This window comes from Melospiza melodia, chromosome 4, assembly GCF_035770615.1.
Source record: "Melospiza melodia melodia isolate bMelMel2 chromosome 4, bMelMel2.pri, whole genome shotgun sequence".
Classification (NCBI taxonomy): domain Eukaryota; kingdom Metazoa; phylum Chordata; class Aves; order Passeriformes; family Passerellidae; genus Melospiza; species Melospiza melodia.
Window position 1 is genome coordinate 19,888,888 of NC_086197.1, and position 144,179 is coordinate 20,033,066.

The window sequence follows — 144,179 nt, forward strand, 5'->3', positions numbered from 1 at the left end:
AGTGACTTGAATATCAAAAAGGAAATCCTACAAAGTGTGAAATCAAGGGCATATTGTAGAAGCAGTGGCCTGCTTGGGCAACCCTGACCTTGATTAACAGCTCTTCTCCCATGGGAAAGCACATACCAAAGGGTAAGTCCAGCCATAAATACCTGTGCTTTGATGTACAGCCCAGAAAACTGGGCTGTGAATGTGTGTGGGATCAATGATAAGAGCTAGAAACATCAGCTCTACTTTTCTTGTTTTTGTGTGGTTACTTTCTCTCTCCTACTGGCTGTCTGTCTAATTGATCATAAAACTTGTACACAGAAAAAACATGTAAATATTCAAGTGAGTTTTATAAAGACAATCCTGCTTTATGACAAAGTGGTGGTCTGTTATTCTTAATCTCAAAGCATGTAAGTGAGATGGGTAACAAAGCGCTGGCAAAAACATCTAGGGATAAAAGTAGAAAGAATCAGTTGCAAAATGAGTTACAACTTTCCTGGAGCATAAAATGGAAGAAAGAGGTTCTATAAATACCGAGAAGTTAGAGGGAGAGAAGGGCAGAGGCACAAATAACAAACACTCAGAGCTGAGGGAAAGTTTTACTAATTTTGCTACTTTCTTCATATGCACATAAGCATTAATGACAGGTACTTAACAATGCTATTTTTCTTTAACAGAATGACATATGCCTGAGTAGGAAAAAAACAAGTAAAAAATGTTTGAATGAGTGAGATGTACGCAAGTCTCTAGTGCTTGCTGAAATTCACTTGATACCTACTGGGCTCTTGACTTATCCCTGAAAGTTCCTGAAGGACTGGATAAGTCACCAGGGCCTCCAGCAACTGTGTATCCTAAGAAGGAAATAGAGTCAGCATCATACTTTAAATTTTTGGTAATTAGCAGAAATCTGACATTATAATATACGTTTTGCACATTATTTTAAACCAAACACGCACTTGATTTAAAGCTTTGCTCTTCCTTAATTCTTCCCATCGTGGCACCTGGGTTTTAAAAAAAAGAAAAGAAAAATTTAGTGAGGGTTTTTTTCTTAAATTTGGCCTTCATAGCAGGGTTAGATTTTGACACAAGAAGTTGTTGGCTGTTTGCAGGGTTATAACCATTCCTGCTTTTAAAAATGGGAAGGGAAGAACCTAGGGAATTATAGAGTACTCTGCCTAATGTCAATACTGAGAAAGATAATGAGACAAATTATTGAGAAGTAAATTCATACACACCATGAGAAGGTGATAAGAAGCATCCAACATGAAGTTGTCAAACTAATCTAAGTTCTTTCTTGAATAAGGCAACTGGTCCAAAAGATAAAGAAAAGCAGTTCAAATGACTGTATGTAAGACCCAAGATGTATCTTGACCTGAGTAAAGCTTTGGACATCATCCTGCATGCTCATAAATGAACTGGGGAAAGCTATTCCATTTGAAATCACTCCTAATTCAGTCCTCTGTCAAAAGTAAACCTAATACATGGTGGTTGGTAGCTGTACATGGAGATGTCTTGCACAGCTCCTAATGCATAGGCTTCTGTTAACATTTCAATGAAGATTCAGATGACAGAATTAGAAATAATTACATTCCTATGAGCTTGGTAGGTGACAATATGTAAAGATTTGCAGAATGTTCTCAAGGACAGAATTAGAATTCAAAAATATCCCGGTAAGTTGTGAAATCCAACGTGGAAATTTTGAACAAAGGCGATCACAGAGGGCTACATTTGGGAGGATGAAATCAAAAGCATAATCACAAAATGCCACTGCAGATAAAGATCTAGTGATTAATGAGAGCCATGAATTAGCCAACAGTGTGATGCTGTTGAGGAAAAGAGATAAATGTAACTCTAGATTTTCTTGAATTGTCTGGTCATGGCAGTGTATGTAAGATGAGAAAATTAGCATGCTCTTCTGGGCACTGGTGAGGCCTCAGCTAAAATATTGTTTTACTCTGAGGCACCATAATTTCAGAAAGATGTAGATCAGCTGGAGGCAATCCAGAGATCAACAAGGATGAAGATTGGAAAATTGGATACATAAAGCAAGGTTGCAAGTTCTAGTTTTGTTTTAATATTTAAAATAATAATAATAATAATAATAATAATAGTAGTAGTAGTAGTAGTAGTAGTAGCAATAATAATAATAATAATGAGGATGATGATGATAATGGTTATATGGCATTCAACAGTCTTTAAGTAGATAAAAGGCCTCTACAAAGAAGGTAGTTTTATGGTTTTTGATGCCCACTAATGACACACATAATGCCAAAGAAACCTTTTTCAGCTATACTACAATAAATAAGACAGTAACCCATTCTAACTAGAAGAAAAGATTACTGCTGGAATATATTGCCTAAGAAGGTTGTATAATACTTGCCATTATTGATTTTAGATACAAATCAGAGGGACTGCCATCTGCACTTATCAAGACAGTTGTGGACTTTCTTTGAAGCTAGGAGATGGCCCAGGTGCATGTTTTGTAGTAGGTGGCTGAGATCACTGGAACTGTGACAGAGTATACAAATTATCACAAGGTAATCCATACCATATTTTCACTAAGAAAGCATTTGAAAATTCCATGTGTGGTTCTGATCATATTCAATTGCTGTTATGGAATATTGCAGAAGTTGTTCTTTAGTATTTTTTAAGCATCTTTCCTTTGATTTTGTGTTGTGGCGTTTTTGGTTTGTTTTTATTTTACTTCAGGAAGGCTTGGTACAGCTTTGATTAAAAATGTTGAGGAATAACAAGCTACATAACCCCTTGAGATTCTATCCAAATCTGTACTTCTATGATTCATGTGCAAGCTACTGTATTTTTCTGAGCTGTTGAAGAGCTTTGCAAGCACAAGTTAATTATTAAACTAGTTCTTTTCCCAGGGCAGTAATGACCTAATCATTTATGACAGTGCTCAAATGAGGAATTAAACAAACATATCCAGAATAAACACAGATCAAATAATCTTTGCCAATGGTAAAGGACAACATCTTGTTTTCATGCCAGTGGGTCTGCAAAACAACAGCACAGATATAGACGTCAGTAAAACTAGCAAGTGCAGGCTTCTCAACCTGAGAGAAATTCTGTTTTAGTAGTTCTTTCTATTCAAAGTTTTAGGACATTTTTTTTATTTTGGAAAATTGGAAGGATGTGAATGAGAAAAAAAAAAAGTAGGTGTTTTGAAAAGGTTGGAAAGTTTTAAGGGCTTGAATTATAACTAAGCGTTTCAACATTCAAAATCCAAAATGTTGCAGTCATGGTGCACCACACACATGTATGTGTGTGTATATATTTATATGTGTGTGTGTTTGTGTATATCTTAGCTAGGGGAGCACAGAGCCCTCATGTACACAAGAAAATGCCAACCAGAATTACTGTACAAGTGAAATAGCATTCTTCAATATTATCTTTTTTTGTGTTAGCTCAAAATAAATCTCTTTAAAATCATACTCACAAAGGAAAACTGAGCAAACCCATTTATTTTTCCATTTCATTTTTTTACTATTTAAAACTAAGTTTTTTTCAGAAAATATGCTCTTTGTTAGAAATTCAGATCCCTATAAAACTTCTAACAAATTATAGTCACTACTTAATATGAAAATAACTGGCTCAAAAAATGTCTTCTAGAAATCTGTGCTCATCAGAGTGGACTGTAGTGTTACCAAAATATGACTGTAAACTGGAAGTGTTTTCAGTCACCATTTTTATTTTAATCTAGCAAATGATGATCCTCAAAGATAGGATCAGGGTTATGACTTCCCAGAAATTTATAAATATTTCATTTCAGTGTTTATAGGCTATACTTCTGTTGGAACCCAGGACATTCCTCTGACTGCCCTGGAGGACTCGAGACTCTGGCAGGGGGCTCAGAGACCTTGGCACAGAGTCAAAAACACCTGTGCCTTTGATTTTAGCCCATGGAAAAAGTTACCAACTTTGTGCAAAGAGTTACAAGCCAAGAGTTTGAATAGAATGATAGTGAATTTATCACAGGGTGTAAAAGTAGATTTTTGGGGTTTTAAGAATGGGGGTTCAAGAGGCAAGATGGAGGAATCTGGGCATGTCCTGTCCTCCTTCTTCTTCTTCTTGTCCTCCATCTTCTGCTGTGATGGTGGCACTTCTGGATTGGTTTAGAGTAGAGACAGACTGTCTAACATAGGTGATATGTATTGGAAAATTATAAATGAAGTACACATTGTTCTTGGTATAAAAAGATAACACCACCCTGAGGGCGGTCAGTGTGCCATGAACTGACCTGCCAGACAGATCTCAGTGGGTCAGAGAAAGAATGTTATAGATAAGAGAAAATAAACAACCTTGAAAACCAGAGCTGAGAAATCTCAAATTCTACTTTGGTGGCAGGGCTGGGAAAAAAGACTCTTTAATACCCTGGGAGCCATTTCAGCGACAACAAACCTGAGATACTTCAGTGAATATCCACTGGTTCTTTTGTTCTTTTAAAACTATACAGGACATTTAGACACCAGAATAAGGATTTCACACTGCACAAGAACTTCCTTTCTTATAAGAAAACCACTGGAGCTTGTGAATTTTGCTGTGCAAATGGATGAATACTGACAGAATACGTGTGCCTTGCATCAGGTATATCATTAGGTACCTCAGCCTTGGATCCATGGCAGTAAAAAACTTGCAGAATTTCAAAGATCCTGGTACAAACATGTCAGGTGTCAAGGGCAGCCTTAATCTCAAAGTACAGGGAGGGACAACTGGACAGTGGGAGTTCGGGTAGATGACCTTTAAAGGTCTCTTCCAAATCGAGCTCTTCTGTGATTCTGTGACCCAAGAGGAGAGAACTCAGCTGAGCTGAGCTTGCTCAGGGCAGCCCCAGTGAGGTGATTTCATTGCTGGGACTGTAAATATCAAGGTGGACTCTTTGCTTTGCAGGCCAGGGTGTTGGTACAGCCCCATTGCACACGCCAACAGACTAAAGTGTCTTAAGCGGCTTAAATAGCTTTAAGCAGCTTTGAAGGCTTAGATACTGTAAGCTTATAAAGCAGTTTAAGCTGCTTAAACCACTCTAGGACTTTAACAAGGGCCCCACGATGCAGCTCCTCGCCTGGTGAGTGAAACAAAGCTGGCTGCAGCTCCCCCACCATGGGCTGGAAGGATGGAGCTGCAGGGCTGCCACAGATCCAGCCAGGAATCTGCTGATATTGACATACTTTGTCAATGATGTTGTATGAAATAATGCATCATATACTTTCTCCCCTTGGTTAACTCATTGTTACTTTCTTTCCTCTTAACTACCTCGCTTCCCCAGCCACCGCTGTGTCTTTTTTTCCTATTTTCACCAATTTAGCTCAGGTTCTTTCAGTATCTCTTTTCTGTCTAATTAATTCTTCCTAAGAGATCAGTGGGCTTTTCTTACTGCAGTGATACCTTTCATGAAGAAAACACATCTCAATTCAGCCTATTCAATTCACAGAGCCGTGCTGGGGGTAACTGTTCATTTGTATCAGGATGGTTTAACCTACATCTAGAACTTTTTTTTCCTCAGAAGAAGGGCATGAGTTGATAGAAGCATTGTGGAAAAACCCAACCATGTAATCCCAGGCAGTACCAGTGGCAGTCATTAAGTCATCACCTACAAAATCAGGAAACCAGAAGGCAGAGCTTTGTTCAGAAGAAGGAATACTATGCGCTGAATCTGTGTCACAGTTTCTGGCATTTTGGAGGTTTCATAAAGGATGTAGGAGGAGGAAGTCTGGGAACAGCTGTCCAGAAAAATGGGTAAATTTATGTTCCTACACTGAATCTCTTAGGGCTGAAAGGGCTTTGTTTTCAGTTTTTACTCCATCTGTCTGAACTTGGGGTATGCTGTGCAAACCACAAGTCATGTTGTTCCTACCAAAGGATGTAACACCCCCTCCCTCTTACACAGAAGACAGCACCTGAGTGCAGGTTTGGTTTGGTTTAGTGACAATTCACTTTGAGCTCCCATGCTAATAACCAGGGCAGTGGTGATAATACACTGGAGCACTTGAGTCAGATGTGATATCCTTGCTGCAGAGGATCCTCTCAGGCCTGCATCACCCCATTTTTCTTGTGTTTGAATTCCCTTTCCAGTTCCTTTACAAGGAACATTCTCCTCTTCCTTTTTATATCCTTCACCCATTTGCTGGGGCTGTATCCTAATTTCTCAGGTGTTCTCTCTCTCCTCAGCTTCATTGGGCCCATATTTTTCACAGGTTTATGGAGTCCCATCACATGAGCCTTTGCATATACCGCACACTTCAACCACAATTTAGCTAAGAAATCTAGCTATAAATCTTATCATAGTCCAACATTGTGTTTGATAGACCTGAGAGTGTAAGCAGGAAGAGGGGTAATGGTCAGCCCTACTTACTGATCTATTTTTTGTTGATTATCTATGTTATGCATTCCTAAATGACATTACCTATGACCATAGTGTGTATTGAGCACACACCATGTCAAATGTGACATAATTATATAAACATAATTTAACACTTTCATTAGGGCTTGATTTATACCAAAGGTTATTTTTCCAGTATCCTGAAAGCATGTTTGTCTCCATTTTTATTGAAGAAAATGATTTGTAGCATGATCTATTTTTTTCAAGTCATCAATGCATTTTAATCTCTTCTCCCATTTAGCCACCTATCAATAATTACTTCCTTCAAAATGTGTTCAAAACCCCCACATACGATGTCAATAGGATTCACTAGCTTGGTGAGTGATTGAATTATTTTTTCTTAAATATTGGTTTGATATGCTCCCATCAGGTGGTAGTTAACAGATATATTTCTAGTCCAGTATTGGAACCATGGGAATGTGGTTTCCTTGGGTTCATGACATCATCCTCCTAGTTGTCCCAGCTCCTTCTCCAGCTCCAGCCAGTTTTGTAGGAAAAAGGACAGGTTGTCTGGACTATCTGTGGGCTTTGTGATCAGTGGATCAGTGTAAGCTGTTTGGTGTCAATACAGCTCTCAGGCTGGAGAAGTTGCCTGCAGTCCCCATTCCTTCAGCTCCAACAGAAATTTGGGTCTTGTTCTTCTCTAGTAAGCTGCATATTTGCAGCAACAATTAATGAGGGGAATTGAGGAGGGTAAGGTTCATTGTGAACATGGAAAATCATCTTTTTTAGCCCTGAAAGTTATATGAAGTCATCTATTCACAACGCATACAATTTCTTTGTTTTATATGCTATTACATCTGAGGAAGCAAAGGTCCTACTCATGTTGCAAGAGAGTTTGAGTAGTTTCACAACTGAAGGATTTTTTTTTAACATTTGTAAATCAGAAAATAGAAACCAGGCATCAGGTCACGTATACAGGCCGTGGTTTGGCAGACATTTACCCTTATGCCCAAATTTCAGTTGGAACTTGATTTCCTTTGACTTCCAGGAAAGATCAGGGTGTGTTAAAATTAACTCTGCTGCTTTGAGGTGGCGGGAGCACTGCAGGTTTGCATGGCTTGATAAACAACTGTGTGTGCACCAGAAGTATTTTGTTGACTGCATTGAGCCTGGTGAGGTCACACATCTGTGCTGATCCATTCACCAGTGGAGAAGGAAAGTTTTCAGTGCTGCTGCTGGGCTCAATCACCAAGTGCTGGCAGGCTGCCGGGGTCGTGTTGCTGGGCAGATCATCAGGTGTTGGCCAGTCACTGAGGGCTGCTCACACAGCAAAAATGTACAGGACAGCAGACTCACCCTTCCTTCCTTCCCCAAAGCCAAGATGTCTCCTTGATGAGCCTGTAGAATTACAGCTGACCTTGCTACAGGACAGCAAGGAGCTTCTATAAGCCAAATTGTATGTTTTTCTCATCCCTCCATCTTCTTCAGCATTTTCACTCAAACCTCGATGCTCCCACCATTGTTTAATTTTTCTTTTTTAAATCTTGTTAAGCTGAAGGAAAACAATAACTTATTTCAACTTCAAAAAATAACTTTTATTTACATTTGTTCCTAGCTATTTTTTTGTTTCTTTCCCGCTTTAGTGGCTAGCTTCTTCAGCTAATGGATGACAGAGAATATTGCCTGAATCTATTATATACGTATGAACACCAAATTCCTAGATTGCAGGACCAGCCCAATTCTTTGCTCTGCTGGAAGTCATCTTAAGAGGTAAACAGACTTTAAGATTTTAGGAAGAAAGGCAGAGTTCCCACTCTACCACTATTAATTTCATGCATTCCCACCTGCATTCTTCATTCTGTAATTGGGCTGTGCTTCCATCTCCACCCACATCCTGCCTTGACACATATCCACGTGTGGATGACAGGGGCAGTGACAGGTGAGCCACCAGCTTGCAGGCTGAGTCACTCCAGGAAGGCACACTGTCATCTGGCAGCCAGGATGGAGAAGAAGGAAGTGTGCCAACCAAACAGGTGATCTGAGCAATGCATGGCACCCCACATGCCAAAACAAAGGTTGCACAATATTGGCTATGACAGAGAAATGTGGAGAAAAACACAAGAATGGCCTTCCAAAATGGCCTTCATAGTAGGAATTAAGAAAAACTCAGCCTAGTTGTTTTCATGAATCACTTTCATAACAAAGATGGATACAGCAATCAAGAAATAGAGCAATGGTGTAGTATAACCTTCTCAGCATTTTTGTTCACTTTTATATGGGTGTCTTTTCCTCTGCATGGAGGCTCAAAAGCAGGATCACAAACACAATTTATGAGTATGGAGCAATTATGCTATTTGTTGGACTGTACACACAATAAATGGCTGTGAGTAATGTGCCATTAGCCTAAGCATTAATACCCTCACCACCTCTGATGCAGGTAACCACTGCATTTCTGCTGGTCAGGCAGATGGCAATCACACAGCAAAGTGCCAGACTCCATTGCTCCTTGCAATAGGATGATCCTCAGTTTTGCTGAGTTGCTATATTCTATTTTTATTTTTTTTCCCAGAGTTTTAGAGTTATTTCAGTTGTTAATTTTTCCATGAGTCCGCAAGTGACTGCTGCCAACTCAACAATTTCACTTCTGTTCTTGTTTCAGCTTTTTTTTTACATATCTTGCTTGGCCTAAGTTCTTGTATTGTCACTTATAGGTTAGCAACCTTTTTTTAGTCAAGCAGCCTTGGGGTCACAGAGCCTACCTAGGCCTTGTGTTAAAATAGTTTGAGTGTGAAAGATCTACCAATATGGTGGGAGACAGACTGATCTGTACTTGTTGTTTGACGTATTTTTAAGCACCTTGCTGGCTTAAACATGTGGGTCTTGCCAGATGGCAAAAAGACTCAGAAATAGATCCTGACACAAACACCCTGCAGGGTCAGATGTTCTATATAACTGATGGTATCAGTGATGGTCTTTGTAATGCCAAGCAGAAGAGTTTATGGAGGATGGACAGAACGAATCAGGTAAGCCCAAAAAGGATGCATCATAAAGAAAACAAAACCTGAGAAATAAAAAATCTGTAGTACTGTGTGGTGATTGAAGGGACACAGACCATGCTGTGCAAGCAAAGCCAGTTTATTACACTAATCTCCAGTATTTATAGTTCTCTAATGTCCATGCAAAACGTTCCACTGGGACCCCTTTGCCTCTGTTCCCCTAGCAACACAATCCTTTCAGTGATCAAGTCCCTGTTACATTCTTTTGCACCAGCAGTGTCCTTGTTACACCTCCTCTTGTCAGAGGGTCAGAGTGACCAGACATGATGTGCTCACTTTTGTTCTTGCCTTGAGTTTATCTCTCCCATGGCTTCCACTGTGCCAGGGCCACGAGGTCTGTGGTGCTACCCAGCTCAGCTCCTCTGGTTCTCTGATCTTCCACATTGCTGAGACAATGAAAAGCGTGCAATTACAGGAAGGAATGTGAGAGTAAACAAATCAAATAATGTCCTTTGTAAAGATGCAAAGGAAAGATGAACAGAGATGTATCAAATACCTAAAACTTGAAATTGAAACTCCTGCCCTGGTAGGAAACCACAGATCTTGTTTACCAAGTTACAAAAATTCTGTGTGGGTAGTTCAAACAGGAAGTGGACTGATCAAAAGCAAAGATAGGGAAATATGTACAATAGATATAATATGGACCAGCAAAGCATTTTAAAGAAGTCAGCAGCAGAAAGTTAGCCCTACTTTGACATGAGATTCTGTAACATGAGATTATGTGAATCTCTTTAAAAAGAGATTGCCGTTGGTGCGGTGGTGACATCAAAAAAGCAAGCTGCAGTCCAGTAGGCAGCAGCAAAAATGCATTGAAAGACATTTTGGTTGTAGTAGAAATGCTAAGAGACCATTGTGTTACTGCAGAAGTAAAATTTTAAAAGTTGTTGAAAAAAAACCTAGGAAAAAATGCCAAATTTTTACAAGAGAAAACATGCAGTTGTTAAAATATTTAAATGTGAGACTGGGAAAGTTTTTCTGCCCTACGCTATAGGGGAGGTCATTTGCAGTGGAAGAGGCAACATGACACAGAATTGGAGGAGAGCAGCCTCTGGACTCAGGCCCAGAAAACCAGATATTCATGCAGAGGAGCATCCTGAAAGAACACATGCAATGGCATCCTTTGCTCATCACCACCTTCACTGATTATTTTTTCAGGTTGCTTGACATGGGCCTCAGGAATGCCTTGTGGAACTTCAGCACTCAGCTCTCACTCTGTCATCACAGCTGTGCAGAAAGGGGTGGACGGCTGCATCTGGGAGTCCATCTGAGTAAGAGGCTGGTTCACTTTGAACTTTCTAGTTTTGGTGTGAAGCAAGGCTACACTTGCTTTCTGAGGCTGCTTAAAATTATCTTACATAGCTGCTGCGTGGGCAACATGAGCAGCAGCATTCTGTGGATATGTGCAGATTGCACATATCTTGGAAGCATAAATTGTGCTAGTAGCACTGTGTTACTGAGCCATAGACCTGAAAAAACCTGTGAAAATACATAACCTAGCAAAAGAAGTAAGCCAGACAGAATTCAAAATCAGTTATCAAAGCAAACATCCCTGAAAGCTTAATACCAAGCATCAAAGTCATGCTAGAAAACACAAATTCTGGGAAAGCAGAGCTTGCCAGTCCTGTCCATATCCCACTTCTGACTAATTAGGAAAGAACTGACAGTAAAAATAGGAGAGTCTTCCACCACTCATTTCAGCATATGGAAATTCAAGATATTCAGTTCCAGATGAAAAAAAAAACTTTTCAGAATTATTATTTACATATAATTTTAATGCTAAAATAGATCCTGGAAAACAGAGACATCAAAGATGCTAGGAAAACCAGATGCCTTGAGAAAAAGAAAGAGTCTATGAAAAAGTCTGAATGTTGGTTTCTGTCTCAGCCCAGAGCTGAACTGCCCACGACCACCTCTCATTCCACCAGTCAGCAGGGAGCACAGGATTTAATTTTTATGCATCCTCTGAGTGGCAGCCCCCAAGAATTCCCGCAGAGATGACCCAGTGTGTGTGAAGAAGACCCACCTGACAGGAATGATGGTGATGAATCCCAACTGTGTGTGCTAGAAACAACAAGACGGTAGGAAATGGAAGATGCTACCTTCCACAGCAAGAATAACATAGGGGCTGCAAAGAGGATCCAATATATTCTCCATAAGTGCTTTGTCTGCTCTGCAAAGCAAAACTTGCATTAGCTAGCTTGCCACTGGAGGTAATAGTTGTGAACCTTACTAAAGGGGAGGAAAATAATGCTCTTGTTCCAGAGATGCAAAGGGTAGCTGCTGTCCAGGAAAAAGCACTGCACCAAGTACTGCAAGGAACTGAAGTAAAACAATAGCTTATTTAAACTAAACTTATTTAAACAGGGAAATAAACTTATTTAAACAGGGAAACCCTCTTGCTGAGGCATCACTGTGTAATTGCTGCAGCTGTGGTGGACTGGGGAGAAAGTCCACATCAAGAAGATTTGGCAGGTGTGGGACTCAGGTAGTGATGCCAGTGGAAATCACTTGATCCCTGATTAAAGGAAATTTGCCTTTCATGTATCTTCAAAGGTATCTAGAGTCTACTGGTGTCATTAGCAATGATGGTTTATTTTCATTACCTAAACTGAATGAAAAATCTTTAATCAAACTGCGTTGTACTAGAGACAGTTCTGCTGTTTAACCATAAATATTTGGTGTGCAATCTGGTGTTGATCTGCAAGGTTAGTAGTAACTACAGAATAAGTAGTGCTTTTTTTATTTGCATTATCTACCAAGTTGTTTTTGCATATTAAGTTAGACATAGGAACTAAGTTTGAGTGTGCTTTTTGAGGTGATACCTTATAGAAATAAGGGGGCACATAAGGGAATACATTCAGGATATATTGTTTCTGCTAAAATTCCCAGTCACTTATTTAGCCAAGTTTTGGCACAAAAGCACTAAATCTTCTTTAGAAAAGTAAATCTCTACAGTCTGTTCCCAGCTTTCTTCTAGATTTCTCATAATATCAAGCCCACACAGAGCCCAGATTCCTCAATGGTAGCTGGTGAAATTTTTCCACCTTCTTGAGCTATATATATTCCTATGTCCTGAGCAGCAGCTTGTGTCTGTGTTTTGAGTGCAGACTGCTGTTATTTTAGATACCTGCCTCCATAAAGGAGCATAAGTGTTTCTTGCATGTCTTCATAATGAGAATTTTTTCATTACTTTCACAGAGGCTTAACCTCATTTCCAAAATGAGGTTGTTCTTGTTCTCCAAGTTAAGTAACTAAGTACAGATGTGTGTGTGTGTGTGTGTGTGTGTGTGTGTGTGTGTGTGTGTGTGTGTGTGTGTAAAATGTTGGGAGTTTGTCCATCAAGATCCATATGTTTCTACATGTATATAGTGGTTGAAGCAAAGAACTTTATTCAGGAGGGAGTCTTAAATATGTGCCCTTTTTAAAGCATCTACTTGAAAAGAGGTTTCATGCATGTTTACACACTTTTCTGAATAGGGGTGCATCAAAGAACAGGCTTCTTTTCTGGAATGCAAACCTTGACTGAAATATCACTGCCTGGATCACCTGCTGCTTGCAAGGCTGGCAGCAGCAAGGGGACATAAACCATAGCTCACACTGGTGTCACCAGTAAGTGAAGGACACATTGCAAGTGCTCATACAACATGTTGTTCCTCAGGTGAGACCATGTGCTTTAGTAACCCACCTTTATGCAGTGGGAGCATCAAGATGAAGGTCATGGGTCCCAGAACACGGCTGTGATGAAGCAAATCTACACTGTGACATCCAAATTTGTTATATAATTAGAGCATTCAATTATAGACTGAAAGACATACTTAGACTGTGTTAGAATATTCTCTGATGTAAATGAGGTTGAGTTAATTCCCTAACAGGCCAGGCAGTGACAAGAAGTGCAGACGAGCTCCCAGCACTAACTGGGGACAAAATTAAGCAAGTGGCATTCTTGCCTGCCCTGCCCTGCCTCACCTCCTCCAGTGCCTTGGCCCTATGGCCATGACAGGCCCTGCCACGCTGAGAGCCCCTGCCACAGAGAGTAATGTCCACCTTTTGTTGTAATCTGCCAATAAATGGTTTCTCTTTGGGTTCCAGCTGCAGCTCTGCACCTTGTGCAGGGTATCGGTTGGGTAGAGCAGCCACAAGCACTGGGAACAGCTAAGAATCTTCAACCATTTCAGTAGTTTTCTTGGATTAATACTGGATTAATTTTGTCCCTGAAAACAATAAGTTTTGATAGGAGTCCTTGTTTCTCTAGGCTGATCTGGCTGGTTCAGCCAAAGCTTATGTAAGATGGAACATTGAGGCTTCTTTCAAAGAGAGAGGGAATGCAAGCCAAGACACAAACATGGGCCCCTATTTTCCTTTGAAAAATATGATTAGGTTTCCATTTTCCTCTTAGGCAGCAATAAGCTACTCCTCTGAGTGAGCAAAGGGTCCTTTATATTTTGGAGATATTTGAGGAAATTGCCATGGCATTATTGTTCCATAAGTCACTTCCAAAATATTCTAGATCTCACACAGAGGTGGAAAGAGTCTGTGACCAGACTGCACAGTCCAGAAACAACTGAGATTAAATGCAAGGGCAGCAGGCACAATGTCCAAAACAGATAAATCAGGGTGACTGCATAGTTGCATTCTTGTTTTTCCACTGTAGTAACAGAAAGGGCAAAATAAGCCTGTACAGAAAATACATGAAAAAACACATACTGGAAGAAATATTTATGCTGTATTAGCATATTCTCTGCTCTAAATGAGTTTGGGCTAATTACTTATCAGACCAAAATGGGATAAGCAGAGGAGATAAGCTCTTAATATCACATTAGGAGAAATTAATTAAGCAGAATAAACATAATTTATTTGATTCTTCTCTTTCCTATTTCAATTGCTTTACTTAGCAATCTCAGTAATGTTCTTTAACAAATTCTTTATTTGTTTTCTTAAGCAGAAAAAAAAAATTAAAACAAGCTGGAAAGAGATTAATTTTATCCTGGTTCCTTGTTCTCTTCAGCAGATGAACAACTGCAGCATCAGCACAGATTTCTGCTACTTGAATTAATGGAGTGCCACTGCCAGTCACAGGTTGTCATCCTCTGAGTAAAGCCCTCCCAGAAGGGGATTGCTGGTGAGAAACATGAACTGAGGATTTGCTTGTTGGCTGGGATGGCAATTGGATGGATGTACATTCCAGATTTAAGGTAACCTACAGTGTCTCCTCCAGCCTCTTGCCATCCTTGTCCTTTTCCTTTCCCCACTTCATCCCAGACCTCGTCTTCTCCTACAGGAAGCCACAGTGGATCCCAGCTCCTGAACTCCCAGTCTGATTAGCTCTTTGCTCACTCCCCAGTATGACACTCTTTGCTTCCAATCTACTTGGTTGGACTGCCCTAACTCCCCAATTTCTTCTTATGATCCCAGTTCTCATCTAGAATAGGTTTGGTATCCAGTATCTCTGTCTGAGAAACTCTTCACAGTGCATTTGAATAACTCTGTTCTCTTGATCTGTGCTGCTGGGACCCAAGGAAGGCAGTCCCTGTTTTTCTTTTGTTGACTAAACTTTTACAGCTCATGTCCATCCATAGCAAATGGGGCCTCTTAGGAAAGTGTACTGTTGAAATCAAAGTCATCTTTATTAAACATGCACCATGACTTTTCATATACCTGTCAGTGACACAAAAGCTGTCTTCTATCAGCTTTTAAGTCCTCACACCACACTTGCAAGATGTAGGCTTTGTCACAGAAGGCACCAGAATTTTTAACCACAGCACATTTTACCCTACAGCCTGTCAGACACGTCAGAGATGTCTGAGTTGTTTTACACGAGCTCCCCTTGAGAATGTGTGTCAAGTAAAAAGTCCTGAATGATACCATTTCATATTGTTTAGACAGGACAACAGTATTAATGCATTTAATCTTATAAAAAGCATTCTAATATCTTTAGTGACCACTATACAGACTTTTATTCCTTAGAGAAGATAAGGAATGTCCTTGGAAACAAGAAAAATTAGATAGTGTTGTGCCAAGGTCTACGCTCTAAGTAGTTCAAGGTGACCAGTGTGCAGCTCTGACTGTTACATAAAACAATTTGCAAAGATCAGTGAAAATTAAACACAAAATGACAGCTTCTTCAAGAAAACAAAACCCAGTGAAAAGCCCCAAGGACTATGCTGAAGTCATGTCCAGTAAGGATAAAAAAAAGTGGGACTAGACTCAGTAGTAGTCTAGCAGAGTAGTAGAGAAGACTTTCAGTCAGGTGTAAGAAGTATGGCACCAATTATGCGGGAGATTGTGATGGGATTTATTGCTAACACAGTATCTAAATGTTGCCAGTGCAATGTGTAATATAAGCAGGTCGGAAGGGCTGTAACATTGGGTCAGCTGGAATCATGCAGGTTTGCAGAAAGCACAACTGCAAAGCAGCAAAGCAGTCATGGAGCTACATCAGGATTTTATCCCCACCTGTTACTCCCCTGTCCAAACCTGAGTGTTCCCATCCTCGGGCTGGATGTGCCCTGCAGGGGTGGGATCCACCTGGAAGCTGCCCTGCAGCCTCAGAGGTCACTTTGCCATTTGGCCCAGGCTCCAGGAGCATTTTGTGCCCTTTGTAGGCCCATGTGTACCAAAATCAGTCACAGCCATCATCACTTCCCTGCCTCTGGAATGCATTAATTATGCAAGCATCCAGACAGTTCCTCCTGCAATTCCCACCTGGTGTTCTTACCTTAGGACAGATCATATTCCAAGATTGCATGGGAGAGGGGGTTGGTGTGTGTTGAGGACACACTCCAAGACCCAACTATTTTTTGTCACCATCACAGGGGCAAAATTGATACAGTAAACTTTGCTAATGACCAAAATCCCGAGTGGTGGGCTATTCTGACTCCCTGGTGACCCAAATCTTGAGCTGCAAGGATGCTTACTTAGACCCAAACTGCAGAAAGATAGGTAGGCAGCAGATGCACAACAGCCTGGTTTGTATTCCTTCCCTCCCCTGTTCTTTCCTTTTTCACATGTGTTTCCCTTCGATTTCTGTTTGAGAAAAATCTGCTTGAGATACTAAAGCTGTCTTTTGGAGAGCTGCTGTGGTGCTGTTAACAAACATCCAAAAAGCTGTGTTAGAGACAGCAGGGCATTGCTGCAATTCCATGTTTCTCTGTGACCAACACACAATACGCTGTCCTGAAATTCTCTAGCAATGAATTTGCTATTCAGTGCCAACACCAGAGAAAGCCTGAGTTCCCTTCCCCTGCAGCTCTTCTTTGTCCCTCTGCCATACCACCCTGCCTCTCCAGGGAAGGACTGGGCTCTGTCAACAGCTCCAGTAGAATTTCCAGCCCATCTCTGTGAACTGAATATCTCTCTTCTCTCAAATAGAAAACCCAATACCTTGTCTTTCTTGCTATATCTAAGCCTGTTAAACAACGGTGTTTTTCTCACACAGACTTTAAACGGTGAATGCAAATTGGAGTTTTAAAATTAAAGCTTGACTTTTCTGCATTCCAAATATTTTTATTCTTCTTTTTTCCCTTACATTTTTCTACATTTAATAAAGGGTTTAAAAGATTTCCTGTGATCCATATTGCCACAGGAACAAATGAGCATTTGAAGCTTCAAACCCTATCCAAAGCTTGTTAGCAATATAGTTTTGTTCCAGTGACACAGGACCTTTAATTCATTTGACCCTCTGGGTCTGTTTGCTTTACTGAAATTTGACTCAGCAAAGTTAAATCCCCTTCTATCATTCTGCGAGACAACTCATTTTATGTTTGGATACAAACCAATTCACTGCCAAAGCTGCATAATCAACTCCCACCCTAACATTCCAGTTAGTAGGGCTGAATGGAAAAAGAAATGATGATGGTTGTATAGAAATGCACCTAATTTCTATGGAATGCTCAGTGAATATCAGAACAATAGATGGTGTGTTAACTGCTATGTTTACCAACACTCTTTTTCCTTGGCATGGTTTACATATTTATGTAAGGGGATGGCAGTCTACTGTCATTTTATTGTGCAAAATTCTTGAATGGATACTATGAGGTAATTTTTTTTTTCCAAATGTATTTTTACTTGGTATTTGGGAAACTGTTCTGTATTGACAAGCTCTGGAGCAAAATCTAAAAGACAGGGCATCTTCTGTATTTGCAAAGACTTCTCCATGTGACTGCAAATAAGAAAATTATGGAAATATCTATTCTCTTTAAATTCCATATTGTTCAATCAACAGGATTTTCTCTTCCCTCTTGCTATATAATCATGTGCAGATTTTATACTGTCTCTGGTTCATTTTTAATATTTATATCTACTTATTATCAAACAAAACAGAGCAATCAGTTGTTTAAGGACGTGCTGGAACAAATTATTACAGGAAATTTATATTTATTTCCATGTTCAGGCTATGGAAGGCTAGCCAGGGATATCTCTTTCCACTTTAAAATGTCAAGTCCATTGGAAAAGAATTAGGGGTTGGCCAAAAAAGGATTTTCCTCTCTTTTTTTTTTCCTCCTCCTCCCTTTTGTGTTAAACATTAGAGTCCATGAAAAGCAGCCTATTACTGTAAGCCATAAAGGAGGTTCTTTCCCTGTTTCAGAGAAATCTGCTTGAAATGTGTGCAGCCTTTTTGATCTCCAGGCTCCTAGTCTGGGCAAACAGATGGAGCGTTTCTACCTGGGCTATTATTTTCTTTTCCTCTTCTCCCCTTTAAGATAACCCAAGAGGAAGGACTTTTAACCCAGCACAGAGCACTGGCCCTGGCTGAGCAGATCACAGAGAGCTCTCAGTACTCCTCATCCCAGTGCACCAGCTCTTATGGACCCCAAAGCATAGGTGAACATCTGCCTCATTTCCCTGCCCTGCCTGACTGTATTTCCACCCTCTGCCAAGCTGCTGATGGCCACAGGACCTGAAGAGGGAAAGAGTGAAATTCTGCTTTCACCAAGGTAGATATGAGAGGATTGTTGGTTGCTTCTAAGTCTGAACCACTAAATTTTCAGTGGCTTGCAATATCACTAACACAGTTTCTTTTTTCCACTACCTTGTTAAATGGAAGAAACCCTTCTCTTTTATTTGAAACATTGGTTTTCTTCACCTCCCTGGATTGCCTCTACAAGACCTTAGGCATTTTTCTTAATATAACTCTGTGCCTCAGCTACTGAGGTAACTATATAAGAAGAGTGTGGTATATCTGACATGACTCCTGTGTGACTCTGATCTGACACAGCCCAAAATGCAATTGGGATGTGATTGCTACATAGCAGTCTGCACCGAGCTAGCACAACACTGGGGGGAATCTTAGAGGCTGCAACAAGAATGCAGCAACATTGGGAAGGAGGCAGTGAAGTGTGGCAAAATGTGAGTAAAGGAATGGAAAGACTGAAATGGAATATTAACAGTAAATGCACTCAGGAAAAACATATCAGAGGGTGAAGGCTCCTACTCTCTGCAGACACTGGAAATAGATACTGACAATGATAATATATAATTGGTTTTTTTCATTTGTTATACAAAAGAATGTACATAAGGAAAATGAAAGGAACAGATTAACAAATGCACCTGAAATTTGAAAGGTATTGGACTGGCATCATTCCAGTGGCAAGAGCAGGAATCATTAACTTAAGCTATTTAGCATTCATATCAGGGCACAACTGTAGAAAACTACAGAATGGAAAAAAATCTGCACTGATCTATTGGATAACTATAAATAATTTAAAGCAAATTCTGTCTTACATTTTACAAATCAGTGGACAACTGACTATGCTGTTATGTAGTTTTATCACAGCTATCTCCTTTTATCAGAAAATGGTGGGGGGTGTTAAGCTAATGTACATTGCTTTTACCACTCCTATTTTGGTTGTTCAATTTTTTCCTTGGGAAAAAAAAAAGAGTTGTCATGTTCATTGTTTGATACTGCTGCTATTCAGATCTGGTTTTACATTAATTCTTCTTGGTTTGTCACTCACATGTAATTAATCAAGCAGAAACTAAGAAATAAAATTACGTATTTTGTAAAGGTGAACTAAGGTTTCAGTAACTGTGAAACTGTGGGTAGGAACACTGTGACAGACTGTCAGGAACTCCAACTTGGTCTAGTTCTAGCTACACTGGTGGAGTTATGCTGAACCATATTTTCTGAGAATCTGAATTTTAAGTATCCTTGCCATGTTCTTCAAAATGCAGTATGATCTCTGTAAGAATAATAACTTGGGAAAATTTTGCTTCGGTCAATATCTGAAATGAAAATTATGTCATTAGCTGTGAGCTGTCTCCCAGGGCAAAAATACACCCAGTTATTATTTGAGACCAAGAAAAAAAATTGCGATATTCTCCTTATTTTAATCTTTTACTAGATGATGATAATGGCAAATTAGAAATTACTTCTGAGTTCCAACTTCATTTTAACATTTAGGATATCTGTCTGCTGCACATTTAATATTATTTCCAATTACAACAATATGTGAGATATCTCAGTATCTGAGGTCCCTCACAACAGGCCCAGGGGACAGGAAAATGCAATTTCTGTGCAAATGCAAACAGAGCTATAGACTGTTTTCCCCAGGGAAGTATGTGATTGATACATGTGTATATATATAAAATATAGATATGTCTGTTATAGACATGTGTGTGTGCATATCTATAAACTCAATCCAGTTGTGTTTAAATCCAGAATATGTCCCTGATGCATGAACCATAATCCTCGATCCTATATCCTGAAATGTCAAATGATACCCTCAAAAAATATATTAAAATTCATTATACTTTAGACATATTACTAAAATATTCCTTTGAGGTATGACTTGTTTGAATAGAAGTAAAAGAAATAAATTAGGCAGTTATTTACTTACATACTGCCCACAGTTCTATAGATTTATGAGGAAAACAAATCTGGAGTGCTGCATTGCACAACTTTGTAATGCTGCAGTTAGATTTTCCCTTGTATTTACAGACTGGCTTATTTTAAAATCTGTTCAAGCACTGGAAAATCATAATTATGCAGCTCCACAGATCTGGAGGTCAGGTTCCTGTGACTGTAATACATATCTACTTTTGGAAAAGCTCTCCAATTTAGGGTCAAACTCTGCTTGCTTTTCTCGTGTTTGATTTGGGATGGAAATACACATGAGTGAAGGAACAGGTTTTGTCAGAGTATGGTATAGCTACACAGTGCTGACTGCTCCAAACATGAGCAAAAATATGTAATAAGGTTGTAATCTAAGAGGAGCAGAATATGACAATGTTTGGTAGAAATATTTCTAAGAAGTCTATCAGCACCTTCATGATTTCATAGGAAATCTAACTAAAATATGCCTGATATATGGCTGTTTATCCTTCCTGACCAGAACTTCTGAAGAATCATAGTTGAACCCTCATTTTGACTCCTCTATTAATATTAGAAATTTTAAATAAAATTAGTCAACAGATATAAAAGCTGGTATCAGCCCTAACACCTTCAATTTCTGATCATAAATGCAGTTAAGAATCACCCCTTCATTTTAAATCAGAAGAGAGCATGACTGAGGAGCTGGGCATCCTGGTACCATCAATGCTGTATTACTCTCTTGTGATGGGGCACTGTAGAGCTGCCACTGGCATGGTCATTGATTTTTGAAGATTCTCTTTCCTGCAGCCAACCGAAGCATGATAACCCCCTCCCCCAGCAAAAAACTGGAACACACAGCAGTGCTGTGTTCAGGACATGACTGAACATTTGAGCAGCTGACGTGGCACCACTTCATCCCTGGCACTGCTGCCAGAAGGGTTGTGTATCACGTCATAACCCCAGGAAGGAATTTCTGTACAGCTGGAAATTGCATGTGAAAAAGCAAAGGCAAAATTAACCTTACTTATCTCCCCCAGATATTACCCAAAACAAAAAGATTTTTAAAAAGGAAATGCTCTTAGATGTTCAGCATTTGCCTAGATCCATAAATGTGTAAATGTCTTGAGGTAACCCAGAGCAAAATCTGTGAGGTTTAGATATTATCTATCCAAAGTTCTTTTATATATATATATATAATCTATTCCTTTAAATTTCATTATAATACCCTAAGAATTAATACCATGAATAGTTCCATTATCATGTAATCCCCTAAGAATTAATACCAAAAATAGTGACGGCAGAATGAACAAATTGGAGAGAAGCTTGGGATATTTCATCTCTTATGTCTTGGGGCTGAAATGAGTCATATTGCCATGTCTCCTATGGTAAAGAAGACTTTCATGGCTAAGAGGTCAGGTTAAAGCCTTGAAATTTCTGTGCAGCACTCTTGTCTGTCCAGACACAGATGGTTGAAGGGCTCAGAAGGTGTTATTCCAAGTAACACAGTCCTGTGTCTATCCACTGTGGCTTTTAACCACGATTGTGACTTGTTTATCCTCTGTTTGTTGTCCTACCCTCTATTCAGGGCTGCTCAGAGAAGTTGTGTAATGAAACAGGAGAGCTGGTTTGGCTCCAGCTGGTCCTGGTGCCTGTTGTCCAATGTGGGTTTGGTTTAGTTGTGGGGACAACACTTGGGACACAATGAGAGAGAAACTCAGAATACTCAGAGGCTTTTGATGAGCTGAATATTTTATTTACTAGCTAGTTACCGCTGCAAATAAAAATTCTAGTACACAAGATAAGATTAGTTTTATCTTTCTGCTGGGAAATTTGTAGCATGTTCCTTCAACTTAAATTGATAGACTGAATTTTCTAATAAGGTTTGCTTCTTTGAAAACCAGCTGTCTATAACCAGCAACATGTGAAAGCAAACCAACCCTTCTTATTTTCCCTGTAGGTATAGTCAGAATCCTATCTCCAAACAACCTTAAAGAAAGTTTTCGATGCTACTTTTCTATTCTTGTTAGTTCAGCATAGCCAACAGTAAAGGCCTTGTTGACATTAGGCAAATGTGCAATGATGCAGCAAAATCAATTTAGTCACACTGATGCAAATCCCTCACACAGATGTAATGCCTGTGTGCAAAGTAGGGCATTTCTGAATATAGGCAATATTTAAAATGAAGTGAAAGAGAGAGATCCTATTCCTCCCAACTGGTTCCTTTATGTGATTCATATGGGTGCCCCTGAAAGCCTAAGTTGAAAGAAAGGGACTTTCTGGTCAAAAATAAGGGTTCATTAGGAGTACTGTTGATCAGGGAGGAACATTATGACCTTTAAATTCCAAGTTGCAGTAGCTTAACAGATGAAATAATACTTTAAAAAAATACTCTTTAGCTTTAAGCTGAGAATATCTGACCTTAAAATCACTAGGAAAAGAAATACATGATTGCATAACTCCATTATATGGTTACTTTTCAGAATAGAAGTGAAAATTAATGTGTTTTTGGTCCTGGGCTGTTTTTAGTAATTTAATGTGATCTGCTGTCAACAAGAGGGAAAACAAACCTCTGATGTTCAATAAGACTAAGAGAAGAAAATGTACCTTATTATGGGTGTTCAGTAAAAGTTCTATGGGCAAAAAATGGCACAGCCTGTGAAGGCATTATTGAAAAACAGGTGAGGTCAGCAAGGAATACCAGTAATGAGGTAATGACCATCTTCCTTTGCAGTCTGAAGAGGTTTGGGGATTCTTTTCTTTTCTTTTCTTTTCTTTTCTTTTCTTTTCTTTTCTTTTCTTTTCTTTTCTTTTCTTTTCTTTTCTTTTCTTTTCTTTTCTTTTCTTTTCTTTTCTTTTCTTTTCTTTTCTTTTCTTTTCTTTTCTTTTCTTTTCTTTTCTTTTCTGCAAAGTGTGACTTTGAAGCAAAAATTTTAGTAATTTTGTGTCTTTTAGCTGTTATGGAGGAAAAAGTTCCAAATACTTCATGTATATAATTTATTTAACATAGTAATGAATGAAATATCAAAATCCAAATAAAATATATTTATTGAAAGCATAGCTTTTAATCAAATCCGGGGTATGTTGCAATACTTTTCTTTAAAAAGTATTTTAAATTTGGGGAAACTCTTTCCCAATCTGAATGGAAGCACATTTTGGAACCTGGGATCCTTTCTGTTAAATGAATCTTTGATTCTCCTTGCAGCTGAAGACTCATGCTAGGGAGGTGAAAAGATATGCAGGGCTTCTTCTCCATGTACATTCACCTACAACCTGACTGTTGAAGCAACGTTTTCCTCCTCCACCCTCCCCCAGAAAGGAGACCAGGAAGTCCCTTTTCAGGAATGAAGTCAGGGCACAATCTCATCCTGGTAGATTACAGTCTCCCAGTGGAGCCAGGTGACTTGAGGAAATGCTGTTCTGTTCATATATTGCCAGGAGCTGGCAGTGCTTCATTTTGTTCTAGCAACAATGCTAACAAGAACCTGAGTAGGAAACCCTCATGAGAGAAGGAATCTCAGAATATGCTGAGTTGGGAGGGACTCACAAGGATCATGGAGAAGGGCAAGGGAAGTGCTCAGGCATGCAGGGAGCTAAGCAATCAATTACTACTGGATTTCAGACCCACGGGTGATACAACTATACCCCCTGCTTTATAATTACTGAGATTCATCAACAGGAGCTGTGGCCCCCACTGGGCAAGTCCCAAGTTCCTTGAAATGAGTCTAATACCCAATGAGGTTACTTGTGCTGCTGCAGAAAGATATTTCTGGCCTTTTATGTGTCAGAAAAGAAACTGGATGTGACAGATTTGGAGCTGGCCTGTGATAATTTAGGAATATGGTCTGTTGGCCTGATTATTTGGTTGAATATCTGGGTTTAACTCATCAGAGATTAGCTTGCAGTTGCATCCTTAAATCATCGGGGCTGGTCTGTGCTCCTTATCCTGGGATGCCCCACTTCCATTGACACTGCACTGCCAGGGAGCATAGGGACTTGGAGGGGGAAGGCATTAAGTTTTGAACCACAGCATCTCTACATGGGCAGGGCTAGAATCCTACTCATCCCTAGGAGAGACAGAGGGTTCCAAAGGTGCATTGGGAATTAGAGGTGGGACCTGTAAGTGTCTGACAAAACAAGTGGATAGGGCATGGTTAGGAGACATTAACTGCAATATGTTCATGTATATCTAGGCTGTTTCCATGTGTTTGTGGAATTTTCAGTGAAACCGAAAACTAAAAAATACCTTTGGAATAAAAAGGATGTTGTGAGTACCACAATAATTTCCATCAGTTTTTATCTAATACTGGGTGTTCAGAACTGGCATGTTGTCTCTCATCTTAGGCAAGCTCCTTTCCCCTGAAAGGGAATCTAATGGATAAACCCAGGGTTAATTTATGAAAGCAGAGTGTATTCCCTGACCAGGAAACCAATAGGAAAGTATGCAGAGGTGATATTATTCCATAGTTTACAGTGGAGATATGTTGTGTGGAGAGCTGGAAACATTACATGGCAGCTGCCCACTCCAGAGTGCTGGACCCAGCCTTATTTGTGGTGAGTTTCCAGCTGAAACTGGTCAAGCAAATCTCTTCTCAGTTGTTAAAGTCTCTGCTGTTTTTTGCCAGGTGCTGGAGAAATATTTTACTTGGGTAAAGAGCATAAATAATAGGACTGAAAAACGTTTCCAAGAAATCATCCTCCAGTCTGGAAGAAAAGTTTTATGTGTGTGTCTGTATATGTTAGGTGACTGAAATACAAAAAACGGAAAGTTGAAAATCCTAAGAAAATTACCTGAACCAGGTAGTTTTTCTCACTCTGTCCTTACTGAAAGGACAAGTCAGTATAGCTTAATGGGTACTTGATTGTGGAATTCCAAAAGGCAGCCTACAGATCTAAGCTATATTCTAGATCAATTCCTAATTCAGCCTTCAGAACTTGGGAGGCACTATGCTCATTCATTGCTTGTTCCAGATATTTTAGTATGTAAAGTTCTCCTACTTCACTCTTGCTGGAAAGGTTAATAAATTATGTTTGCCTATCCATGAATTCCTAATGCATTCATCTTGCTTCCAGTGGACATATTTTATATTTTACAGATTTCGGAAACCAACCACATATGAAGATGTCAATTTCTCAAAAGGACACGGACCAGGAAAGGCTGTATATTCTTGGGACACATCCTCCCAGTGACTGCTTTGTGTTGTAATAGAGTCTGGCCAGAAAGCTGCCAGATCTATGTCTTGGATGACTACTGTGTCAAAAGCATTTTTTAATGACACAGATGGAGCACTGAGTCTCCTCCCCACTTCCTTCGCTGTTGCCACATAAAGGTTAAACTGGACTGGCACACTGCAAAGCCCCATGGTTTTTAGTCTATAAAAAACACTTTGGAAAGAGATTGTTCAGTGTCACATGGCTGTTTTAAGAAGAGGAAATGCACATGCTGATGTTTAGCGGTAATATGGGAAGATTTGCATCTGTTGCATTTGCAAGGCCAAGTGACTTCCACTAGATAACATCTGTTGCATTTGCAAGGCCAAGTGACTACTAGAAAATCTAGAAATACAAGAAAGAGACAAACTGAACCAGGGACAAAAGGAGGAAATTAGAGCCAGCAAGTAAATTCTAAGTGCAAGGAACTTCTAGTTATGAGATCTCCATTGAGAAGTTCTTCAGTGCAGCTGGCAGCCATTTCTTTTTGCAGCTGAAGTTTCTGAATGATAACTTTTTGTGGAGTATATCACAGGAATGTGGATTGCAAAGGGCAAAAATCTAGACTGCAGCCACAAAGTGTATATCTGAACAGAAGGCAAAATGCTTCTGGAATTTGGAAAGGGAAGAGAGAAGCAGCTTCAACTTCTGGATGTTTCCTAGCTAGTCATCTTGATTTCCAGCCATCAGCTTGTCACCTTTGTCATTCTTTCTTCATTGGTTTCACTCATTCCAGTGAAACACTGGAGAACCCAACAAGTCCTCTTCTATCAGAAACTGGACAAAACCATCAGCTGTTTTCAGACAAAAGCGAGTACAGCACATACTGCCCTGGTGTGGGTTTGTCTACATGACCTTTTCCAAAAGCCCCAAGCCAGCTCTGCCAGTGTTCCCTGAGGGCCAGGTGTGGTGTAGCTGTGGCCAAAAGCTGTGCACCCAGGTCAGTGTAATGGGATGCCACTTCTTTCTGAAGAACAACTGTGACAACTGATTGTTGTCACACTTTGCCCGAACAATGTGGTTGTTTAAAAAACTTTAAACAACCACAAAGGCTTTTTTCCTTGCTCCCTTGTCCACATGTACTGAATGGTTCCTCATCTCAGGGTGGTTTTTTCTGTTCCTCCATGCCCTTTTTGTTTCTGTCCCAAGTACTCCTAATATGATGCCATAGCTAACAGGAAGGCTCTACATTCAAATTCAAATTATGCAAGTTCAAACTTTCATTTTAAATCAGATGCTGTTCAGATGCCGTGCAACTACAGATTTTACAGCACAGTTTGAGCGAGCTTTGCAAACATTCCAAGCAAACAAACTTTGCAGGAAACATAATCCTATTATTTTACTAATCTTTGGGACACTGCCTCACAGGGATCATCATTTGCAACAAAGCATCTACTCAGTTCATTCACAGGGGGATCTTTGTACCATTACACAGTATTGCTATTTTCCTATGCTGACATCTGTTAGAGTAATAGTTCATACTAGTTACAAGAACTACCTAGTTTGATGATCTTATGACTTGCTATTACTCCCCAAAAATGTATTTTTTACTGAGTTTCTGATCATGTTTGCTCTCAATACTAATCAATTATTCTTCAGTAATTGCCTGTTCCTCAACAGACCCTTTCTAATGTCGTTTTTGCTAATTTTCACCTTGCAGAACCTGTACCATCCTCCTTAACTTTAATTCCAGAACCCATTTCATCATTCACGGCATGCTCTCAGCCTGCAAGCTCCTGTCACAATGGATTGTTAACACATCATCATCGGGTGCTGGATAACCAAACCCATGGGGGGGGGGAAGGAAAAAGGACTACAGGACTCTCCTACCACTTGGTGACTCCTAGTAAAGGGACAGAGGCAGTGGACTGGGAGGCAGGAGGTGTACTTCAGGAGAGTGCTTCTGGAGGCATTTTTCCCTTATGTGTTGGCAGGTCAGGAGTTGAGAATGTATGGGTTGTCCCTTCCATTGATATTCTTAGTCAGAGAATGGCATTTACCTCTTAACAATTCCTCATTGTAAAGCCAAATCCGTTCCTCCTCCCCAAAACAACCTGTGGTATTGTTCTCCTGTTACCATGATAAATTATGCATGTTAGACACGCGGAATCATGACAATGCTCCTGTGCACAGTCGTTCCTTGTGCTGAGAAATTAGTATTTTGCCATGTACGGCTTTATTATGGTCCTCTTTATTATGGGACTGATGTTAGGGTCTTGGAGAAATTGCTAGGAAGTGGAGAGTATACGAGCTGCTCTGGGAGTTTAGGCACAGACATCTGGTTGGATCTGGTTTATGGTTGATCTATCAACCAACATGCTAGATCTAGCTTTGTGTCTTCATACATACATCATAGAAGCTCACAGAATCACAGAACAGTTTGGGTTGGAAGAGACCTTAACTGTTATCTGCTTCCACCCCACCCTACCATGGGCCTACACCAGGTTGCTCAAAGTCCTGTCCTCATAGATAACACAGAGAAGAGAAATTTTCAGTTCTCCTGAAGTTGCTGGATAGAGCTTAAAGACCAACTAACAAAAATGATAAAAGAATGTAAAAGTGTGCACACAGGATGATAAATGTAGCTGGAACCAGTAGATTAACAGATAATGAGGATTATAGTGGCTTTTTGGGCCAAGTTATGTAAAAAGAAGCAACAGCGCATGCCCTAAGAGAAGTTCAAGGAAATGTCATCTGTAATATGGGGGGCACTTGGTGAGTACAACCACCAAAGACCCCTTCAGACAACCCTCTAGGGACATTAAAAGACTTCCTGAAGGAGGCAGCTGCATGCAAATTAGTTCTACGAAAAGTGATGTTTATGTATCAGCCAGAAGTACACTGTAATCAATATGTATGATTATGATGGAATAAATACCTTGTTCTACCTTCTGGACACGCATCAGATAAACAGAGATATCCTTCTGATGTGTCCAGCACTGTAATAAAGAATGCCTGCTGTCTGATACTCAAAATTGTGTTAGAAAGTTTTGTTGTCTGATTTCAGTATTGGTCCAACATTGCCTTGAACACTTCCAGGGTTGGGGCATCCACAATTCTCTGGGCAGCCTGCTCCAATGTCTCACCAGCTCAATTCTTAAGGCCTTTGAATCAATAAAATGTTGTGTCTAAACAAGAATCGTACTTTTCCATTGTATCTTTTTAATTGTACCAATCACCAATTAGCTTCAGTCAGGTAACGTGGCTGCATGTGGTGGTATTGCTGTGATTCACCAAGCCAACAGAACTCACAAACTCTCACTGCACACAGGGCAGGGAGAAGGGTGACCTCTTTTAACACCCTGTCCAAGGGACAAAGACCTCTCACAGAATCACAGATCGGGTCAGGTTGGAAGGGACCACAGTGTGCCACCTTGCTCAAGCTCCCTTCTCCAGCATGGTCATTCCAGAGCGCATGGCACAGGACTGTGTCCAGACGGTTCTTGAGCATCTCCAGTGAGGGAGATTCCACACCCTCTCTGGGCAACCTGTGTCAGAGCATGGCCACCCACACAGTAAAGTTTTTCCTCATATTCAAGAGAAACTTCCCGTCCTTCCTCTCACCCGGACCGAGCCGGCCAGGCACCCAGCTGAGCGGGAGCGGTCACTGGTGCCGGGGACAGGGCGGGGCTCCCGGGACGGGGCGGGGCTCCCCGGACGGGGCGGGGCTCCCGGGACGGGGCGGGGCTCCCGGGACAGGGCGGGGCTCCCGGGACGGGGCGGGGCTCCCGGGACGGGGCGGGGCTCCCGGGACAGGGCGGGGCTCCCGGGACGGGGCGGGGCTCCCGGGACGGGGCGGGGCTCCCGGGGCGGGGCGGGGCTCCGCGGCGGCCGGGCCGGTTCCCGCGGGGCGGGCGGGGCAGCGCTCCCCTCACGCCGCGGGGGCGGGGGCGCGGTCCCGGCGGGGCGGGGCGCTGGGCGGGGCGGGCTGCGGGCGGCCGTTGGCGGCGCGGCGCGGCGGGGCAGCCGCTGTCGGGGCGGGCGCACGAACACCCGCGGGGCGGGGGCCGGTAGGCGGCGGCGGCGCGGGCGGGAAGCGGCGGGGCTGCCCCGCCTCCCTTCGGCTCTCCGGCGGCGGCCGGCGTAGGACAATGGAAGAGGCGGCAGCGGCGTTAGCAGCTGCAGCAGCGGCGGCGGCGGGGGGGCCGTGCCCGGCGGACCGACCGGGGGCAGCGGCGGCGGCGCTGAGCGGGGAGAACGAGGCCGAGAGCCGGCAGGGCCCGGCGGAGCGCGACGGGGACGCGGCCCCGCTCAACCTGTTGGACACTTGCGGCGTGTGCGGGCAGCCTATCCAGAGCCGGCGGCCCAAGCTGCTGCCCTGCCTGCACTCGGTGTGCCAGCGCTGCCTGCCGCCGCCGGACCGGTACCTCATGCTGCCCCCCGTCCTGACCTCCGCGGCCGCCGCCGCCCTCAAGGAGCCGCCGCCGGCGGCGCCTCCCTCCTCGCCCGTCTCTTCGCAAGCCTCGCCGCTGCACTGCACGCCCAGTAAGTGCCCCTTCTTGCCCGTACCCCCTTTGCCCCTGCCTGGGGTGCTGCCCCCTCCAGCCCGGAGGCCCGTGGGCCGCGTTGGGGGCACGGGGAGCTGTCGGGACCGGGTGCCGTGGGCGGGTGCGGGTGCCCGGCCGCGGAGCTGCCGGGGCACGGAGCTGTCGGGACGGGAGCTGCTCGCCAGCGCCAAGGCTGGCGGCGGGGTTGTGCTTCGGCTCGGTTTGTTTTAATGGTTATTTTTTAAATTTCCCACCTCGGAGGGAAGGCAGACCTAGCGTGCTTTGCCAGGACCTCTCTCTGTGTGCGGTGGAGAGGGGCGGTGAGAGCCGGCCTCCCGCTCCGGGCCGCGGGAGCGGGGCCGGGCAGCCGTTATCGGGGAGCCGGGAGGCTTTGGCCCCTGGCCGGCGGAAAACCTGAACGGGCTGATAGCAGGGACAGAGACGTAGCGAGAGCACGCACTCTGTATCAGCGGTGCTTGCAGCGCGGCCGGAGGGGAGTCCTGCAGGTGTCATCCGCCGCGCCTGGGCGGGGACCGGGGCGGCCCAGCAATAATCGCACTCGTCCGGGCCATGGGCAGCCTGCGTGGCTCTGCTGAGGCATTCATGCACCACTTACTCGCTAATTACCGCGGCGGTGGAAGAATGCCGCGAGGAAGTTTTGTTCAGCTCATGCACTGACACAGTAGCCGCTGTCAGTGTGTTTGAAAAGTACATGTCGATGTAGAAGGTGTGGAATAAACGCCTTCCGTTTGAAACTGCTTTCCTAATGTTTTTGGTTTTTTTTTTTTTTTCCCAGCCCTCTTACGCTAGGTCTAATGGATCACTTGATTTTGTTAAAGGCAAAATAGATCACTTGGTTTTGTTTTCGTCTGAGAAAAAAATGCAAACAAACATCCTGTAGTGGAAGCTGATTGAGGTGTTGGTAAAACTTGTATAGGAAAAAGGAAGTGTGATGGAAGTTGAGCTAATCCATAAGTATTAGTGGAGGTTGTACTTGCTGGAATGTGTAGCAAGGGCTCAAGTGAAAAATAGGTAGCTCCAGGTTGACATTCTTAAGTCCTTTAAGTGGACTTAGGAAAACTTGACCATCCTGTCAGAGTTCTGATCGAAGATTACCACTTTATATAATAAAGTGTTTGCAGCAATTTGTAAAGGAGACAGCCCTCTTCAGAGAGGGAAATATTTGGAACAGCTAGAGATTTGCCTCAGAATATCTGAGAAACTCCCAAGTATGTTAACAGGATATGCTGAACTCTTCATCTATGTGAATAGATGTTAGTATATTCACTCAGTCATAATTTTTGCATGTAAAAAGTCTGTCGTAGTCAGACTGCCTAATCAAAAGTTACAGAGTGGGAAAATCTGTAGGACCCGAAGCTTATATGCTTAAGCTTGATTGATTCAGGACGTGTTACTGCTCATACATCTATGAGTAGAAATGGGAAATTATGCATGGGAGGAACAGAAAACACAGACTCTGTAGTATGATGAGATATTTCAAGATGAGATACTTGGAAATAGGAAAGAGGGCATAGATACAAGCTCAGGAGTTTGCAAGAGATTGGAAGTCATGAACTTCCAATTCATTCCCAGATGTTCTATATAAATATAGCAGAAACAGGGATCTGTAGCTGAATGAGAAATGAGGTGCATCATAAGAATTAAAAGATTAGTACTGTTCAGACATCTGCTTGATAATGAACCACAGCAGCAGTGAGCTTGTGGCTCTGTCCCTCCTTTCGATTGTGAGTTGGTTCTGTATGAATGATTTCACAGTACATACTCCTCCTCATTCTACAGATTTGCAGACATACTGTATTTTTGGTGACAGTTATTTTTATCCTGTTGACTTTTCTCCCAAGCTACTTTTATGCTTCCATACTAGAGTTCATTGTCCAGTTGGAAGAAGAAACTCAAACTCACCTTGAGGCATTTTCTATACCTTTACTTGTCCTGTGCTCGTCCTTGTTAAAATGACAGGGACTGTATATTAGCTATGGCCAAACTTGGTGAAGTGCATTGTCTACTTTGTTTTCCAACTGGTACAAAAAAACCTGTGAATTTGAAGTTAGGATTAAGAAAATATCCACCTGTTATCACCCAAAACTGATTATATAGAGGAAATTTGTTACAAGTAGAGGAGTTCTTAAATTTTCACAAGGAGGAAGGACCAAAGTGGTGCAAAACTGTCTCTTCTGGTAATATGTTGTACAAAATGCTTAGGAGGAATGACATGAAGAAATGAATGGAAGAGTATAATCTTAGAAAGCTGGATAACAAATGACTCTTCTAATGTAAATTATGAAATTACTGTGACTAAACTGAAGAAAGGAAGCTGTTTGTGCTGGAAGCAATGTCCTGAGTAAGGAACACAATAGAATTGCAAATTTTGAAAATGTCCTGAGAGATAAGCAGACAGGCTGCTTATGCACCTATGCTGAGCACTTGAGTTGCACAAAAAGGAGCCTGAAGAAAGATTGGTACAATGGAGTCTGTCTTGAGCAAAAGACAGGATGTGATTTGAAAAGTGCTTCACCAAACCAGCCTTGTGTGTCGTATGGATACTGAAATCAGCTGAGAAACAGGCAGCTGAAGAGGTTGAGCTTCAAGTATAATCTGGAGAGACTTTTTGTCTTCATCAAACTGTTTCCAAGAAGAAACATTTGTTCACTTTAGTGGAATAAAGTGTGCCTTCAACTTCCAGCATGCAGACGAGTTTATTTGTTGGCTCTCTTTCTGTGAAGATTCTAACAACTAATTAAGGAGCTGTGAAAGAAAAGACTTCAAGCTTAAAGTGAATTAAGAGTTTAGGAGTTGCTCACTTGAATCCAAGATTCAGTATGGATGACAGTAGACAAGTGGCAAGACATACAGAGGAGTTTCATGTGATAAATGTTAACTATTATTCCTCTTGCAAAGGCGAACTGGTGGAGAGGCCAGTTGGTATGGATGAATTCTATACTGCCACAGGCACTCAGTTTTAAAGTAGAATAACTTCTATAGAAAAGAAAACCTGGAATTTCTGATTTCTCTACCGTTCCTGAAGTTGGAGGTGTTAAAGAATCATCAGTGTGTCAGACACCAGTGCTTTTAGCACTGGAGAGTTCACTGCTTTCTGAATGTTCAGCAGTAGTTTATTTGCTGTAGGTGATAATTTTGGTGTTGCACTGCCAAAAAATGGTTTGTCAGACAGAACATTATGGACAGCAGGGAGTGCTGCAAGAGCAGTTCTGTAAATGTGACACTGGCTTGTGAGCAAGTGTCTACAGCCACCTCTACTAACTATTTGGCTAAGTTCATAGGGGTTTTCTTTTAGTTTCTCAAATGACCATTCTTTACTGTCCAGTTGTGGGTTACAACTGGAGCATACACAAGAAATGCTGCTATTAGAAGTCTGCAATTTGCCCAGATTTTGTCTGGGCTGCACTTCAGTGAGTAACCTGTAAGAGTGGTGTTTGTAACATGCAGAGCCTCATAGAACTCTTCTGGAATTTTCAAATGTGATATAGGTAGGTGAAAGCTGCAAAGTTAGAGATTGAAATTCAGTCCCTTCTCAAAACTTTTAAAGTTGCAAGTAGCCTTGTTTGTTCTTTGTCATAAATCTGTACATGAAATGGACTTGGAACTGGTGTGGGGGAAATACTTGTGAATGGAGTGTCATAGCAAAGTTTTATGCAGCTATCATAATGAAATCTTACTAGTGCCCATGCCAAAATAGTAAAGGGAAGTATTTTTTTTCTGTAACTCGTCTATAGCAAACCTGCTAGCAAACAAATTTAAATGAAGCTGTTAGAAGCATTTAATATTTGGACAATCCCACTATCTAAATTCTTGGGGAGTGTCTGCACTAACATTTTAAATATATTCAATACATGCTGTTAAATAAGGAAAAAATACTTCAGAGTTACTAAACAAGAATTCAGAGGTGTTCCTGTTTCAGGTTATTACTTCCCAGAGATATTTACTTGGCAATACAGTTTGAAGTTCTCTAATGATGCAATGAAGACCTTACCCTTGACATCCCCTCAGATATGTGTGTGGCATCTGCTTTTCTATGATGTCCCACAGGCAGTCCTTTTACAGATAGGCTCAAATGCTTTCAGCTTCTCATCTGATCTTTACATCTGGACTTCATGGTGTCATTGCTTCATTTGACCTTGAAAATACAGCTTTTGACATCAACTTAAATTTTGTTACTTGTTTCTTTAGTTACTTACCTCCTTTAGTTGGATAATTATTGGGATCCTTATTAGTTAGTTTGAAGGATATAATAGCTTCATTTGAGGTTTCTTGTGGTGAAGCTCAATTTTTCTTCCATGTCTTGGTAGTCTAAGAAGACTTTAAATTCTTTTTCTAAATCTGCTGCTACAAATTATCTTTTCCATTTAGTCCTTGATATTGCCACTTGCTCCAAGTGGCTTTTCTCCATCTTTGCCATTACAAAGAGCCCATATTTTGTTTGTGTGGCTATACACTCACACTTTCACAGGCATGGTTGCATCATCTTGTTTCTGTTTTGGTGCATCAAGAAGTGAATTTTTTAATCTCCAACTTAAGGAGATTTGGGAGTGCTAATATTTTGAAATGTTATATTTTATATATATGTTGATATTTTGTATGTTATAGGAATACATATAGGAAAGACACGTCTAGTGTCCATTCTGTTTTGGATTTGTGCTTACTTTGAGTTGAAAATTCCCAGAGCCCCAGATATTGCATATGTGAAATTAATTTAGCACTGTTACAGGTGAAATACAATGTTATTGTTTTGATAGCCTGTAATGTTTTTAACCTCTTGGAAAAAAAAACAACTAGTAGAAGCTTAAAATATTAATATAAATATTAATGAAGAAAGTTCTTAATTTTCTAGTTATAATACCCTTCTTTTAGAGAAAAGTATGATCTGGAGATATATATGATGGGATATGATGCTTACTGTACAAGTGTAATTTGAAGTAGGGATATATTTGCCAAAAGTTACTGCTTTCTCTTCTAGCAGGAAATCCATAAAAATCTGGAGGCATGCCTGTACAGCCTTTATTAAGGCAGGCAACTGCATGTTGTGGAAATTAGCTTGAATCATGCTTGCCCTGATATATGATTAATGTAAGTATGTAATAGATGCTCATTGTTTCATGTATGCAGAGTAGTATTTCTAGGCTAGTTTGGGTGCATTTATGTTCTTGCTTCTTTCACCCATAGAAAGTGGGAGATTGAAAAGCTGAAGCCATCAGGAACATCAGATGAGTGGTAAAACAGCTGCAGTTGCCAAGCTCGTTCCAGTTGGAAGCCTTAGAGAAATTAGGCTGTACAAGTTATCAAAATAGGTGTATCATTGTGTGAAACTTCTTTTCAGACAAAGATTTCTATCCTCAGAGGCCAACCCATCTCTGTTTCAATACAAAATCAGCTAATTATGTCTCTGGTAAGCAACTAGTTTTAGCACTGGAAAGGAATTGTAAATCATAAGGTGAAAGGATCATAAGGAAAGCAAATATACTAATGTATTAAAAATTCTCAGGTGTGTCTAACTGGAAATGAATTGGGTTGTTTTAATGCTTATAGTAGGGATATCTCTTAAGAAAATATCTTGTCTGAAGAGCAAGAGAAAATAGTGGTGCATATGTTCATGAAGAGGCAAGTGGAAGAATGTTTTTGTGGGCTGGTTTATTCCTAGGAAAAATGTTCTGAAGAACTACTCAGTTACGCAGCAGATCTGCTGAATTCCATGAGTGCTACAAAGTGACCACATTCTCTCAACTTCACCCAGTTTGGTAAATCTGAGAAAGAAATTTTGTTGCAACTCTTGATTCTGAATGTAGTATTGTTAAAGAAACTTGTCTTTTGTACAGGTAAATCTTTATGCCAGTATTGCGTGTGTTTGCTGAGATGCTGTAGGAGGAATTTCCATATTATTTAGTGGAATTTCCCAGTAACAGTGAACTTGCAAAGCTGGTATTTTGCCTGTTGCACCTGATCTAAAAACAAGCCAGGGGAATACCAAAAGGAACTTTAGGTGAATTCTGAATAGGACTGTATTTCAGGATGAGTAAGAGACTAGATTAAAAAATCCATTATTTCTGAAATTGGAAATTCAGGCTTTTAAAAGGTTTTTGCAGCAAAATTATATACTTTAGTACAGTAGTACAGTGGTTTGACCTTGGATGGATGCCAGATGCCCACCAATTGGCAAATTTAAAAGGACACAGAAAAAATGGTTTCATAAAAAAATTAATGCTTTTAAATTGATGCAATGGTGATGCTTTTAAAATTTACCTCAGCAATTAGGTAGCTATGGAGTTGTGTATGTTTAAAGTAGGTGCTTGCAGTTCAAATGTGCTTTGAAGGCATCAGTGCCATAGTTGAAATGCCCAAATCTATTTTTTCACCTGCTGGCCAGAGGGTATGTGTAAAACTCTTTCTTTGCCTTCAAAGAAAGGATGAAACAGTTGTGTAAAGTAAGTAAGAAAATGACACATTTTTTACCAGGAAACAGTCTTGTAAAGTCAGCTATGAAACTGAAGGTTGAACCCAGGAATGTCCCTAATTAGTTGATACTGTGTCTCCAGTGATTCAAGGAAATGCTTATCTGAAGCTTTTATGTGGGACAAAATTGCACATTACCTTACATACATTACTAACGTGATAGAGGACTGATGTGAAACCAGGTTTCTAGTTATTTTTGAAGTTTATCAGTGGGCTATGGGAAAAAGATGACAGTAAGCAAGGCTCAGCTCTTTGAACTGCACTCATGGGTTTTGAGGGCCCTTGTTTGTAACGTGGATTTGGGTCATGGAGACATCCTCATTTCAAAAAAGAAATCTGGTGCTAAATCCTGTGTAAATGGGAGTACATGGACAGGGGAGCTGAGCCATTTGCCTGCTGAATGCAGAAAGATTTCTGCTTCTGATTAATAACTAAGTTGCCACAGGCAACTTTCTATTAAAATGGAGAGTTTCCCTTTCAACTGTAGTCCCTCAAGTGAATATAGTTTGAATTTGAATAAAATAAGACTGTAGCGCAAATACCCTTTGAACTAAAATGATTGCCTAATTTGAAAAGTGACTGTATAATTTTCCCAGTGAGCTAACACATCTGTCTGGACTGTAGCTCATAAAAAAGAAACAGGGCTATTTTAACATAGATGCTGACTTGGAAACCCCCCCTGTATTTTCTAGGATGCCTACATGAGGTCAGAAAGCATTTAATAAAACTTACTTGATTGGCTTCATTTGTTTGAGTGTGGTCAGGGATGTGTGGAGCTGAAGTTTGCTGAACTAATGCTCTGATCCAGCCCTCACACAAGTTCATGTTGTGAACCTGCAGTGCCAGGGTACTTGTGACACTGATGCCCTTAGGGGAGGGAATGCACAGGGAATGAGTAGGTGGAAAGGAAGAGGGAGAGAGCTGCAGCACTGCTGGGACTGGAGAATGAGACATTTTAAAGTGGGAGCAAGGTTCTAATTTTAAATGCAAGGTGCAGTGCCTTGACAAAACAGCCTAGCACCAACAAGTCTGTTACTAGAAATAAGCAGTATGCAAAATTGTCCTGAACAGCAGAAGTGTGAATGGAAACACATTTTTTTTTTTCTATCATGGACTTTGCTTTAAAATGAGTAAAGTAGTTGCTGAAATAATGTAGGAGTGTCAATTACATGCCCTTGTCACCAGTTGGTTTAGGAAGGGGTAGCAGCTTTGAATCTTCTTTGCCTTTGGAAAAACTTTGGTGATTTGTAACTATTGTTTTCAACAGTTTTCAAGTAAAAGTTGGAATTCATAGCATTGCCCTGCTGACAGTAGAACAGAAAAGCATTTTAGTCTGGTGGTAGTGGAACAGAACAGCACAGCCTTGCAGGAATAGGTAAAGGATGTAACTTAGGCAAACAGAAGTCATGCAAAAGGCAAGTGGGATGCCGGCTCAGCTCTGCAAGGCTGACAAAGCAGAAGTTACAGAAAACAATGATATTGTGTTTACTCAAAAGTGGAGGTCTGTGGCTGCATTTATCTTCACAGAGAAAAGCAAGGCACAACTTCCCAAGGATATTTCTGGGATCCACCTTGCTCAGCCTTGGCTGAGAACTCCTCCGAGTCGCAGGGTCTGGATTCTTCAGCCCAGGCTACAGCCAATGTTGGATTCACCACTTATGTGAAAACAGGGCAACTCTGATGAAGGGGAGAGAATGATGAGGAGGACTCCATGGCTATCAGAAGGCTAATTAATTACTTTATTGTACTATATTATCCTGTACTATGTCACACTACATCTAAACTGAAGCTGCAGAAGCACTCAACTCAACTGCATGGAATCTCATGAGTGTCAGCCAACAGTCCTGACACACACACATGGATTCAGTTGGTCAATGAATCAAAACACTCACAACAGAATCCCATCAAGCAAATTCCTTCAGGTAAATAGTCTTCCTCAATGCATTCCACTTGTTCCAAAGCACAGGGGCACAGTTAATGAGATAAGAATTGTTTTTCCTTTCTCTGAGGTTCAGAGAATGGGAATCTCAGAAATATCCTTGGGAAGTTGTGCCTTGTTTTTCTCTGTGAAGAGAAATGTGGCCACAGGGGTTGAGGAACAGCCACCTCAAAAGGACACTGAACATTGAGGGCCACTGAAAAAGACCCCCAAAGAACCCTGTAAGGACTCCCAATAAGGGGTGTGACTGTGTCAAATAAAATAATACATAAACATCAAGTAAGGGGGGATAGCTAATGAATATGCCACCAGTGTGTATGATGAGAACCTGTTGGCTCAGGGAACTTGCTTGGAGGAAGGATCCTCCAAGGGACCATGCACTGCAGTAAAGAGTGCCTGCTTTGTAATACTTAAAACTTGTTGAATAGTTTCTGTCTGGCTGGTTTCAGTATCACAGCCCCAAAGCGGTAAATTACGGTAGCAGGCAACTCATCAGTTGGACACAGATAAAGACAATCTGTTTAGCAGACAAGCTTTGTTGAATGAATGTAGAGCTGTAAAATGATGGGTAGTGTCCCATAGCAGGACCTCAGAAATGGCTGGGAACTTTGAAACTCTGGGGGTATTGTATGTCTGAATTATATTTATCTCTTCTGTGTGTTTACAGATTCCTACCTTTTCTTGCTTAAGCAGTTGGTTTTCAGCACTCAATAGTTCTTTTCCTTATTTGCTTTTGTCTTGTTTAGGGGCTTTTCACACATTAGCAGCTATTGTTCTCACTTGTTTTAGCTTATGGGCTGGTTGTTGAGCTTACTAACTACAGACTGCTTGACCTTCAGTTGTTCAGTTTTATCTTCCCTTTGGGAGTAGGGACTGTGAGGGTATAACCCACTGGTTAGCATATATTGGAAATCACTAAACTTAGAGTACTTAGATTGTTTAGTTTAATCAACGGTTAAAGGAACTTTATCTCCTTTAGAAGTTCTAAAGTTTTCTTCAGTCCCTTCTCTGTGCAAGAAATTCAAAGAGCTCATGTGTTAAATGTTGTCTGAGTAAGTATTACCTCAAAACAGGTACATAGAATTCTTTCCTTGGATAAGCATAGCTGGTGTTCAGATAGAGCTGCTAGCATCTCTGGACTCCCATACAGATAAACTTTCTTCAAATATTGCACTCCAAGTTGTTAAATAGAATGTTTATTTTCTGCTTCATAGCAACGGCAGAGTCCAGTCTTGTGAAAGAGTGTTCAGAAGTTTCTGGAATGGAACATGCGGGAGGACCTGTGGTCTTCCTTCATCTAACAGTGAATTTTAAACAAAAAACCAAAAGAAAATACTCTTATGTTTGTCGTAACTCCTATCTGTACCAAAACAATGACTTGCAAGTATTGCTTCTATCACTCAGTAAACAAGTATTTGATATATAAACTGTTGGCACAGGCACCTTCAATAAAATTGTGTGCATCTTGATGGATTGTGCAGGCAGACGGCACTCGTGCCTTTTGCTTTTCAGAAATGGCCTTATAGCTGGACTAGATACAAGTTAGAAGTAAAGCCATGATTTGTGGTGGATCATGTGTCTTCTAGATTATTATCACAGCCATTGACACTCAACAGGGCCAAGGAGCTCTCCTCAAAAGAATGATTTTAGAAGCTGTTTTGGCAAAAAGAAGATGACTTTGTTTATGGGTATCCCAAATGGATATCCATAAACCAGCTCTTCCACCCTTTGTGCAAGAGCTGAATGTAGTCTGGATTCTTTAAGAAGCTAAATGCTAATCTTACATCTTTTAAAAGTCCATTTGGCAACAGCCTTATTGTATTGTTTTCCAATCTGATTGTATTGTGTGGGCTTTTTTCCTTTTCCCTGCTCCCAGTTCCATTGAGATGAGGTCAGATTTAAAATGGTTTCTTTGGCTGCCTTTTTTAACTGATCTAAATTTTTGAGAATATAGTGTAGGTGTTGTAAGCTGCAGGATGTCTGGCTTCAAACTTTTGCCAGAATCACTGTTGTTCTGGCTTAAAGTTGTGGCTGCTTGGTTTTACTTTTCATTTGTCATTATGCCAGACAAGTAGATAAGGAACCACAATGGCATGGTGGAACCCTTGTGATTATTCCATAAAAATTAAGAAGGAATAGAAGTACAGTCCTAGTTCATTCCCAAGCTGCTGTTGGATGCCAAGTGTAGTATTTCCACAACTTTATTATCAATCCGTTGAGGCAGTGTGGTGCAAGAAGATGGAAAGAGATTGAGTGAGTGAAGAACAGAAGATCTATAAATGGCACTTATGAGGACCAGTTTTGGTAGAAGATGAATTTTCTTAGGCTTTGTTCTTTGTGCCAAGAGTGTCATGCTGGGAGAGCTCCTTTGAATGAGTTCTTTAGTTCTGAGAAAGTGGAGGAAACCATAGGAATACTAGATTGCTTCAGTGGATGTGGATGTTCATTCACATCAGCCAACAGGCTCTGGCTCAGTTACCTACTGCAGGTTACAACAACAGAAGGAGATACACCATGGGAACATAAGCACTATCACTGCTGGCTCTGTAACCTGCTGTTTTCTGGAAACTGTAGGGCAGCTGTTAGAAATCCCTGTTGTTCTTATTTGATCCATTAGTTCATCTCTTCAGCCCAGAAGGAATATGTTTTTTTAGTTACATTCAGTAATTTTCATATTAATACAGTGTCAGAGGAGATGATAACGCTGCTTCTTAATTAATGCTGGTTCTTGCCTGCTGCATAGCCATGTGTGAATCTCACAATGCATATATTGCTCCAGCTTGGTACTCTTAAAGCTGTGTGGGAGCTGGGAAAAGCTGGGCACCTTGCTTTTTGAACCCTTACAGTGGTGCTGTGGCGTATTGGACACATGTAAGAGAAGAATATAAAGTGAGCTGGCTTTTTATTCCTGACCATCCACATCCAAAAGTGCAATCCCTGTAAGCTACAGTGTACTTGGAGGATGTTCTTCTCTTTTAATGACTAGTTTTAGAATATCAGAGGAATTTTTGCAATTGAAGTGGATGCCCAGTAGTGGATAAGAGTACTATATAATTACTGGAAAGAAGTGGATGTTTTTAAGGTGTAGTTCATCTGACCAAGTGTAAACATCAGCTTTAACAAGGAGACCACTCATGACTTATTACCTATATCTGCAGTGAAGGGAGCTTCATGTAATGTTTAGATGAATCCTGTTAAAGGTACTAAAACTTGGCCACACTGCAAAGAAACTTTATCAAATTTTCAGGTGTAAAATTCTATTCTGTGGAATCAGCATAATAAATCAGTATTAGTTTTGTGCTGCCATTAAGAGTTGCTTTTTCACAGATGCTAAAATACTGCCTGTAGACAAACTTTATTGTTGAACAGCTTTTAAATATAATGTAGTCAGAATAGGCTGGATTTGGGAGTCTTGGGTTTTATTACTTAAATGCATTAAATGACTTGGAGCTTTACTTTTTTATTCCATTAATAATGTCTTGCACAGCACTCAGACTTATCTGATATAAACTGCAGGAAATAGGTATCTTTATTTTTTTCTCTTACTAGAGTGGGAATTTTCATCAAATATTTTTGGTACTTTTCATAGCCTCTGTCCCTGTCCAACAGCAAGCTTTAAAAAATAAAACTAGAAAATTTTAAAATACTGCCAGGTCAAAATATTTGTTATAGAACAGATTTAATTGCCACACTGATTCAAAATGTACCTTTAAAAATACTCTGAATTTATTGATAAATACATAAATTCCTCTTTTTTTGCTGTTGGGTATGTAAGTGTTGGCCAGTGTACTTGGATGGTAAATGTGCTATTACTGTAGTGTTGTTGAAGAATATATTGAAGAGACATTAATTAATAAAAAATCTCTTCTTAGTAACAATCAGCCCTTTTTTTCTCTCTACCCTCTCACCAAACAAAATAATCCAAATAAAGGCAGAGCCTATTATTTTAGACCAACGTATTATTTCTATGTTGTTTTAAACATCCATTCTCTGCACAAATACTTTACGGATAAAGTTGTTGGAATGTTCCAATACATTTTGCATCACTGTAATCTGTATTTTGAGATAGTTTGAAGGAAGCATAACAAGAGGTCTTGATGACTTCTGAACTCTGTCCTTGAGGAGAACCTCAAAATAAATATCCATGTAGCAGAAAATGGGCAGATGCCATGAACACTGCAGTTAACAGGTTGATGGCTCTGAATATGGACACTTCAGCATTTTAAACCAAGTTTTCCTTTGGACCTACAGACTCCAGTTTGTTAGAGTGCAAAGATCTGTGTGCCTCAGTTGTGTTCTCCAGCAGGAATTTAAGATCACAGTATCAAAAATACATGGCATAGAATAGGCAGGTAAGTTGAAATTCATCTGTCTGAACTAAAATATCTTCTGCCATTGCTGAATTTTTGGGATGCCTGTGATATTTTAAAAGGGCAGGTAAATGTACTGCACAATCCACAGGAGCCTATTTCATTCTGGAATATAGCTGGAAGCCAGGCAGGATATTATCTTCAAATTAGGTATGTCTGTTTAGGCACCTGAATTGCTCCCCTGAGGCTGGTGGCTGGGAAACTGAGGGCCAAGAGGGTAGTTTGCCAAGTCTCTTAGGTAGTTTCCAATTTCTGAGTGGTGAACATATTGAGAATGGAAGCAGGCTGGTGAGGAACAGGTTGCAAGGATGCATCTGAGCAGTTGAAAAAGAGAGGGAGTAGCATGAGCTAGTCAAAGGCCTTGAGTTGGATTATCACTCCTGTTTGGATGACATTTATAGTGAAATACTCTGAGTAAAGCCTGTTACCCGCTGTTGTTCCCACTACTGCTTCTAATTCGGTTCCCTTAATATGATCCTGATTCTTAGAAGTTATTTTTTGAGGCTTTTTTTACCTTCACATCTGCTCAGTGTTGATGGGAATATTAAGGTAGCTGGGGTTAAACAGAAGAAGTGGGCCAAACACTCAAGAGTGTCACATGTTGGAGTGTAGTTTCCATCCTTTCAACAAAGAATTAAAAAGAACTAACTCTTCCAGTGCCTGAGAAGGGATTGGTTCTTTGGGTTGGGACTGGCTCTTGCTGTCCAAATTACATTCTGCTAACCTGCTGCTTTTATAGCTAGGATTTCTGGGAATAAATGCACTGTACTGCCCCTGCTGAACTAACAGCTGGTGGTAGATGAGAACTCAAAAAGATGAAGACCAGAGTATGAAATGTAATGCTCCAAAGAAATTATTAGTAGTATCGTGCTGTAAGGCAGGGTCCATCTTCATACCAGAGGTTCTGACAGCAAATTTTTTTTTATCCCAGTCATATTTTTAAATTAATTATAACATGTTAACATGCTGCTATTTATGGAGAAAGGTACTAATTTCCTTGTTCCAGAAACACATGGATACAATGGACTTGAGCACTGTTGGCAAGATCCAAGAGTATCTGCAAAATGATATTTCAGTAGAATGTATAAATCTAAACAGCATTAAGCCCACTTTTAAAATGAAATACTTGGCTAATCAGAGAAAATAATGCAAGAGTATGACAGAATCTTAAACATCCTTGCATGTTATATGTCTGAATTCATTACATATAATTTGGAAATACTTGACAATTTCAGGACTGGAAAGAATGTATTTTAATTTTGATGAGAGAAATGCTCATCACAGTCAGTAGTGACAATTGGCTTGTTGGCAGATTCTGCATCATCGTTTAAGCACGTTCATTGCAAGACAGTGAGACTTTTTGTTCATCATCTTGTACTTAAACATTGTCCATCCCACAATAACAATGTTTTCTTTTGTTAGCACTGTGACACTCCTTATAATTGTGTTGTTAAAGAAAATTCATTGGACAGCTTTGGATGTGAATGTAAAGTCTGCCACCAGAATTTCTTAAGGTATTCAGAAGTGGCTGGAGAGTCAATCCTTGCAAAATTTACAAATTTTGGAGTCTAATACATGCTATCTAAAATGTTTGAAGATTGGGCATGTATAGCAAAAACAATGAACCATTTCACAGAGCAGCTGAAATATTTTAATTCAGCTCTGCAGTGCTTTCCAAGAAAGTCAATGTACTGCAGCATAAAAACTGGCCTGTAACACTCTTCCAAAGGGGGGATTACAGCTAATAGTCTTTGTCTGGTTTTCATTTATTTGCATTTTAAAGGATTTAAATTAATTTAAATTAACAATTAATTTTAATTTTAATAAACTTTTTGCTAGATTGGTGGTGGGTTGGAATGTTTATGTCTTGGCAGTAGGTGCCAATTTTCCCTTGAGATGTGCCTGCTTATTGGTTTAACCTATCTCCCCTCTACTAGCAGCAGCAGGCTGTCACAACTAGATGGAAGCAGCTTTTTCTGGAACAAACTGGTTTGAAGAAGTTGCCAATTTTGCAGCACCAGTAGTGGCTTAATGAGAAGCAAGAGGAAAGCAGTAATTATTTATAAATTGATTCAGACATTATTTCACAAGATACTGCCTCTCAAATGAAGTTTTCTAAGTGTTTGTTCTTAACTGGGAAACATGACCTGTGTAAATATAACCTGCTTATCCTCAAACCCATGCATTTTAATGAAAAGGCTTGCAAGTATTAATGGTATCTGTAGAAAGAGCAAGAGGAGAAAAGAATCTGTAGCTCACAGTAAAAACACTCTAATTTTCTGTGTAGTTGTGTTAAAAATCTTATAGCTGGTGCTGCCTTCAATCTCTGACATACCTTTTATTAGTTTTAATTAGCATGTCCATGTTTTAAACATTTTAACTGGATGTGTAACTTGCTGTTAATATTTTTTTGTTCTGAAATCTGTATGGTTAGAATTTCAAGCAAAACATCTGTAAAACTGGGAAAGAGTGCTGTACAAAACCCTAATTATTTATTCTGTAATGACTGTGTTGTTGCAGGTAAAATTGCCAGTTGCTTCTGAGCACTCTATTTAATAAAGAGAGCTCTCTTTTAGAAAACTAGTGGGTTTTTTGACTGATTTAATCTGAAGAAAGGGAACTATTAAATCCTCCTTTTTTTAGTAAAGCACTTTGCATCTACTAACAAAAATACCCTCTTGGATCTACAAATGATCATCCAGTGGCTTTATTAAATTGGCTCTGAAACGTGTTTGCAACAGTGAAGACGCAAATGAGTCAAAACTGGGGCAAAGCAGAGCAGTCTCCTCCTGTTGTCTCAGGATGCTTCAGTGGTCTTGAATGCACTCCCAGGAAATTGAGTTTGGAGTTGGAAATCATACTGTATAACCTATAAATCCATTCTACTGAATGGCATGAGATGCCCTTGTGGATGCAGCATGTAACTTGTGAAGAAGACTAAGACTAAGATTTTTCATACCTAAAATGCAGTTTGGCATTCCTTGAAAGAGGTGCATGTATTATGAGCATGTAGAGAGTGGGGGAAAACACTCTCCTCTCCTGACACAGCCCCATTGAATCAATATTGCAGTCCCTAATCCAGCTCAGTGCACGGCAGCACAAGTCTTTGTTCTCACAGGATAGAAATGAGCAAGCAAGTGAGCCAGCATTGCTACTTTAGTGAGCATTGTGGTGTCCTGGCCTGGTTCAAGCAGAATCTGAATGTGACATCCCACAGCTGCTTGGTTTTTGTAAAAATGCTGCTCACAAGGGTGGAGGTCTTTTCTTTTACTCCTACTTAAGAGCCACAAGGGCTTGATCCAGCTCCTTTTACAGCTGACAAAACAATGCTCCTGATGCTAAGATCCAGCTATTGAGATGTGCCTCTGCCCAAATTAGGGGTAAAACAAGATCATACGCTGAAGTCTATAATACAGATTTTATTGAACATGGAATGTCAGGGAGAAAGGTAGAAAGAAATGGAAAAGAGAGCAGAAAGAGAGATCAGATAATCACCACCTATAGATCCAGTGGTGTCTTTTTGATCCTTCTTCACCCTGGGCTTCTCTTGCTAGTGGTATTCTCCAGGTCTTCTCACTATTCATACATATTAGCAAAGAAACAAATTACTTCTCATTGGCTACACAGTGCTACTATTCTATTGGTCAATTCCCTTGTTTCTAATGCTAATTAGTCCTTGTACTCCTTGTACTCCTCCTCTTTGTTTGAGTTGGTGGTCGATCTTCCCCCCCGCCCCCCGCTGGAATTGCATTTTACCAAGCCCGAGCTGATTTCAGTACAGTTGCTGAGCTGGCTTTCCTTGTGGCCCATAAATTCTGCAGTTGTGTGACAAATTCTTCTCCCCCAGCTTTGTTAACCTCCCCCTAGATCTCAGATAACACTCTGACAACAGCACCCCTTTATCTTATCTCAGGTCCCTGCTGTGGTGGCTTATCTTACAGTCCAAGTTTCAGGCATTTTCAGGTGGCCTCAGTGGTTGGTAGTGGTCACAGATTTCAGCTTTTCCAGAGCTTGGGGTGATCTTTCTTTGGCCAGTGATCTGCATACCAGCAGTTGCTTCTTTACACATATTTCCCCAGTGGGAATTTTTGTTGGGGTGCATTACCCAGAATGAGCTAACCATGTCTCCCCTCTGCCAGGCCTGGAGATAGCACTGTCCTGTCACTCCATTCTGTGCTTATCTCATGGCAAAGTCAACCTGGGGCTGTGACAATGTTTGAGACAGGAAACTGTGTTAACTCCTTACACCTGGAACAAAGGAGCAGCTAAAAATGTGGGATCTGCTCACTCACCATCCTCACAATTATAATGATGATGGTTATGAAACTCCTCCCAACTTAAGTCATATATTTTCACCTCCTTGTGTTTGCTCCATTACAGAGAAATAAGAATCTTACAGAATTACTTTGACTAATAGAAACCCTGATACTTGAGGTTTTTTGGTTAAATTCACCATCCTGAGGTTGACTAAATCTGGGTTAAAACTGGTTTGTATGGCAGTCATCAACTCAGGATTATAACAAAAGCCAGTTTACCTTCACACAGTGGCAGAAGAAACCCTGGACATAAGGCTAGACAGCATAAGGAATTCTAGAAAAGAAAATTCATGAAGACTTTGGGAGTTTTAGGCAATTTTTCCTTTTTTCCCACCATTTTCCCATGTCACACTAGAAATTCTAAATGATTTCTTGAATAGGTAGTAGGCAATATTCTGTTGGTGAAAAGGCATGTGAAATATTTGGTTTGTCTTGATATGCTTCCTAATTTCTTGCCTCCCCTTCCTTGTCTTCCATACTTTAAACTCAAGCTGACTTACAAACCCTGGTTAATGCTGCTGATCTTGTTCAGTGGCTCCAGGTTTCATCTTCAGTGGTGGTGTTGTCCTCTTCCCATCCTCATGCTGCTTCTCATGTTGCTTCACTGCAGTCAGTAGTGCATTTGGGCAGTGAGGCAGAGCAGGGGATGAAAGTAAAGCTTGGGAGAGCAGGAGAAATAAATCCTTGCCTGAACTGGTTTGCCAGTCTCATTCTGTGTATATACCCATCTTCCAAATGCATGCAAAGACCAACTCAAGACACCTGTGTTGACCTTGATAAAAGGAGCAGAACATCATGATGCCTGACTTGTCCAAGTAAGGGAACAATGTGTTTTAAAGAAGTAGATTAAATAATGAATAAGTAGGCACACAGGATGCTCCATGTGGCTGGAACCAATGGATAAACAGATAACAAGGAATACAGTGGGTTTTGTGGTAGCTACATAACAAGAGGCAACAGTGAATTGTTGAATTGTTAAATTGAATTCTTAAGAGAAATTCAAGGAAAGGTCACCTGTAACTCTGGGGGAATACAATCACCAGAGACCCCTTCACAGGTGTTTTGTAGGAACACAAAAGGACTACTCTTACTAAGATGTAGATGCATGCAAATTAGTTCTAGAAAAAGTGATGTATTAGCCAGGAAGTACACAGTAATCAATATTTATGATCATAATGGAATAAATACATTTTTTGTAAAGTTTCGTGACACATCAGAGTAGAGGACATAATCTCTGTGCATCCAGTGTGCTGCACTAAAGAATGCCTGCTTTTTTTAGTACTTTAAATTGTGTTAGAAAGTTTCCTCCCTAGCTTATTTTGGTATCAACCCAGAGCACTCTGCTTTGTCAGGATCAAGAATGAACAGGGAGAGGGTGGTTTGTAATTGGTGGTGTTGAAAAATGTAAAAAATAGTCTTTTTTGGAAAATGTGTAGCTTGAGTATTAAGAGATGTGTTCACTCTTGACTGTAAATTGATTTGCTTAATTACAGGAGAAATTCAGTACTTGCAGTTCTGCTAGCTACTTGACTTACCAGAACTGAATTTCTCAATTATCCTTGCGGATGATGATATAAAAAATGTTACAAAAGTTGTAGCCAAAAAATGGAATTTGTATATCAAAGGAAACTGCACAAATGTGTATTGAAATGCAGACTGGTAAAATGGCACTTGGAGTAAAATCAGGCTTAACATCATAGCTGTTCAGATGAAAGTGAAATGCCTTCAGAAATCAAGTGAAAAACTGCTTGCTGATTTTCCAGAATAAGAATTGCTTTAGTAAAATGGGTGGACTTTTATTACAGCACTGCTTTATACTGAGTTGCCAGTTAAATCTTGAGCATCTGTTGGAAGAATCTTATGAAAAAGTTACCTAAATCTTGTATGAAGCAATTAGAGTAAGGAATTAAGTTCTTCTGCAGAAAGTGAAATATTTAATAGTTTCTATACTTTTACATTTTATTGTAAAAATGAAACAGAAACTGCTTTAAGCCCACACTGGTTTAGTTAAATATGCAAGTGGTGAGTTATATACTGATAATGAATTCATTGAGTTAAACAGGTTAAACAGATCTTTTTTAAGGCCCTAAATTTATGTTTCCTCACAAATGGGAGCTGAAGGTCTAGAATCTGTGTCATGCATGACTGTAGACTTGCATGACTGTTCTACTGTGGGCTTTTTGCATGTGACTTCCATGTCCTAAGTGATTATTTCAGCCTAACTTAGTTTCAATTGCTTCCTTTTTTGGTTGTAATGACTACAGTAATTTTCTTCAAGCAAGATATCAGTGCCTAGCATTTAGAGATTTTTCTTGGATGTTAAAAACAAGCCTCAGTTCTAATAGGACATTTTTATTTTCTGCAGCTAGAAAAGTTTCTGCTTAAAAATCTTTTCCATTTCTACCTAATCTACTCACAGCTCAACCCCAAGTTTTGAACTTTACTTTGTCCTTTCCATTCTGTTGAAAAGACTAATTGTTTAACCCTTTGTGTTACTGGTTCTCAGCTTTCTTCAACCTGGAGCCTAACTATGTTTCTGTCTTAGAATTGTACCCCATTGTGTCTTGCAGAGGAGAGGAGGGAGAGAGCCCTGCTTATTTATTCCTAAGTTTTTATTACATTCCCTTTCTTTATGTGAATGTAGTCATGATATTAATACAGGTCAATTCTTCCTCTCTACGAGTGACCTCATTAAATTTGAATGTACTGCATTTGTGTTCTCATGTGACATGGATCAAGGTCAGTCACGTCACACTGCTGGCATGTTTGTGTGTGTGTGTGTGTGTGTGCAATACCACTCAGTGTCCCTTATTAATATTCCACACTAATAAGTGTTTACTTTAATCCATTCTACAGCAACAAATTGTCAATGGGAATATGTTCCCTTTATAGTAAAATAATTATTTCTTTATAAGATTAAGGCACATTCCTTATGGCATTGAAACAAGAAAGTGTTTGACCTTGGGTGATAGAATATGTCAACAAGTAAATGTTACTTCAGTGATAAATGAGAATTTTATTTTTCTTACACCTTATAGACAGGAAAGTAGTATAACATCCTTTCAAAATTATTTATCCTTGCAAGTTGTCTTTAAAATTATTTAATATATCTTAGTTTGTGCAAGCATAATCAGATTTTCTTTTTTCCCCCCAGTCGGTGTTATCCGCTGTCCAATTTGTGGTCAGGAATGTGCAGAGAGACACATCATAGATAACTTTTTTGTGAAGGATACCACAGAGGTTCCCAGTAGCACAGTAGAGAAATCAAATCAGGTAAGTGCATTACCATGTAATCAAGTTAACACCTTTTGGACATGTGTGCATATCCTTGGCTTCTTGCTGTGTGGCCTTTTTGCTCTTCATATGCAGACAGAACTTCAACTACTTAGACATCACATGGGGTAGCCACTCTAGAAAATCAGTTAAAATGTATGAAAATGCATGTGAATAAGGTGGTTATGTTACCCTATACTATTTTTAATTGTTGATGTTAATTTGCATCTTAATAGCAAAAGATAAAAGTAAGCAATAGGCATTAGAATGGGAATTTCTGTACTTTGGACAGGGTACTTGAAGCACTCTTTGAAGCAAAGATTTGAATAACCCTACACCAGGAGATCTAAATGGACTTTATCACATTACTGACAAAACATGGTGTTAAATAGCTGGAGTCCTATTGCCAAGGAAGAGGCTCAAAATGCTAATTGGGGAGAATGGTATATTGTAAGGGTTTCTTGTTTGTTTTCCTTATATAGGCTGCTTCTTCTTCTTTGTACAGTCAAGTAATAGCCATCTCATAAAAGTTGCTTATCTGAAAAAACAGTAATATTGGGGGGGGGTTTCAGGAGGCAAGCACTAGCTAGTGTGGAAGCAATACCAAACAGTCACATCTGTGTAGGATCACAGTTGTTAGCAAAACAGAGATTGCTGCATGTCTTCATTTTTAGCTAGTAAGGGAGTATCTCATGCATCTCGTTACTCAAGGACATTTTATTAAACTCCAGGAAGTTACTGTAAATAATCCAGCCTCTTTGTAGGTTGCTGCATTCTTCATAAGAATAATACAGTAAGGTTGCTGTATCAGTGTAGCTTGCATTCCAACTCATGCCCTAATATTTGGATGGTGGTCTCCTTTTATTTTCAAAATGCCTCTTTTTCACTTTCCCATTTTAGGGGGGACTGTATCATTGGCTCTTGAGCTGTTTGTTTCAGGGGCAGTGTCTTAGAGGTCCTTTGTTGTGCCTTCTGCTCCTTTCAAGGCTTAGCTGGAATTTGTGCTTGTGTGGGAACAGCCACATCTCTTGGGAGCAGATGGCAGGAGCCAGTCAGGTTTGTGGTTCCCACACACTGGCTATTGAAGGAATAAGTGGTGTCATCATCTCTGAGGAACAGAACTTGTGTCTTGCAGGCCATTAAACCGTTCAGATTTTAAGGAATTTTGAAACTGTATTTCTGAGAAATATTAGACCTTACCAGAAACTGAGCTGTGAGTTGCTGGAAGTACAAGCTGTGTTCTTGCAATGTAGGACTGTTTGAACTTGGCTTTTTTTTGGATTTGGCAAGGGGAAATGTTTGGTTTTTGTTTGTCCCCTGGGAATTGCAGGATAATATCTGAGTTTTGCAGATGGGTGTGAGATTTACAGTGTCTCTCAATACTGTACCAGTAAGATTGATAAAATGAGTAGTCCCTGTTGAAAATTTGACCATAACTTTTATAGTGACTTTGAAATTAGGAAGAGAAGCAAGATAGCAAATAATGTTATGCAGAAGCAGTCCTAAGTGTTTGGGGTTTTTTTTGAGAGGGTGGAAGTGTCCCATAGCCTCTGCTTAGTTATATAACAAGTCTTTGAAGATGCTGCTTTGGGGAGTGGTGATAGAAATGGATTTTTTTTTTCCCTTGGGAGTAGTAACCAATTTTTTGAAGTCTCTGATGTCCCCCTCTTTCCCCTCACAATATTTTTTTTGCTTCCTGTGAAAGTTAAGTTGAGAATTCCGTTCACTGAGTGCTGTGAGCATTTGTCAGGGAGGTTCTTAAAAGCATTTGTGTTTCCTTCAGATCCTTTCTAGACTTTGCTCTTACTCTTCCATTCCATATTTGTTTCTCCCTCTCCCTGAGGAAGAGAGGGGAGGAAACCCCTGCTCTCACAAAGCAGCAGGTTTGCACTTTGAAAGCAAATCTGTTCTGCAGCTAAGGTCCTTGGCTGAACTCAGCACACTTTCTTTAGCAGTTGAAGGCAGACCAGCAGACTCTGCTGAACCAGCAGAATACGACATTCATGTGCTTTTTTGCTGACTTTTTTCTAAAAAAATGGAGCTAGATGTTTTGTTAGATGCCTGCTAACTGAGCGTGGAACTTACCTCTTGGAAATGAATGATGTGCAGCTTTCCTCATTTGAATAGATTTATTTTGGTATGATAATGAAAGTTTTTTTACATTCATTTGTACCTTGACATAAGAAAAAACCTACACTGTTCTGTAAATGTCTCTGTTGTGGAACAGCAAAGTTAAAATCAATAATAGTTAAACTGATTAGTGTACTGTCCAGGGGGGAATATTATGAGGTTTAAGGATGATACAGCCTTCTAATCAGCCTGTCTTGTTTTGTCTTTGAAGGAGCAAAGAGAAATGCAAGAAAATTTTCCATTAGCATAGGCAACAGATCAGAGAAATTAAAGTAGAAAAGATACACTTGCAGGAAATACTGCATCAGAGGTGATCCATATTCTATCCAAAACTGTGGCTATTTTGTAGGATTTTTTCTACTGAGATAGTTGTTTTGTCTTAAGTAGTTTTAGAGCTTTATTTGAATGATTAAGAAATTAGAATGGGAAGCAAGGCAAGGGTTTTGTGCAAATATTGTTTTGGCTTAGAACCACTGGTCTGTATCTATGATTAGCCTTTTATGTGTGTTGGCAGGAAGGACTGTTTTATTTCAATCCAAAAGAGACTGCAAAAGACCTTTTGCAAATGAAATGTTTGATTGTTTCAGATTCAAAATAGTACTAATGCTACAGCAGTTTTTAGCATGCTGAATTAAAACTGCAGGAGTGAATGGCATATCATGGAGCCTGGCATTGTGGGAAGAGAGAAATAAGTGGAACCCATGAAAGTTCTGTCCATCAATCTATAATCATGTTTATCTTACCTGAACCTGATTTGGGCAGTTCAGTACAGAGCTGGCATAGCTGTGCTTTCTAGCAATTTCTGCTGAAAACTTCAGGAGCACAAGAAGTGAGCATGAAGAAAGAATAGGCCTTGAATTCCTTAGTACACGTTCCACAAGAGCTTTCCTGGGTAGCATTAAAGGTTTTGTGCTGACTATTAGCATAGGAAACTTTGCAAAGTAAAAGAAACTCACAGGAAATGCAGTAATTGTGTAGGTTGTGGGCAGCTAGTAAATACTTTGAAAGAGCAGATGCTTTATAATTTTTTTTTCACATTTTGATTTATTGATAGACTTGGCAAAATTATCGGCTTCTGAAGAGAAGTTTGAAAAAAAAAAATATACTTAATTCATAAGAGTGAGCAGAAAGGGGCTTCAGACCTAAGAGGTGTTGCTGAAGCAAGTGCTAGATGTGAACCAGACTAAAGGGTGGACAAGTGAGGGAAATTTAGGGACTTCAGCAGAGGAACATGTTGTATGCAAAGCCATGAAAATAAAAATGAGAAATGTGAGATTGATGCAAGAGAGAGGACCTTAGTGATAATATGGGAGTTGGTGCAGCATATTGAGCCTCTAGAGCATTTTAGTCTAGGTTCTAATTCTCATAGCTCCTGTGTCCAAAACAGAATGTGTGCAAAAATATTTTTGATGGTAAGAATAACATTTTGTATCTATACCAGTTACTGACCTGACAGTTTAAAATATTGTACTAGGAAAGAACAGCTGGGTTTTATGTGAGATGTGGGAATTGTGATAAATGGATATGATTTGTGCTAACTAAATTGTAACATTATCAATATTTTAGAAAATAATTGTTATAAAATAATAAAGGAAAAGTATATGTGATTAATGTTACAAAGCAGATGGGCCCCTTTGGCTGATGTGAAAAACAGGATACAGGATGTAGTATTGAGATAAGCAAGATCCCAAAACAGAAACGGCCTTGGGATGAGCAAAGCTGGGACAATTCCGGGTATGGAATCTTAAATTGTGGTTTTATCTGTCAAATAATAAGGCTTATTTGGAATATAATGCTTACTTATATAACACAGAGCTTAGTGTGCATGTGCAACCTGCCAGGTTATTCAGAGGGCAGCGAGGAAGATGATGAGCCTTCCTCTGGAAAGACCACCAAAAAGCCAGGAGACCCCCTAGCAACAATGGAGCATGTGCTATGCAGTGCAGTGATATAGAGTTCAAGAATTGAAAATAGGAGGAGATTTATGGAAAATTATTGATGGATATGTATTAGCATACAGTATAGAAATGTAGTTTGGATTCCTTTGTTTCCTACATGAGGCAGAGTGAGAAGCCCTCCCCGTACCCCCAATGGGTGTTTCTTATGCTTTATATGAACCTTAATCATACCACATTTTTGTATATGCTTGATTATATTTTATATACTTGATTGTATTCATTTATATAAAATTGCTGTTCAATTAAAACTGTTGCTAGATTCAATTTTGTTGTTTATTTATTAGACATATAGAACTTCATTCATAACGGGAATGTAGTAACAAGGTATCAGCTTAGATCTGATACTAGATCAAGTTATTAGGAAAGCAAGTCTGACTGCCAGAGGTGATTAATAGGGAGAATTTAGAACAATAAGTTTCTTTAAGTTTGCATGGTGCCAGAGGAACCACCGTGTGTGTTTATTATGCTTAAACAGTTAAAAAAACTGGACCTGTGACCAAAACATCTCTGAAAGCCAGTGGTTTATGGAGATGGGTGATAGGCTCAGGAAGAGTCACAATATGCTCATGTATGCTTTGAAGTGATGTGGATATTGATGGGATGGTGGGGTAAGAAGGATTTCATGCATTTTGAGCTGTTAGTACATGGGTCATGTTGGGAATTACTTATAGTCTCTGTCTTCAGTAATTTTTTTTTATGTGCCAGGAGATAGTTGTGTCACTATTGGCATCAGTGAGTTTTGGATCCAGTGGGGGAAAGCATTGCATCTCATTTACACTGGTGAAATTTGGAGTTCACTGAATATTCATCTGGACTACTTTGCTCTCTTCCCTTGAAACCTTTGCTTGATTATTTAATCTCTTTAATACTCAGAGTGTGTTTAATTGGAAGAGTGGTTACTTATTACAGGAGCTGAGAAAACAGGTCTATTACCACAGCTCTTGCAAGTAAATGTGTTTTTTCTGCCATAAAAGCTTGTGTATTTTCTTAAAATAGTACTTACCTGCAACATGCTGAGTAATTTCTGCTTTCATTAAATTTGACTGAAGGCTGAATGAACACTTCCTGGGGTTATAAATACTAGAACTTGTAACTGAATTAAATGTAATTACAAGGAAAACTCAATTAAAAATAAATGTCTGACTAGAATAAAGGCTTCTAGGTTAACTAGGGAGAGTTTTCTTTGAAATCACTGAAACACTGCTTGTGTGAGTCACAAAAATAAGAATGAGTTTTAGATTTTGTAAGTGCATAACAAATATTTGCAGTAATGATACTTCCATGTGTTTTAGCTGTATGGCTTAATGTAATAACTAGGAATTCTAGCACAATCCAACCTATATCTGAAAATGCATATTTCAAATCAGGAGTGGATAGGAACAAATCTGATGCTATCCAGAAGGCATTGCTGTTTTGACAGCCTGAGTTATGATGTCTATGGAAAGCTTTAAAAATCTGTCTCCTGTCCAGAGAGTATAAAGGTGGGATATATATTTTTGATACTACAAAGGAGGAGTTTGGATTTTTTTGGCAGCACCTGATGATTGGTTGTTGAATCACAATTTTCATCTCATTCCACATACAGCAGGTCAAAGGAGTTAAAAAAACTCAACTAAAAAAGAAAATAGATGAAGCTCTTGGAATCTAGGGAGAATTAATAACTTCAAACATTCTTTAAACTTACCTAAATGTCCTGGCATGTTCATCTGCCTGATTTTGCTAAAGGTGATGTGGAAAAGGTGTTGCAGGGAGTTTGGTTGGTTGGTTTTGCTTTTAATTTGGTTCCTGCCTCTTTCTCTCTTTCTCTCTTTCTCTCTTTCTCTCTTTCTCTCTTTCTCTCTTTCTCTCTTTCTCTCTTTCTCTCTTTCTCTCTTTCTCTCTTTCTCTCTTTCTCTCTTTCTCTCTTTCTCTCTTTCTTAGAGAATGCCTGAAAGACCTTTCTGTTCTTTTTCTCTGCTCATTTTGTTTTTAGGGCTGTTTTTTTTTTACACTAGAAAACCAAATATCCAGTATGTAACTCTTCAATCTGATTTTCAAAAACATGTCTGGGTATTTGGGGGCACAGCACAATCTCACCTCTCTGGCCACAAGACTGATGTGAAAACTTTCTTGTGCTGCCTGTTCAGTTCACTCTGCAGTCAGCATTGCTGATGTAACTGAGCCTTGGGCTACAGTGGTGTAATCAGTCCTGGTTTGCATCACAGTCTTGCAGAGAGTTGCACTGGCACAAAAAGGAGGAGACAAATGACTAAAAAAAACGAGGGAGAAGATTTTCCTCCCAAGAATTAAGAATAATTTTAAATTTTTTTATTTTGTTTTTCAGAATGTCATTGAATTTAAGGGTTAATAACAAGTGTTATGCATTAACCCCAGCTGGTAACCAGGCACCATGCAGCCTTTCTTACTTCTCCCTTTCAGTTTATCTCCTTCCTCCCTCCCCACCTCCAGTGGGATGGGGAGGAGAATTGGGAAAAAAGGTAAAACTGTAGGTTGAGTTAAGAACAGCTTAATAAATGAAACAAAGTAATATTAATTAATTATAATAATAGGAGTAATGAGAGAGAGAGAGGGAGGGAGGAGTAAAGCCCAAGACAAATGATGCCAAATAAATTTGCTCACCACCCACTGACGGGTGCCCAGCCTTTCCCTGGACAGGGATTGGTGCCTCCCACCCAACTCCCCATGGTTCATGTGCTGAGCATGATATTCTGTGCTATGGAATATGGTATGGAATATCCTGTGGGAAGCTCAGGCCACCTGTGCTGGCCTCACTCCCTCCTTGTGCTTGTGCTGACTGGCAGAGAGCTTGGGAAGCTGAAAACTCCTTGAGTTTGTGTAAGCCCTGCCTAACAAACTGATGTGCTGGTTGTTGCTATCAATGTTATTTTTGCACTAAATCTGAAACCACAGCAATGTGCCAGCTACTGAGGAAAACCCCCACTCTGTCCCCACTGAAATTAAGACAGAAAGTAGAAATTTTCAATTTCCTGATTACAGTTCACTTCCTCTAATTGCTTTATTTCAATTTTTTGGACTTTTTTAATGATGTCCTGACTTTTGGTATTTTTCCTTGATCTACTGGTATGGATAGGAATAAGAATATTTTTTTGTTAAGAGAAGAAGGGGAGGAAAAAGAAAAACCAAGGAGAAGTTAAATTTTTGAGATTATTTTGAAAAAGGAAACTTTCAGGCCTCATTTTTGTAAAGAAACAGAAAAAGGGGCTCAAGCCCAATTCCTTCTCCTTTCCAGGTCACTTTTAATGAAAAGAAACTGCTTCAAACTCCAAGTGACAACAAGAGGGGTCAACAGCCTTTGTGTGTTGTAACTTCATTTCTCAGAAGCTACTTATTTTGAGAGGTAACATGATCCAGAAACATAAGCACAGCATTGAGAATCTGGATTTCATGTTCAAATTCCAATTCTGTCAGTAACTTGCCATGTGGCCTAAGGCAAATTTTGTGCTAATTTTTCTCTTTCCTGAAGGGGAAACTGGAACACAGTTCTATGTATATATTTTTTGTCTGCATGAGTTATAAATATTTCCTTCCTCTTTAACTTAGTCTATATTTACTTTGTGTGGGTACAGAAGTCGTTTGGTTGAGTTTTTTTAATCAAACTGAAAGCAAAACTAAAACCTGAAATGTTCTCCTTGTTGCTCCTGCAAGCAGAAATGTGTTGCTGTGATCTGTAGGATGTAGCAATCTTCAGACCCCTGAGGCTTTGGTTTGCAGCAGTGCTAAACTGTGCCAGAAATGGGGGTAGTTACCTAAACCAGCACCACATCAGCATGTTCACTGATTTTAATACCAAAACCCCATTGGAGGTAGGACTACAGAGGCATTGGAAAGGAGGGGTAAAAATGAAATGATATTATGAGTGTGTGAAATGGTGTTGTCCATCATTCAAAGTTTTCAACCTGTTGATCACATTGTGGAACTGTAGCAATTTTTTCTTGGGTATGTGTTTACTCTGTGTGGAGAAGTTTTGGTCTGCTGACATGTTTGTTTTCCTTACTTATTTCTTTTTCCTGTTGGATGTAGTCCAAAGAGCCCAGGAGTTAACAGGCCACAGTTTGAGAATTCTTGTGCATTGGTTGCAAATCTGTTCTGGGGTGCTTTTTGGACAAACTTAACTGGAATGCTGTCTTTAAGATGTGATGTTAAGAATCTTGAGAGGAACCTTGCTGTTCAGTAGGGTGTGTTCTTCCTGAAACCAAGCAGGTGACTGGAAGCTAAAATTCAAGCTGGTGGGTGAACTGAGGGAGGCTTCTAAAATCAGAGTAGTGCTGCTTGTGTTCTGTCACTAGCAAATATTTCACAACAGCTTCTTGTATAAGTGTGCAGGGAATGGCAGAAAGTAGTGGTCTGACTTTTTTCATGTCAGGCAAAGATTTTAGGGTAACACTGACAAAATGACCTGTTTCTTTGAAAAGTCACATTCAATTACTTCTGTGCTGTTATTTATAATGTTCCTGTACCTCAGACAGTTTCATGTTCTCATTTCACTGCTTTCAGAAGACTATTAAACTGCACTGATGATGTATGAAAAATAACCTGTGTGTATATTCCAAACTTATTTTAACAGCCACCTTTCTTCCTCTTGTCAGGTCTGCACAAGCTGTGAAGACAATGCAGAAGCTCATGGGTTTTGTGTGGAATGTGTGGAGTGGTTGTGCAAGACCTGCATCAGAGCTCACCAGAGGGTTAAATTCACAAAGGATCATACTGTGAGGCAGAAAGAGGAAGTATCTCCAGGTAACATATTTATAATTTCACAAAGAATTTGTGTCTGCAATGGAAAGTTATGTTGGACCAACACACTTTTTTTAAAAAAGTGGTAACTTGAAAACTGGTGTTCTGCCAGTTTTTTGTCTCAGATTAGCTGAATAGTGGTACAGGTTGTTTTTCCTTTTTTAATTTTCTTAAATTTTATTTAACATGTTTTAAACCAATAAATACACATAGATTTTATTTTCCACATGGATTGATTGCAAATTATTATCTAGACTTCAGAGATAAGCTGCAGAAAATACGTCTTTCGGCATTTGGCTTCTCTAGTTTTACTAGAGGTCTAATAAATGGTTAATATGAGCTTTGTTGTATCCAGCAGGAAAAGGAGCACTAATAGATTATATATTTTCAGCATTCTGATAAAAAGCCAGCCAAAATTCATGTTTTAGCTAAGTATCTTTTGAGCTTGAAATGTTTTGCCTTAGAAATGTAAGGGAAGTATATTATGAATTGGGGCATTTTTCCTCAGTTAGATCTACAATAATTTGGGCTAGAAGGGACCTCAGGAGATCATCTAGTCCAACCTCCTGCTTTAGGCTTTCAGTTCTGAGTTCCAGTGCTCAGGGATTTATCCATTTGGGCCCTGGGAACCAACAATGCTGAATGTGGTGTACAGTACAGCCTCTCTGAGAAATCCTGACTACTCTGTGGTAGAAGAGGTTGTATTTTTCTGTTCATTGAGAACCTCTTTTGTTTCAGTTTTTTCCCCACTGTCTTGTCTTGTACTGTCATTGGAGAAGGATAATGTTACAGGATGCTAACAAGCATTCTGCTGAAACTATATATGTCCTTTGAACTTGCATGATTTTTCTTGTAAATACATAATTTTTAGAAATTGCTATATATTATTTTAAAGATATGTATTAGAATAGATACTTATTTTTGTTCCACCCTATCTAGTACTATGAGGTAATCTATTGCTCAAAGGGTCTCCTCCACCAGGGTATTTTGGAGATATTCACTGTATTGTGTATCCCACTTTCACCCGTGGTTAATCAAAAGTGAGTACTGAGTGTACTTTCAAGAGAGGACAAAAGTGGGTAGAAGTGGCTGATGGACTGTTAGGCAGAACAGGACTTGGTGGTAGGAATGATTTCAGTGCACTCTCTTTGGGAGGCAGTTTGTTGGTGAGTTGGAAAGAATTTTGGCTGCAGGATACAGATCTGAAAGTAACTTCTTCCATATTTTTGGAGAATAAGTAAATGAATGGGTGTTGATCTGCAGTGAGGGATGGGTTGCAGTGTGAAGCCAGTTTTCATTACAGGCTGTATAATCCTTATGAGCTCAGTGTCCAACCTAACTCCTAGGAAATCAGGCTTTGTCAGTTAAATTGTTTAAAGAAACAGATTCCATTTCTGTGGTCTGGTGGTGTTTCCTGCTCCCTTTGATACTTGCTCACTAGAAACTGAATGAGACCTCTCACCCATTTAGAATGGGATCCTGAAGGGAAGCTGATATCTCCTGGTTATTACATTCTGTATGGTCTACACTTTGAATGTCCATGTCTTGATCCTCAAACCCCTTTCCACCAAGTGAGCTGAGAAAGAAGACAGAGTACAGATTAAGTCAACCACCTCCATTTAAGAAAGGAACTTACTGATATTGCAATGTCTTTTGCAGCTGCAGCAGTACTGGCTGCTCCTTTTGTAAATAGTTTTGTGAGGCCAGAAGAGATTATGTTAAAATAGGTTTAGACATTTTCCATTAGAAAGGGTGCTAGCTCCATGCTTGAGCAAGAAGAGTGAGACATTGCAGTTTGAGCTTATGGCTGTTACAGTCTCAGTGAGGGACCTGGCACACACTGGTACATCTAAGGAAAAACAGGAGAGTGCAAATCTTGAACCAGTTAGTAGACTGACTGTACCAACATCTTCCTTTATTCAACAGAGGCAGTTGGAGTGACCAGTCAGCGACCAGTGTTCTGCCCTTACCACAAAAAGGAGCAGCTGAAGTTGTATTGTGAAACCTGTGACAAGCTGACCTGCAGAGACTGCCAGTTACTAGAGCACAAAGAGCACAGGTATCAAAGCAAAGTGTGCATTTTATCCATCTCACTTACTGGAGGGTAGCCTGAAGTAGATTGTAGTTCTAGCTGTATGGAGCACAGTCAGGTGGAAAAAGTGAAAACTAAAATTTTCTGCTCAGAAATGAAACTCACAAAAAACCAGAGATTGTATCCCAAAGAATGTGACTGATGAGTGTGTGTTACATTTTGTATAAAACCTAATTCTTCCAGTTGTTAATCTGGTGACTTGAGCACAAGATCTTTTTTACAGTGAAGTTGTTTGGTCAGAATTTGTTGCAATGCAGCTCTTCAGAGAGTCCTTAGAAAACACAGGGGCTGTGTTATGCAACTGTACACTTACGTGTAATTTCTCCATTTGTCCTTCACCAAGATTATATAACAACATTACCAAACCATTTCAAATGGAGAAAATGGGAATTCATTTTTCTGTGAAGAGCCCTTTCAGAGGAAGAGTTAACCTGCAGTTTGGCTAATACTGTACTTTGACAACACTATACCAGTCAAATCTTTGTGTTGTGGTTCTTTTGGTCATCTCTTACTGGTGACTGGATCTGAAAAGCAGAATTATATACAACTTCTGGGTACAAGGCAAAAATCTTGCTGGTTAACACATACTGTTGTATTTTGGGGCAGATGCACCCTGGTTAAATATTAATATGCTTGTTATACCTGTTGCAACCACCCAAAGAGCTTGCTTGCCTGACCAGGTGAATGTAAGTAGGTGGAGAAGTGTTGGCCATTGTTGCTTCTTGGAACAGGCTAAATATTGCTCTTGCAGAGTTGCAGTCTTCCTCTTTTATTCTCCTTTCCTTAGGATTTATATCCCTTTTATAATGTGCCACCTCTTTTTTTCCTCAGATTGCTAAACTTAGATTTCAGTTCCTTGATTTAAAATGTTGCCAATTTTTACCAACTCAGCAATCTCTTCTGCTTCTGCATCCTTGTCTTGCATGAAGTAATAGCTTACCTGCATTTTCACATTCAAAGTGATGACTACCACAAAACATTTTTTTTGCTAAAATTAGGCTATGGTCACACAAAATCCTTTTGTATTTATGAAAATCATAAATTCTTACCCCAGTATGACAGGAAATAGACTGTAAATTAAATGTACTATAAATGAAATATATAAGCATTTGCTGACATATGTTTCCATGATGACAGTTAAGTTTTGGATTTGAGTAGCCCCTTTCTTCAATTAAAGAAGTATTATTTTGTAAGTCACTCTGCTCTTTAGCAAGTCTATAACACCTTTTATATGTGTAAATCCTCACTGCTTTTTATTACAGGTACCAGTTTATAGAAGAAGCTTTTCAGAACCAGAAAGTTATCATTGAGACACTAATCACTAAATTGATGGAGAAGACAAAGTACATAAAATATACAGGGAAACAGATCCATAACAGGTTTGTATTAGATTATGAGGTTAAAACTGACTGAAGGCAACTTTACATGTACTGTAGTTTTTTGAAATGTTTAAGTTAGTGTATTTTGTACCTCCCTCCTTTTATTCTTCCAGAAAGAGGGATTCTAAAGTTCACTCTAGTGGCTGTTGCCTGTTCAGCATGCTTGGCTGTGTTGGGTAATTCTTCTGCTCAGTCTGTGGACTTAATGGGCAGCAGTTCTTGGGTGCAACAAAACAACTTATGCAATAAGGACTGTAGAAGACAGTCTTAATGCCTCCCCACCATCAGCAGATTAATTTTCTTAGTGCAGATCCCTTGTAGAAAGTGAAAGGTTATGACTCATGTTTTCATAATGTTTGTGACATGTATTTGAAGATTTATGTAGTACTTTTGTGCTTGGGGCTCTATTCACTGGGTACTACAAACCCAGGAGAAACATAAACCTGTAAGATGCAATCTGCAGCGAGCCTTTGTGGCTGCTCCTCCAGGAGAGTTCAGTGCTGCAGTACCCAGGGAGGGTCAGCACAGCTGGGGATGCCAAGGGTGGCTTGAACTCTTCCTTTCATCTTTGCAGTAGAGGTTTCCCCAGGATAACATTAAGCTTTGCTGTTTGAGCACTGTTGCTGAAACAGCTAAATTAGTGCCATTCTGCCTTAGATGGAAATTAGATTTAAGCAGTTTTGATTGGCAATGAACCAGTCCAGAAAAGTGCCAGAACTCTGAAAATCAACAACTTCAATTACAATGAGCATTTAATAGTAACAGATTTCAGATGTATGGCATTAGAGTTTGCAACCAGTTAATGAATTTTGTCATAGGTCACTGTTACTTGCTCTGTTTCTCCCAGTAATTTTCCTGGCTCTAAGTGTCTGATGATACATGTATTAATTGCTGCATTTGACAAGAAGTATTGTAGTCTAAGCCACAGATTTTTTTAAAATACTTTTTAAATGGGTTTATGAGTTAAAGAACATTATTTTCTATATTGTCTACTTGCAGAATTCTTGAAGTGAATCAGAATCAAAAGCAGGTGGAACAGGATATTAAAGTTGCCATATTTACACTGATGGTAGAAATAAATAAAAAAGGAAAAGCTCTGCTGCATCAGTTGGAGGTAATTTCATTTCTATCCTAAGAAAGAAAAACTTTAAATCTTAATATTTTTTTCTATGTATTCACATTACAGTAAATTTCTAGCCTTAGTCCTCTGTGCATGATTCCAAAGTGGAGAGATGTCCTATACAACTGCTTGAGCAAGTGGGGTTTTTGGTGGAGGAAAATTTGGTTTTTGAGGGGTGGCCAGTTTCTTTCTCCATGCTTTTGCAATTCATAATTCCACACATCATGCATGAAAAGTGTTCTGTCAGATCTTTTCATAAATTCAGTAATCCAGTAGCAAGTCACAGGAGAGAATTATCTAGAATGGATACCTGGAAAAATAATATCTCCAATTGTGTTTTAAAAAGAGAGTGTGTGTGTGTGTGTGTAGAGAGGCACACACATACATATATATAAATATATGTTAAAATGTGTCATTAGACAGAAAGCCCTGATATCTTGACTAAATGTGTACTGACTTTTCTGTTTGATAGCTGCTGCATCAGGGGGCAGGAGTCCTTCTTAGAGGAGCTAAGTGAAACCATTGATCATTGTGAATTACCAGTATGAAAGTTAATGCCTTTTAACTGTAAATTCAACCTTTTGACTGGAACTGCTTTTCTACTTGCAGACTCTGGCAAAAGAGCACAGGATGAAACTTCTGCAGCAACAACAGGAAGTGGCAGGTCTCTCTAAACAGCTGGAACATGTCATGAATTTTTCCAAATGGGCAGTTTCCAGTGGGAGCAGCACAGCTCTGTTGTACAGTAAACGTTTGGTAAGGTTAGGAAGACAGCTCTCTCCATTCACCCAGAGATAGGGTAAACTCAGATATGCATGCACATGCTTGTCTGGAGTACTGGGGTATTAGAATTTTTAATGATTTTTTACTAATTGGAATATTTATATATGGTTGTTATGGTTTTTTCTTAAACATAAATACAGAATATTTCTGTTAATTTAGCTCTCTGGTCATCATTCTCTCCTGTTACAATACCATAGAACAGTTGTAGATCTGCAGAAGCAGGAACAACTCCTTTTCTGTGGGTTGAAAACCATGAAGACACGAAACACAGACAAAAATATGTTGTGTGTCCTACATCATGATTGTGCTTCTTTACAGTACCTATACAGTACAGATGCCACAGCATCTGAGTTCATGAAAAACAGTATTTGTATATCATAGTGTCTGGTATCTAGCATTTAATGTAAATAGTATTGTATGTCTTGGTTCTGTCAGGTTCATCTCCCACTGAAAGACTTTCAGAATGGATAAAAATTAAACTAAAGTTTTTGTTTGTCCATACAATCACAAAGCTAAATATTTCATTGCTATAATGACCCTTAAGATCTGAGTGTATGTTGTCTCACTAAGCTGAATGTTCATGATGGACAGAAATCCTAAAAAATTTGAAAAAAAAAACCAAAAAAACCCAACCCAAAAGCTTACCTTGATTTTTCCAAAGGTTACAAGGCTGTACTTGCCTGACAGCAAAAATCTGGGGCAATGCTGAAGAAAGATGCTAGATGCCTTTTTTCCCTCATTCCTATAAACTGGTTCATGAAGTTTTTTTCTATATTTTCTCATTGATTAGTTGAGTACCTACCAGGGTATTTGGTGGGGTTTGTTTCTTTGAGTTTGAATTTGCTGTTGGTCTTTGGTGGTGTTCCTTCCTTTTTTTTTTTTTAACACCCATTATTGATACTGCAGGCTATAGTAGAATTATACTTGTTTTTATCAACTTCAAGTAGTTAAATTAATTTGATCTGCCTTACACTGCCTCAGCCAGTCATTTTTTAAAAATTGAATAGAGAAAAAGGACATCAAACTGAGTCATATTGTTTATAATTGCTTAGTGTTGCCATCAAGACTCTGCTACATGAGTAAGAAAACAAGTTGTGTTTCACACATCTTAATCATATAAACATTAGGCAGCTGAAAGAAAGGATCATCTAGCCCAGAAAGCTTCAGCAAATGAAAAGTATTTTTCAAAAAAACAGATTGAGCTTTAGAAAGCTGGTGCTGCTTGGGAGTTGAGTAGATAACCCATCTGTGGGCATTTGGAAAAATCTATTTCCAAGGAGTTTTGCATGTCAGACTTGTGCTCCAGCATATCCAGGAGAGAGGAGGGAATGCCCATCAGACTTAAAGGCAGCATTAGAGCTTGGGGGTTGTACTCTCAGGCTGTACTGTTCACTACTACTAACACAAGGTAACCAGGAGGAGTTTATTTACAACACAAGTGTGTGCACAATAGTAGGAAAATAGTGGAGCAAACTGTGGCAGGAATTGTGTGTGACCAGTACTGGTAACAGAGCAAAAGCCTGGAATTTCTGTAGTGTCATCTACTTCATTCTGGTAGTGTACACAAAAATCCTAAAGAAATCTCTAACCAAAATAATAATAACGCACTTAAAGTTTTTTCATGGTCATTTAAAAATCTGGAGTCAACTTAAATGGTTTTTGAGTATGGTCTTTAACTGACCTGCCTAAAATTAAAAGAAAAAAATCTTGTGTCATTTAAACAGTTAAGATGATTTTGCCAAGTATCTCTCTTTTCCAGGAAATAATCTATCACTCAAGAAAGACAAGAGTTGAACTCCTCAAGTTTTTTTTTTCCTAGGATCTGCTGTGTGTGATTCTAAAATTAGTGCCTGTTAGATTTTGGCATATCGGTTCCTGACATTTCTAGTGAAACAACTGCAAGACAACATTTTCTTTCTAGGCACTAGATAAATTGTGAGCATTTGGTAGAATATTCTCTTGTGTAATCACAGTCCAGTTCTTTGGAACCAAGGCATTGGAAAAATCTGAAAATATCTGTGAATCTGAGTTTTCAAAGACAGTTTATAAAAATCTGTTCTTTGGCTGTCTGAAGAAAACTTAAATTTAGTACAAAAGAAAATTCCCTGTGATCTTACTTGTTGCCAAATGAACAGCATACTTTGAAAGAGAAATGAATGGGCTAAAATAGATTCATGGGGGAAAAGCATCAATGGTTATGTAAATCTGAGTAGTTAAATTCATTGAATATAATGGCCAAGTTTTTAGAAGGATATGTATTCTACAGGGAAGAATTGTTATTTTTGTTTTGGCTGTAGTTAATTCTTTTTAAAACTACTTTAGGAATAAGGGAAAGATGTTAAAAATACCTTTTTATTTCTAGCTTGGACAAGTTTTTCTGTCTTTAACCTCAGTTCTCTAGGGGCTTGTTCAGGGGGTTTTTGATAGTGGGTTTTTTTTGATTGGTTGCTTTGTTTGGTGTGTGTGGGGGTGTGAGGGGGTGTATTTTTGGGTTTCTTGTGCTGTTCAGATACATGGCTCTGGCCCCAGAGGGAAAAAACCAAACCCTTGTTTTTGTTCTTGTTGTAGATTACATATCGACTGCGGTACCTCCTCCGAGCAAGGTGTGATCCTTCCCCAGTGACTAACAACACCATCCAGTTCCACTGTGATCCCAGCTTCTGGGCTCAGAATATTTTCAATCTAGGTATGATACATTTTTATTAGCCTTTCAGTGTCTTGATCCTATTTTGAAAGCAGCTTTCTTTTTGTGACAACAGCCTCTGCGCTATTCATTTCTTCATTTACTCTCCTAAATATATTTCCCTAACTTTTGGAAACATTTACAGGGCATTGCATGGGGAAAAGTAATATTTATGAATACTATGATAAAGTATTAACAAACCGTGTTTGAATGGCATATGTGATGGTGAAAATAGCAGCTTTCAGTTTTCTGGTCAATACTTCTAACTTCTGGGTTCTAAAACAAGGAACACAGTTTTAAACCTTATTTCACATCCAAAGAAAGGGTTCTTCTGTCAACCAGCACTCCCAGGTCCTTTCCCATGGGACAGCTTTCAGCCACAATGATAAGCACTCTAAGAACTCAACAGCTTAGCAAGGGACTTTAGAGGCCTTTCAGGATTTTTACTGTTGTGCTTCCTTTCTCTCTCCACTGTTATCTTAGTGGGCATTTTTTTTTTCTGTCATTTGGAGAAGTGAGATGTCTGTGGGACATTTTCTGCCTTTCATCAGAAAGTGCTCTCAGTGTACCGGGGTGCAAATGTGTGATTCTCTGTCAGAGGCAGAAAGTGTTATGGCAGTTCTTCAAGGCAAACAAGCTCCTCTTCCCAGACATGAGGACAATGGATGGTAGCAAGGAAGTTCTCCAAGTTCCTTCTTTATAAATAATTTTCTTAGAGACAGGAATTGAAAGTGAAACATGTTTTCAGAAACCAGCTGTCAGGTTGTGTGGTGATAATTGAACTGCTGCTCAGCTGAGATGTTTGTCATGAGCTGACTTTTTCCTGTGTTTGGTTGACTTTTTCTTGTGTATATTTATTTCATGAACCTCTGAAATATGGTCCCTTATTTTCTGAAAAGTGCTACAATAGAAATGGCACCTGTATAGACCAGCACTGGGGTTCTTGTAAGACTTTAGGTGACAGATAAAACCAAATCATGTTTATCTATCTAGTTTCAGAAATCACAGCCTTCAGGCCATTTTGTTTATGATCAGACATGTTCAATTTTGAAGATAAGCTAGATATAAGAATCAGTGAAGAAAAATAAAATAAAGTCTGAGTAAAGAAGCAAATTACTTCAGAAATGGCTTTGAGTTCTAGTCAGGCTGCATGTCGCTGCCAGTGTGCTGCCATTTCTGCTAACTGCCATACCTCAGTATTGATTTTATTTCTTTTGGTTAAAATAGGTTCTTTAGTAATTGAAGATAAGGAAACTCCACCACATATGCCCAAGAGCCCTGTGATGGAAGCAAACTTGCAGGCACCAGGCAGCTTACCTCCCAACCAGCTCTCCAAGTTCCCGACGCAGATCAGCTTGGCGCAGCTGCGCCTGCAGCACATGCAGCAGCAGGTCATGGCTCAGAGGCAGCAAGCACAGCGCAGAGCAGGACCCGCAGCTCTGCCCAACCCCAGAGTGCCAGGAGCCATGCAGCAGCCTCCTGCTTCTCATCAGGTAAGCCAGGACTCTGTTCAGATCTCTTTTTTTCCATGGCACTGAAGGAGAAAATAAAGATAACAAAAAAGGAAGCACTTAAACAGACATACATAAGTTCAGCTGTCTCCAGCACGTAGCTGTGTAGCTGGTTTAGAGGACATTTTCTTTACTGAGAAATGAAGTGGACATTTTAAACTTGCCTTGCAAAATGCGTGGTAGCACCCAGCCTGTATTTATTATTTAAAAAAAATAAAATCTTGTTGTATCCAGCCATATTCTCATGTATCTTTCGAAGTTGGAAACTCTCTCCCTGGCTCTTGTTATGTCTCTTCATATAACAAAATAATTCAAAACTGTCTACTAGGTTTTAACATTGAAATTCAATGCTTTTGATAATTTAGATAAATGGTGTGGTACTATTTATTTGCATATTATTTATGAGGAGTTTCAGAAGTTTAAAAGGACCCTTTAGTAAAAAATGTGTGAAAATATAGAACAGATCTCAGCTAACTTGCAGAACTGTTTTTATTGTTTTTATGCAGGCACCTCCACGCTTGATTCATTTCCAGAATCATAGTCCCAAGCCCAATGGTTCAGCTCTTCCTGCACAACAGATGAGATTTCCCCAAAATCAGAACCTACCCAGGCCAGCAGTGAAGCCCAACCCATTGCAAATGGCATTCTTGGCACAGCAAGCTATAAAGCAGGTAGAGTGTCTTTCCCTTTTCACTCTCCATTTAGAAATTGAACATCAAATGTCCTTATATCATCTTTTATACTATACTTCTAGAGTGCTTTTCAATTAAAACAGAGATTGCATTATTTTTCTATGACAAGATACCCGTAGTTTTCTTCATGATGTAACTGTCAAGTTGTTTTCATTTTGACAGTTCTAAGCAGCTGAAGCATTAGGGAGGTGAGCCACTGTGTCTGCTGGGCAGGTGTTTCTTTCTCTTACTTGATATTGCTGTGGTTTCTGACCATTTATGCAAAACTTAGCTTGGCCATTGTCTGCACACTGCAGTCAGTGAGTAGACAAATCAGAAAATCCCAGTTTATCTTGGTAATAGTGGCTTCACCAGGAGCTTGTGAGCAAGTAAAACCTTGACTGAAAAGCTAGAGCTGCCATGGTTCCCCAGGGAATGGCAAATGTGAACCCTTACAGGTGAGGGAAGAAAAGAGAATCCACAATTGTGGGACCTCTGCTGAGTGAGACTGATCAATGCCCAGCTGGTCAGCAGCTGAACTGGAGCAGAAGCAAACACATTGGTGTTTAGGAAGCCTCATCTTCATTAAAAAGCATATTATTACTGGGTATAGGTAAGCAGGAAAGAATCAAACAAATCTGTCACCTGAAAAGTGGGGTAATACCAGTTATGTTTGCAGTGTTTATGATTATGAGAACTAATTCAACTAAATGGAAGAAAGCTGAACAATATCTAAGAGAACTTGTGAGAATAAAAAGTAAGTCACTTCTATTCTGTGCCTCTGAAAAGAAGGCTGGCCTGTCTACAAGCCTTTCTTTCAAGAAACCTCATAATTCAGTAATGTCTTTCTGAAACTAGAGGCCAGTAGATAAAATGACTGACTAAAAGGAAATTGAGCAGAGTCAGATTTTGCCTGCAGTTGCCAGGAAATTCCATTAAAGTTATTGAAAACTGCATTCATCTAGATGAGAAAGAAATTTGGTCTGACTTGACTGTGCACTTCATATCATGGTGTTAAATATATATATGGATGGAGATCCAGTCAGCATTTCAAATTCTTAATGACTTTATGTTGTTAAGGGAACGTCAAAGACTTCAAGGCATGCAGGTTTATTTGGTAAAGCACTGGAGCGGTTGTGCCTTCAGCCTATTACCTGTAATACCTTTATTTAACAAAAACTGTTGCTTTTCTTCCTCAACACTGTCAATGCAGCCTGAAATATTAATAGATACTTAGCACTGAGGCATAGCTTTGAATTTAAGAATTTGCATTCATTTCTTCTATTCATGGTTTTCAACTACTTGTCATCATCTTGTGAGATTGGTTTATGAAATGAGATAACTTCAGAGTAAATCAGGATTTTATGTTTGAAGTCAGCTTCCTGAGCTAAGCTGCTAGTTTTGTCAGTATATTCAGTTAGATGTGACCTGTTGCAAAGAAAAAAAAAGCTGAATTGTGGATTTTTGTCTCTTCTCTTTAGTGGCAGATCAGTAGTGGACAAGCTCCATCCACCCCTTCTACTGCAAGCAGCTCCACATCGACTCCATCCAGCCCCACAGTGACCAGCGCTGCTGGGTGTGAGGGGAAGAATTATGGCCCCCCTGTGATAGATTTGAGTTCCCCAGTGGGCAGCTCCTATAATCTGCCATCGCTCCCTGATGTGAGTGTGACATAGAGGCAGTGTTTTACAGATTCTATTTTGAAGTCTTAACGTTTGTGAGAAGTGGAAACCTTTAAGACTGAAATTCTGTTTGTCAAAATGAAACAGTTCTGGGAAATAAACATTGCAGAGTTGCCTGCACGTTGCTGGAAATACTCAGAACCATTCTGGGAGACATCTGTTAGGACAACTAAGAAAGAAGAGTAGGATTACAAGTTGTAATTGTAATTGGACATGTTTATTTGTATGCTGCATATTTTTCTGCAGCCCTCATAATGATCCTTACAAAATTCTTACAAATATGTGTTAGCTTAGCTTTCATTTACCAGTGTCTATAGATAGCAGTGGTTTGCTGATGGCATTTCTGGTATATTTTTAACATTTTAAAAATCTCTTTTTAACTTATTAAAGGAGCTATCTTAAGTAGGTATTATTGGTCAGCATACTGGATATATTCCTTATGTCTTTTCCTTTTGGCAATTCTTTTCTTCATATATTCTCTAATGTGCCTCTGAGCTGGTGACAGAAAGAGCATAGTAAGGTCATAATTTCTTAACCTTCTAAGCTTCTCTTCTATAGTATGTATAAAAGAGAAGCTTAGAATCTTTTATCTTCTGAATGGTACATGTTTTCCAGAGGTCCATGTTGGAGTTATTGAGTCTTAGGTGATTTTATTTTTCCACATAACTGCCTAACCTGTTTTTTGTGGTCTAAGGTTTGTAGATATCTGAAGTGTCATGGTTTTCTAGTCACAGCTTGCTGTTACTTCCTTTATCTCCTATCCATGCTTTGTTTTTACCTACATACTGTGTGTTCTCTTTATTAAAATGGAGCACATAGGCTACAGAGTCACAGTATTTGTCAGACTTCAAGGGGGAGCTACACAACATGGTCATTAAACCACTGAGTCTGTGAGACATTTTAGCATATTTGTTTCTGTGACAGTATTATGAACTCTTCTGCTTGTATGTGATAGAGTTCATGCTTTCAAGATACATGGCCCAAATCACTGTAAATGTGCTGAGCTTGCCAAGGCTGCTGCATCCACTTTGGATACGTCTTATCAAATGTTATCTTACCTATTGGGAGAAACCAAACATTTCAAAAAATCATTCCTCCTCATCAAACCAGAACTTGTAGTTTTTATGGAAAGTTAGAATGCTGCATTGGGAGCCCCAGCTGAATAAAATTCAGTTGTCTGGCCTGAGCCATGGTGAAAGAGCAAGTGTTGGCTTGCTGTTTCCATTTTGAGTCAATGTGCATGGCTCCTGTCCAGAGGGTATGTGGGACAGATGGGACTGAGTGTCCTTTGAGTTTCTTCCAGTCCTGTTCAACACCCATGGATTAAGGGGTAGTTCGTGTATAGCATATTATCTTTTTAAGAGTATTAATGTGAGCAAGTCCAGGGAAGGTGTGGGGATAAACTTACTTCAGTGTGTGAAAGCTCCATATTTGCTTTAAGCCTTCTCTATAGCCTGTGGAGAAAAATCGACACGTACAGAATTATCTGCTCTTAAAATGAAGTACTGTCTGGATTTGGCTGTTTAATTTTCTTTTTAGGGAAAGCAAGATGATTGTTTTAAAGTAACCGTCTCACTTTTGGATGGGTAAACTTTGGTGAAATGCACTTTGGTCTTTGCTTTCAAAATAGCAGCATGGCAGAGGCTTTTTGGTTTTGTTTTGTATTTGTTGTTTTGGAGGGTTTTTTTTCCCTTCCCAACACTAACTGCTTCCCTTTGCTTCCCCATCTTTTAGATTGATTGTTCAGGAAACATCACACTGGATAGTGCTGTAAGGAAGGATGGCACTGTGGAGCAGAATCAGCCAAAACCCCCTTCAAACAGGACTGTGCAGTCACCAAATTCCTCAGTACCATCACCAGGCCTCTCAGGTAATTCAGTGTGGTGCAGTTTTCTATTTAAGTGGTGCAATTGAAAAATCAAATGTGGCAATGTTAACACTGACATCAGAATTAATTCTGTTTTATATTAAACATGAGAAATAAGAAAATGAACACGAAGTTGTAGAAACCCTGATAGGAGGTAGAGTTGAGATAATATTTTAGCAGCACTAACAGCCCACTCAGCCTGCTCAGGGCTGCTGTCCCTGTTGTTATGTTGGAGCCCATCAGCACTCTGCCTCACAAGGCTGTTGGCTCTGTGGGCCCCAGACCTTTGGTCTCTCTCATATCTGTCCCCCAGACTTCTTCCTGCTCGCAGCTTCGAGTTTCCTGGCAGTTCTCCTGAGAGATCTGCTTGGATTTAGTAAGACAAAAGAGCCTGCAGTGATCAGGTGGAGAGGTCAGCCAGGCAAGGTACTCACCCATCAGCCTGCTTGCATGTATGGGCCCTTTCTAAGTCCTCTTTCCCTCTGTGAGCTCATGCCTCTCATCCTTTGATGAAAATGTTTAAAATGAGATATTTCTCACTGCAGGAGAAATTTTCCCCAAAACGTGTGTACTTCTCTGAGTCACATCTCAGGCCTGTTCTGTTCTAATCTGATCCTTCTGTCCTAGGAGGAATCAGTGTGACAAACGTACACCCTCCAATTCGTTCACCCAGTGCCTCCAGTGTTGGGAGCAGAGAGAGGTAAGGAAAGTGTGAGAGAAGGAAATGCAACTTCCACCTCCACAGAGCATGCCTGAGTCTCTTCTCTCTTTAATGCATAAAGATGTGGATTTGTCTCACCTTCTCTCTTAACAGGTCAGGCCTGATAGTTGTTACAGCACTCTTTGCATTCTAAAAGCAGTAATTTCATTTGTAATGCATTAATAGAACATCTAAAGATGTATTGACTGTAAATGAGGGTTAGGTTGGTGTTATTGAAAGAATACCATTTATAAATTAGGTTTTAAGTTCAGAAAAATCAGCTAAAGGAAAAAGCTGCATATTGAAGGCCCTTGTGGAACTATAAATTACTCCAAAATTAAGGAACTGATGCTACAAAGAGGGTTATTAAGCATTTTCTGCTACAAACCAGTTAAGTGAGCACTAGATATCTACTGAGAGTCTACACAAATGTTTTTATCCCTAACTGATGGAATATTAATGAACAAATATATTTACACAGCGTTGTTTAAAGAGTGCAGATCTGTTAATGCGTTGCAATAAATTAGAGCATGCATCTGACAAGAGATTAATTTTTCATGCAGAGAAAAATCAGATGACATTCATCCTACTTGAGTTGGAAATGCAGGTGCTTTTTAATCTGGAATACCTTTTGCTCTATTCCATTTACATGGTAAATTCTGTGAAGGACTCTTATGAACAGTTTAAATGAACAGTTTAAATGGTTGTTTGAAGAGTCTTTACTTGCATTTAAAAATGTGATTTGATATGCTGCTGCTTGAATTAATTTTGTTAGATTTAAATTCTTCACTTTTATTTTAAAAGATGAGCAGGTATTTTAAAGTTTGATTCTCCATTCTCATCTTGTTGGGACTAAATACATGACAAAAGACAGATCTAGTTCCAAAAGTAGAGTCCAAGTTTTGGTGGAGCTGCAAGGCTCTAAGTTTCCCAAGATAATATAAATATGTATTTTATCTGCTTATTTTGGTTGTGTAGTTAACAATGTCCAGTGAAGGTGCTTTTTTGTGCATGATTTGAAAGAAACTGAACTTTGCAAATTTTGCACTAGTGGGTCAAACCATGAGTAATTCTCAAATTTTAATGGTGGAGCCATTAAAATTTTCCCATTTGGTAATGCTTTTTCAGTATACATCAAAGGAAATAAGCTTGGATGTTGCATTCCATAAAGAGAATAATACTCAGGATTCAAAGAAACAAAGTAGATTCACATCCTGAGGTCTTGGAAAGCATCAGTGTACAAAAGGTGTCCAGTTCTGACTGCCAATTTCCTTTTTTTCCTGCCTCTTCCTGTCATTTGCAGTTCTGGCTCCTCCAGCAGGCCACCAGGAGCTGATTCCACACACAAAGTCCCTGTTGTTATGTTGGAGCCCATCAGAATTAAGCAGGAGCCAAGTCCCTCAAACGAGACCTTTGATTTCCCCATCGTGGTGGTGAAGGAGGAGATGGAGGAGGAACCCCGGCCTCGGAATGTAATGTTTGCAGCTGGAAAGAGCTCCTTTCTCTTGGGAGGGCATTTTGTATTTATGGGGACTAAAATAATTTACTTGTATTCTCTTGGGAACTGTTTCAGGGGAAAACTAAAAAACAAAGTAAAAGGAAGAGGTGAAATTCAAAATCAAACTAGCCTACTGCCAATTAAATTAAATGGTGTGATCAGACTGCTTTTATCCATTGAAAACCTGGGAAATCCAGGAATAACTTTCAGAGATGACATTTTCAGGTGCTGCTAGGAAATGTTTCTAGTCATAGTGCAGGAATATCAATAAACAAGGTACTGGATTTTTGGGCCATCAGAGATTAGTTTTTCTATTGGTGGAGCAGTAAATAGCCTTTCACAGCTAATTTCTGGTGTTCATTTGCCTGTGTTATAGATGTTAGTAATTTCTGCATGCATGTAGCAAGTTGTATGGCTGCTGGTATATAAATCTGTTATTCAGGTCAGTTAGCACGTTTTTAGGGTCATGTAAATTCACATAAATAATTGTAATCTGACTTCCTTTCTTTCTTCCTGCAGTCCATACTTACTTCCTTGCTGCTGGATACCAGTCACAATTCCACTCCTGAGGAAGCCCTGCTAAGAACAGATGCCCCAGACAGCACAGATGACCAGCCAGGGGCACTGCAGGAGAACACATTCCCTGGGAAAACAGGATGGATGGGATCCTCCCACGCTGGCGAGGGCAGAAAAGAGGATGATCCCAATGAAGATTGGTGTGCTGTATGCCAAAATGGAGGGAAGCTCCTTTGCTGTGAGAAGTGTCCCAAAGTATTCCATCTTTCCTGTCATGTCCCTACACTGATGAGCTTTCCAAGGTAACTGACTTTATAAATTCCATCTAAAATTGCACTAGAAGACATTTGATTTCTATTGTGAAACTCAGGGTAAAAAGTTTCAGTCTCAGAGGAAGAGCAGTGCCTTCTTTAAAGTCTTTTATCCAGGATGGAGAAAATCTGAATTTTCATGAAACTTCAGCTTAATTGTAATTTTTCTTCAAAATCTAGTAAAACTCTTCACTTAATTGACAATTAAGCAAGATCACATCTAGGGCATCTATTATTAAAACTGGGACACAGAATTAGCAATCTGTCATAAAATGTTTTAAGGGTGAAAGAAAATAGTTAAATTCCTTAATAATAATGATTTTTTATAAAAAAAAAGAAGATATGTCTACAGGAAAAATCTGAATTAAATATATTACTTCAGTGCTTAGCATGGCTAGACTCCAAGCATGGGATGTGTAGTGACTGACATATTTTATAACAGCCAGTGTTGAAACAAGCATTAGGCTTTCTTGGTTGGCTGTTACAAAACCATTGCTCAGTTTCTTGACTTTCAAAATCAAGCCTTAAGTAGATTATTGTTATAAGCATTACTGGCATTTGCTTCTGGAATTAGTGTCTTTAAATGAAATAAAGGGCATTTGTCAATGCCCTGGCTTGGAAATGTCATGCAATAAGCTTGTTTGCATTAAAGGATAGAAACATTGGTCATAACATGCTCATTGGGTAATGCTTTTCTAAATATTAGGTTTTCTGAGTAAATATCAGCATAGTTAACTGGTGTTAAACATTCGGATAGCAACTTTGATTAGCAGGTTGATCATCTCTGTGCTACTCTGAACAGGCATACTTCTGGAAGTGTCTTTCTTTTAAATGTCAGTTGAAATGGCATATAAAAATGGTTCTCTTACTTTTTGAAACTTCAATTTCCAGCTGTAATGCTACATTACAGCTTTATGCCATAAGGAAAACCCAGTAAGGTTACAGTAAGTACTTAAATTAATAAATATCTTTTTTGGCAAGGAAACAAAAAGTAATCTTGAGGCAGGCAGATAACTATGCATTATAAGACTTTGTTTCTGTTAAAATTAAATACTCAACAGCAAGTCTTTAAAATGCTTCATTTTTTCTGGATCATTCAGTGGAAACTGAGGTAATGATGTCTGAGGGCAAGAGAGCCAAAACCCAGTTTGGTGGCAGGTGTTCAGATCTGTAAAGGTGCAATATTGCTCCAGGTACTCTGTGTTCCTGGGCTCCAGAGCAGTTAGGTGAAGTTTCCTCCTGACTTCTGATGTATCAGGTTTTTGTTCTCATCTTTCTGGGGTTACTTGCTTTTTTTTCCTCCCAACTCTAAATTTGCCAAACAAACTTTAATCTCTTAGCATTAGTTCCTTCAAACACACAAAATAATTCTGTTATTATTGTGTCAGGGGTGTCAGTCGTCTGCTTTCATGGTTGGTTTTTTTTTTCCTGTTTTAGGTGGATAGAGAAATTTCATAGGTTCACAGTCACAGGGTGTTTTGGGTTGGAGGGACCTTTAAAGACCCTCTAATTTTAACCCCCCTGCAACACTCAGAGACTTCTTCAACTAGGAAAGGTTGCTCAGAGCCCCATCCAACCTAGCCTTGAATGTTTGCAGGAATAAGGCATCCACCACCTCTCTGGGCAATCTGTGCCAGTGTTTCACAGTGTCCTCACTGTAAAAAACGTTTTCCTTGTATCCAGTCTGAATCTACCCTCTTTCAGTTTAAAACCATGTTCTCATGTATATTAATAAGGCCACAGCATCTTTTTTCCTTCACTCCAACCTACCACATTCCTTCTGAGTCTTGGATATTTTAACACCTCTTTCCTCTAATTTGTACCTTGTTTTCTTGTATCTCAAGGTCTCTAGGTTATAGCCTGTATTAATTTTTGTGTATCTGCCACATCATTTCTGTGAGGCTAATCCAGGCACAGAGGTGACACTGTCATAAATCACTCTGTGAAGTTAAGACTAAGTAAAACTTCTTGAAGCAAAATGCCCATCATTCAGCACTGCATGCTGAAACTGGCAGATGGTGAAAATCTTTGCATCACTCTGAATAGAAACCAGTAAGATTTTCTTTTTAAATATGTGAATTCTTCTGCCTTACTGTTGAAATAAAGGGTGCTGCAGAAACTATTTCCCATTGATGAAGACTGTTTATCATAACATACTTCTGGGTAAATGCATACATTTGGTCTCACAACTGGTTATTGCTGGATTCTGTCTATTGTGTGACAATTCAGCCCTCTGGTGGTTATCTGCAAGCATGCAGTTTCTTTTTGCAGAGACCTATAGTAAAAAAATAGACTCTTCATAGTTTTTTTTCCAAAACTTTCAAGTTCAAAAATTGTGTTCAACAATCAGTAGACATAGCTTGCAGAACTAATTATCTTATAATCTCATACTGATTTTTAAATCTCCAGTACTGTCTTATGCAAACTTGTAAATTCATGAATATTAAATGTTTTCAGTTTTACAAAGAATCCTGTCTATGGTAATCTCTGTAGATTAGTAATGTGCTGTAGGATCAAGCTTGTAGAGGGCATGTAGTTCTCACATATAACACTAAGACTTTGCCTTCTCTTCAGCCCATATGACTCCTTCAGTCTCTCTGTAGTTATGGTTGTACAGGGCTTTCATAGTGCTGTCCTTAAATCCCGTGAGCTCAAATGAAAAAACTCAGGATTGACAAAGGTAGAGACCACCTGTCTGTCCAGAACACCATTAATGGTACCAGTGCCACAAAAAGGAAACAAAGCTGTAGTAAAGCATTTTTGCCAGCAGCCTTTTGTACCACCACCAAGAAAACAACAGAGATGCAGAGAAAACTCACCCCACAGCTGAGGGATTTACCCAGAAGTATGTGGAAAGCCTTCCACAAAGGAATGCTCCCTCACTGAGGTCCATGTGTCTGTCTGTCTTCCTTAGTGGAGAGTGGATCTGTACATTCTGTCGGGATTTGTCCAAGCCAGAAGTTGAATATGACTGTGATAAACCTGCTCACAGCTCTGAAAAAAGAAAATTGGAAGACACCACGGGTTTGGCACCCATAGACCGCAGGGTAAGGATAAAATTTTTAATTAAAACTTTGAAGCTGAAGCAATTTTGAGCTGTGTTAGAAACTTTTGTCAGTGTTTATCTGTTTTCAGTTGGCAACTTGTGTAAATATGCTGAAATGAGTATGTCATTTGGGGTCTTAGTCTACATGTAGAATGATGGAGACTCCCAGGCTCACGATGTATGACCCTGATTATGTGGGTGGTGTGATGGGATTTATTGCTAACACAGTATCTAAATGTTGCCAGTGCAGTGTGGAATATAAGCAGGTCGGAAGGGCTGTAACATTGGGTCAGCTGGAATCATGCAGGTTTGCAGAAAGCACAACTGCAAAGCAGCAAAGCAGCCATGGAGCTACATCAGGATTTTATCCCCACCTGTTATTCCCCTGTCCAAAGCTGAGTGTTCCCATCCTCGGGCTGGATGTGCCCTGCAGGGGTGGGATCCACCTGGAAGCTGCCCTGCAGCCTCAGAGGTCACTTTGCCATTTGGCCCAGGCTCCAGGAGCATTTTGTGCCCTTTGTAGGCCCATGTGTACCAAAATCAGTCACAGCCATCATCACTTCCCTGCCTCTGGAATGCATTAATTATGCAAACATCCAGACAGTTCCTCCTGCAATTCCCACCTGGTGTTCTTATCTTAGGACAGATCACATTGCCCATCAATTGTGTGTGTGTGTGGAGGACAGACTTTGTCACACCATTATTTACATGTGCTCTGTTTGTGTTTTGCATTAAATGTAAGTTATAAGCCTTGTAAAGATGCTAATAATGGACCAGCAAGCATAAAATCACACAGAAGTATTTTTCAGAATCTCTTTCAAGGTTCAAGATCCAGTTAATTTTATAGGTGTACACAAAGAAAAAGGGGGAATACTGAGTTCTGTATTTTCTGTAGTTTGTGATTTTAGAATAAGCTGTGTAGGATTCCTGAATTACTTCAGTATCCATTTTTCTTGGCACAGAAGTGTGAAAGACTGCTGCTATATCTCTACTGTCATGAAATGAGTCCTGCCTTTCAAGATCCAGTTCCTCCCACAGTATGTACCTCACTTCTTTCTATTTTATGTTAGCAGCATATTTGCCATGTTTCTAGTGGCATTCTAAAGTCCATTATCATAAGTCAAATTCCACAGACATTCAATGTATTAAACATGCTTAGTTTTATTCAAACTGTCTGAAGGGGGAAGTTAAAAGTTGAAGCATTGGGTTGGCAGGGGATTTACAAGTAAAATTCCACAACAACTGATTTTACTTAATACTTCAAAAATAGTTTAAAAAGTAATTTCTAACACTGCTGATTTCATACCCTGAGTTACATCACTGAGAAGGTAAATTGGGATATATTTGGGGGTTTTAAACATTACCTGATTTTGAGAATTGGGATACTCCATAGTACTAATATGAAATTGAATTTCTTATTGACTGGAAATTTGTTAGTTTAAAATGGTAAACAGTACCTGGGTGCAGTAGGAGTCCAAAGCTACAAAGAGCTACCACTGTGATCAGATGAAAAGGTGTTCTTCATGACAAGTCAATGGAGAAAGAGTTCATCAAAAAGCAGTATGTTCCTAGGCAGCCTTTACTCCATTTGAATAAGAATTTTGAAGAACATTCCACAGAGTTTAAGAATAAAAAATGGTACAAGAGATTAATTGATTATTCATATTATGGTCATGTGTTATTAAATTCAGGTATTAAAAACATGCATCCAGTTAGTAGAAAGTAGGAAAAAAATATATTACTACTGGTTTTCATTACTATTTACTTTCTTCTTCTTTCTAAAGAAAAAAACTCTTGATCCTACAGCCACAGTTTAGGTATGAAAACCACTGATATCTCTGAAATTTGCCATCATTTCAAAGGACTTATTTCATATGGTGGTCTTGAGACTGAAACTTAATAGAGAGTTTATTTGACTACATCTGAAAATAACATCCAAACCAACTCACTTGCTCTGTTATATGTACTTAGTGGAGGTTTTATGTGTTTCTCTTTGATTTTAAAATAGGCATTGGAAAGACTATACTTTAGCCAACAAATTGTCATACATCACTGTTAAACCAGAAACTGCATTATGTTAGACGTGCAGTTCTTGTATCTTTGAGTTGTACTTTAAAGATGAGGCTAAATCTTGCCTACTCCCTCAAATCTAAGTGTTTAAAAACCAATAAATTATGAACATGATTGCATTTTGGACTTTTTTTCCACACTTAGGTCCCTGATTACTACAGAATAATCAAGAAGCCTATGGACTTGTCAACCATCAAGAGAAGACTTGAAGGGACCAATTCATTCTACACAAAGCCAGAAGATTTTGTGGCTGATTTCAGACTGATTTTCCAAAACTGTGCTGAATTTAACGAGGTTAGAAAAGTAGATACTTTATCAGCTTTGTTGGCTTAGTTGTTTTCAGTATAACTGTAATGGGGGTACAACTTACAACACAAGAATTTATTGTAGTAAACTTACTTTGATGATGAGACTCTAGTGAAAACACAGATCAGATTTGACACTGCTTTGGGCTGAGGTAACTCTGCAGTGGAGATCTTCCACAGAAGGGAGGAGAGTGGTAGCAAGCACAGCTGAATGGCCTGACAGCAGCTAAAGAAAAGGACAGTGTTTATCATACAGGTTAATGTTGGGCATTACGATCTAAAAATTGGTTTCATCCTGCTTGTGTCAGATCCTAAATTCAGTGGGGTTTTCATTCTGGGATCCCTTATAATTTCAAGTTGCATGTAATAGTATTATCCCCTACTGCACATAAGGGAATATGTGGTGAAATAGGGATGCACGTTCTGAGTGGGCCACAAAATGAGAGAGAATTACAGTGGGAATAAAGGCTTTTCCACATGGCTTCTGTGGGGTTCTCATCCAGTCACCCTGAGAGCTAGGACTTACTCCTACACTGGTGATATCTGCTTAAGGAAACTCGTAGCTGTGGTGGCTGTGGATGACTTTAGGACTGCTCAGTCTTCCATGTTACACTCATTATCTACCAAGTAATATTTTATGTAACTAAAAGATCTGTAAGCTAGAAAAGTTTCTAACACCCTAAGAGCATATCTGTGTTTCACAGCACAACACAACTCTGTCCCCCTGCTCCCACCCAGTCAGGATTTAAGAGTTTTTAGAATCTTTACACAGCTTTGAGTACCCAGGCAATGTGGCTTTTGTGAGTGGCTTCTATGGTCACCTGTTAGAGAAAAAAAATCATTGGTGGCTGTTGGCTGGAAAATCTGCCCTCACTCTGCATTTTTGTGCTCTTTGGGGCCCTGTGCTCCATAGCCAGTCCTGCTGATGAATAAGTTTTTATTTGTAGTTTGTACCTAAAAGAACTAATGTGATCTAAGTCCAGAGCTATTTCACAGTGCACTGATGTTGTTCATTCACCCACAGCCCGATTCAGAAGTGGCTGATGCTGGCATGAAACTCGAGGCCTACTTTGAAGACCTCCTAAGGAACCTTTATCCTGAGAGAAAGTTCCCTGTACAGCCAAGCAGCCAGAGTGAAAAAGATAACCCAGAACTTAGCGATGACTCGGATGATGACTTTGTACAGCCCCGGAAAAAACGCCTCAAAGGAGAAGAGCGGCAGTTCTTTAAATGAGCCACATGTGTTACTACAGAAAGTTTTTTAAAAACTGAAAATATTTATCACTGGTATCACTGTTTTGACTTGTAGGTTTGTGAATATTTACTAGACTTTCTACCCCCTGACTGCAACACAAATCTAATGGAGATCAAGGCATGTGAAGAGCTTCTCTGAAGTTCAAACCTTTCATCTCTTTTCTGGAGCAGCTCAGAAATTGCCATTTGCGTGGGGTGACAGCTGTTTAACTTTGCTTTGAAGAAGTTTGTACAGAATTGAACTTCAAAACACGACATGAGTTCAACATGTGGCTTTCTGAATTTAAAATGTGATCTCACCAGACTTTTAATTTTACCAAAGGCATGTGGCTGGCCATAATTTGATCTCTCTGTACTGTATTTAACACAAGCCATGAAAAAAGATGGTGTAACATTGTTGTCCTGCAGTACTGGTTGGTATAATGAGAGTGTAGTTGCCCCCAAAGAAGTTACTGGAAATTTTTAAATGTAAGGGAGAGGGTATTAAAAATAACTTAAAAAAAAAAAACAAACAAAAAACAAACAAACAAAAACAAAGAAGAGGAATTTGTGTGAGAGTTTCTAATGGAGGAAGTAAAGAACAGAATATTTTGGTTTGCACCATGTTTCTCACCACCAGCAGGAGCCAGTGGTATTTCTGTACTATTTTAACAGGTGTCTCAAGTGTGATGTACCTCTGTTTAATGAAGTTGGTGGGAAAGTCTTAAGTGGAAAAATGTTTGTTTGCAAAATAAGTCATTTTTGTGAATTTTTAAAGAGGGGAGAAAAAGCATCCTTTCTGTGCACAATTTCTTGTTCTTTTCCCACATTTCTAAATATGTCAGAATGCAAGCAGTATTCACTTGGAAGTACACAACTTTGAAGAGAAAGATATTGCTGCTCTTCAGCCCTCCATCTGTCCCTGATCACCAGAAAACGAAGATGAATTACCTTATTTTGTTCCATCTACTTTCCAGAAGCTCTGACAACAAGCTTGGGATTGCTTCTGCCCTCGGAGCACACCTCCAGTGAAAGCTTTCCATCAGTTCTGTGGTTTCAGCTGGCTCCCCGAAAAACTCCAAATTTCATCCGACTCTGACCTTTTGTTTTAAGGCATCTCCAAGGGCATTGCTTGGGGTTTCATTTCTGTGAGGGAAGATTCCCTTGACTTTAACAGTGCTGATGGATGATGTCCCCAGGCTGGAAGGGAAGGGGTTTGGGGGGCTGGGACATACCTGGGGTGTGCGGGAGCTCCGGGAGGTCGGCACTGGGAATTGCTGTGTGAGCCCCTCTACAAACGCCCCGTGCCAACATTCCCAGGGAATGGCAGCTGCTCCTCGGGGTAATTCTGGGGTGTCAGGGGGTCTGTCCAGGCTGAAGCATCTCCAGGTGCCTGTCAGAGCAGCCCCTGGCTGAGGAGCCGTGGGCAGCCCTTTATCCACATCCATCCCAGTGCCCATCCCAGGGTGTGTGTGTGGCACGGGCAGGACACTGAGGCACAGCTCCTCCCCTGCACCTACCGAGGACAAGAGGGGCTGGTTCCCTTCCTGGGGCTCCCGCATTCCAGCCAGCTGGGACACACTGAGCAAACACCAGGGAACGTTCCTGGCAGGGAGTGGGAGTCACCAAGGCCTCCATGCAGCTCTGGGGCAGGAAAGTGGCCCCAGCCTCAGCACCTGCAGTGATTTTGGGCTGTGAACTCACAGCTGCAGGAAACGCTCCTCTGCAGCTGGGACCAGCACTGACACTCTCCAGAAGAACTTTGGATCCCTCAGGGCTTGTCCTGCTCATGTCTCCCTGGAAAGGGACATGGAATGAGCACCTTTACAGCTGTTGGGTAAATGATGGAAAGCGCAGGAAACCCAGGGTTACTGGAAAAGTTTTATGCTGTCATGCCAGGTACCAGCCAGTTCTGCTCTAGAGCCAGTCTAGGGGCTGGTATGTAAAGCAGCATTAGCAGGAAAGAAGGAGCTACATTTGCATAGGAATTCCCTTGCTGGCAGCAGCCATCCCCATCCCAGGCAGGACATTCCTCATGAGCCTGGCTCAGGGGATTGGAGGAGGGTGCTGACAGGGCCAAGATTCTGAATTCAATCCCCACATGGATCAATCACTTATCACCGTTTGGCTTAATGATCCTCGTGGCTCTTTCCAACTTGGAATCTCCTCTGCTCCAGAAATAAAGAGCAAACAGTTTCCCCGAGTCACAGAGAAAGTGAGGGAGAGGAGGGAGAGCATCGAGTCTCACCCCCCAGGTGTCGGATGAGTGGCTGGAGCCGGACTGAGACCCGGCGGGGTCCCGGTCCCACGCCGGGCGCAGTCCAGGCTCGGTCCCAGCGCCCGCCCGGAGCGGCTCCTCCCGCCCGTGGGGATCCAGCGCCGCTCGTTCCGAGGGAGCTCCCGGGGTTCGGGCGCGGAGGGCGCTGCTCTGCCCGGGGGTGCGGTGCCCTCGGGGTTCCGGGCCGGGCCGGCTCCGCATCCCCGGGGCGCTGCGGGGCCGGAGCCGCCGCTGCCGCTCCGCGTCCGCCAGGCGGCGCCCCAGGGGCCGGGGCCGCGCTGAGGGAGCGGCGGCGGCGGCGGGAGGGTCCCGGAGCACCAGCCGGGATCCAGCAGCGCCCGCTCCGGGAACCGCCGCCTCCGCCCGGGCCCGGCAGCGGCACGGCCCCGGCTCCCCGCGGCCGCACCGGGACCGTGCCCGGAGCCTCGGCGGGACCCCAGCCCCGCGCCGGCCGAGCGGGAGCAAAGCGGCAGCGCCGGGCCCGGCCCCAGCGCCCGCCCGGAGCGGCTCCTCCCGCCCGCGGCGATCCCGGTGCTCAGCCCAGCCCAAATCCCGCTCCCCGCCCGCCGAGGAGAAGCGGCTCCGCCCGGGACCCCCAGCAGACACCGGCAGGAGCCGGACCCAGATCTCGGGGCCCGGTCCCGCCGCAGCCCGGGACGAGCATCCCCGCCGCGAGCGGAGCGGGCGCGGATCCGCCGCGATTCATGGGCGGGCCGGGGCGGCTCAGGTGCGATGGGAACGGGCTGCGGGTACCGGCCCTCGGGCGGCGCGGAGAGCGCTTCTAACGCCTCTGCTCGGCCTCCCTTTTCTCTCTTTTCCTTTTGTCCTCCCCCCCTTTTTCTTTCCGTTTCCTCCTGTATGGAAAATCACTCTATTCAAAGCCGGTGTCCATAAAGGAGAGAAAAGCCCCGCCACTTTATTTATTAAAAACCCTTCAAGCCAGGCTGGTTTTCCATGGCTTTCTGTTCTAATCTAAAAGATTTACAAGCTTTACTAGAAAAGAGTTCAAAACCACAGCAAAATAACAAGAATCCAATAATATCAGCAAAATAACTTATTTTTCTCATGCACTCCATCACAGGTCCTGGTGGAACCATCAAGGGGTACAGATGCAGTGTGGAGCAGGGAAAAAATTACGATCATTTCTCCAGTTCCTGTGTTTTCAGTGAGGTTGGGAAAAATAAGGAGAACTTAGTTTACACAAGAAGATAAGAGTCTTGTTTTTAGTGACTGGCAGACAACACTCGTAGGGAAACATTTCCACCTCTCTCAGCACAGGGAAACCATAAGCAGCAGGATGGAATCTCAGAACAGAAATGATCAGGTGCTTTTTCCCAAGGTAGCATCTCCCCAGAGAGCAGCCAGTGGGAGAGGAGAGGAGAGGAGAGGAGAGGAGAGGAGAGGAGAGGAGAGGAGAGGAGAGGAGAGGAGAGGAGAGGAGAGGAGAGGAGAGGAGAGGAGAGGAGAGGAGAGGAGAGGAGAGGAGAGGAGAGGAGAGGAGAGGAGAGGAGAGGAGAGGAGAGGAGAGGAGAGGAGAGGAGAGGAGAGGAGAGGAGAGGAGAGGAGAGGAGAGGAGAGGATCTCTCTTGTGAAAAACACTAATAGTTGGTTTCTAGAATTTAAAAAATTTAATAGTAATAAAATGGTTATAAAAATAGTAATATAATGAGAGTAATACAAATTTGGACAATTAGGATTTAGGACAATATGAGACAATAAGAACAAAGAGTTACGGAGGGTCCGGGTACCTATTTCTGTGCAAAATAAGCCCGAAAAAGGACCCACGTTAACAGAGGATTAACCCTTAAAAACAACAGCCTGTTGCATATTCATACACCTCATACATGATGCATAAATTCCATTCAAACACAGGATTCTGTCTGGTCATCGTCAACTTCTTCCTCATAATCCTAATGGCACCTTCAGGACTGAGCAAGGCAGGAAGAAGTTTGTTTCTTCTGATAAAAGGGCAATACTTTTTCTCTGAAAGATTCAGGTGTCCTGTGGCTGCTATCTCGATGTAGGTCCCTTCTTTAAAAAAAGTATCCCACATAGCATCATTTCTATTTTAACATCTTGTTATAACCTAAAACTATATTTAACAGAAGAGAATTAATACAGCACTACTTTCTAACATAACACATATAACATTCATTTTAATATTTGCAAAAAGCCAATCATAAAATATGCATTTTTCACATCTCTTCTCTTGGGATAGATGTTGTCCCTGTTTCCCTGCCTTTCACATCATCCACAGCACATTTTCCTGACGGGTAACATGTAAGAAAAGAAAAATTCCAAGTGAAATTTGCCAGGATGACAGCCCTGGGACAAACATTGTCACTGCTGTGCTCCTGCTCTTTTCAGAGTAGCCAGAGACCCCAAATTAGCACAAAGAGCCGCCCTCAGTACCACAGTTACTGACACCTCAGCTCTTGGCTGCAGAGAAGAGCCCTGGAAGCCCAGCAGGAGCACAACCCTCAGCACAGAGTCCAGGTGCACACGAAGCACACACTCAAACTCCTCTCTCCAAACTCAGGTACCTTCTGGATGCCACAGAAGAAGGAATTCCAACCCAGCTGGGATTTCCTCCCCCTCCCGGCCTGCAGGGCACTGCTGGACAAGGGCAGCGCTCCCTCCCTGCCCTGCTGGGTTCAGTCTGACTGCTCCAAGCTCTCCCCCACTGAGGAATTACAGCTGAAATATTACACATACAGCAAACCCTTCCTGAATTAAAATGATAACACTTCACTCGGCTGGAGAAAAAAGTGAGCTCTGCTGTATTTCCCTAAGCCAGGCAACACAATTCAAGACAAACAAAAAAGCCTTTTCAGTTTGGGTCAAAAAGAACCTCTCGTTCCACTTTTTCACCATTTTCAACAATCTACCATATTAATTTTGTCTCTCTTCAAACAAAAAGCCAATTCAGCTTTGAGAACCTAATATTCTGGTGTCCCAGGCTACCACATAAATGCATTTCTCTTCCCCTGTGCCCCATATATATCTTAGAACAGAACCATCCAAACTCACTTTTCCTGGGAACCTGCAGAATTCTGTGTCCGCAGCTCAGCACTGCCTGATGAAAATCCCTCAGACTTCCAGTGGGTTCTGCCTGCCTGGATTTTCAATTCCCTGCCCTGGGATCTGGGGCAGTTGTTTCCACTGGGCAGGACAGGGAGGGTTCATACCTCGTCTCTCCCTGAGCTGCCATCGGAGCCTTTGGGAGCTGCTGTGTCAGCCCCAGACCCTAAAGCACCATTTCCTTCCTTCCACCCTTCCAGAGCTGCCCCACAGAGCCCAGGAATGCCCCTGACCAAACCCCACAGCTCTGGTTTGCTGGCTTGCTCCCAGCCCTAAGAGATTTCACTGAATCAAGGGCTGAAAGCCTTCCTCAGAAGGAGGAAGAACATGTAAGTGTGTCTGAGCAATCCCTCAGCTCCATCCCTTTCTCTCCCTTCCTTTTGTTCATCTCCTGCCTCACACAGAGTGCCCGCCGGGCCGGTTCCTTCATGTGGTGCCACAGAATTCCCAGCAAAGAGGAGATTCACATCTCCCTCACCCTGCCCGTGCTCTGGGCATCACAGACCAGCAGAGAGCACACCTGGAATGCTCAAAAACTGCTCAGCTTTTCTCCTTCCAGGACTTTCACACCCAGAGAACTGAGCCGAGATATAAACACCTCATTTGATACAAACCTGACAGAGATTAGATTTGGCTGCCAGTGCTGCGCTGGTTCCACACATACACACGAGGCTGCTGCGTCCCCACACGCCGCTGGCCCACAGCCCCCGTCCCCACAGCCCGTATCCCCGCAGCCTGCGTCCCCACAGAGCCCGTGTCCCCACAGCCCGCGTCCCCACAGCCCGTGTCCCCGCACGCCACTGGCGGCACAGCCCGTGTCCCCGAACCGGGAAACGCCGCGGAAAGCGGCGCAAAGCGTTGCGCCGGCGTCGGGATCGCGTTCAGGCACCCGAATAGATGGAGGAGTTTTTTCCGGGCCGTCATTTTTTACCTTGTCAAGGCGCATGCGCACGATGCCGCCATATTTGGAAGTGCACTCAGCAGCGTGACGAACCGCCATCTTTGGTGTGGCACCGCGTGACTCCCGCCCATCGCCGCCATCTTGGGTGCTGGCGGAAGCCATCTCCGGCTAAACCGCCATGTTGGCTGTGGTACGATTAAAGGCCCGTTTCTCCTCACAAGGGCGTCTGTTTTGTCGGCTGCCTGAAATCCCCACCCGACTCCTACGCCGACACAACGCCCTCAGAGCGATTTTTCGCGCTGTTTCCCGGTGTAGGGACACGGGTGGTGGCATCAACGGCGCCAGCGGCTGGCGAGAGCTGCGCGAACGGCAGCAGGCAGAGACAGGGACACCTCTGTCCTGGTCCCGCCACATCCGCCATTTTGAGTGTGGCTCAACTCCGACCGGCCATCTATCGTGTCCTGTCACGTGATTTTTGCCACTTCCGCCATCTTGGGAGTGGCGAACAGCGGCGTCCTTTCCGCGCCGCCATGTTGAGAGTGGCACACGGGCAGCTCTGTCCGTTCCGTGCCCGCCCGGTGTCCCCAGCCCGTGTCGCGGTGCGGCCGCGCCTCTGCCGCCCGGCACAACCGGCGCCACGGCTGTCATTCTTCTCAGCCACCGCCCTGCACTCCTTCTATCGCCTGGTCCCGCTCGTGGCCCTGACTGCACTCCTAACTCTCCTTCACCCCTCTACTATTTCCAGACATTGCCTCGCTCTGTCCCGGCTCTTGCGCCTCCCATGCTCGGCAGCCACGCCGGTGTTCCGTGTCACCCAGCCGGGGACAGCAGGGGACAGCGTGGACGGTCAGGGCGCTGTGCCGGGGAGGCAGTGCCGCTCTGTGCCGCCAGGCGGCAGCACCACCGCACAGCTCAGCGAAGGGTGGCGAGAGAGCGGAGAGAAAAGTTGGGATCGAGCCCTTTTTATTTCCTTCATCCCGAGCATCTTCTGTTTTCAGGCACTCGATTGTTTCATTCATATATAAAAACATTATGTCATTACTTTCAAACTCTACACATCTCTACTTAGAGTTTCTAACATTCCTGTATATAATAGAGTAGGTAGGGTTTATTTTTAAATGAATTTATATATAAATAAGCATTTCTTGTCAATATATGAAAAATTTAAAACTTGACAGATTTTATTATTCTACACACACTCCCTCTCTATGAATTTTCTGGCAGTTTTGGGTCCCTCTGAGGGAGGGCACCCAGCATGATCCCCCTCATTCCCTACTCACCTGCTCCTCCACAGCATCCTGGCTCTCCCAGGGACATTGGGCGCCCCAAATGACATTGGAGCCCCTGAGTCCCCACCTCCTCCCCCACCCCCAAAAAGGGTGAGTCAAAACAAGTCAAACTCCTCTGGAGAGCAGCACATTGCTCTAACAATTTACATCAGTACATCCCCCCAAAAGGGCTCTCTCTGCTGGAATAATAAAGGGGTCAGTCCTCAGAAGGGTTGAAGTTCCTCCCCAGCTCCGGTGTCACAGGCTGGTGGCTGCCCCACCTGAGTGGGCAGGGAAAGCCTGGACTGCCTTGGTTTAAATCAAACCAAATTCAGTCCCTGTGCTCTGAAGGGGTAGAGACGTTTCCCCACTATGGATGACAGGTTGATCTGCACTCAAGAATTAATGCATCACCTGCTCCTGGCTGTGTTCCTTGCCTGTCACACAGCCATTTTCATTGGTCATGAACAAGAGTTTTAACTATTACTGACCAAGTTTTTGCTTTTTGCATTTTTTAAAAAGCAACCAAGAAAATACCATGGACAGGAGACAATTCCATTTAAACAGTATCTGAATTCCCAGTATTTGATAGGAAAACTAATAGGATAAGTGCAGGAGTATATAGCCATTACTAATAGGGTAAGTGCTATAGCCATTACCAATAGAATCAGTAAGTTTCCCAATATTGCTTTTGGTATTTCATGAAAAAAACCCATTCAGCCCAAGATTTCTCACCCTTACCTTCTTTTCCTAACAAACACAATTTCACAACAAAATAGCTCGATGTGGGTCACTTTCCCTTAATTTTCACCCGTGTCCACAATCCTGGTGGGAGCTGGGGGAGCAGCAGAGTCCCTGTGTGACTTCGCTGAGTTCAGCTGTTTAAATCAGGCCGGTCCCCCTGCCAGCTCTCAGGGGCAGCTCTGGCCTCCCCTGCCCCATGAGTGACTCCTCCCCTGGGCCGTGAAGCGGCACCTCCAGCAGAGACAGAAGGACCCTCCCAGTGCCCTGCTGGGAAGGCGAGACTGTGGAGAAGCATGTGCCAGCCCTTGAGGTTAAAAGTAAGAAAAACAACATGAGGAAATTACAAAAAAGTCCAATTTGACTTAGGCTCCTTCAGGTGGCATTTCATGGGTCTGCAGTGTGTACTTCCTCAGAATTAAAAAATAATCCCCTCACAGGACTGTTAACTTCTCCATTAAGCCTCTTTTGTTATTAAGATTTAGGGATTTATTACATCCAGCTTTAGTTCTTGTAACCTTCCCAGTTACTCCTCTGTTTAAAAAAAAAGGGGGGGTAAAAAATATAGAGACCAACTCAACTATAACCATTTCCTTGCTTTTCCGTATTTCCTAACATCAATCACCTTGCACTGGAAAAGAAAGAATAGGTTGTTTCTGCACATCCAAATTCCTTTGAGTTTTAATATCATCCCTTTCCTTGTAATTATGAGAAGTGTTTTGTACAGCACAATGAATAAAATGGTCACATTTTCAGAAGACACAATTGCACAAGGACAGACAACAAAACTGCCTCCAAAGTCAATTTGGGCACACATTTTCCTTTTTGCACTCTGAGCTTTCTTTTGTGTCACACCTGAAATTCTGAGGATTTAGTACTCTGCCCCAGTCCTTCCCTCTCCTGTCAGTGCTGCTGTCACATGAAAAGAGAGGAATTTTCTTTAGCACTGGATGTCAGCCTTAACACCCCAAGAATTGGTTCAGCAGGCAAGAAACATGCCTGCTGCATCCTCGACTGCTGAGAGCAAGGATGCCAACTCAGCGAGAGAGCTGCCACGTCCTTGCTTTGCTCAGAGCTTGCAGTGGGACAAGCAGCACAAAACCCAGCAGATCAGAGCCACCTATGCACAAAGCTTTCCAGTGTGAACCATTCACCATAGCACACAACATCCCAAATTATAATTCAGAATCGTTCTGTGCAACACTCAGCCTTTACAAAATGAGACACAGCCCCGTGCCAGGGGCTCAGGTACATGGCAAACCGACACCATGGGCCCATCTCTGTAAGGACAGTGCACCTTTGCAGGCACCTGCCTCGTGTGACACCACTCTCAGGAGACCCCCCTGTCCCCTCAGCCCTCCCTGCCCTGGCTGGGCTGCAGAGTGTCCCCCACACCCTCGTCTGGCTGGGACAAACCCACAGAACACCTGTGTTCAACACTGACTGATCTCATTCATCACCTCCTGCCAGGAGACTGACCCAGCACACTGAAGGGTTTCAATCCTAATTGAGGTTCTCTACATCCTTTCTCTGCCCCTTCTCCACAACCCTTTCCTTCAATTTTCTCTTCCCCTAGTTCTGTGTAAAACAATGCATCTAAACAATAATACAGGTTCAAGTTCAGATAAAGTCACTGAAATCAGCAGTTCTGATGTTACAACCTTCTTATAGGTAACGGAAGTTTCCTAAGAACTCTCTGGGAACAGGGAAAGAGGAGAAACCACATAGACTTTCAATGCCATACTCTAAAATCAGCAAGAGATTTAGTCTTCTATATTAAATGTTTAAAAAACACATGCATTACTACAGAATACTTTATTGTTAAAACAATATTTCAAAACACAACCCTGACAGTTTACCTTCAACTGCTATAAAATATCTACTATCTATCTATCTATCTATCTATCTATCTATCTATCTATCTATCTATCTATCTATCTATCTATCTATCCATCTTTCTATCTATCCATCTTTCTATCTATCCATCTTTCTATCCATCTATCTATCCATCTATCTATCTATCCATCTATCCATCTATCTCTCTATATCTCTCTATCTATCTATCCACACATGATGATTTTCTGTAATCTTACAGGCATTTTAAGTCTGCTTTGCTTCACAGGTGCTTTTCTGCCAAAGATATTCCCATCTCTTTTGATACTGAAAAAAGTTTTGGAAAGCTGAGTTTCATGAGACCTGATTCATATTTTGATTATTCTTAACTTGGAGTTTCCCTTGAAACAAAATCAGTGGGTAAACCCAACATGGCCTTGAAGGGCCATAAGAGCCCAGATATCCAATCCCCAATTCCTTCAGGATTTGTACATTGAAACTTTTCAGGGTTAATTTAGCAAACTTAAGGTTTTGGCGATGTCATGATCAAAACAATAAGAAATCTGTGAAAAAGAAACTTAACTAAAGCTGGCTAAAAGTGGTCCCTGCTGATGACTAATTAAAACAACTCATTTAAAAGGAGGCAGGACTGGTTCCATACTCACTGACCATCTTGCCAAGATCAGAGTTCTCTGCCCACCAAGGACCCAGCAACCAGCAGGGCCATTCCTCCCACTCTCCAGCAGGGACCTCCTCCCTCCACATCCAGGGAGCGGCAGCCACTCAGGGAACACCAGCTGAGTCCTGGCCTGGGAACAGGAGAAGGACAAGGAATATTTTTAAATCATTCCAACCTCAGCGGTGTCCAGACCTGGGAGAAAGCACTTCCCACACCACTCTTGGAAATTTCTTCCCTGTCCCTTCCAGCTTTGGAAGGTTTCTGTGGGAGCCTGACTCTACTTGTGCAGTTTAGAAACTGCACATCCCTAAAGCATTCCCTTGGGAACATGAAGCTTCCCTTGTGCGCTTCATTTCTTTATCCCAAATATTCTCCCCAATTATCCACAATCTAGAAAGGAAACAAGGAGGACCAATTAATTCTGATATAAGGAGTGTTGATTATCCCAACACACTACCAGGCAAAAAAACCATTTCTGCCACTCTAACAAATCCACTTTATATTGTCTCAATTAAATATTAATAATTTAAATATTGTATTAAGAATCTTAGGGGCACGACGCTTGGAATTCTCAAAAATGGCAAAGCTTTGCTACTTGAAGGACTTTCACACCCAAGGAACTGAGTGGTCCCAGATATAAACACCACACTTGATAGAAATCTGATATAAATTTGATATTGTTTGGCTACTAAGCTTTTCCAAAAGCTGGAAAATCCTTGCTGAGGATTTTCCATGTCACATCTGGACTAACTCTGGGGAAAACCCTGTTCCAAGGACTTGGCTTTAAGGAGGTTGCACTTGATGTTACAGACACAGAATTTCCTTGCAATTTGATTTTTTCCTGCATCTCCAAACACATTAAAAGAATGAAGTGCAGAGTCCTGAGGCTCAATTATTCCCATTCTCCTCATGTCCTCTTCTCAGCTCCATGTGGATTTGGGCCTCCTCTGAAAGCCTGGAAAAGAATTTGGGAATCCCCTTCAGTTGGTTTGGTTTCCAGCTTTTCCTCTGAGGTGGCCCAAAAGGCAAAAAAAGAAAAAAAAAACCCAGCACAGCACAAAATCCCAGCCCCTCCCAAGACGTAGCTTCTCACACCAAACCTTGAGAGAACCCATGGTGGTTCTAACACTGCTCCAATCCCACCTTGAGCTGAAATTTCAAGGTGCTCTGCCTAATCCCCATCCAAGACTAGATAGCCCAAAGCCTGCAGGAAAAGAGGAGGCAAAGTGAAGGAGAGAGGGGAAAGTATGAAGTTTTGTGGTTTTCCTCTGTGCACGACAGGATTGAAGGGTGGGATGGAGAGGTTTTGTGGAGAAGAAGTACCAAAGGCTGCTCAATTCCCAGCCATTAGTGCTGCTGACGTTCAATACAAGAGGACAAATCCACTGGGATCAAACAGGAGTGGCTGACACGATGGGTAATGACATGGACCTGCAAAGCTGGAGCCTTCTTTCTTCTCCAGGGCTCTCCCAGAAATTCTCCATGTCCAGATGTACTCCTGCTCTCCCCACTGGGGAGGATGGACTTGGATATCCCAGGTTAGGCTAAACCATTAAAGTTATGCAAAGTGATTTTCCCAAGGAAATGACATATTCTCTGAAACTGGGATAACCTATCCCATGGCTTTCCCCAGGAAGGGTCACAGCTGGATATGGTTTCCCATAAAGGATTCCATATGGGCTCACCTTTCTCTTGGAGCTTGCCTGAATTCCTCAGCAATGCCAGGGAATGTGGCCATTTGAGGGTTTTGGCAGATTTGGCTCACTTGCCTTTTTAGGCTTTGTTTCCTTCTCTCAGCTTTCCCACTGGATTGTGGTCTCCAAGCAATATGTCAGTCCAATTTGATTCCTGTTCTTTTGGATAATTTTTGCATAATTCCTATACAAAACAAGTCTCCCTAATAGGATGACTTTCCCTACCATTCCCTAGCAGTTTTATCTGCCAGTCAATTCCCTATATTACTTGGGGTCTTCCCAGATTTCTGAGCGTCAAAAGACAGGAGATTGACTTGCCTTGGGAACTAAACATTCCTGAGTAATTGTCTTATAACATCTCCACATTTGACAGCTGATCTTTGTGCTGTCCTTCAGACAATTCCAAGGCTCACTGTTCCCATCTGGGAACAGTCCCCAGCCTGGATCTTCTCATGAAGTTTCCCTGCTGGGATCCTGCTCAGGAATCCATGTGGTACAAATTCAGCAATTAATTCTTCTCACCCCTGCCTAGTTCTAATTCCAAAGGATTTGGTGTCTGCCTTACCCAGCTGGAGTCTGGTTCCAGCTCTGTTCTTCCTGCTTCTGCTGCTTTCCATTTCCCAGGAATTCCACCAATGACAGTGTTTTCCACCTCCTCCAGGATTCCCTCTGTTGGGTTTGCTTGCTGGAAGAATATCAAAACCCCAGGGCTTTACTATCAGGAATTACATCCCTGGATTTGTTCAGTTCCAAATATTATCTCTTCCCAACAAGGCACTAGGCATCTAAGGAATATAAAAATGGATGTGCTAACCACTGCTCACCCCTCTGACTTCTTTCCAAGTCAGAGCTTGGAAAGAAGGGCAGTTTGGGCTTTTCCTGGTGGCAGCCATGAAGTGTATTTTACCTAAGAGCTCCCTCCCATGTCTTCCCTTGAATCCACCTGGTCATTCCCCAGCTGCTTCCTCCCTCTTTTCCTTTACCCAGCAGAATTTTAACAGGTGAATATCCCCCTCTGGAATAGCACCTTTCATTCTAAACCTAATAACAAGTGAATTCCTTTGACCTTCATTATTAGGATTTCATCAAGAGCTGGTGGATGGAAAATGATCCTCTCCTGGCCCCTGCTGGATTCCTGGATTACTGCTTCTTGATACAGCCTATCAAGTAGCAGTAACCATCACTTATGAAGTAACATCTGTCCTAGACAGGAAAAAAGAAGTGAGCTTTAGTGGCATGATGATGAACACCCCTAATCTTCATTCATTTTTATATTCAAGTAATTTCTGCCACTGGTGGGGCTAATTGCTATCATTGACTGCATATCTCACTGATCCAAGACCAATCAGAATTTTACCTGGTACTCACACAGAGGTTCTTAACATGCAAAGAGCCTTTGTGCCAAGAGACAGAGATGTGGATAAGGAATAATTATGCATCTCCATTTTATTTTTTTCCTGAGACTGGTTCAGGAATCTCATCCACTCTAATTCTCGAGCTGCTTTCAAAAACACTCTGGAAGGCATTCATTCAGCATATGGGTGATGGAAATTCAGGACAACCATCTGCTGAAGGCCAGAGTTTCCAACAATGCAGCAAATCACCAGGAAGATTCAGTGTCTGTGGTAAACACATTAAGTGTGGATGGCACCAGATTTTCACTGAACACAGAAACCACTGCAAATCCAAAGGAGCCAAAAGACACAGAGGATGAGGCCACTACTTGAAGGCAAGTGAGAGTTAGAAGAGGTTTCCTTTTATCCCAACAGACTCTGTAACCTTGTCATTGCAATGGCACATACAGAGACTGAAAAGTCAGATGGCCCTGACCCATGTTTTGCTGTTCTTGGAAAGCCTGGTCATAAATCTCTTGGAATGGGTACAAATAAAGATAAAAATAGTCCATCAGCAAATGTTACTTGTGTTAATATGAAAAAGACTAAATACTAAAATATGGAAGAGACTCCACCTTCCAAAAGGACGTTTTTATAAAGCAATAAACCGGTCTGTAAAAAGAAATGGGCTTTTCTACGAGAGAAGGGTAGGACAACAAGAGAAGGAAAAGTGCTATCACAAATATGTTTTAGCCAAGACTAATTTTGCAAATAATTTAAGCAAAGAATTTATGCATTCACAGTGGTCTCATGGAAGACCATGAGGTCAGGAAAGACTCAAATAAAGTTCGTATTGTGCTGAAAACTCATTACTAGAGCTGTAGCTTCAGACCCCTGTATGAATAACTTATGTGATATAGCAGAAAAGCTCTTGAATAATTCAGATTTTGTTTCTTCAGCAAAGCAAACTCCGCTCCCCCCAGGCAGTTCTAAGGCTGCAGAAACTACAAGCAATGATGCATCATTTCCATTCTACCTTGATAGAGAAATACCTGAAGGAGATAACACCTAACATTTCTCTGTGAAAACAGGTTCAAGAACTGATGCAAAGGCTGAGAACTGAGGTCTGCAACAATAATGACTGAAATGTTGCCAAAAGAAAAAAAATGAGCTGTGCAGATGCAGTGGAAACTACATAATAAATCAAGGATTTGAACACCAACAGCAATGCATATAGTGCTCAAAATCACAAGCAAGAAGGGAACTAAAAAAGATGACCCAAGAACATGCCCTGGAGTTCAGAAATTTGGGATGTAGCCATATTGTGACCAGGCTTAATTGTGACTGCATTATTGCTCATAGATTGTCAACTAATGTAGCAGAAGACCACCAGCAAAGAAGTATCAGAAAGTGGCAATGCTGGCAAAACAGGTCCCACTGCCTTTGGGTTGTCTTATCAGGGGTCCCATGAAAGCACTTTCCAAATGTTTTCCAAAAGATGTCAATATCCACCAAAAAAAAAGCTGAAGAACCAGATTCATGCAAATCAGAGCCTGAAAGGCAGAAGCCCATAAATGACGTATCCAGTGCTGCATTAATGCTAATGAGAAAGTTAATAAAAATAGAAGAGATTTTTTTTCTTTGCAAAGCAGAAGGTCTGGAAATCCAATTGCTGATGAAACAACCCTAAATACTGGCAGAAACCCACTAGGGAACACACTGGGTTATCTGAGTAATCCTGTGAAGAATCACAGAATATTCTCAGTTGGAAGGGACCCATCAGGACCATCGAGTCCAACTCCTGGCCTTGCACAGACACCCCAACAACCCCACCCTGTGCCTGAGAGCATTGTCCAACCATTCCTTGAGCTCTCATAGCCTTGTGGCTGTGACCATTTCACTGGGAAGCCTGTTCCAGCGCCCTTTTCCTAATATCCACCCTAACTAACAGGAATAAAGCAAAATCCATCACTTTAGCTCAGCACAAAGGTAGTGGAAAATTATTTTATATGGTGTATCCCCAAAATTTCACTGGGTCTAATTTTAAAGGTAACAAATACATTTGCTATTAATATTTATTGCATTAATTGAGATGTTGACATTCAGAAATGTTTCTGAAACATTCTAAGAGCAGTGCCATGTAACAAAGAAATATTTACACTATAAATATTATGAGTTGTTCATACACGTTTTTACCCATGTTGCTGATTTGCTCTGTGTTCCAAGTACACAACTCATAGACTCATAGAATCACAAAGATTGCTCCTTGAACAGTAAATCTAGAGCAAGAAACTACTTTACCAGAAATACTGAAACAATGAATTTAGAATACATTATAGAGGTCTACAGGATGTGATTTTTTTGAATGAAGAAACATAACTACAGACGACAAGATTTCATATGAATAGACATATAAAATGCTGTCTGCTTGTGCAAGAGATCTTTAAATATTAAAGCAAGAGGGGCATTTATTTAGAAATGTACTAGAAAGTACATAACTAAATAGCAGAGGTACATAACTAAAATAGCAGAGGTAAAGTAAATACCAGTAGGTCATTGTTCCCCTTCATCAAGAGTTATATCTGTGTACTGATCTGTAGCTGATCCTGGCCAGTCATCTGTGTTGTTTTACGAACATTTGCATAGCCAGGAGACAAACATTAGGTTACAAAGAAGGCCAGTGAATTGAGAACTCACCTTTCTGTTCCTTACAGTCTGTTGAATGTGTATTTGCCCCAGTTTGAGCAGGTTTCCATTAGCTCTCAATCTGGAATGACTCTCCACCCTCATAGGGAAGAATCTTTTCCTTGAATCCCATCTAACCCTGCTCTCTGTCAGTGTGAAGCCATTCCCCCTTGTCCTGTCACTCCAGGCCCTTGTCCAGAGTCTCTCTCCATCTTTCCTGCGGGCTCCCTTCAGGCACTGCAAGGCCACAGTGAGGTCACCCCAAAGCCTTCTCTCCAGGTGAACAATCCCAATTATCCCAGCCTTTCCTTGTAGCAGAGCTGCTCCATTCTTCTGATCATATTGGTGAGGCCCTGGCACAGGTTTCCCAGAGCAGCTGTGGCTGCCCCATCCCTGGAAGCGTCTGAGGCCAGGCTGGATGGGGCTCTGAGCAAGGTGGATAGTAGAAGTAGTGTCCCTGCCCCTGGCACAAGATGATTTTTTAGGACTCTTCAAACCCAGGCCATTCTGTGATCCTCTGACTGTTGAGTTCAGTAGACACTGACCCTCTGCACCCTAAAGGGCTCTGTGACAGACCTGGGACCATAGAGGGGGGACAGGAGACTTGAGAAGCTTGGGCTGTATCCTCCTAGATGACTCAGCTCCCTGCATGTGCAGATTTTGCCAATTCTGTATTTCTCAGCAGGAGCAGGAAGCTGGCACGGCTTGTGCCAGCAGTCATGCTGTATTTTCCACCATCGATGGTTCTCAGAGAGGATCATGCACAATGAATTCAGTGATTTTGTCCAACACAGCTTCTCTGTGCTTCATCTAATGAAGCTCAACATCAAACCCTATCAATAAGGGTTTCTGAGATACAGGAGTAGCAATAAAAAAATATCAGACAACGAAATTCCTCTCAGGAATAAGAAAAGTTTCATGGAGAAAAACACACTGCGTTGGAGGACCACACAGATCACTCTCATTTGCCAGAGTATAGCAAGTGACTTCATTTCAGTTCATGATGTCGTTAAAACAGGGAGATCTAATTAAAGCTCTGTTTGGATGGAGAAACAGTATCAAGAGCAAGGAGAAGGGGAAGGATTGCTTTACTCCATGGCTATCACCTCAACAGACCCAGGAGACAGATTTCCCAGATTGTAAGTCAGTTCCTTTGGAAACATCACCTTCTATTTCCTGCAAGAAATGTGGACAGGTAAGAGCACTGAAGAGTCCACAGGAACATCCAGCTGGAGTGGCAAGGAAAGAACACAACAACCACAAAGTGAGTACTGGAGGCAGAGGGAACCAAGCTTATTTTAATATCTGGTAATGGACATTGAACTCCTGCACATTCACTGTGTGAGTCCAGAGATCTCCCACGCAGCAAACACAGACTTTCCCTTCGCTGCCATCAGCTGCTTGGACTTGTGCTTATGGCAGGAGCTGCTGAGTGTGCCACTGACAGAATGGAAAACTGTGTTAAAGAAAACATTGACACCAAAGTTATTGCTCCTGGACTCTGTGGAAATAAGTATCTGAAATTAGACTGTTGTTTTTCTCTGTAACTGGGTAAAAAAGTGCTGCTGCCCATATAGCAGGTGGGGTGTAGGATTTCTGTCATCTCTGTCTAGCCAGATTTTAAGCTCCCTTCCAAGGGCCTTGGAATTGATTGCTCTTATCAGAAGGAATTTTCCTCAACGGATTTGGATTTCTTTATGAACAGAAAGGTAGGGAACAGAATTAGTAGTCAAGGCAGGTAAAAGAGACTGTGTCTAATAATTTGCAAGAGTTATTGTCAATATGTGTGTATGTGGTGGGATTTTTTGGCCAGTTCTTCATGCTGCTTTCTGTGATTTATCTCATTGCTTGAATTCTTTTCCACTTACTTGCCTAGTGTTTCCTTCCAACTACTCTCAAAAATTTTGAATATCCGGTAAAGGTACAATCCTGTGTCCCTAAAACCCAGCAAGAGGAATTTTAATCATTACTAATGTCAGGGAATCAAGACCTTCCTCAAACTGCCTTACTGCATGTAAACTGGGGAGGGGTGGAAGGGTGCCTGCATCCTTGCTCTGTTGGACACAATCAGTGTCCAGCCTGATTGTCATCAGGCCCTATCTCCAGGCACAGCTGATGCTCTCCAGCTGAAGCTTCAGAGACTCACATTTTCAATCAAAGGATAAATCACCTGGTAGACTCTTGCTCTGAGTGCTGGGGGATTTATTTGTGTGCATCAGGTTGCAGCAGCAGCAAACCTGAATTTGGAAGTCCCAGCTGAGCTCCAGCTGTTATGGTGGTGCTTAAAACTCATCTATCTGATTCACTGTCCTCAATCAGCCTGAAGATTCCTTTGTAAAATAAATGATTTCCAGGTTTTGCTTTCCCACTGAGGATATTATTTAGGATTATATTTCCCCAAGTATGTTAGCATGCATTTTCCAGGCTGAATCCTGTTTTATTTTCGGCCCACATTTCAAATGCCTGTGTGTTATTTCTCTGTCATCTTTCATTTGCAGTTCTTCATCTCATATGTATATTTTCTTAAACTTTAGTTTGTATATAAATGGATTTAAAACATTACTGCACACCTTCCCAAGTTTAGCATGTTCTTGGCAAACAGTCCTGTTTGTAGGCACAGAATCCAAGAAGATAAATTTACAGGAGACCTGAAGAGGTCTCCTGGTCTATTCCCCTGCTCCGCCATAGCATCAGCACCACCTAAATTGTTCCTAGCAAGCATTAGCCTGGTTTTTGCTTAGAATTCTCAAAAATTAAAAATTCCATTATTTCTTTAGACAATTTATTCTGAAAATCTGTTGTAGTGTTTAGTTTAGCTTTCTCCTGAAAGATTTAAAATCGCTGAAGAATCACTTTGATCCTTCATCTTCAGCAGATTTTTTTACAGAGTCTTCCTTCAGGCTGAATCTAAGGTCTGTGTTTCTGACTAATTATCAAGTGAGGGTGGAAACCAGGAATACTTTCCATTCCTTTACAGCCTCATTATTGCCTTTTGTTGTTGTTGTTCTGTTTTCCCAGTTTAACTTAAGAGCTGTCCAGAACAGAGTAGTTCTCAAGGAAACACTGGGACTTGCCATTTAAAATCTTTCACAGCACATCAACTGCAATAACTAACAGCCACACAAAGACATCTTGGGAAACATTTTACACAAAACTCACAGCGAGAGCAGATTCTAAGAAGTCTCAGTTATGTTTGGCAGTGTAGTAGTTATAGGTCAACCCTTGGATTTTTATTTTAAAGCAGCATTTCAGCACTGTTAAAGGGAGTCAGCCTAATCAGCACAGTGACTCCAGCCTGCACCTCCCTGGATCTTTTGGGAAACAGAATGGGGTTTACATCTCACTGTTCCTCCAGACCCCTCAGTGGGAGCAGGTGTGAACTGATAAATTCATTATTATTGCCTTCATGCCTTTTCCTCCCTGGTCTTCTGACCCCAGACAACTATGAAGAATGAAAAATATTTTGTGTCTGCAGCCATTGGTCACTAAACATGTTACTGTAACCATCTTTTTGCTTAATGTGGCCCTCTGAGTAGTCATTGGTTGGTAGCAACTTCTGGTAACTATGGGCCTCAGCTGGATCTCATCCAGTCCCTCACAGACATATTCAACACTGAGAGAGAGAGAAATCTTTCCATTGACTTGAAAATGCATTAGCTTGGGCCTCTCCATGGACTTCACCTTCTATCACAGTATTCTGAACCTCTCAGCTGTTACTTGCAACCTTCTAGAATCTATCACTTAGCCACAAGTAGAGCTAAATACTTCCTCTGAAAATACCTGAAAATTGCATTTTAATTTTGTTTTAATGCATAATTATTTCACACCAGTGTGTTGCTGAAGACAGCCAGACCCCAGACAGCCAGAAGGTTTTGCAGGATTACATTAGCACAGGTTGAAGATGACCCCTGGAGGACTAATAAATGCTGGCAGAGTGGTGTGCTGGGGATATGGTGCTGCTGGGTCCTTAATGAGAGATTCCACTGCCTTAAACCGATTGTTTTACAGGTTCAGATTACTGAAGTTTTTTTAGGAGTTCATGAACAGGAAACTGAGGTTAGCAGAGGGCTAGTGAAGGGCAGGATGGTTTCCCTGCTCATTTCTTTCTGTGTTTAAACCATTTCAAAATTCCCTCTAGACAGTTGGGAACAGCAGGCAGCAGCTGATTTTGGAATGACCATGTTCTGTCTGTGCTCTTCTGCTATTTGTTTTCTCTCCCTTTTCTCACTTTTTTTTTTTTCATTTCAGACAATTCTTTCCTCCTGTCTTTTCTGCTCCTTCACATTCTTTCACCCATATCTCTTTTCATGCACTCTTCCTCCAGCTTATTGGTTGTTTTCTGTAAGTTATTTACATGTTATTATTTCAGCTGCAGTAGCAGCAGCAGGCCTGAACTGAGCTCCAATCTTGCAGTTCAAATGTACAGCAAGGGACAATCATCACTCTTTTTATGGCGTTGTTTTCCCAGAGTTTTGTCCCCAAAGTTGAGACACCCTCCAGGATTTGCATATAAAAATGTTATGCTGTGCATGCTCCAAAGTCCTACAAGCATTCAGCAGTCTATGGAGAGTTGGAATAGTTTCTGCTCCTTAAGGTGTGTCAGAGCTCCTCTGTGCAAGGCATGGGACATAGGGATAAGCAGGAATAACACAACCCAATTTACATACATTGAGTTCAAACTTCAGAGTAGACAGTCTAAGCTCTTGTTACAGTTAGTCTTGTGGATAGAAAGCCACTGAGCCTGGCCTGCTTAATGCTGCTTCTCACCTCACAATACAGATTTAACACCTGCTTTTCCTCCACTTGGGAACTAACACATTTCTAGAAGGAATTGTTTCAGAGCTGTTTCTCTTTGAGGATGAGGGATGAAATTATCTTGTTAACTGCTTTCTCTTTTGCCAGATCAGCTTTTGGTGGAAACTCTGCAAATGTACTTCTTAGAGCTCACAGGTGCCATAAATAGGGAGGTCCACGCAAAAAAAGAGTGCCCCAGAAGATTAATCCTGAGAGATTTACCCATTTCCCCCTTCCTTTTTCCTCCCCACAGTATCCAAGCATTGATCCAATCACTCCAACAGTCACCAGCTAAAAAAAAGCCTGTATTTTCAGTCACTTGAACAAATGTTTGTATTTTTTTTTCCAGCCTTGTGGTAAGAAATCTGAGTTTCTAATCACTAACTTTGTCAAAGTCAGTTTGGGACATAGTAGGAGAGAAAGAAAGCAAAACAAAGACAAACCCCAAACCCAGGACACAAGCTTACCCAGAAGCAAACAGAAGGCATAAAATTAAGAAAGAATCTGCATGGACAGCCTCCTCTCCACAGAAAATCCTGAGCTTGGAGGCATTTTGACAAGCCAAGTGCTGGAGCTGCATGATTTATAGGTGCTGCTGTCAGTAGATTTATTTTGTGGGTCTCTTCTGAGATTATCTCCAGTTCCGTGGTTTTGTATCCCGACGCAGGGTGCGTTTTGCACTTTGATTGTCTATGTGCTGGAGATGTTCATTAGGCTTTCAGAGGGATATTCCATAGCTGTAAGCCTTTTAAATCACATACAATGTGTTTCTTATTTCCCTATGGCATTCTGCTTGCATCTGCTTGGTATGTGGGACGTCCAGGCCAGCCGCATTTCAGTGGCCCGTTTGTCTCCCAGGGATGGAGCACGTGGCCGATAATACAGGGACATGCAAGCATTCATGGTTCTTTTCTTTCAAAAGCACGTGCCAGTGTCTAATACAGTCAATACTTTTAGGGACAAAAACAAGACAGGATTGTCCCCTGTGCCCAAGAAGGCAGAAAAAACCGGAGCGTTTGCCCTTGTGGAAACTTTGCATTTAAGATTCATAGAAAACAGGCTAGAAATTCATCCTCTAAGGAAAGGATGAGGATTCATAAAGACTGTTGATTATGTTTGTGAGTTTATTTGCTAGCAAAAACCCTGAATATGTCTCAGAGGCTTTGGAATTCCTGCATTGCTGCTTTACAATAAAATCCTTTAGTGAGGGCTGCAGCAGACATGCCGGGTGAAGCCTGAGGAATGCTGAAAGAATATCTGAGGGAGAAATCCTCCTGCTCCTCCTTTTTTTTTTTTTTTTTTTCTTTTCTGCACTCATTGCAAATGAGCAAGGAGAAAAGCCTAGGACATAGGCTGGGATTCCTTAAATTCCACAAACACCATGCAGCTGCCTAAGTGCCCTTGCCTCTCCCAAGTGTTTTCCCACAGGTCACTAAGCATCCGAACATCTGCTGCTGGATAGATGTACTTCCCTCCTCTCCCTGGCCAGGGTGAGTGCATTGAACCCTGGTTAAGCTCTGTTGGTCTCTGCAGGAGCTCTCCGTGTAGTTCAGCTGCAGAGTTGAGTCTAATCCATGTTTTCAGAGCACACTTCCTACTAGGTGAGACTCCCCACAGAGGAGGAGTTTCTTTCCTTGCCTCCTGCTGGGCACTTGGATAAAGTAGTTAACATCCAGAGTAGTTAAAAATCTCTCTTCAGCCCAAGCACGTGTGTTCCAAAGTAGGTGGTGAATACTCAGGACAACTTCAGAAAAAAAGACTTTCTGGGTGCCTTCCTCAGTAAAGGACTCTGATTTCCATTGAATACACTGGGAATATTAAAAAGCTGAGAAGCCTGTCAGTGATCTAGAATGGAAAGCAAACCTACTGGAGTGGTAGTCCTGCTGGAAGAACTCCAGAGAGTTATTGGGACAGCTGTTCTCCCTGCCTTCCCTTTTCAGCAGTTCCCAGTTTTATGTAAAAGGGATGTTGGGTGTATATTCTGCTGTTTCCAAAATGAAGATATTTAGGGAGACAGAGACTCAGCTCCATTAGGCCACAGTACTTAATAAAAATTGGGAGTGTCAGTTCATATTCACTAAAGAACTGCCATGGGTTTTAGCCTTTTACTGCTTATTAGTGTTATTCAAAGATCAAAAAATCTCCATATCATGCTTTTTAACAGAGAAAACGGCAGTGTTTTAGTAACTCAGAACCTTAACAAGACATAACTGTGCCCATTTTGTTTCCCCACTTAAAATTTTGCACGGCCTGACGGAGCAGGAGGCGCCATCAAATGGGCTCAGTATCCCCTTTCACAAATAAAGCGTGTACAAAGTGTGTCAGCATTTCAACTGGGGCCCTTCTCCTGAAGGCCTTTAATTAGTGCAGAACGCAGACTTCAGTTCTTTTGCCAGGGTAGATGAAAATGATTTTGGAAGACAGCCCAGACAGAGGAATTTGTCATAGGTTAGAACTGTTCCAACTCTAAGAACCAAGTGTACAGCTTATGCAAATCACTTTGCTAAACACAGATTCTGTGTTAATTTTTTTAAGGCTTTTTCTTTGACTAGCAACAAGACCTCACTTGCCAGATCTTGTCTGAAATAAAAAAGAAGTGATTCCTTCTCTACACCCAGAAAAAAAAATGTTTCTAGTCTAAAACATGCCGAGAAAGAGCTGGCATGTAAGAATAAGGCAAATGTTCATAGGAAGTAGAAATGGAAAAGTCGGATGACATCACCGCTCCATCTGCCCAGAGCCCTCAGATTCCTCAGGACAATGTGCTCCACAGTCCATTGGAGATGAGGCTGGATGAAGCACTGAGCAGTGTCTCAGACTGAACTGAAGAAATGGCCTAAAAATGGAAGGTCAGACTGTTTTCCTTAGAACTGGCAGGTGCTGCCACCGTTGCCCCCAACAGCCCTATTCAGAGTGCATTGTGCAGGTAGGTCTGGCACCTGCTTCAAATTATTAATGCCAAATTGCATCAACTGCTATCAAGCTTTTTTGGTGCTTTAAAATCTTCCAAACCAACATTTGAAAAACTAAGAAAATCAACAAGATAGCAAAGCTTGACTGGGAATTGCCCAGTTTCAAGTTTTCCAAATGTGGGTGCATGCTTATACCATAGATGAAATTCAGCTTCAAAACAAGACCTCATTTACCATGTTCAACCACACCACCCTTATATTATTATATCTCCCTTTAGGAGCTCCTGAAAATGCCCCAAAATGGCAATTCTCTGCAGGGATTTGCTATCACCAGTGTTCAGCTCAGTACAGGTTATCAGAGAAACTTGCAACATTGTAACTTCCAGTAGAAAGTTTCAGCTCATCTGGTTTAGATGATGTGTGCAATCAGGGGTCAGTGATTTGTCACCCTAGAGTGATGCTCAATTCTATTCATTTTGGTCTGATGTGTCCACTGTTCCACCTTAAAAACTGCTTTTGAACCCTGAAGTTGGGTAATTTCATTTTGGATCCATAGCAAAAAAGAAATCACCCTCTCCTTGGTGAAGCTGGAGATTCGAATGGGAAGCTGTCCTCAAAATATAACAGGTTTATGTATATTTAAGGTTTACTGTGTGAATCACCTATCATAAGGATTTAAATATCTCTTTATTTATGATAAGATATAAAATACTGAGTAAAGATAGCTAGTTAAAGCTAGTTAAATTATAAAATTACTAAGAAATGTCTATGTTATGATGTTTGGGAGTTAAAGCTTTGACAATTGCATGTGATTATTTTATACATATATAGTAGTATATATAAATATACAAAAGATATGTCATGCACAAATGTATTATCCATACAATATATTTTAAAAATGCATATTCTTGTATGCATTTTTAATAACTATTTTAAAATTATGAGGGATATGACACAAACATACATGGTACTTTAGACATTCTCCTAGCTTTACATTCCCAACAATCTTGTGAATCTAATTCCTGTAGTAATTCAAGATTTATTGACTATGATAATTTCCAGCTACAAGGTTATATTTAAGACTGAAAATGCTATAAAAATGTCTTTGCCAATTTGAGTCCCTGTTCTTGTGGTTCTCAGCTTATTAAAATCTTGCTCTGAGATCTACAGAAAAAGAGTTTGGTTATATTGTCGCAGACTGATCCCTGTTTCTGAATCCTACACAAATTAAGAAAGTGTTTCAGTCTTTTTTTGAGGCTTCTTCACTCTTCTCCATTTAAACTCAATGGCCTCCTTCACAAGTAAAATTCATTTCTACAGGACCTGGACAATAGGACTCAAGTCGATAGAATCATAGAAGCATAGGATTATTTGGGTTGAAAGGATGTTCCAGAGGTCATCTAGTCCAATCCCCCTGCAGTGAACAGGGACATCTTCAACAGACCAGGTTGCTCAGAGCCTCCTCCAACCTGGCCTTAAATATTTCCAGGGATGGGCATCCGTCACCTCTCTGAACAACCTGTTCTAGTGTTTCCCCAGCCTCACCATAAAAAACTGTCTTCCTTATATCTAGTCTGAGTTTACCTTCTTTCAGTTTAAAACCTTGTCCTATCATCTTCATTAATCTGCTTAGTCTCAGCACCAAACTGCACAGAAGACTCTTTAGTTGCCTCCCCAAGCCCAGGCAGGACCCAGGACTGCAGGGAATTGCTGAGGTGTGGTGAATGCAATCTAAATCTAGGAAAGGTGTGGAAAAAATAAAAATAATAACAAAAAAATGTACCCATATGAGTCAAACTGGGAATATTTGGTACATTTATAGATGCAAGGACTGAGATACTAACACAGGAGGAAAGGCTGAGGGAATTGGGATTGTTCAGCATGCACAGGAGAAGGCTTTGGGGTGATCTCAGTGTGGCCTTGCAGTGCCTGAAAGGAACCTACAGAGAAGATGGAGAAAGACTCCTGACAAGGGCCTGGCGTGACAGGAGAAGGGGCAATGGCTTCATACTGACAGAGAGGAGGTTTAGATGGATATGAAGAAGAAATTGCTCTCTGTGAGGGTGGTGAGGCCCTGGCACAGGGTGCCCAGAGAAGCTGTGCCTGCTCCATCTCTGGCAGTGTCCAAGGCCAGGCTGGATGGGGCTCTGACCAACCTGGGATAGTGGGAGGCATCCCTGCCCATGGCAGGGGAGTTGGAATGAGATGATCTTTAAGGTCCCTTCCAACCCAGCCCATTCTCTGATTCTCTGATTCTGTCTTTAGTGGTTGCAGTGACAAAAGTCCCAGCAGATGGTGCCAGCACTTCCCTGAATGAAAGAAATTAAACAAAATTCCAAAACAAGGCACTGAGTGTTCATCAAAGACAAAGTGGATAAAGGCTTTAGGCTTTGTGGTCTGTCTGGTTCAGCAGAAGCCATGCAGTGATGACATTGGTGGATATAATGGCAGGGTAAAACAAGAAAGATACATTCTTTTAAAAAATTTGAATAATTTCAGGAAGATGTTTGGGTTTGGGCTGTCTTTAAAACAGTTTCTTATTTTATTTTTTTTTTAATCCACAGAATTTTGCTCAGGAAACTGCTGAGTTCAGTGAAAGGAGATGACAGACCTGGCTTTGCAGCAGAGATATTGCTACTGAAAGTATGATTGTCACCACAAGCAGTGTGCCATAAACACATCAAGGCTTAGGCAGAAGAAAAAATATCATTGGTTGAGGTTAGACTTAACCGTGGCAAAGAAAAAAAAAAAAAAAGAAGTGGGTTTAAAGTTGATACTTTCACACTAGAAGCTGGTAAGTATTTAAAGCTCTATTAAGTAACAATGTTTAACTATTGCAGGGGTTTATTTGTTTGTTTTTTGTCAAGTCCAACTCCAGCAAAACTTCAGAGGTACCACTTTTATACTCTTGTAAAGGCAGTGGGAGGATAAGAACTTTAATCACATTTAACCACAACTCTGCAATGGGGCTTTAGAGGAATGTTACATTATTTTCTCTGCTTCCCATGGTGTTTTCTAACAGAAGGGTTAAGTATGTAATTTTTTTTCTGCTCCATCCTTCTCAGATCAGCAGAGATCTGAAACAGAACCTCCAGTTACATCAGTGAGACTGCAGCTTGTCTCAAGGTCCTCTTAGAGTGCCATGTGAACTTGCCCCATCCCTTACTTCACATAAGCCATTTCAGCTGATTGAACTTACAGGCATGTCAGTGGAAGAAAACATAGGTACTGGCTGCTGCTGGAGACTAAAAAAACCCCAAAGTACACCAGTTGTGCTTTTTGCAAAGGAAACGGGTTGGCCAGAGAATAAGCTGCATTCCCAGTAGGATCTTTGAAACTGACACAAAGCATTTCTAGAAATTATGCATGTTTCTTTCGATGGCAATTCAATGCATTTCTCTCTCTCTCTCCCCACCTGCCCGAATCTTTAGCTTCAGTTTGCCAGAGTGGCTGAGAACAGCGGCTGACACCCTTCCCCAGACATATAAATGTAAGGAAAACCCCAAGGCCTGATTGTATCTGTCATTTGTACCACCAGTTGTGGGCTGCAAAGGCTGAAAACAATCGTCCCCCCTCCTGTGCCAGGCCGGCGCAGTTATTGTTGTTCCCACCGTTTTGTCCTGCGGCGGTGACCCCGGGATCCCGGCACGGAGCGTGGAGACACAGGGAGCAAAGCCCAGGGCAAAGCCTGAGCCGCTTCCAAAGGGCTTCAGTACATAAACAGGAGGGGGATGATTTTGTTGTTTCCACTTTCCAGTCAGAGAAGCAAGAGCTGGGTCAGTGACACCAAAGGAGGCCAGAAAACCTCTGCCTTGTAGGTCCCAGCCGGCTCCTGTGGTCAAAGGTATTGCTGGTTTCTCCCAAAACTTTTCCTGCCTCTCCAATGGATGGCTTCTGCTCCCAGTTAGCACTTCCCAAGGCTTCAGGTCTGGTGGGTAAAGAGTGTAAAGTCACAAAATCATGGAATCATAGAATAGCAGAATCACAGAATGCTTTGTGTTGAAAGGGACCTTAAAGATCATCTCATTCCTATTCCCCTGCCATGGGCAGGGACACCTGCCACTATCCCAGATTGCTCAGAGCCCTATCCAGCCTGGCCTTGGACATTCCCAGGGATGGGGCAGTCACAGCTTCTCTGGAAAACCTGTGCCAGGTCCTCACCACCCTTGCAGGGAACAATTTCTTCTTGATATCCAATCTGAACCTGCTCTCTGTCAGTGTGAAGCCATTCTCCCTTGTCCTGTCACTCCAGGCCCTTGTCAAGAGCCTCTCTCCATTTTTCCTGTGGGCTCCCCTCAGGTACTAGAAAGCCACAATGAGGTCACTCCAAAGCCTTCTCCTACCCAGGCTGAACAATCTCAATTTCCTCAGCTCTCCTTACAGCAGAGCTGCTCCATCCCTCTGACCAGCTTGGTCTCCCTCCCTAGGACTTGCTCCAAAATCCATGCTTTGTATTTCTTGCCTTGTTCATGACTGCACTCTCCATGGCTGGGGTGGGAGCATTTCTGCCCTGCCCCATGACCACTCACATCTGTGCCTCCATCTCTACTCTGGTTTCATTTTTCCTCATTTAAACTGTACCTTTCCCCTTAATCTCATTTTCTTTGCTCTTTTCAACTTTCTGCCTTGTGTATATCTGATACTTTTATTAGTCTCTTGTATTTTCTATTTCTGATCTATATACAGTTTAATTCCTATTATGACTATTTGGTTCCTATAAAAAGTTAAGTTTATTGTTGGGACTGATCCAAATCTGGAAGGAAAATGTCATCGCTTTTTTTCCTCTCCACTAAAATTTGAGGTTTCACATTCAGCTCTCTGAATGGGTGAGGGTTTTGCTATTTTCAGAAACATTTCAGTCAAAATCTCCTGTCCTGTTGTCAAACAAAATCTGAAATTGTGCTGAAAGGTTTCATTGAAGCTCTGAGTTCCAACCAACTCCGTTCTATTGCTGCAGCTCTACAATAATGTCACTTTGTGGCTATGTCCTAATAAACACCTTCCAGTATGGGAGGAAAACAGCCTATTCTCATTAAAAGGATTGCTTACCCTGAGGAGTACATCTCACACAATAATAAGACACCTAAAAGAAATCAGGAAGATGCCCCAGCTTCAGGAGACCCAAATTTTGAAGGGCATTTCAAGTTTGTCAACAGAGAGAAAAGGCTCTTTGCAAGCTCTGCAAGGTTCTTTGCAAGGCTCTTTCCTGTCACATCTGGCTTTGCACATTTAGCACAGGAAAACACTGATATGTCAACTTGAAAGATGAAGCAGAACTTCTAAAAGGTAAGAGCAAAAGCAACATGAGTTCAGAGTGGTTTCATAGCTCATACCATGGGTTAAACCTGTATTTTCTGCTGTATTCCTATCCTTGCTTCATGAGAGGGTGGCTGATATGCCCAGAAAATGGTTGGGAAGACATCTCCCAGGACATGGCAAGATCACTTGGGGATGTACCACAATTGGTTCAGGAGGGTTTTGTTTCTTCCTGGCTGCACCTCCTTGAACTGTGTTGCAGCTCTCACTTCCATGGCTCAGAAATGCACATCCCATGTGGCAGCATACTGATGCTGTTCCTGGTAGATACCCACACATAGGCATTGCACAGTGGATCATTTGAGGACCCTGTTTCCAAGCAGTCCAGAAGAAGTGAGGACCTTGCTTATATCTGGTGTAATACCACATTAACACCAGCTATTAAAGTAAGGAGTAACAGGTATGTGAAGTATGATGGTCTCACTGCTTTTCCTTGTGTAAAAAAATATGTGTGTGATAGTGATTACTCCATAATGCTGATGAGATCTGACCATAGCAGCAATGAAGGACCCAGCTCAGCACTTAAGCACACACTGAATTTCATAAAGGTCCCTAATTGTTTTCTGCTGGCTGGATTATTTTTTCAGACCTCTGGATCGCTCTGCCAAATGGAGGGACTCAAACCACACCACTGAGGTGTCCAGAACAGAGACGACAAGAGCACAGTCCCATTATTCCTGTGCACAGAGAAATGGCTGGAAGGGACACAAACCCAGTGGCTGTCATTGTCATGCAGGCTCTCTCTGGGCGCAACAACATCCCAGCTCTGCATTCTGCACGCAGCTCTCAGGGCAGCTGCTCACAACAATGGGGCCTCTATTCCTTCTGGCCCAGGCAGGGAAACAGAAGCATGGTGAAAACATAAGCTGCTCAGACAAGATTAAATGCAGCCCATGTAGTGATGAATCCCATGAGAAGCATTTAGGTTTCCATCCTCGGGTCTGTACCCTACTGCCTCGAGTAGATGCCTCTCTGGGACTCTGGAGCTCACCTCCACCTCTATCTCCATTTGTGTTTTCATTGTCCCCAGGACAGATCTGGAAATGCTGGAGTCCTATTTGAGCTCAGCTAGCAGAAATTCCTTAGTAAATCTGTGAGCAGATTTGCAGCTGAATGCAAAGACAACATTTCCATCATTACTATTGTGAAAGAAGTCTCCAGGACAAACTCTAGTACAGATCCCAGAGCTCTGCCAGTTCATACCATCTAACTATGCTTCCTTCTACATGAGGAGACAAAGACATTTTCACAAATAATCAGAGGGGCAGGAGGAAAAATTTCCACCATGGTAGAAATTTTCAGAGTATTTAATATTCCAGCTTTGGTGCAGAAACAATTAACAAGCAAATACATGTTGTATGCCTGATCCTGGAAAATTCTGTCCCAAATCAGCACAGCACTGTGATTAACTGAATGGGTTGCACTGCATAGTCTGTCCTGTAACAGTTGGAAGAACAGTCTTTTCCCTTGATAATGCCTGAGTGTCAGGTTCAGGGAGCCGGTGTAGATTTGGTGGCCGTGCCTTCTCCCCTGACTGAGATTAGCCACCATCTGGTAGTGCTTCAGAGAAGAACCTTTCCCCATTGTCACTTCCTTTGTCTGATGGTCTGTAACATCTGACCTCTGCTTCACAGGTCGTGGCCTTCACCTCCTTTCCTTCCAACAGGAGTCCTGACAGCAGGGTTAAGTTTATATGATACCTCTGGTAAGTGCTACTTCTGAGCACTGGGCTTTCGCAGCGCTCCTCCTTTCTTTGATGCTAAAGTTTCTGTTTTGACCTCCGTGCAACATTAAATCAGTCTGCCCTATCTGCCACCAATCTGGCTCCTTAGTTGCAGGGCTCTGCACTCCTGTTTCTCTATTCTGGCTTATGGTCTGTGCAGAGCTTGTAAGGTGTGTGTCAGTTGTCCTTGCAAAGGTAAACTTTTTTTTCTTTTCCCATAATCAGAGCCTTAAATTCTCTCTCTCTCGCTCAATTATATAGCTCTTATTTTTGTTCCATGATGGAGTAAAGGTCCACCAATAATCAAAACAAGAGACAATCTTGCCCCAAAGTGCTTCCTCTCTGATGTCAAACAGGAGACAATTTACATCTTTCTTTATTAAAGGACAGAATTCCGTAGCAAGACTCCCATAAGCTGCTGTGAGAACAAGACTCCATGTTAAGTGATTTCCTTAAATTCACGGCAGAATGTTCTGGCAAGACAAGTATGGAGCCCTAAATTCATGAATGTTGAATCCTGTGCCACACCACTAACAAGAAGAGCACTGAGGCTTCAGTGATAAAAGGAAACCATGGTCTTCCTTTGTCACTCTTCCTACCGCTGTGGAGTGTTTTCCCATTCTCATTCCCTACACTGAGAGATTCAGGCCGACAAGGAAGTAAATTTAGATTCCATATAAATGACAAACATGACAACCTTGGAAGTAAACACACAAAAGGCTTAGACATGGAAACAGAAATACAAATGTTCCTTGCATGAACTTGCTGATTCCCGGGTTTGGGATGGAAGCTCTCTCTGTACAATAGCAGTTTTACTTTTCCTAAACATTCAACACATTTTTGAAGAATTTGGACAAGCGCTGGTGCTCTGCTCTCCTGGAAATCAGTTCAGGTCAGACACTTGATTACTTTTAGATCCCCTAACTGCCATGAGAGTGTCAAGAAGAGCTGCTGAATGCATGGGCAGGTTGGTGATGTACCTGGTAGTATCCTGTGTGAGTCCCACAGCCAGTCCCTGCCCCTGCCTGGGACCACAAACCAAAAGCAGCCTTTGGTTCACAAGCTCTGCAAGCACGTGGCTTCACAGCATGACCAACACCAAGGATGTGATTGCACGGGGGCAGCTGAACAATCTGAAGCCCTTGCTCCAGGAAGAGGCAAGGAAGGATAGGTGAGAGCAACCATCCCCAGGTCACCCCGGGAACAAGTCACAGGCCCAGCCAGACTTGCCTCGGTCCATGATGCAACAGGGACCCTCAGGCATCCCTCGGTACCTCTGTGTCTGATTGTGCCCCAGGGCACCTCTCCCCTGGCTCTTCAAGGTGTGGTTTGCTGTGATGTTTTCTGGTACACTGTGTGCAGTTCCTGGCTGGGAAAGGTTGGAAACTCCTGAGGTACAATTCACCTCAACAATGCATTTCAGACATAGGGCCAGACAGTGCCATCACTGAGATCATGGGCTGCTTTGGGTGCAATTTCATTTGTAGGTGCTTTTCAGCCTGGTTCCTCTGACACAGCCATGGAAGTGCCATACAAGCAATTTAGAAAAGGGTTGTCACCACTACTGTTTATCCAGAAAGGCCTGGAGTAACAGGACAAGAGGAAATGTCTTCAAATTGACAGAGAGTAGGTTTAGGTTGGGTATTAGGAAGAAATTCTTCCTGTAAGGGTGGTGAACCCCTGGAGCAGGTTGCCCAGAGAAGCTGTGGCTGCCCTATCCCTGGAAGTGTCCAAGGCCAGGCTGGATGGGGCTGTGGGATAGTGGAAGGTGTCCCTGCCCATGGCAGGGAATAAGGGAATCTTTAAGGTCCCTTCCAGATCAAACCATTCTATAATTCTCTTGGAGGATCTTTTGCATCTCATTCTCCCCTCTCTGGGGGAGCTGGGCTGAAATGCTGCTGCTCCCCCTTTGGCCAGGAGGGGTGAATCTCTTTCAGGCATCCTTTTATATTTTGGAAAATGTCTGCAAATAATTACTGAAGCTGCTTTAAAAATTTTAAAGTCTTAACATAAAACTCTTTCCAGTATTTCAATAGCCATGCAATTCAGTTTGGGGGGAAAAGAGAAAATAACAACTATGATTCTGTCCTGGATATTTTGAAAGAAGACCACTAGGCCTCATCCCTGGCAGTGTTGAAGACCAGGCTGGATGGGGCTCTGAGCAATCATTTCTAGTGGAGGGTGTCCCTGCCCACGGCAAGGAGGTTGAAACTGGGTGTCTGAGGTCTCTTCCCACCCAGGCCATGCCTTGATTCCACGATGTTCCAAGCTTCCAGCAGGCGCAGCTGCTGGCGGTGCCGGCAGGGGCCGCGCGCGGGCCGCGGTGCCGGAGCGGATCCCGTTCCCGCATCCCAACGCGCTGCAGTCGGCGCTGGCACTGGGCTGCAGCTCTAGCGACAGAAAATAGCAACAGCCCGTGGCTGAGGCTTCTAAAAAGGCAAGTTTTCTATGTTCTCTTTTCCATTGGGTTTGGCTCCTTCTCTTCCTTCACTTGCCTGTTGAAGCTCGAGCTGCTGGGATGGATTCTCCTCCGCAACCACCCTCCCTTCGGCAGAAGATGCCGGCATAAAACACCTTGCCTTTCCTGGAGAGCTCTCTCTGGACTAGGAGAACCTCAACTGAGAGTGAAGCCCGTGTTTTACGGCTTCTTTAGCCTGGTGTCTCAGAGTAATGGCCAACACAGACATGCAGAACTGCTGGAGTTGTGTATAGGTAACATAAAGATTTGTTGGTCGTCCTTCCTCGGAGAAGCCCACTTAAGAATAACGATGTATATGGTATTCGAGATGCTTTCCCCCACGACTGGAAAATGAAACATTTTCTCTGCACATCCAGGGACGGCACATGATGTGATTTGTGATTCTTGGACTCAATGGTCCTGACGAGTCCCTTTTGACTCAGCATATTCTGTGATGCTAAGAACCTGGAAAACCTAGGGAAAGATATTCCAGGGCATCTAACTTTGGATTTGTCATTGACCGTAGCACTCAGAAGTTAACCACACAGCTAATAAAAGAATGCGCAGTAATTCATTTTTAATGATCGTTTCCTGGGTGTGGCAAGTGGTTTTGTCGCTTTAAATTCTTATGCAAATAAAATCAGGCTAATCTTCTTAAATAGGTAGCTGTAGCTGTGTCAGCCTATTCCAAGCTGGCAGGAGTGCTGCATAATACTTGGAATTCTCTAAATTGTTCATGTCAGTGGGATATCAACTATCAGCACAATAATAACGATAATAGGCATGTGTTTGCTTGCATAGAAGTTATTGCATAATTAAGGGCCTCATTAAGGGTTTTCAGTACCACAGAAGAATGCCCCTAACTTTCTGGTTGTTTTCATCCTATTAACACCAACATCACACAAGCCACTCCCCAGGCAACTTGTTTTAATCACTGGTTACTTGGGAAATTCAGATGCATCAACATATCTAAAATGAATTAACAGTGAAATTATGGCCAAAGTGCTTTCATTAAAAGGGAGGAGTGCCTGCTTATGAGACTGCCATCTCTCCAAAGTGATGCTCTCTCATTCTGGCTTTCTTGGATGGTGCAACCATGCCCCTAATCTGATTACAGTCATCCCACATAAGTGGTACGGGAGCAGTAATTGTTAAGTGTAAACCTTCTAGTATTTTCAATTCCACTAAAAAAAGTAAACAATGCCAACACTGCCCCACCCCAGCAACACAGGAAACCAAATGACAGTGCTGTGCCACCCAGGAAAGGTCACCCACATCCACAGCTCCAGGGCATCACAATCATAAGCATCCTCCAGGTTGACAAGTTCCAGGGAGCATCCATATCCCAGTACTCATCACAAGGTGCTCCATCACCCAGAACAATCTGAAAGCCTGCTGCACCACAGGGAAACAACCTGAGAGAGCTCTAGCATGCCCAGATTTCAAAATTGCACACTTACAGGGATTCTGTTAGGTGGAGATGCCCACACCACAGGGCAATCTGAGGGATGCTGAGAGCCCTGAGAATGCCTTGTGCTGGAGTCTCAGCACAGGGGCCCAAAGTGACTGCAGTCCCTCTCTGAGGCAGGCCTGAGACCTGCAGGGTTGGATCTACAATTCCACCTGTGGACCTAAAGCCTGGGTCATTAGCATTTCTTAAGATGGCAGTAGATAATCCAGGAAGTCAACCACAACCCACACTGTGAAGCAAGGGAAACAAAAACAACACAATCGTCCCTGCCAATGTGACCTAGGGCAAAATTCCTTCCTGACCCTAGATCTGGCGATTGGTTTAACCAAGGTATGTGAGCCACACCTGCCCACAGGTACTTGAGAAATTTTCCAATACCACTACAAGCATAAGCATGCTTGTCCAGCCTCTTTTTTTTTCAGTCAGGGCAGTGCCGGCACTTCAAAAGTGAAATTAAATTTTACCATGTGGGTGATAAATCATAGGAGCTGTGAAGACTTTCTTCCTAGTCCTCAGGCAGCCAGCAGAGCATGAAGTCTGTGACTGACAATAGATAGAGTACAGAAAATGGCATCTTGGTCACCTTTAAACTCCTTTTGCTCATCCTCATTACATGCTTGAGAATAACAACACATCAAGCCCAGCATCAACTTTGTAGGTGAAAACAACTCCAATGGCACAAAATCCTCAAAAGAGTCGTTAGCACAAATATTTCTGGTAAAAAAATCTTCAACCACACAAATATTTCTGGTAAAAAATGTCAGCCTACCTGTGCTTTTACCCCTCCTGCTGTGGAATGGTAGGCAGCTCCCTTATTTCCTCTGAAATTAGAATGGTCTATGGATTTTAGCACAAACCAGTACAAAGCAGACAAGGCAATCACAGCACTTTGTGAAAATTTGAAGGTCTGTGTTCTGCATTTTAACCCTGTCAAACTGTATTAAAAAGAAAAGAAAACTGGCTACACCTTTGTTTTTAAACTCCTACTCTGACAGCCTAAGATAAGGTCAGGGCTGGAAGTAAGAGCAAGGCTGTGGAAAGAATTATGATTAAGGATAAACACACCCAGGACTTCAGAAGTGAGGCAAAATGAACATGTGCAGTTCTTCTTAGGTTATCATGAGTCCTGGTAACCCTGAATACACAAAAGAGTGGCCAGCAAATAGAAATTGTATCATATTATTTATGAAGCCATAATTTTAACATCTTGCAAACCTGGTTGTGTGTTACAGCGATAGGCAGGAAAATCATAACCTGATCAGTGCAAGGTGGGCTGGGGAGCAGCTTCACCCTGATTGTTACAAGCAAGGTGTGAGGTGTTTGGACTTACTTCCACCCTGGGTATGGACTTGCTGCAGGAACTCCATCAAATCCCTTGTCCAGGCTTCTGCTTCCCCCTCACCTTTGGTCTGCTGTTATTTAGTCTGAAAGCCTGGGAACAGGCACTTTTTTCAACACAGTGTTTTCTTCAGTGCTGGGCATGACAGAGGCTGATTTCACAAGACTTTCCATCCTACAGAAAAGAGACAAAAGCTGCACTAAAAGAATGTTGTTTGCACTGTGATTATCTGTAACACTGTGGTCCAACAGTAAAACAAAAAAGTGGTCAAACTCATGTGCCAGGCTGAATCATCTGGGAAATGTTAAATCCCCTGCCCTCTTTTTATCCCCATTTCCATGACTTGGACAATCAGGAAGTGTCATTTCCTCACTTTTAGACACATGGCTGTGCCAGCCTGGTTTTGCACCTGTTTCCCTTGGATTTATTTAGAGGTAAAATCCTACAAGAACTGTTGTGTCAGAATCCTCCTACTCATTAACCTTGCCAGGGAAGAGTTTTTCGCCCAGAATACCTAGGACTGCAATATGCATCCCTAAGGTTTTGTCTTCAGGCCTATGCTCAGTCTCAGCAGAAATCCTGGGAGCTCAGGACTGGTTTCCTCATAAACTGTCAGTGGGCCTGGGATGAAAAATAAAGGCCAGGTGCCTCTGTAAGAAGCACCTGATATACCACCAGATATTCCCAAAGGAACACTGGTCTGAAGTGACATTTCATGGGGGGTCTCAAGTGCCCATGTCCAGTGCTATTGTGGGGATTTTCCTGACCATGACAGGGAAAGAGCAAAAGGATTTTTAAAGCGACTTCAGCAGCTAAATCTATCTGTAGTTTCTTAGGAGATACCAGGTTTTCCCATGTCAAAACTTGCCATAGGTACATTTCAAAGGTCCACCATAAAAAGGAAAGCACAGATAGGGGTCATCATTGCTCCATCCTCAGCAACAACACCAGCAGAAGACAGACCCAGCAAGGTCAACACTTGGAGCTGACAGGGCTACTCTGTTGAAAGCAGTGGAGTTATTTCCATGTAAGTGAGAGCAGAAACCAGGCAGTGTTTTGTCTTGTGGAGCTGAGGCAACACCACCACAACTGTTGTCTCCTGCTTTTTCTGCAGGACCACAGGTGACATTGCGGTGGCAACAACTGAAACTGAACCCAAATACTTAGATTTGACAGCAGAATGAAACATGTCTGAAAGAAGACTCAGTCATTCAGGCACTCTAGGAGTAGCAAGCCATCAAGGCAGTGCCTTAACATAAGGCAGTGCCTTAACATACTGAGATGTTTCTGAGATAATGCCTTCTGAGAAAGAGATCAAATGAGAATCTGTTTTGCACGGCTGTGTTTTGCCCCACTGCCTCCAGAATTGTGCAGCTCTTTCTTCTTTGTTTTTGCTCCAGATTGTACCAAGAGTGTCTTGCATCAGGTGCTTCTTAGAAGCCCTTTCAATAGGAGCAGGATAATTGAGGCATCAAATTGCATCCTGTGGGAGTTCCAGGATTAGGCCATAGAGCAGGTCATGTTATATGTTCGAAAGGACAAAGAGCATTTTATGTTTTATCTGTTCACTTAGCTATGAAATGATGAATTTTGAAATACCTATAATTTGCCTTAATCTTGTTCTCCTAGACTGCCACACCCAAAGTGGTTTTTTGCTAGGATGGTATATTATACTCATCATCTCCTGATGCAACAAATTAAATCACAGAGTGGTTTGGGTAGGAGGGGACCTCAAAAATCATCTCTTTCCAACCTCCTGCCATGGGCCAGGACACCTTCCACTAGACCAGGTTGCTCAGTGCCCCATCCAACCACTGCCTTGGACACTTGTGTGGGAGCAAGAACCTGTCATGAGGGACTAAACATCAAGGATTCAGTATCTGGCCTTTTCAAATTCTAGGCCCAAATACTCAGTGGGTTGGCCCTGGACTTCACTCTTTCCTTTGCACACAATTCAAAGCAGGAAAACCACGATCCCTTTGGACCACTAAAGGACTGCCCTGGGGAATTTCTTTTTTCCTCTTGTGCAGCAAGTTAGACTTCTGCCTTTTACCCTGCCAGACCAGAGACTGGTGGATAGTTATGGTAATTTTTGTGGCTGTTGAAATATCCTGTGGAAGAATTCTTGTACCGTTGCTATTATTTATTATTTGCTGAGTGTTGGCAACATGCTTCCATGCCAAAAAGGAGACTTTAGGCAGGGAAACTTTTTTATCTGCATGTGCATGTGTACATGAATATGCCCTCACTTCTGCCCCTTGATCCTTCTGGACTTGGGAGCCACAGCCTGAAAGCTTTGGGGCAGCTCCCTTTAAACTCAAGCTGGAATCCAATATGAGAATGAAAAATACAAGCTGCACACTAGCCTCTATTGTTTATTTTGATACTGAGGAACATTTATCTTAGCCTTTCCCTAAACATCCTCAGCAGTCTTCCGCTGAAGTGGGAAGAGCAGCACAAGGAATACCGCAAATACCAAGGTAATGTTATCTGTTTTTGCTACAGCAAACTTGGCGGATTTTAAAAGGATACCCACTGTGGCAAATTCAAGGCTTCAATAAAACCTTTTGATAATGAAAATAAGGAATGTCAGATATCAATAAAAAGGCCAGATTCTGTGGGTTTTGGTGGCCTTTTCAGACTGAGGCAGAAAAAGGATCCATTCAGCTTTGCAGCAGTGTGGAGAGAAGCTCAGGGATGTGCCCTCCCCTAAAGCCTCTGGAACAAGGGACTCACCAGGGAGATAGGGAGATGTGCTGGGAACACATAGCTCCAGCTGGTAAAACAGCACAGAAGGCTGGGTCAGACTGGCTAGGGAGGCATCAATAAGTGTTCAAGGACAGGTTGGATGGGGCTCTGAGCAAGCTGGAATAGTGGAAGGTGTTCCTCTTGGCAGGGAGTTGGAATGAGATGATCTTTAAGCATCCTTCCAACCCAAACCATTCTATAATTTATGAGTAATATTTTCTTTTTGCACCTCAACCAACCTAATGATTTCCAGCTGAACCATACCTGGACAATGGGTTGTATGGAAAATCTGGCCATTGAACTGGTAATTAAACATTTCAGAGAACTTTTAACTTTGATCATTCTGCCATTTACTGTCATGATAGGGCTGCTTGTGAACACTTGGTCCCTCCTATTTGGGCAAACTGATGCATATGCAGCACATTATGAAAACACAGAGAATTTAGGCCAGAAGACTGAGGAAAATATGATGATGATGATGATGATGATGATGATGATGAGGCATATTTGCCTGCTGAGTAGTATCAGTGTTTAAAGATGCTGTATTTGAAGCACTGAGGACTTTAACATTTAAAACTGTAGATCCCTCATGTGGATGGTCATGCCATATGCTCTAGCAAATTTTTCTCTCCCTGAATGTGCAATGTAGACAGCTCTGAGGAAGAAATCTCTATCTCTGTTCTCTTTTGTAGGACTTTGTATCCACGCTGGAAATAGGATCTGTTTGTATTGGCCGGAGATAAAGCATTCCCTCTGCATCCATCGGTGTGTTTGTTTTCACCTCTGCCTACGCACGGGTACCACAGCGAATGTTTCCAAACAGCAGATTAATCAGAAAGCACGAGGTGCAGCTGCAGCCAGACTGTGGTTTCTTCTCTCTCTCTTTGAGGCAGAGAGCATTTGTAACCACTTTCCTGTCTTCACAGAGCTGCTGATGATCGCATCTTCTTGGAATTTGCTGCTTGTGCTGGCGCACAGCGACAGCAGAACCACGGCGGCCGCCGGGGGCTCGCTGATTGTCTCTCTCCTCCTGGGTCTTGCCGCGGTCACTCCAGCTCCTGCTCCCAGGGAAGGGGAGCCCGGAGGGGGGAGTGTGTGATCTGCCTCCAACTAAACTCACGGAGGAGAGCAAAGTCGGGCTGGACGGAAATGGAAGTGAAGAGGGATTAACTCCACCGGAGGAGGTGAAACCCCACAAGGTGGGGGGGTGCGCCTGTTCCCAGGCTTTCAGACTAACTAACACCAGACCACAAGGTGCTGAAACCCGCAGCGGCAGCTGATGGGCGACAGGGAGGGTGTGGGACATTTGGTCGTTACCTCTCCACATCAAAGCTCCTGAGAAAAAAAACAACAGCATTCTGGAAAAAGGGAGGGCAATTCACCAGTGTGACACTGCCTCTCCTAGGGAGAGCCGTCACTTCTAACAAAAGGCAGCTGATCAGGGCAGGGGGGACTGAATGCAGCTTAGGGAAGATGTCCCGGCGTTGAACTTCTGATGAAATCTTTGTGTGGCCTCAGAGGTCCGAGGCCCCCTGACCTCTCCCTGCACAGGGGTTGACCGTGGGCTCAGACAGAAGCAGCAGCAGTAGAACACTCATGTAAAGTTTGCCTCTTGCCATCAGCACACCGGGTCGGGTCTCAGCTGGGATGAGTCCTCCCCTCCTGGTGGGAGACCTTTCCCATTACTCCAGGTGAAGCTTTAGCTCACCTCCTGTGGCATCCATTTAGTAAAGCCACCTAGCCAGTATTTGGAAAAGAATACTCCGAGGAGTTTCCCCTTTTTTGATGAAATCTCTCTGCCTGTAATCTATCTGTTTTGCTAATCTTGCCTGCCAGGATATATCTCTCTATCATTCCGTTTAAAGCTGGAAGCTGGTCATCTTTTTTTTTTTTTTTTTTTTTTTTTTTTTTTTTTTTTTTTTTTTTTTAATTCCTTTTTTGCCTTTTTTTTTTCCCTGTCCAATTTAGTCATATCCAGTCAGGAACATGTGTGCTTGCCCTAGTGCTGCTCTCTGTTGGGAAGCTGCTGGTGGGTGCAGACTGCTGATACTCAGAGCAGAAGTGAGCAGGTTGGACCCAGCAGACCACCTTTTGCAGCTCCTCCTGCCCAGGCTGCCTGTGTGACCTCCTTGTGGGCTCTGCCATGACTTGTGCAACCCACAGTCTCTGAAGAGCAGCAGCTTGAGGGAGGGAAGTGACTGCTCAGTTTTGCCCAGGCCTGCTCAGGCTTTAAAGTATGTTTTGCTTGTTTGCAGCCTATTTAAGCACACACAATAGGGTGGGTGCCAGCCTCCTGTGCTGATCCATCAGCTGTTTTGGCCTGATGCTTCCAGGGAGGGAGTGCTGGAAATGATGTGGACCTCCCCATCTTTCTGGCTGATGACATCCCCTCCCCTGTGCCGGCATCCTTGCTTGAAAAGCTGTGTGGGTGTCACATCTGGGACCCAATCCATTGACAGATAAAGCCAGGATAGTAAATTATTTGTTTTCAGCCAAGTTAGCTCCCTCATTCCCCTGACCCTGTCACAGCCTGAGATTCCACAGAACTACAACACAGTGGGCACAAGCAGCCAGAGCAAAGGAAAGAAGGAGTGTCATCACTTTTAATGGCTTCCTTGCTAAAAGTCATTTTATCTCAGCTGAAAAAACCACATCCTTGCTATTGACTTCATTCTGAATGTCCCGAGTCCTGAATCCTGCTCCCACTTTCCATGCAGTCCCATCTGTCTTCTCCTATCCAGCTGTGCTAGACACATCACTCTCCCCCAGGTCTGGATTTTCTGCCTCCCCACCTCAGACCTTCTGATGTGCAGTTCTCAGCCTTTCCCCAGTGAGTTGCTCCCTGATGGTTGATTATCACCATGGCTGACACAATTAATTGAAGCTGCACTGGCCAAATCTTCTATCAAAACCATCCCCATGCTTTCAGAACAAGAGAATACTCGGTCCTACTGCACCAAGCAGGAGGACAGTATGAGCAATTAATGCCAAGAAACAAAACAGGAGGATAAGATTAAAAAAACAGACCCAAACCCCAGGATATTGGGCTGAACACAGATCTGTTGCAAAAACAGTGTCTGTGTTTCCATCAAAATCCAGGGATGACATATATTGCTGACAAGGACAATGGAGAAATCAAGATGTAGCCCTAAACAACACTTGGGAACTCCCTCCTGGAGGAAAAGGGGAGGCAGAACTACGGGAAAAATGATTCTCATGCTTCAAGAATTTTTTTTCTGGATTCTTTGGGGTGTGTCAGGCTCACAGCATGCCAGCAGCTGGAAAGTGCACACTCTGAGTGCTCTCCTTTGCCATAACCTCCCATTGCTAATTGGATAAACACAGGACCTTCACTTCATCTGACTTACTCTGTAGTGCTATTGGAATATCCCTCTTGAACTGTAAAGTCACTGCCCAAAGGCCTCTCAGCCTGGGGAAAAAAGGTGTTGTCCCTAGATCAAAACACTGGGATTTCTTATAGAGGAGTACCTTTAGGGCTTGAGAACAGGAATGACTGGAGGAGGAATTCACTGCTCTTCCTCTTTTTATTCCATTTCACCCTTAATTCAGAATGATGGCAATGTGTCTGCCTGACGTAGGTGCAGAGCCCAAGGCTGGATACCCACAGAAAATCCTCAAATTGGCTGCCTGCTGGCACTGGAAAACTTGAGATTTTTGTTAGTACACATGATCTCTAGCACAAAGGCAGCAAAAACAAATTGAAAAAAAACCCGACAACAAAAACCACATTCAGTTCAAGAGCTAAACAGATAAATAAAGAGCAGATTAAAAGTAAAAAATGTGCCAGGTCAAAATATCAGACAGATCTATGTCCTTTGCACTTCAAAGACTGCAATACCCTGAAAGGCAACAGCCACTCCAATTCTATTTAACCTCAGTAGTGAGGAGAGGGATTCAGGTGTGACTCATGCAGGTGAGTTAAACCACAAACCAAGAGCTGTTCCACATTTGGAATAAAGTGATTAGTAAAGACCCAAGTGCTGGAGGAGGGGCACAGACTCCACAGGGGTTTCAGAGGTGGGTGCTGGTTCTTTCTGAAGTCCACGATCACTTGGAGCAGTGACAAGAGGCTGGGAGCACTGAACAGCTTCCTGATTACATTCTTGAATTCTCCTAAAAAGACTCTCCTCCTCAGGATTGCTCTAATCTACAGCCAGAGCACAGGAGGTAGAGCTAAAGGATGCTAAAGGATGCTCAGGGCAGATAAAGGGAGGAATTTCAGTTCAGGAATTTATAAACAGAGAGCTGAGAAACAGTTAATCATCAAGCAGAATCAGACTGAGCTCCTCCACAACTGCCTGTGTGTGAGCAGGAGGCTCTCAGGGTCACCACTCTCATTAGGGGGTGCTGGCACCCTCTGTGTTTGTTCCTGTGTCCATCCTTCCATGCACACCTTCCAGTTTAAGGAAGAGAGAGACCTCATGCTGACACAGGCTCAATCCCACTGGACTACAGCACTCCTGCCAACCCCAGCACCAACACTGTGAGAGGGACCAGAGAAATGACCAGGCAGCAGAACCTGGGCTGTGGTGTGTAAAAGCGACAAAAAGCGACACTGCTGGGTGTGTAATGGGCTGCACATGTGTTGTCTGCTTTGTGTGTTTGTGTGAGTGGGCATGAGATATGCCTCAGCCCTCATGGTCTTGAATGACTTTTTTCTGCTTTGGCCAGCATGGGAAGGCTGCCTCCCACTGCTCACCACAGCCTCTCCCTCCTCCCGGGCTGCTGCAAACCTTTCAGCTGCATCCATCGAACCCATGCGAATATTAAAGCTGTTAAATTGATGGGCTGAGTAAATAGGATTAGCTCTGTGTGCCCAAGGGGGGAGGCTGCTGCTTGCACAGGCTGATAGGGAGACAGGGGGAAGGCTGAGGAGGAGAGGGTTGCTTTCAAGCCGACAAGAATATGCTATCTGGGAGGTACACGGATAGCTTCCAATCTGCCCCTGATTGGATTAGACATGCTCCTAAATGTGAAGTGCCTATACAAGTCTGGGGCTTAGCTGGTGCCGGGCTGCTGAGAACCTGCCGAGGTGCTCCCCAAGGATTGCTGCCACCCCGGCGGGCCCTGGAGACGTCTGACTGTCAGGGGGCAGAAAGCCCCTGCTGCTGGGCCCTGTCTCGCCCTCCGTCCCAGGCGTCGGATCTTTAACCCGCTCCCGTGAAAGCTGAGATCCTTTGCCTCCATCTGTTCACATGCGATGGCTTTACAATTCCCCTCTAACCTACCAAAGGGAAGCGTGAAGTGATCTCTCGCTGCCTGGTGGAAGGAAATCTCTCCCTCCCGCCATCTCCCCCTCCTCTTTTTTCTCTTCCAGATGAAGAATTTGAATGTCTTCATGGTCTGTTTAAAATATAAAGTGAGTTCTTGACACATTTTTTGAAGCAGTGCTTGTCTGAGCATTGATTATTGTCACTAACAGCGATGTGAGCCAAATGCTTTCCTTTTTCCCCAAGCTTTGATAATATTTCCAAGAACTTTGGCTCCTTTTTTGCAAAGTTAGTTCCAGAACCAAAATACTAATAAAGAAGTTTACACCTAGCCTGTTATGGAGGATAGCAGGGAATGGCAGTGGCTTAGTTAGACCTTTCTTAGGTTTGTAGAAAAACAGCTCCAAATATTTTTAATTGGAACACAAAAAAATTTGAGCAAAAATATTGTAGATGCTGAACAGAGGAAAACTGTACCACTGTGATAACTGTGGTTTATTCCATGGATATTATCCTTTACTTATTTTCTAGTCACAGGGAAAATACTGGGGAGGGAAATCTTTGTTTAACATCTATTTTGATAGTAGTTATGCAGCACTCTGATGTCCATATGCTCACTCTAAATTAAACACTGTCCTTGTTTTGGAAACAGATGCTTGCCCTGATATTCTATAGAGGTAAAAGTTATATATCCTTATTTTCTTTTTTTCCTATTTTTGTTTATTCTGGCTGGAGATAACAGTAACTCACCTGCGAGGTCTAAGCTGCAACAATAATTTAGATTAATGGAAATAGCTGAGAAAAATACAGGAAGGACCATGAGCACTGTAGCCTGATTCAAACATTATTCCTGTTTTGGCCAGGGAGATAAAAAGGGAAAAAGAAGTGATTTCACTTCAAGAAGTGAGTTGTGGAGCCAGAATTCAGGTCCTGGTGCTGGTACTGAGTTCTGACCTGCTGCTCTTGTTACTTATCCTGGTAAAGGCCAGTAAAAGTGTGAGGCAGGAATAGAGCAATGGGAACATCCAGAATGGAACTGCAGCACTTATCTGTGCAGGAAAGGTCTAAGCTTCCTTATCATCACCCAAAAGTTGACTGAGAAATACATCTAGGCTTCAGGGAGATATTTGTGTCAGAATAATACCTGGCTATGAATACAGCTGTGATGCACCACATAGATACTCTTAGTAAATGATGTCATAAATAGAACACAAGAATCCATTGGTGTTAGACACTCTGTTTTCCCCCAGCCCAGCCCACATGAACACCTGAGAAAATGAATTATTCCCCATTAATTTAGGAGCTGTGGTGACAACGTTTGGTTGTGCTGTTTTCCCATTAGGCTTGGGGTATCTTGAGTGGGCCTGATTGCATTACCTTGTGTTGGAAATTGAATTGCAGTGTCCAGTGCCCTTGAACTACTGTGTAAATCAAAATTTCTGTCTAGCAGACAATGTCATCCTTCACCTTCCTCTGGAATAACTGGATATTAACATACACTCTTCACAGAAGATGAAATTCCCCTTCTTTCCCATCTTTGTATCAGGTTTAATTTTAAATGGTAAGTTAATACAAGTGAATGCAGCAAATCGATGCTTTCTGTGTAAATGTGTCTTCCTCAGCAGCCCCCCCTCCCAATCCCAGCCAGCATCAGTCTTGGCCAGACCTCTGTGTGGATGTGGCTGTTCCTCCCTGGCCATCCATCCTTCCTTATCTGTGTCACTCCCCTCAGTCCCTCCCCCTGCAACAGACACATCACTGACAGCAGGCAGAGGTTCATGTCTACTCCATGGGATGTTTGCTTACCTCCGTGTGCTCCTGACACCATCTAACTTTAAGGCTCCGTGCTGAATGCTCTGCTAGTTCCAAATCAGCCTTCTGACTCCACCCAGCTGCTTCTGTTTTAGCAGTATTCCCATTTCTTTGCTTGAATAGCACCAAAAGGACCTTGAAGTTCCCCTGAGTTGACTCCATTTTTCTTCCTTTTCTGGCCTCATTAAAGCTGTTCTTGATTTTATCACTTCTTCCTGCACTCCTGCACTTGAATGTTGTGTAATTATATCAGATAACCTATTCAAACAAAGGAAGGGGAAATTAGAGATGGAAAGGCTTCTTTAGATTGAGGAGACAAGCCCCACTCCCTTGGGAAGAGGGCAGGAAAGGACCATGCACTTCTCACTCACCCAAGTGACATGGGGTTCATTCTCCCTTGAGATTCAGCTACACTTTCAGACCTCACTGCTAGGAAGAATTTCCTGATCCTTTCCTTGACAGTTGCACTGCTTAATTTCTTGGCCCACACCTAGTTTTGCCCTTCAGCACTCAAAATAGTTTCTGAAAGGTTCGTTTTTCACATTTTGTAGTTAAGAAAAGTGACACTGAGTGGGGTTAAATGATGGCTGTAGACCCACAATACTTAAGACATATAGGGATCTCTTGGACACTCAGATTTGCTCATTGAAATCCCACAAAACATGTCCTAAAATTTGTTCCCAAAACTCACCAAGCACCACTTTAATTAAACATCTTAATTATCCTTTCTGTCCCCATGCAGAAAGTGTGGCTGAGCCCCAAACTGTAGTTCATATGCAGCTGATATAGGGCTTGCCCTATGCACAAAAGTCACTGGTTTGCTGAGCTGGGTTTCAGGTTTCCTGCCATGAATTTGGGAGGGTTAGGATTTAAGCAGCCATGTCTGCTCTTTACTCAGCCACACTGAGGTGACATTAGAACATGGCACTGCTCTCCACCAGTTGGCTGCAAGGTGCAGCACAGCCTGGCTGAGTCCCCACTGATTGTTGAGTCACCCTTGGCTTGCTGTGTGGATCCCTGCCAGGGCCACCTGAACTGTTCCTGCCCTCCTGGCCAGGCACTGCTGCCTCCTGCTCCTCAGCCTTCGCATTCCACACTGCTGCAAGCACGTGAACAATGCATGGCATGTCTGTGTTGTTCCCACCCAGCCTCCCTGCTTTTACTGGAAATGAAAGTCTTTCCAGGAGGAAGGAATCCCTTGAGATCCAAGCAGAGGTTCCCTCAGCTGGCTGCTAAGAATAAAAGATCTGAGAGCTATTTCCATTCCTGGTTGCGCAATACAAAGCAAGTCACTTAACCTTTCCATGCCTTATTTTCTCTCTGGATTGGGAAGAGGCCCTAAGAGTGTGGGGGAATGTGGGATGAGCTTCAGCTGCAGATCCCACTTGATCTGTCACCAGAGGATCCACACTGGGGGAAGGCCATACAAGTGTGGGGAACGTGGGATGAGCTTCAGCCAGAGGTCCAATCTGAGCATCCACCGAATGATCCACACTGGGGAGAGGCCCTATGAGGTTCCCACATGTGGGAAGAGGTTTCGGAGCTGCTCCAATCTCCTCAAGCACCAGTGGATTCACAGAGAGGAGAGGCCCTTCTGCTGTCCCAGCTGCAGGAAGGGCTTCAACCACAACTCCACCCTCGTCATGCATCCACACCAGGGAGAGGCCCTATGAGTGTCCCACGTGTGGGAAGAACTTCACCCAGAGCTCTCACTGGACCCAACACCATAGCATCCCACATTTTTGGGGGAAATGCTGTGGTGTAATACCAGGACAGCCTCTGAAGGCTGCAACTGATCCATACATAAGCTGGCTGCCGTCCTCTGGGCTATGAAAGACCCACATGAGGGATGGAGCAGCTCTGCTGTGGGGAAAGGCTGAGAGGATTGGGATTGCTCAGCCTGGAAGACAGAAGGCTTTGGGATGACTTTATTGTGGCCTTCAGTACCAGAAGGGAGCCTACAGGAAAGATGGACAGAGACTATTGACAGGGGTCTGGAGTGACAGGACAAGGGGCAATGGCTTAATTCAAAGTAGGTTTACTTTAGATATAAAGAAGAAATGGTTCCCTGTGAGAGTGGTGAGGCCCTGGCACAGGTTGCCCAGAGAAGCTGTGGCTACACCATCCCTGGAAATGTCCAAGGCCAGGTTGGACGGGGCTCTGAGAAACCTGGGATAGTGGCAGGTGTCCCTGCCCTTGGCAGGGGGATGGAACTGGGCAATCTTTAAGATTACTTCCAATTCAAACCATTATATGACTCTGTGTGTATTTTGCCCTTATCACCCTGGAGTCTCTCAGCATTGAATGCTTTCCAAATTCCACCCTCCTGCTGAGTACTTCAATTTCTGAGTATTTTCTCCCAGATGTTTGAGAATCTTTTTTTGCCGAACAGTATTTCCAGTTCCCTCTGTACTGTCTGTCCATCCCCACTGTGCTGTTGTATAATATGCCAACATTTTGATCTTCTTACTCATGTAAGCTAGCAATTCCTTGCAGGAGTTTCAGCAGCTCAATCTGTCCCTCTATTTCCATTCTGTTCCATAAGAACATTGCAGTACTCTTTAATCCCCCCTACACCTCTTTACAGATACAGATAAAACCAATTTTAACAGCAGTCCAACTCTGACATTTATCAGACTACTGTACACTCTCAGAACTACCCCTTGCACAGCGACTTTCAGTTCCTGCTACATATCTGACTCCCCAACTAGGCTGAATTTAGTTTTCACATTTCATTTCAAGGTTCTGCATCTCCTGCATCTTTGTTCATTAATTAGGTGAACAGGCTTGGACAGGTTTATCTAAAAGGCTGAGGCTTTGAAAATTGTCCTTCGATTATGAGTTTTACATGATTTTAAAGCTCATGGGTGAGGCTTTCTTTGGGATTTGTCATAAAAGAGAGAGGCCCACACAGAGTTTCCTACAGCTAGCCAAAATGCAGAGGGGCTAGTTTTATGGGTACACATTCTCACTGCAAGAGGCAGCGAGACAGAGAGAGTGTTCACAGAATCACAGAATCATTTAGGCTGGAAAAGATCTCCAAGATCATTGAGTACAACATGTGACCAATCACCACTGTGTCAACCAGATCAGAGCTCTGAGTCTTAAACACCTCCAGGCATGGTGACTCCACCACCTCCCTGAGCAGCCTGTTCCAATGCTTGACAACCCTTTCAGTGAAGAATTTTTTCCTAATATTAAGCGTGAACCTCCCTTGACACAGCTTGAAACCATTTCCTCTTCTCCTGTCCCTTGTTCCCTGGGAGCAGAGCCCAATCCCCCCCAGCTGCCCCCTCCGGTCAGGGAGTTGTGGAGAGCCAGGAAGTCCCCCTGAGCCTCCTTTTGTCCAGGCTGAGGTCCCCCAGCTCCCTCAGCCTTTCCTCATATGACTGACTCTCCAGACCCTTCCCCAGCTCCATTCCCTTCTCTGGACACCCTCCAGCCAGTCCCTCAATATCCTTGTCATGAGGGGCCCAGAATAGGAGACAGGATTTGAAATATGGCCTCCCCAGCGCTCACAACAGGGGGACAGTCACTGTCCTGGCTCTGCTGGCCACATCATTGCTCATCCAGGCCAGGTGCCATTGGCCTCTTGGCCAGCTGTGCACAGCTAGCTCACATTCAGCTGCTGTTGTTGAGAACCCCCAGGTCACTTTCATCTGAGACAGAGTTCTAGGATGGATAGCTATGGGATGTACAAGCTTGCAGTGCAACTGCACCTCCCCAGCAAACACACACATCCACGCCTTCTTCACTCCATGAGGAAGAAGCAAAAGTGTGTTGCCATCCCAGAGGGTGCTCAGGGATAACAGCAGGACACAGCTGATTGCGGCTGGGTGTGATGGAAGATCACGCTGAACCCTCTCGATAAGCCCTCCCACCCCTGCAGGAGGTGTCCCTCCGCTGCTCTGCCCCTGGACCGGAGGCACACAAAGCAGTGTCCGGCTGGCAGAGGCAGTGGCAGAGCCCAGGGGGCAGGGACGGTGCCGGTTCGTGCCGCGGGAGGCAGTGCCCGCCGGACGGTACCCAGCAGAGGGCAGCGGTGCCCGCGCTACCGCAGCCGCCCGACCGCGGCTTTCCCCCACACCGATCCCCTCCAAAAACCACCCTGCATTGCCTCTAGGCTGGCAAACAGCCCACACGTGTAAACCTGCTCTCCTTCCCTTTGCAGCTGTAGTCTCGACCACCCAAGCATCGACATCTGCCAGCGCTTGCTGACCAACCAGCTGGGGTCATGGCTCCTGGTTGTTCAGTCATATCTTGGAATGGCCTGGTTTGGAAGGGACCTTAAAGATCATTTCATTCCAACCCCCTGCCATGGGCATGGACACCTTCCACTAGACTAAGTTGCTCAGAGCACCATCTAACCTAGCTTTAGTCCTCCTGTCACTTGAACAGCCCTGTGTAAGAAGAAAGCTCTGGCATGAAGGAAGATGCAGTGGGAGTACTTCTAAATGCCATCCCCCCCTTCTGGGAAAACTGGTTTTCTCAGGGAAAAAAATAAAACTGTGACCTAGTGGTTAATTTACATGCAGAGGAGTCAGGAGTCAATTTTAATGTGGTTTGAACTGGTTCATTCATATCTAATTAAAACAGTAAGGGGAGGAGGGCTCATTTTATGCTCAGTTAATCAAAAGACTGCAGCAGCTACTTCTTTTCCTCTGGGGATATTGATAACTGCTGAATTCAACCCTCTGGAATCTGGCTGGTTAAACTATTCCTCTCCAAAATCTGTGAAGCTTAAATCCACTTGAAGTCTTATTCCAACCCTGAAATACATCTGATCCCAGCCCTCAAACCCATCTCTGTTTTGATACATTATAGATGGCTGGTCCTGTGCCTACAGGCTGTTGCAGAATCCCACAATAGCTTGGGTTGAAAGGGACCTTAAAGCTCATCCAGTTCCCACCCCACTGCAGGGACACCTTCAACTATCCCAAGTTGCTCAGAGCCCCATCCAGCCTGGCCTTGGACACTGCCAGGGATGGGGCAGCCACAGCTGCTCTGGGCACCCTGTGCCAGGGCCTCACCACCCTCACAGAGAAAAATTTCTTCCTAATCTCCAATCTAAACCTACTCTCTATCACTTTGAAATAGACAGATTAATACACATCAATAGTGGGATATTCAGAACTTAGCTAGAGAAGATCCTGGAATTCTTTTTTTAAAGACAGAAATTAGCTTGTCTCTAAGTGGAGCTTAGGACTTCACAAATGTCTGTGGATCTCAATTATTCTGTCACCTTCTGAATTTATGGCTCAGATGCTGCTATTCATGTATATGCTGAATATTCCATATGGGAAAGAGGTGGTGAGAAAGACCTTCAGCCCTTCTCACCCTTTCTGCCCAGTCTCCTTGGACTCATTGAAATCTACTTCCCTGTTGAACAGCTCTGCATTTTGTGATCCTTTTAGAGGACAGGGAGCTCAAGGGGCTCCTTCATAAAACACTGGCATGTTGCTGTTCTTATTCTCCTGGAGTTGGACTCCTGGAGATGATCCTTGTGAGTCCCTTCCAATTCAGGATATTCTATATTTCTATGATTCTAGTTGGATGGGAACCATATGTCATGTTGTAAATGAGGATCTTGCAATGTTTCTACAAACCTTCAAGGACCTGCCAGACAGGTCAGTATTAATTTCCTATTGATAGAAGCAAAAGAAATCAAGATCTTAGGGTCTTACAACAACAACAACCTGTAATTTCTTAAAAACTATAACATAGAACAAAAAGTGCTTAATTACTGTTAAAAATTGTCTTCAGAAAGATGAAAATACAAAAACTTTAGAGAAACTTGTCTGTTTCTTCTAATGATACCATCTGGATTTATAAAGGGTGTTTTCTCTCCCTATAAAACTGACCTCACTTACAAGGACAATCACATGCAAAGCAGCAGAAGTGATCAGTAGACCAAAGTAAACTGATTAACTGAACTGATGAAAAATGGGCTCTAAATTCCACTATATTTTCTTAAAAGCTGCTTCTCTCAGGCATATGCAAACAGCTTAGTAGAAATAGTTATAGAATCACAGGACCTCGTTCTGCTTTCCCATCAGAACAATTCTGAAGTAATTCCACTAAAGTGAGCAGAGTTACACTGATGTGAGATCACAGTCAGTCAGAAATGGAAAATTCCTAATAGCTTATCCAGTTCATAACCCTAGGGCTAGCATATTCCTTGCACTAAAACCACATTTAATTCTTCCAAATATGAACAGTGGAAAATGGTGCTTGGGAGGTGTTTTGGTCACTTAGTGGAGTTTCTTTAATTCCTCATCCAAATTCTCTTTTTGGGAAAATCCTTGTTTTTGACTGAAAGCCAAAACCTCAGTCACATTGCCCAATAAATGAAATATGGAACAAAATGGATATGCCACATTATAAGAGTGTAATTCTGGGTGCCACATGTGCCTGTCCTCTACCCGGTGCTGGTTGTGGATTCTCATTAGGCTGGTGACACATGGAGGCTTAAGAGAACTTACTGTAAAGACAAAGCAACAGGGCAATGCCAGACACTTTGGGGTGTCACCTCCAGGGCTCTCCAGCAGAATTCCTTGTATGTAGCATTGGGTTTACATAGCATCTATCCTTTTGTCAGAGGCATTTCTGCTCTGCAGTGAAATGCAGGAAAATCTTCCTCAGTGAACCACTCTTCTGTGAGATCTGCTCTGTCTGAAACAGCTTTTTCTGATGAAGAACAATTTCAATAGAAACATTTTAATCAGACCTTATGGTAAAGAGATTTCAAACAAAAAATAAACCCTCTTTTTTATTTTTTTTAAATTCTGGTAATACCTAATTTGGTTGCTTTCAGGCACAAGAGCATTGCTAATGTGTCTGACACAGGAACACTGAAGTTGGGCAATGTCCCTTTACTCTCTCCATGCTTCCTTAGCACCAGAGGTGTTTTCCAAGACCCATTTCTATAGAGGCACCTGGGGCATCACATGGTTGGTGTGCACTGCTTCCTGAATGTAAAGGGGCCCATACCAGCAGCTCTGGAAAAAGCTAAGATGCTAAACAAGATTCCAAAAATAAGTTTCTATGAACAAACCATTTGTCTTCCACCTTTAAAAGCAAAGGTCTAAAATCAATTTGCTTGTGCAAGTCCTTGCTGAAGCATGTGAGATAAATGTGACAGTAAATCACACAAGCCACTAAGCAGAGTCTGATACCACTTCCCTGTGAATGAAAAGCAGTAAGAAATCTCACAGCTGCTGTTCCTGCCCTTCAGCAACTTTTAATTTTTATTGATTGACACGACACCTACGCGCCACATCATCCACAAGAGGCATCAGGTCTGTTTCAGGAAAAGCAAATTATTTGGTATTGTCAACAGCTGGCAGAGGCCACCAGGAACTGCTTCTCCATTCATTTGTTTTTCTCAGACACCTATAAAGAGCTGTCATCACACATCAAACGAAGCAAGTATCGGACAGCATGTGTGTCTCAATGCTGGCACACGGCCTCCAGCGCTGGGAGGCATGAACTGAGGCATGCCAGCCGTGGCAAGTGAGCAAAGTGGGGACAAAGTGAGTCCTGGGGCAGTTTGGGGCACTTCAATATAACAAAAATATAAAGTTGTTAGGCAGTGTCCAAGAGAGGGTTATGAAGATGCTGAGGGCTCTTGGTCTGTTCAGCTGGAGAGGAGCAGACTGAGGTCAGAGCTCACAGCAGCTCTGCAGCTTCCTCATGAGGGGAAGGGGAGGGGCAGGCCCTGCTCTCTGCTCTGTGTGACCAGGGACAGGACACAGGAACAGCTGGAGCTGTGTCAGGGCAGGGTCAGGGTGGGTATCAGGGAAAGGTTCTTCCCCCAGAGGGTGCTGGGGCACTGAACAGGCTCCCCAGAGATGGTCACAGCCCCAAGGCTGACAGAGCTCCAGGAGGGTTTGGACAGCGCTCTCAGGGATGCACAGGGTGGGATTGTTGGGGTGTCCTGTGCAGGGCCAGGGGCTGGACTGGATGATCCTTGGGAGTCTCTTCCAGTTATGGGTGTTCTTTGGTTCCAAAGTGAGCTCAAGCACAAACTTTGCAGAGATGGTTGCCTTCAAAAGTCACTGTTGCTGTGGATGGAATAGCAAGAGGACATGGTGAAGAGTTTGGACCTTTTGAGACCAAGAGAAGCCAGCTGTGCTGAAGGCTGCTGCCTCAGTGACACTAATACTTGCATTTCACTGTCAACTGATAGTGTAAAAGGACTTTGCATTATTAAATCAATAGCTACCCCCTTGTATTATTTGCCCTGAGATAAACTGGGCTGTGAGATGTGATGCTCTCTTTACTTGTGCATATCCCTAATTAACAGTTGTGGAAGTACTGTGCATTTGTGAGCAGGATGACCAGGATATCCCCTGATATGCATAAAAGAGACATACGGAAAAAAAGTGTTCTGCAATGTATGTGCAAGCTATTTTGGCCAGTGTTAAAGCCAAAAGGCCACAAATCCTTTCTGATGCATTGTGCTGCAGCAGTGAAGAAAGAAGTGTTTCACTGGGGCAAGAGAGGGAGCTGGGGGTGAATGAAATACATTTTCCAGACTGGAATGTGGTCAAGATAGTGAGTAAATGCCACTGCTACTGAGGAAGGACCACAGATTCTCCTGAAGAGATCAATGTTTGGGAATTTGGTTTCTCAGTTGTGTCCCAAACCCAGCAGCTGGAGCAGCACAGTCCCCCTTAGCACCCCTTGACTCAGCCCTGACTCAGAGGGAAGAATTGTGCCCACTGAGTCACAAGCCCAGCCTCCTCCAGCTCTGCCTCCTTCTCCTGGTGATCCACTCAAGCCCAAACCTGCACAGCAGATGGGAGCTGACAGGGCTGAGCCCAAGCAGGATGAGTGGCACAGAACAAAGCCTTGGCAGTGCCAACATGTCCAGATGACCCACAGGACAATTGTGTTTAGGGGGTGTGCTGTGGGATTTATGGGATGGGCACCATGTTCACGTCAAGGAGAGCTCATTCTGGATGTTCAGTCTGCTCTCTGGAGCTCCACAAACATGGCCTGGGTGCTTTGCACAGATTGCTGACCCCAAGCTCGTGCCCTGCAAGGGCAGGACTGAGCCAGAGGAATGTCACTGTCTCTCAGCCACCTCCTCTGGAAGTGTCTGAGCTTCCCAAAGAAGATGAGAAAAGGCACAAAACCCACACTATGCTTGATCTGGACTGTGCTTAGCCTATCTCTTTCCCTTGAAACTATACTGAACTCATTTTGGGGTGGTGAGAAGGGAGCTTGCACTAGAAATAGAAGATCTATAATTAACACGTGGTCCAAACACAAAATAGAACCACAGAGGCCTCTCAAAGTTAGTAAACTTTGCTTGGAAGTGCATTCCAAGTTTTATCAGATTTCTTTCTTCTGCAGAAACAGAACTTCCTACATCTGTTATACTTGCAAGCCCAACAGACTGGACCCAAATACAGTTTTATGGTTAAAAAAATCCTCCACTGACACACATCGTGCACATGTAAGTAATTTCAAGTCTTCAAGTACTAATCCTTCCCACCCTGAAGCAGGGGCAAATTCCTCCTCTCCTCTCACAGGCCTGCTACCATTACAGCAACTTTCATTCTGAAACCCAAACTCATGTGAAAAACACCCAGGTTAGTGAATCTGAAACTCAGCCTCCAACCATTCAGTAACCCAAATGAAAATGTTGTGTGTCTGTTAACCCATTCTTATTTTCTCTTCTCAGGGGCAGGCTGCTTATTCTCCCAACAGCCCAGCTCATCTTGCCATTTATGAAGTTGAACCTGTATCTTTCCATGTCTCCCAGGAGGCACGTATCCAAAGTCCAACAAGAGCAACTGCAGGATTCTGCACCTGAGGAGAAACAGCTCCATGCACCAGCACAGGCTGGGGGTGACCTGCTGGCCAGCAGCTCTGCTGAGAAGGACCTGGGGGTCCTGGTGGACAACAGGCTGTCCATGAGCCAGGGGGACAAGAAGGCCAATGGAATCCTGGGGTGCACTGGGAAGAGCAGCGCCAGCAGCTCAGGGAGTGATCCTGCCCCTCTGCCCAGCCCTGGGAGCCAAATCTGCAGTGCTGTGTCCAGTCCTGGGCTCCTCAGCACAGCAGGGACAGGGAGCTCCTGGACTGGGGCCAGTGGAGCTGCAGAGATGATTCAGGGCCTGGAGCATCTGTGGCAGGGAAAGGCTGAGGGAGCTGGGGCTGTCCAGCCTGGAGAGGAGCCCCAGCTGAGAGGGGCCCTCAGCCCTGGGTGTCCCTGTGTGCAGGGAGGGCTCCGAGCAGGGCCCAGGCTCTGCTCCAGGGCCCAGCAATGGCACCAGAGGAACGGGCAGGGACTGAGGCCAGGAGGTTCCACCTGGGCACGAGGCAGAACTTCTGTCCTGGGCAGTGACTGAGGATTGAACAGATTGTCCAGAGAGGGTGTGGAGTCTCCTCACTGGGGATATTCTAGAACCATCTGGACACAATCCTGTGCCCTGTGCTCTGGGATGGCCCTGCTGGAGCAGGGAGGTGAGACCAGATGACTCTCTGTGGTCCCTTCCAACCTGACCCATCCTGTAAATCTGTGGTTCTGTGGAAAGAAGTTTCCCTGATTTTCACAACTATTTTTTCTGTATTTCTCACTGTATGGCCAAGAGCAGTGACCTCAGATGCTGCAAATGGTGCTTTCTTACCCAACTCCCCTCAGGCCCAATGCTTCTGCTGCTGCTGCCTGATGATCTCCACATGAAAAAGTTTGTGGAACAAGTTTCAAGTGATGGAAGAGGAAGAAAAAAGTAGGGTTGAAGCCTCCAGAAGTCCTGACCACAGGATAGGATGAAAGAAACATCAGATCTATTGAAGAATTAATCAATATTTCTGCCTTTAGTTCTTCCCACATATAAAATTAATAGAATGATGTTTACTTTTTGAGCTCTTGTAGTATTGTGATTAAAAATTCTTTATTCTTTTTAAAGCCCTATGGAGTATGTGCTATTCAGAGATACAGGTGGGAAAGACTGCCAATATACATTAATATCCAGAGAGAAGACAAAGAAATGAAAGCACAAGTGTTAAAGGTGCCAGAAAGAATTAAAGATGGAAGCAGGAAGGAACAAAGATTATTAGAGATATCTAACTGCTGGACAAAAAAGGGAGGGGATGAATATGATATGGAAAAGATAAAGGAAAGATAACTTCTCATAAAGATAAATGGACAGAAAAACCAGTAACAAACCAGGACAAAGAAAAAACCAAGTGAGGGAAGAACTGATGAAGATGAAAGCACTGGTTTCCCTAAGTAGGACTGGTTACCATGTAAGTACCACCCAGTGGGCTGCACATGACAAGGAGAGGGCAGAAAACAGAAAAATGAAAAAAGCAGGAAAGCAGATTAACAGGGAAAAAAATATAAGCTCAGCCTAACATCTTAACTATTTTTAAAAATTATTTTGTCATTAGCTGTGGTTTTCTTTGGGGAACCAATATATTTTGTTAAAAAGAAATCTCAACAAAAATGTTCAGTGTTGGTCAAACAGAAGTAGATAAAACCTAAGTTGTTAACCCAAAACCTTTCTGCATTATACTTAAAACTTCCATGTTTTTAGAGTTTTTTATGAAAACCTGATGTTTCTGTGGGAAAATCATCACTTCCCAGACACATCTATTTTTAGGCCTGTGTTCTCAATTAGCCTGGTACTGATTTGTAGCACCACAGCAACAGGGTGTGTCAAAGGGTACAAAGGAGCCTGCCTGGCATTAAAACCCACCCCAGTGACTTTATGGCAGCTGCCAGCCAGCCTTTCTTCTTGTCTCTGCATCTCAGAAGAGAAGTATGAGGTGTCAGATATTCTGGTGAGAACTTCTCATGGCACAGGATCATGATGTGAAAGAAAGTGAACTCAAAAAGCACAATGTAAAAGAACTATAGCATCATGGAGTGGGCTGGATTGGAAGGGGCCTTAAAAGATCAATCAGTTCCAGTCCCCTGCCAGGGGCAGGGACACCTTCCACTATCCCAGGCTTCTCCAAGCCCTATCCAACCCAGCCTTGAACACTTCCAAGAATGGGGCAGCCACAGCTTTTCTGGGCAATCTGTGCCAGGGCCTCCCCACCTTGAGAGGGAACAATTTCTCCCTCCAATCCAATCTGAACCTCCTCTTTGTCAATATGAAGTCATTCCCCCCTGTCCTGTCACTCCATGCCCTTCTAAAGAGTCTCCCTCCATCCTTCCAGTAGGTTCATTTCAGGTACTGGAAAGCCACAGCTGGGTCACAGTGAGGCTGAACAATCTCAATTCCCTCAGCCTTTCATCCCTGCAGAGCTGTTCCATCCCTCTGATCCCCTTGGTGTCCCTGCTCTGGACTCATTCCTTAACAAAGCTGAATTCTGAATTGCACTTTGGATATGTGATTGATCCCAGCATCATCTGTAAGTAATCCTTTTGCTTCTGCCTTTACATGTCTGAATCATCAGCTAAACTTGCTCTGGGAGAGAACCAGTAGTGGCTCTGTCAGAACAGACAACTGCAGTGCTAAATGTGAATAAGTCACCTGAGCAGAAATTTGTCCTAGTGGCACTGTTCCCACTTACAAGCTTTGTGCTTGAGGGGATGAGAAAAGCTGTCCAGATGATCCTGGGAAAGTTTGTACACACAGCAGCTCAGCCAGCAAAGTGCTGGGCGTAGCACGCTGCCCAGGAGTGGGTGTTCAGCCTCGGAGCAGGTTGGATCCTGGATCCATGGATCTGCTCCAGCACCTGCTTCACCTTGGTGACCAGAGCAAAGCAGAGAGCCAGGAGGGCACCATGCAAGAAATGAGCCACCAAAGGGCTCTGGAATGTTTTGGTGGACACATGTATCTCCTTCTGCCATGTTGATGAGTGTTCAGAGTCATGATGGGTCCAACATCTCTCTCACCCCACTGACTACCCTGAACCTCTCCACTGGGCAGCCCCCAAGTTCTCTGGCACTGCCAGAAGATCATAACCCAGCACCTTGCTGTGATGGAAACCCAGAAACTGCTTCTCTGAGCTCCACCGACCTGGCACAAGGGAGCTCTTGTATTTGTCATCACCGCTGTTGCTATGGCCACGGCACACAGGTATAAACCTTGCCCAGAGGACATTGTTACAGGAGAGCAGGGTGCAGCCCAGGAACCAGCAGTGCTTTACTGACATGATTTATCTCTGTGACCCGTCCAGGGCTCTGGAGTTTATCCATTCAGTTGCTTTTGCAGGAAGTCTCCTTACGATAGAGCCCTCAGCACATTTAGTAATAATATTTCACATCTATATTGGGCTCTGTGCATTCCAAGTGCAATACAAACTCATTCATCTTATCTTTTTATCTCATGACAGTTGCCTGCAGTGCTGAGTTGGTTTGATCCCAGCCTCACAGGCTTTTCAACAGTGGAATTGTTACCTGACTAATTATCTGACTAAGTCACAATGAGGGACTGGTGGCTGGGCTCCGCTCTCAGTTTTAACCAGCAGCTCCTGCCACTCCAGTGAGAGGGCTCTCAGTCTTTCTGCTGATGAAGAGAGAGAAAAGACAATCTTTTGGAGGAGATTTTCATTTAGTTTGTTTTAGGGTGTTCACTAGGGGCAAAACTGGTTTCAGAAATAGAAATACACTTGCCATTGATCCATGGGAAACACAGTCAAGCAGCTCTGTTTTAATTTTACCCACAGGAGATGATGCTTACATAGGTCCAGCTTGTATTGCTCCTATCCTTTCTTCATTTGCTGCACTAAATGATGCACTAATTTGGTGTGGAGTCTGTGGCCATGCCTTTAGAGATTATTTATATTAAACTGGTAGGTCACTGGCTGTAAATAAGGGATAATACTTTCCACAGCAGGCACTCTTGCATGCTGCATGCAGCTCAAGTCACTCAAGTGCAATAGTCCACCCAGACTAAAGGAGCTGCAAAAAGGATTTCAATGAAGGTGTACAAGGAGTGGCTGCAAAGGATGGGAGAAAAATTAGCAAAATGTTCAAAATTGTTAAAAAGAAGTAGGTTCTAAAATTTACAACTATCACATGATGATAATTTTCAAAAGCTGAAATGAGTTAGCTCTATCAAAGGAAATTAAGACAAATGGAACAAGCCATCTCACACTAAAAACACAACAGAAAGTGGCTAATTTAGCTGTTTTCTTAACCCAGGGGGAAAAAAATCTCAGCAGGTATATGACTTTTTCAGGTTAAACATGTGATTTGAAACTTTGGTCTTTAATATTAATGCTGACCACTGCATGACAGATATGAGTAAAAAGAATGCTCCAAGCTTGAGTTTTCCAAACTTAGCTTACCCTAAGGAATGGAAAAACACACAGGAAGAATCTCTCAGTGGGCATCATCTCTCCCATCATAGTGGCTGCCTTCAGGACTCTGCTTCATTGCAGCAAAATGAAACAGATCAGCACCATAGTTACTGTTTTTAAAGTGACTTCCAAGAATTTTCTTATCGGGATTAAAATGAAGCAAATTACATAATGCTCTGGAGCCTGGATCCAGCAACTCTTAAGGCTGCCAGAAATATCAGCTGTATAATACAGATGGGCTGTATTAGGTGAGACTGAAACACATTTGGAAAATGCATTAAAAGTTTGGGGTTTTTTTCTGAGAGCCTCTTGCAGCCTGCTACCCCCAGTTTTTGCTACCTCAAGTTTCACTCAAAGACTTGGAAAATTGTTCACCAAGAAGTTTATGTTTAGTTACTGTATTAAAAGTTCCTTAAAACTTGTCAAGCTACTTTTTGCATAGAATTTTAGAATGGTCTGGGTTAGAAGGGACTTTAAAGATCACCTTCTTGCAACTCCCTGCCATGGGCAGGGACACCTCCCACTATCCCAGCTTGCTCAGAGCCCCATCCAACCTGGCTTTGGACACTGCCAGGGATGGGGCAGCCACAGCTGCTCTGGGCACCCTGTGCCAGGGCCTCAGCACCCTCATAGGGAACAATTTCTTCCTGATATCCAAACCTCCCTTCAGTCAGTTTAAATCCATTCCCCCTTGTCCTGTCTCTACAGTTCCTGATGAAAAGTCCCTCTCCAAATTCCCTATAGACCCTTTCCTATAGACCCTAGAGGAGGTGCTCTGAGGTCTCCATACAACCTTCTCCTCTCCAAGCTGAACAGCCCCAAGTCTCCAAGCCTATCTCCACAGAGAGGGTGCTCCAGTCCCTTTATCAATTTTGTGGCCTCCTCTGGACTTGCTCCAGCATTCCATGTCCTTCCTATGTACATTTATCCAGCACATCATCGTTACTTTGTAGTGGAAAGGTAAGTTTGCCACAGAACTTGCTATTTAAGACCATGTGGGATCTTGTATCCACTCCTGATGAAGTCCTAGTGA

The 144,179-nt window shown here is 42.2% G+C and overlaps 1 protein-coding gene and 3 long non-coding RNA genes across 4 annotated transcripts; 3 read left to right on the plus strand and 1 right to left on the minus strand.

The window, feature by feature from the left end:
• The first annotated feature begins 5,510 nt into the window (after positions 1-5,510).
• Positions 5,511-10,637, plus strand: LOC134417974 (uncharacterized). The gene is made up of 4 exons (XR_010027657.1): positions 5,511-5,739; positions 6,624-6,699; positions 7,969-8,095; positions 10,537-10,637. It is a non-coding gene; the product is annotated as an uncharacterized LOC134417974 (long non-coding RNA).
• Positions 10,638-14,394: 3,757 nt separating this feature from the next.
• LOC134417975 (uncharacterized) lies at positions 14,395-28,495 on the plus strand. Its single transcript, XR_010027658.1, has 4 exons — positions 14,395-14,573; positions 18,081-18,314; positions 25,285-26,339; positions 27,060-28,495. It is a non-coding gene; the product is annotated as an uncharacterized LOC134417975 (long non-coding RNA).
• Positions 28,496-29,490: 995 nt separating this feature from the next.
• Positions 29,491-83,386, plus strand: TRIM24 (tripartite motif containing 24). Its single transcript, XM_063154148.1, has 19 exons — positions 29,491-29,884; positions 50,152-50,270; positions 58,966-59,113; positions 61,037-61,169; positions 62,465-62,581; positions 63,581-63,695; positions 64,311-64,457; positions 67,053-67,170; positions 68,395-68,660; positions 69,185-69,349; positions 70,831-71,010; positions 72,766-72,901; positions 73,526-73,598; positions 74,902-75,070; positions 75,616-75,914; positions 78,838-78,970; positions 79,932-80,006; positions 81,184-81,333; positions 82,369-83,386. The coding sequence occupies exons 1-19, from the start codon at positions 29,491-29,493 to the stop codon at positions 82,576-82,578; spliced, it is 3,147 nt and encodes a 1,048-aa protein (XP_063010218.1). The 3' UTR covers positions 82,579-83,386.
• A 3,074-nt stretch (positions 83,387-86,460) lies between these two features.
• LOC134417200 (uncharacterized) lies at positions 86,461-89,247 on the minus strand. Its single transcript, XR_010027531.1, has 2 exons — positions 88,868-89,247; positions 86,461-86,886 (listed from the first exon to the last, which is right to left on the minus strand). It is a non-coding gene; the product is annotated as an uncharacterized LOC134417200 (long non-coding RNA).
• Positions 89,248-144,179: the final 54,932 nt, after the last annotated feature.

Coding starts and splice junctions, on each gene's coding strand:
- TRIM24 (XM_063154148.1), top strand. CDS start 29,491: ATGGAAGAGGCGGCAGCGGCGTTAGCAGCTGCAGCAGCGGCGGCGGCG. Junction 73,599..74,901: donor AGTGTTGGGAGCAGAGAGAG/GTAAGGAAAGTG, acceptor TGTCATTTGCAG/TTCTGGCTCCTCCAGCAGGC. Junction 75,915..78,837: donor ACACTGATGAGCTTTCCAAG/GTAACTGACTTT, acceptor TGTCTTCCTTAG/TGGAGAGTGGATCTGTACAT.